The sequence below is a fragment of the Sminthopsis crassicaudata genome, chromosome 5 (genome assembly GCF_048593235.1).
Source record: "Sminthopsis crassicaudata isolate SCR6 chromosome 5, ASM4859323v1, whole genome shotgun sequence".
Taxonomy (NCBI): Eukaryota; Metazoa; Chordata; class Mammalia; order Dasyuromorphia; family Dasyuridae; genus Sminthopsis; species Sminthopsis crassicaudata.
Genome location: NC_133621.1, coordinates 201,096,342 through 201,240,520, shown reverse-complemented (window position 1 = coordinate 201,240,520; position 144,179 = coordinate 201,096,342). Strand labels below are relative to the sequence as shown.

The window sequence follows — 144,179 nt, the reverse complement described above, 5'->3', positions numbered from 1 at the left end:
CATGTAATTAGGGGGAAAAGGAAATATTAAAAAAATTCAACTAGAAGTTCAGATGAAATCAACAAGTATCTCTTTCTACACAAAAGCACACCAAAATTTCTTTTTTTTTTTATTTTTTTTATTTTATTTTTTTATTTTTTTTATTTTTGTATTCATTTTTCCAAATTCCCCCCCCTCCCTCTATTCCCTCCCCCCGATGACAGGCAATCCCATACATTTTACATGTGTTACAATATAGTCTAGGTACAATACATGTGTGTGAATATCATTTTCTTGTTGCACAATAAACATTAGAATCCGAAGGTACATGCAACCTGGGCAGACAGATATTAGTGCTAACAATTTACATTCACTTCCCAGTGTTTCTTCTCTGGGTGTAGCTACCTCTGTCCATCATTGATCAACTGGAAGTGAGTTGGATCTTCTTTATGTTGAAGATTTCCACTTCCATCAGAATACATCCTCATACAGTATTGTTGTTGAAGTGTACAGTGATCTTCTGGTTCTGCTCATTTCACTCAGCATCAGTTGATTTAAGTCTCTCCAGGCCTCTCTGTATTCCTCCTGCTGGTCATTTCTTACAGAGCAATAATATTCCATAACCTTCATATACCACAATTTACCCAACCATTCTCCAACTGATGGACATCCATTCATCTTCCAGTTTCTAGCTACAACAAAAAGAGCTGCCACAAACATTTTGGCACATATATGTCTCTTTCCGCTCTTTAGTATTTCTTTGGGATATAATCCCAGTAGTAGTGCTGCTGGGTCAAAGGGTATGCACAGTTTGATAACTTTTTGGGCATAATTCCAGATTGCTCTCCAGAATGGCTGGATTCTTTCGCAACTCCACCAGCAATGTATTAGTGTCCCAGTTTCCCCACATCCCCTCCAACATTTATCATTATTTGTTCCTGTCATCTTAGCCAATCTGACAGGTGTGTAGTGGTATCTCAGAGTGGTCTTAATTTGCATTTCTCTGATCAGTAGTGATTTGGAACACTCTTTCATGTGAGTGGATATAGTTTCAATTTCTCCCTCTGAGAATTGTCTGTTCATATCCTTTGACCATTTATCAATTGGAGAATGGTTCGGTTTCTTATAAATTATGGTCAGTTCTCTATATATTTTGGAAATGAGACCTTTGTCAGAACCTTTGTTTTTAAAAATATTTTCCCAATTTGTTACTTCCCTTCTAATCTTGTTTGCATTAGTATTATTTGTACAGAAACTTTTTAGTTTGATGTAATCAAAATCTTCTATTTTGTGATCAATAATGATCTCTAGTTCTCCTCTGGTCATAAATTCCTTCCTCCTCCACAGGTCTGAGAGGTAGATTATCCTCTGTTCCTCTAATCTATTTATTATCTCCCTCTTTATGCCTAAATCATGGATCCATTTTGATCTTATCTTGGTATATGGTGTTAAGTGTGGATCCATATCTAATTTCTGCCATACTAATTTCCAGTTTTCCCAACAGTTTTTTCCGAATAATGAATTTTTATCCCTAATGTTGGAATCTTTGGGTTTGTCAAAGATTAGATTGTTATAGATGTACCCTTTTTTGTCCTTTGTATCTAATCTGTTCCACTGATCTACCGGTCTATTTCGTAGCCAATACCAAATGGTTTTGGTGACTGCTGCTATATAATATAGCTTTAGATCAGGGACACTTAGACCACCTTCCTCTGAGTTTTTTTTCATTAGTTCCCTTGCAATTCTCGACCTTTTATTCTTCCATATGAATTTTGTTGTTATTTTTTCTAGGTCATTGAAATAGTTTCTTGGGAGTCTGATTGGTATAGCACTAAATAAATAGATTAGTTTGGGGAGTATTGTCATCTTTATTATATTCGCTCGGCCTATCCAAGAGCACTGAATGTCTTTCCAATTATTTAAATCTGATTTTATTTTTGTGGCAAGTGTTTTGTAATTTTTCTCATATAATTCCTGACTTTTCTTTGGTAGATGGATTCCCAAATATTTTATACTCTCAACATTTGTTTGGAATGGAATTTCTCTTTGTATCTCTTGCTGTTGCATTTTGTTAGTGATATATAAAAATGCCGAGGATTTATGTGGATTTATTTTGTATCCTGCCACTTTGCTGAAATTTTGAATTATTTCTAGTAGCTTTTTAGCAGAGTCTTTGGGGTTCTCTAAGTATACCATCATGTCATCTGCAAAAAGTGATAGTTTAATTTCCTCATTTCCTACTCTAATTCCTTGAATCTCTTTCTCGGCTCTTATTGCCGAGGCTAGCGTTTCTAGTACTATATTGAATAGTAATACACCAAAATTTCTTTAAGGGTTTCTAGTCTCATGTCAAAAAAAAAACATGGTGTGCTGGATGGAGTTGGGGGAGGTGAATCACAAAGATTCAGACACAAATGAATGACTGAACAAGAAATTATTGACAATCTCCTTATAAAAATCCAGGCAAATTTTCTCTGGGCCACTATTCCTAAGGACATCTCAAATGCAAGGGTAATTCAAATAAAATCTCAAACTTACCTAAAAATATAATAAATAGACTCAGTTAAAGAGGAGAGAAAACAAGATCAAGTAAATCCAGAAAATGTTTGGAGCTTCCAAAAAGGGATTATGTACTTGGGGCTTATTTAGGGTTTCTAAGCCAGCAGGCAAATGAACCTGAGCTCCATAAGGTTCTTATACTTAAGCTAAAAAAACAATTATGTGTAAGAGTTTAAAAGGTATATAACAAACCTTGACAGCTGGAAGCAGTCAGCTGAGAGAAAACTTCAACTAAGTGATTCCTAATTTATTGGAGAGAACTAGTTTCACTGACTGAGTTTCAGGCACATTGTCTTTCAGGGCTAAAATTGAAGTAAAAGGTAACTTTTTATGAAGACTGGTTGGGCTCAGATTCCAATTCTGGCTGGAAAATGAAAAGCAAAGGGTTTTGAAATTGTCACAATTTTCTGGTTTATGACTTAAAGAAAGAATCTGAGATCTGTTCACAGATTTCTGTGTTTATGGAGCTGCAACTTCTTTTCTTATTGGACAGTGTTATCTTCTAGGTAAGTGAATAACTCATTGGACTAGTCTTTATAGCCCAGATAGCCTGTTCAATAATTTTTTTTGCAGCTCTCCAAGATAAAGGCAACTGCCATTCATACCAATTACTAACAATTTTTAATATTCTTATAAGAATGATGGTTAATTTGCACTACACCTGACTTTTTCACCAAAATCCCAAAATTTTTATCTAAATTTCATCCAAAAGCTGTTTTTTCATGCATATATAAGCAATGTATAATAAAACAAAGTTCTTTTCCTATTTGTTTTGGATATCAAAATGTCCATCCATAACAATGATCATTCCACATCATTAAAAATTAATGAGAATTTATTCTTTTATACAAACATACTTTTTCTACCCTTTTCATCATTAGCTGATCTTTATTAAAAGGATCTTAAAGAAAACATTATACTCTCTCCTTCTAATCATCTTTGTCCTTTCACTTTGAACTGATGTGTTGCATTAATATTTTCTGTCCTTTGCTTCTGTTGCCTACACTGGAAAAAAAGATTCTGGGCTAATAGAGGTTGAATATTTTTTATCAGGAGTGAATTGTTTTATTTTCATATACATAAGCAGTAGTTTCTCTGTTTGCAAAGCAGAGATAATTTGGGGCATATCAAAGTTATATATACTATTTATTTATACTTGCTGTAGTCTAAGGAGTCAATTTTTTAAAGCTCCAATGCACCCCTTTGCTGCAATCTTGGTAAGTGAATACCTACTGTTATGGGAATTTTTATTTTTTTAATATCATTTGGGACTAAAGACCCTTCCTCCTGCAAATTAACCTGATTTGACCAAAATCTATCCTATAGGATATGAAAATTAATTACATAACATTATTAAACATTCCTTAGATAAGAAGCCAAAGGAAGAATTGCAATAAAACCTGATTCCTTGATGACATGTGCATCCTTCTCAATTAATCTATTTATAAATCCAGTAAATGTAGTTTAATGTATAATGTGACTTAGTTTACTTTTATAGTTTGTTTGAGGATGCTTGTTTTCTTGGGAGATTTATGAAATTATGATTGTTTAACTAAATTTGTTCAACTTTTATGACATTGAAGATAATACAGATCTATCTTTTCTTTAACTTTTATGGCCTAAGATTATGTACAAGATTGCAATATATAAAATAATTATTTCTCTGACATTCTGGTGTAATTTTGACTATAAGAAGCTTTGTTAGAATTCTAATGATTGTTCAGGTTTCTTCTGAGACCTGAAATTATGCTGGGACATAATAATAAAAACCAAGTTTTTGTCTTTATAATTTCTGCATTGTGCTAATATATATATACATTTTCCCACCATTTGAACAGAGGAAGCAGATATTTCTCCTATAACATTACTCTGAGTATGAGGTCACCAAGCTGTTCTTTATGTTTCACAGCAGGATAAGTAGAGTTAGTATATGCTTCTTGTAATGCCTTGTTTCCTTCATACTGTGTCCCTGACTTCCAAACAAGCCTTCCAGGTTACTTACTCCTTGTTATGCAGCAATAAGGCTGTGTAGCAAAGAACAATTGAGATGACACTGAATAAAGATATTAATTTAGATAATATTGTCATTTTATTGTATTGGCTCAGCCTATTCATGAATAGTGAATATTTTTCCAATTATTTAAATCTCACTTTATTTGTCTAAAATATTTAAATTTTGTTCATGTAGTTCCTGAGTTTGTCTTGACAGATATACTCCTAAGTATTTTATGCTGTCTATGGTGATTTTAAATGGGATATCTCTTACTATCTCTTTTTAGTGATATTTTATATTCTGCTACTTTGCTAAAATTATTGTTACAACCACTTTTTTAGATAAATCTCTAGGATTTTCCAAATATTTCATCATATTGTCTACAAAAAGTGATAATTTTATTCTGTATTACACATCCTGATTTTTTCAATTTCTTTTTCTTCTCTTATTGCTATTTCTAGTACAATATTGAATAATATTAGTGATAATGGGCTTCCTTGTTTTACTTCTGATTTTATTGGGAAGGTTTCTAGTTTATTTTCATTACAGATAATACTTGCTAATGTTTTAATTAGATGTTTCTAACATTTTGAGGAAATATTCTTTCAAGTATAAAATACTAATGTATCTTATATTATGTGAAAAATCTTTTTTTTTGCATCTGCTGATACAATTATGTGATTTTTGTTGCTTTTGTTGTTGATATGATCAATTATATTAATAGTTTTCCTTATACTGAAGCAGCCCTACTTCACTTACTTCATTATCTTTGATACCTTTTGATATAATGTAGTTTTCTTGTTTATCTTTTTAAATTAAATATATCTTAGCTTTAACTTTGTCTGAGAAAATGTTTTTAACATTAAATGAAGCATAATAAATTTTATTCCAACCCTTTATTTTTACTCTATGTGTGTCTCTCATTTTCAAATGTGTTCCTTGTAAGGAATATATTATTGAGTTCTGGATTTTGATCCATTCTCAATTTTATTTTTTTAGGACTATCCCTTCATAATCATAATCAACTCAACCCCAAACCTTCTATTTATATATGCTCTTTCAAACTATCTTAGCAGTTATAACATTCCTAAGAGTTACAACTAATATTTTCCCATATAAGAAGTTAATAGTTTGACCTTATGAATCCCTTATACTTAATCTTCTATGTTTACCTTCTTATGTTTCTTTTAGCTCTCATAAATCAAATTTTCTGTCCAGTTCTGGTCTTTTTTTCAAGAATATTTGGCAGTCTTTGAGTTCATTAAATATCCATTTTTCCCTTGTAGGATTACACTCAGCTTTTCTGAGATTATTTTTGATTGCAAATCCAGCTCCTTTACTCTTTGGAATATTATATTCTTTGCCTTTCAGTCTTTTAATGTAAAAGCTGTTAAATCTTGTATTAATCTGACTGTGTCTCCACAATATTTGAATTGTTCTTTCTAATTGCTTATAGTAGTTTCTCCTTGACTTGGGAACTTTGAAACTTAGTTGTAATGTTCTTGTGAATTTTCATTTTGGGATCTCTTGCAGGAAGTAATAAGTATATATATTTCAATTTCTGTTTTATTTTATTTTTTTTTGTCAAGTTCTAAAACTTCAGGGCAATTTTAAAGAATAATTTCTTAAAGTAAAGTATATAGACTCTTTCAGGTTGTCCACTTCTTTTATTACCTCTCCTCAATCTGTTCTCCAGGTCAATTGTTTTTTCTGAGATGTTACACATTCTTCTATTTTTTTAGTCCTTTGATTTAATTTTATTATTTCTTGATATGTTATAAAGTTAACTCTTTTCCTGATTCTAGTTTTTAAGCAGTCATTTTCTTTGGATCTCTTTTCCTAGATGGTTGACCTTCTTTTCATAATTTTCTTGTATTACTTATGTCTTTTCCCAGTTATTTCCTCCATCTCTTAAAAAAAAATTAATGTCCTTTTAAAACTCTTCTAATAACTGTTTTTTGGGCTTGTTTCCATTTTACATTTTTCTTTGAAATTTTCTTTATAAGCAGCTATTTTATCTTTTTTTTTTTTTTTTTTTTTTTTTTTTTACTTTAAATCCTGATGTTCTCCATCATCATAGTAGCTTTCTATGGTTGGATTCTTTCTCAGATTTTTTATGAGAGCTGTCAATTTTATTTTAGAGTTGGACTCTTCTCCCAAAGTGTGTATATGTAAGAGTAGAATCTCAGATTACAGGTTTTTCATGCTATTTGAGAGGTCTTTGACTCCTAATGTTCTATAATCCAAAGCTAGGTGGAGTTACTTCTTTTCTGGCTCATACCAGATATATTATAAGTAACTTCAGGTACTCCTCTCAATTCCTAAGCTATAGCCAGGGACTATCAGGTGAGTGCAAGGGTCTTCGTTCCCCTCTGTCTTGCTTTCCTAGGAGTGACCATAAGGCACATGCTTACTCTTCCTTGCTGGGCAGCCACAGCCTGAGACCCCATCTGGTTAGTGTCCCTGGGCTCCAAATTCAGCACCAGGAGAGGACCCCCATAATCTTTTTTTTTTTCTTTCTTTCTTTTTTTTTTTTTTTTTTTGAGGCTGGGGTTAAGTGACTTGCCCAGGGTCACACAGCTAGGAAGTGTTAAGTGTCTGAGACCAGATTTGAACTCCGATCCTCCAGAATTCAAGGCTGGTGCTCTATCCACTGTGCCACCTAGCTGTCCCCTTCCCATAATCTTTCTTTGATCAATTGCCCAACTCCTCACACAATTCATGGTGAGAAAGCTTCTGCAGGTGCTAACACAGCTGTAACACTCCCCTTTCCCCCATTGCTGTTTGTTGATTTAGCACTATCTGCCTGGACTGTATGTCAGTCAGGTCAGACTACTGCCTCAGGATAGTAGATCTTTCCCAACTTCCTCTCAAACTTAGTCTGGATGATTGAATTATCCAAATTTTTAATTATTCTTGCCACTCTAAAGTCTATTTTGAGGCATTACTTTAAATTATTTGTGGGAGAATTTGGGAGAGGTAATTTCCTGCCTTATTCTGTCATCTTCCCATAATTTCCTTCTCATTTTTCCATGATTTTTTTTTTAATATTATTGACAATGCCTCATCAATAACAACTTTCAGAACTTAAGAATATAGTTCTTGTAGGCCAGGTGTCTTGACTTCATCAAGAATAGCTACTATCACAGAGCTTAAGTATTCATTCCATCATTTCCAGTGTAAGGTCATTTTTTTTTTTTTTTGCAGAGAAAAATAAAATAAAATAAGAATTGAAGAACTCTTCCTTCTCTCTGTAATTGTTTGTTTATCATACTAAGATAACAAGCAAATGTCCTCTTCTTTGTTTGGTCTGGCAGATATCTGGACAATTGAAAGTCCCCATTAATATTACATGTGATAATATCCCTTAGTGGTAGGTATTTCTATCCAAACTCTTTACATACTTCTTCTTACTCACAACATGATATGTAGCATACTCTAAAGCTAAACCACTTATTTTTCTTCCTCCTTTCCTGAAATACTGTCAATCTTTCTTTTTTCTCTTAAATATTTGAATTTGCATCAATTGATTTTTGCAAGAGACTGAAAAGAATTTTGGCTGAGGGGAGGAATGTAACCTATACCCCCAAAGAGCCTCACTTCCTACATTAGAGCTTTATTCCAGAGTTAAACTCTGCATCCTTTCTCTCCCTTAGTTCTATGCCCCTGGTCCTATGCTCTCTGTGGTATGAGTGCCATCAATTGCATCCTTCCTCAATTTTTGATGATGTGCCTAGGACCAGAACTCTGGCCATGGTTCATTCTCTGTATTTTTTCCCCTAGGCAACCACCAAATAGAATTTGGCTTTGTTTTTTTGGTGAAGATGACGAGGGAAACTGAGGTTGAAGACCCTAAAAAGTCACTTTCCACATTAACCTTATGACCTAGAAGTCAGCTAACCCCACCTCTGTTAAGTACCACTAATTTACCTTTTTATAGAGTTCAGCTGACACTACCCAAGTTTTCTATAGAGCTGAACTAAAGCTAAGTACCCCTACTTAACTTTCAGTAGAACTGAATTAATGTTAAGTACCACCACTTAAGCTCTATATAATTTGAACTATCATTAATCAAAATTTCTATAGACTTACTGAAGCCTATTCAAACCCAATAGCTCTGTATTGTCACAAATCATATATACGAGGGTGGGAAGAATGGGCAGGTGGGCAGAATGGACAGAACTCTAATTCCCATCAGAGAGTTCTGCTCCACTGAGATCTCTCGATGATTTAAAAATAAACTTTTACTTTTACTTTTAATTTAGTAAATTATTTTACTTCACCCACACCTTGTCTCACGAATCAAAAGCCTGGAAATCCCCAACAAACCTGGTGGCCGCACGAGGAATCGACAGAGGGAATCGACAGAGCCAGCTGTAGGTAAGCCCCCTCTTTCTCTGAACCCCCATTGCTGTGAGCAGCCAAAGATCCGGATCAACTTTGTCTGCTGGAGCATTTTCTGCTCAAGCAAAATCCTTACTTGTGGGGATGCTTGAGATAAGGATTTCTGTGATTTCTTTTTTCTCTCTCTCAAGGGACGCCTTGGAGAACGAAGGAGCTATTGGGAAAAATTCGATGTGCTTTACGGCTCTTAAGGCTTTTGCATAATTTTTTGAGGCTTAAGGCAAGAATGGGTCAATTTATCTCATCCATTCCTAAAGACTCGCCTCTAGGGTGTCTCTTAAAAAACAAAGACAAATTTGGCATAAGAGATCTCAAAACAAAAAAGCTAATTCATTTTTCCAAAAATACCTGGCCAAAGTACCTTCTAGGCGGCCAGCAAAGATGGCCCATGTTTGGCTCAACAGATTATAGAATTATTAAGGAGTTGGACTTATATTGCAGGAGACAAGGGAAGTGGATTGAAGTCCCTTATGTTCAGGCCTTCATGGTTCTAGCGCAGGACGCTGAACCAAGGCCATATTGCAAAGCGTTACTTGCCATATTTAATGGAGAGGAAGAAATTGACCTTTTAGACGATCCTCTCTTCTCCACTCCTTCAAGGGCACAAGAAGCGTCTGCTCCGCCCTCTGGCTCTCAGCAGAACCTTGCACTCCAGGACCACCTCCTTATTAGAAACAGGACCCAGGGTCCAAAGATATAGGACTCCCCTCTCCACCGGAGTCGAGTTCTGGAAATGCCCAACCCCCACTTCTTAGTCCTTCTCATACACGAAGTGGGCTGCCTTTCTCTTCAACCCAATCCCTTCCGCCTCCCTCTGAGGCTGGCCAGTCTCAAGGCCTTGGCCCTCCTCCTCCACGGGAGCCTGATTCGGCTACAGCTGTGGATCAGGAGCCTCCTTCTAATCTCTCCCCTTGAGGGAAGTCGCCGACCCTCAGGGGGGAGTACTCAGAGTACAAGTGCCCTTTTCCATGTCGGATCTCTCCCAAATCAAGGAAAAATTGGGCAGATATTCTGAGGATCCTACTAAATATATTGAGGGATTCAAAGCCATCACCCTCCAATATGATCTTTCCTGGGGAGATATTAATATTATAATCTCCTCTTCCTGTACCATAGAGGAGAAGAGGCGAATCTGGGATCTAGCTCAGAAATTCGGGGACGAGATGGCTTCCTCCTCCCCTGCTAGGTACCAGGCAGGGGCTGTTGCTGTACCTCCTTCAGACCCTCATGGAACTATCAGGAGGGAAGCAGGGATAGAGAGGAGAGACCACCTAATGACCTGCCTCATTGAGGGCATGAGGAAAGGAATCAAAAAGCAAGTCAATTATGACAAGCTCAGGGGGATTACTCAAACAGCTGAGGAGAATCCCGCTCTCTTCCAAGGTCGACTGGAAGAGGCCCTGAGAAAATACTCTAATCTGGACCCCACTTCTCAGGAGGGTGTCATGGTTCTTAGCATGCATTTTATTAACCAGTCTGCCCCAGATATCAGGAGGAAGCTACAAAAATTGGCCCTAGGGCCTCAGACCCCCATGACTCAAGTATTAGAAGTTGCTTTTGGGGTATTCAATAATAGGGACCAAGCAGCAGCAATGGAGAAGGATCGCAGGGCCAGAGCCAGAAATAAAGAACAGGCTCAGCTTTTAGCTGCTGCCATTTCTAGAGATCAGAACCGTTCGTGCTTTATATGCAAGAGGCAGGGTCACTGGGCGAGAACATGCCCCCAGAAAAAGCCTCCAGATCCTTGTCCTACATGCCACAAGGAAGGACACTGGAAAAGGGACTGCCCAGAGAGGGGTAGAGCCACCGCCTCAAACCTCGCCCTCCAGTCCTCTCAGGACTCGGTATGATGGCCCGGGGTTCGGCGAGGCCCCACCTCTCTCCATCAGCGCAGCCGAACCCGGGGTGACTCTAGACGTGGCAGGTAAGCATATTAATTTTCTATTTGATACTGGGGCCTGTTTTTCGGTTCCATTATCCCACTCTGGTCCAACGCGCCCTTCCCCCCTCTCCCCCCCCCCTAAAGTAATGGGGATTGAAGGGAACCTCCAGAGCTGCTTGGAAACTTTTCCTCTACCTTGTAGATATGGAGATTTGCTGTTTCCACACTCCTTTTTAATTATTCCTTCCTGTCCTACTCCTCTATTGGGTCGGGATTTAATGGAGAAGCTGGGAACCCAATTCTCTCTGCTCCATTCTCCAAGTGATATATTTGTGCTCCTTCTGAGACCTTCCCATGTTCCTTATGAAATCTGGGAGGACATAGACTCTTCCTCTGGGATCAGGGCATTCCTGGAAGGGCAACGCATGCTACGCCAGCCCTCGTTAAGCTACGGGATCCTACTGTGTTCCCACATAGACGGCAGTGTCCAATTAAGCAGGAGGACAGGATCGGGTTACAGCCTTTGATTGAGAAGTTCCTTAAATTTAAACTTCTGATCTCCTGCCAATCTCCCTGTAATACTCCTATCCTTCCTGTTAAGAAAGCGAATGGGGATTATCCTATAGTACAAGATTTAAGGGCAATTAATGAATCAGTTATCCCAATCCATCCCATAGTACCTAATCCCTATACTATATTTACCCAGATCCCAGGGAATACTCAGTGGTTTACTACCCTGGACCTAAAGGATGCTTTCTTTTGTATTCCTCTGCACGAGGACTGCCAATTTCTCTTTGCCTTTGAATGGGCAAAGCCAGGTGGACTTCCTGGCCAATTAACCTGGGTGGTCCTCCCTCAAGGCTTTAGAGACAGTCCACATTTATTCGGGCAAGCCTTAGCTAAAGATTGGAGAGATCTTGAGCTGCCCAGCAGCAGCCTTATTCAATATGTGGATGATATCTTGCTCTGCAGTCCTACTAGGGAGGAGTCTCTGGCAGCGACTGTAAAAACCTTGAATTTCTTAGCCTCAAGAGGTTACAGGTTCTCTCTATCCAAGGCCCACATTGCCACCAATCTGTCCAATATTTGGGTCACAATCTCACCCCCACCTCTCGCTCTCTAACTGAGGAGAGGAAGCAGGCTATCTTAAGTATCCCACCTCCTGTTTCTAAGAAACAGCTGAGAACCTTCTTAGGTATGGTGGGCTTCTGCAGGATCTGGATCCCAAACTTCGGGATTATTGCTAAGCCCCTCTATGATTCTATTCAAGGTCCCGATAATCTCCCTCTCCAATGGGACCTGAGCAGGCCAATGTTTTCAAAACCTTGAAAGCCAAGTTATCCTCTGCTCCTGCTCTCGCCCTGCCTGACTTACAGAAACCTTTCACTCTGTATGTAGATGAAAGGTGAGGGCAGGCTTTGGGAGTCCTTACTCAGTTTCTGGGACCAGATCCCAGGCCAGTGGCCTATTTTTCAAAGAAGCCGGACTCAGTTTTCTAGGATGGCCTTCCTGCCTTAGAGCGGTAGCTGCAACTGCCCTCTTAATAAAGGAAGCCTCCAAACTGACCTTGGGGTCGCCATTACAGGTTTTAACCCCCCACAGGGTCCAAAGCATTCTAGAATCCAAAGGCCATCAGTGGCTCAAATGGGAAAATGACTAAATACCAGGCTCTCTTATTAGATACCCTGGACCTGACTCTCCGAACCTGCCACACCCTAAATCCTGCCACCCTCCTCCCTGACGTCTCTCAATCTGGAGAGATTGTCCATAATTGCGAGGACATTATAGACTCTGTATACTCTAGCAGAGCTGACTTGAAGGAAATTCCTCTTGAGAACCCACATGAGGAATGGTTCACGGACGGGTCTAGCTTCCTCAAGGATGGGGAGAGAAAGGCGGGTTATACAGTGGTATCTCATTATAGCACCCTGGAAGCTAAGCCGTTGCCTCCTGGCACCTCGGCACAGAAATCCATACTTATAGCATTAACCAGGGCTTTGGAACTGGGGAAGGGGATGAGAGTCAATATTTATACTGATTCCAAATATGCTTTTCATGTTTTGCATGCTCATGGAGCTATTTGGAAAGAAAGGGGCTTGTTAACAGCAAGAAATTCTCCCATTAAACACTCGGGAAAAATTCTACGTCTATTACAAGCTGTCCACGAACCCAAGGAGGTCTCGGTTATATTTTGCAGAGGGCACCAGAAGGGAGAGTCACTTCAGGCTAAGGGAAATAGGCTGGCAGATGCAGCTGCTAAAACGGCTGCCCTTACGCCTCTATTGACACCTTTAATTCCCCAGCTGTCTGAGTCTTTTACTCCTTCCTATAGCACACAGGAGAAAGCTCTGGCAGAACAAAGGGGGTACAGTCTTTCTCCCTCTGGTTGGTACCAGACTCCCTCAGACACCTCTTAGTTCCAGAGTCAAATCAGTGGAAACTGATCTCTGGTCTGCACCAGGCTACGCATCTGGGGAGGAATGCCCTCCACTCCTTGGTTGAACGTGTTTTCACTGGCCATAAGCTGGGGGAAACGATCAGGCAAGTCTGCCAGGCCTGTCCAATTTGTGCCCAGGTGAATCCTGAGGGAGCCGTTAAACCCCCACCTCTCCTGAGGCCAATTCAGAGGAGAGGCACTTACCCTGGCGAGGACTGGCAACTAGATTTCATGCATATGCCCCCTGCAGAGGTTTCAAGTTGCTTCTAGTGTTAGTGGACACATTTACTAACTGGGTAGAAGCATTTCCTTGCAGGACTGAGAAAGCCCACAAGGTATCCAAATGCCTGTTAAACGAAAAAGGTATGAATTCTGGTCACTCGATTTGCTTCACAACTTGGTGCAGTTCAGAAGGCCCTTTCTGAATATGCAAACGAGCATCTCCCCAAACCCACAGATGCTCCCTCTCAGGTCAATTCCCCTGTCAATCCCGGGATATGGTCTATTTAAAGAGCTGGAAAGCCCAGGGGTCTGACCCCCTAGGCGTGAAGTGGAAAGGCCCATACAAGGTCATCTTAACTGCTCCAAATGCAGTTAAACTGGAAGGGTCCCCCAGCTGGACTCATATTTCTAGGATTAAACATGTTGCTTCTGTTTCAGATAACCCAGTTTATTCCTGTGAACCCATAGAGGACCTGAAGTTTCTCTTTTGCAAGACGCCCGGGAAAGACGCTGGAGAAAGAAGCTTCTCAGGCTAATCTCCTTTCTTTCTCCTTATGAGGACTCTACTCTTGATACTTTCTCTCCAGCTTTCTTGGTCCTACTCTGTGGGTCCTGGGAAATGGGGTGACAACTTCCTAGTCAGACTCGGGAACTCTGTGGGGAATGGGGGTGTCCAGGACTGCTGGGTGTGCCATCACCACCCCCAGGGTGGGTCCCACATGCGGCCTAATGCATTCTTTGCAAAGGCTCCATTCCCAGAGACCACCAGCTCCTCAGTAGATGCCACTCCTTTGTACTAGCCAACCCCCAGGGGAACTACTCTGACCCTGCTTTCTGGCTGGGAAGGATCTCATATCTACCCATCACCACACCACAGAGACAGTGGTTGTAAAAGGCTGGCTGGATGAAAGACATTCAAGAGAAAATCCTTACTCCTCCCGATTCTTCCTCTGGGTGAGGCCCCTGGTTCTTAACCCCATCCTAACTCCACTTTTACTCATATTTGGTCCTTGTATTTTCAGACTACTGGTGGGAGTCATTTCTTCTAGGCTTCGAGCTTCAAACTTTCAGCTGCTTCTACAGCCTGCAGACTCTGGGACTCAAGGAGACACACACCCTCTAGACTCAGCTGCTGCCATCTTCAGATCCATGTGTTTCCCTTCCTGACATGGACCCCACAAATGAACTAGGGACATCTCTATGACCATTTCCAGCTTGAAGAAGCTACAGAAGATGAGACTTTTGTCCCTTTTCCCCAAAAGCATTTGGAGGGACTTGTCTCTGGGGGAATCTGACGAGGGAAACTGAGGTTGGAGACCCTAAAAAGTCCCTTTCCACATTAACCCTATGACCTAGAAGTCAGCTAACCCCACCTCTGTTAAGTACCACTAATTTACCTTTCTATAGAGTTTAGCTGACACTACCCAAGTTTCCAATAGAGCTGAACTAAAAGCTAAGTACCCCTACTTAACTTTCAGTAGAACTGAATTAAGCTCTATATAATTTGAACTATCATTAATCAAACTTTCTATAGCCTTACTGAAGCCTATTGAAACCCAAAAGCTCTGTATTGTCACAAATCACATATACAAGGGTGGGAAGAATGGGCAGGTGGGCAGAATGGACAGAACTCTAATTTCCATCAGAGAGTTCTGCTCCACTGAGATCTCTCGATGATTTAAAATAAACTTTTACTTTTACTTTTAATTTAGTAAATTCTTTTACTTCACTCGGGCCTTGTCTCATCAAAAGCCTGGTTATCCCCAATAAATATATAATGAGGTATCAGAGATAGCAATGGTTTTAGACTTTTGGAACACCCCACTCTTGGATGGACTGCTTGGAAGCTTTGCCTATTCTTTTTTCTGGGAATTTCTTTTTGGATTTTCTCACCTATTGCAGAATGTGCTTACTTCAGGAATTTTGGAAGTCCCTGAGATATACTCCCTAGAGTATATACTATCTAAAACAAAGTTATCTTTGTCTTCATAAGAAATCCCCTCATAACTAACTTTATTCTCTGCTCTCACTTTAATAGATCAAAATTGAGGTCTTTTTAGTTTCAGGTTTCACTTACCAGAGACTATACTTGCTTCTACCTGGTTCTTCCTCAACTCTTCTCATCCCCACCCACACATTTCCTCTCATAACAGTAGCAGGAATTTTGAGCATCTTCTTTTTGTATAGTGCAAGACAAGATCGGAAAAATTACTGGCACATATGTGCCAGGGATATTTCATGTCCCTAATTTTTTTTTTTTTTTTTTTAGTTTTCAATTGCATGTAAAGATAGTTTACAACATTCAAGTTTCCATATTTATCATGTTGTGAAAGCAAAATCAGAACAAAAGGAAAAAAACCACAAAAAAGAAACAGCAAACAAAAAGGTGACAATATTATGCTTTGATTTGCATTCAATTTTCATAGTTCTCCCTCTAAATGCTGATGCAATTTTCTATCCCAACTCTATTGGAATTATCTTGGAACACTATATTGCTGAGATAAGTCCATCATAGTTGATCATCACATTATCTTGCTATTACTTTGTACAATGTTCTCCTGATTATTCTTACTTCATTCAGCATCTTTTCTGAAATTATCCTGTTTATCATTTTTTTATAGAACAATAATATTCCATTATATTCATATACCATAACTTATCCAGTCATTCCCCAATGGATGGGTAGCCACTAAATTTCCAATTTTTTTGCCATTACAAAAAGTGCTGCTAATGAGGAAACCCCAAAACTCTTCTCCTTGGACTTTGCCTCAGGGACTCTGCCCCACCTCAAGCACAAACCATTTCCTCCATATCTAAAGACCCATTGAATTCTATTCAAATTCTAACCCTGGCTGAAGCTCAAGCAGGAAGGCAACTTGGGACTCCATACATGGACCCCTTCAGATGGCCCAAAGCCTCCTCATTATAAAAAGGGCTAAACTGGAGTCCACTCTTTGTAGAAGTCCCAAACATGGCATCCTTACACTGGTCATGTCAAGGATTTCTGCCCATTAGACCTGTAGTTCCAGTGCCCTTTTATCTCTACTCTCAATTTTACTAACTAAAATTTACTTCCAAACCCCACAATAAACCTCTTTTATCAATCTAGGTTTTCAGGTCTGTAAATTCCTTTACAGAGGACTCTTGCACCATTATTAGACCTCATTTAACTCCATATCCTTGCATCGAATCCAAAGGGTTGCAGGGGAGCTCTATTTGACTCCCTGTACCCCCGAACCTGCCACTAGACCTCAATTAAACCTAATTTCATTTAGATATTCCTTATCTAGTTCTCATCACAGCTACAAACATTTTTGTACATGTGGGTCCTTTTCCCTTTTTTATTATCTTTTTGGGATTCAGACCCAGTACTGACACTATTGGATCAAAGGGCATGAAGTTTGTTACAAATTGCTCTTCAGACTAGCTGGAACATTTCACAACTCCACCAATAATGCACTAGTGTCTCAGTTTTCCCACCTTCCCTCAAAATTATCATTATCTTTTCCTGTCATCTGAGCCAATTTGATAAATGTAAGATAGTATCTGAGAGTTGTTTTCATTTGCATTTCTCTAATCAATAATGAATTAGGGCATTTTTTTCCATATGACTAGAAATGGCTTTAATTTTTTCATTTGAAAGTTGTCTGTTCATATCTTTTGACCATTTATCAATTGGGGAATGATTTCATTTCTTATAAATTTGATTTCATTCTCTATATATTTTAGAAAAGAGGCTTTTATCAGAAACATCAGCTGTAAACATTTTTCCTCAGTTTTCTGCTTCTGTTTTAATCTTTACTGCATTATACATTATTGACCTTCATGTACTCAATATTCCAGTCAAGCCTCTATACAGGCTATTCTCCATGCCTGGCATATATTCTCCCTTCACATCTACCTCAAAAAATTCCTACTTTCCTTTAAAATTCAGCCTAGAAACCACCTCCTACATGACTTCTTTCCTGGTTTCCCCAATTGCTAATGCATCTTCCAGCCAATTACCTTTTATTCATTTTTCCACATAATTGTACATATGGTTGTTGTACATATGCTCTTCCTGTAGGAAAGAAAACTACTTGAGGAGAGGGATCATTTCATGCTTGCATTTATATCCCTGATGCTAAGCACACTGCCTGACACATTATTAAATTCTTAACATTTGATTTTCTTTGTAAGGTTAATAACTATAAATCCTCCCCTTTACAATTTGCATTATGATTCTTTTTCCAAAGTTGAAAGTCTAGGAAGTGCTAATTTTTCTGCTTGAAAAAATTACTAAACACTTACTTATTTACAGAAATTGTATTTATTAACATTCTTCAAAGTTGATTAGTTTCTTTTCATGTTATTTTTTTCTAATCTGATTTTAGTTGTAGTGATCAGTAGATGGCAGTACACCATTATTTGATTACAGTAGAGAAAAATATTTTTGAAATATGTGAATCTAAATATTTTAAAATGTTTCATGGTTGTCCCATTTATTTCACAAATACAGGAATTTAGTTACATCAACTTGTAATACTAAATTCTGTAATTTGAATTATCTTGAAAATTTCAATTCCCATTCAGGTGTTATATTTGTGGATTATCAGTTTTTATTGTAAATATCAATTTAATTGTAGTTAAGTCTTGACCAATTTAATCTGATCACCTTTTATAAATTAAAATCCAAATGATTAGGACATTATAGTCTAGATTATTTCAGTGTGTATAGCTGGAATTGGCATGGGAGAGAACTTGGGTTCAAGTTTTAGATTTTCACTTTATAGGCTTTATGATTTGGGGAAAATCTCTTATTCTTACTGAACCAGAGCATCCTAATCTGAAAAATAAAGCAATGAACTAGCTATACTTTTAGAAGAAAATGTTAGAAGAATATACTTCTGGGAACCAAGATGGCAAAATAAGCAGGAAATCACTTCAACTTTCTGACATTCCCCTCCCAAACTATAAAATAGTGCAAAAACTGAATTCAGGAATTGTAACACCAGCCAAAAATGAGTTGGAATAATTTTCTAGCCCAAGAAATAGGGAAGGTTGGTACTGTAGAAAAGAGCTGTTTCACTTGGATAAAAAAGGAGCACAGTCCAGGACAGAAAGCATTCTAGCAAGTCAAAGGAAGATCCTCAGCAAGCCAATGGGAGACCCTGAGCCCCAGTGTGGTAGCGGGCCAGACAAACACTGGGACTCCCCACATGGCTCATCAGTGCAACTCCTGGCATCTGGGAAGAGGTGCCAATGTTGAGACTATTCATGTACCTCAGCTCAGCTGTAGGTGAATGAGAAGATACAAGTGCTGGCACTCACTGCATGCCTCAGTGTAATTCCTGAGAAATGGGAAAGCACCAATGTCAAGACCATCCCACCATCACCATCACCACACACATATTTTGGTAAAGCACTTGGTGAATTACTGGAGCCCTGCAACCTTGCAGGACAAGTGTTTCCAATGAGCCTCAGGGCAGTACCAGACAAACTGTCAAGATATGTATATAACACCTCACACAAGAAGCTTTGGGCCATGCTCTTTTCACACCAGGAAATAAACAGTGGGTATCACTTGAACATTCCATTCATCAGAATTGGCTAAAATAAGGAATAATACACTATTAGTTGGGTATACATATCTATCTTACCTATAGGTAAGTAGGCAGAGAAGGAGGTTAAATAAAGGGGGGATGACAAATAGAAAGGAGGACATATTAGGGGAAGTGGTGGTCAGAAGTAAAACACTGGTGCAGAGGGAAATGATGAGAGAAGAGAGAGAAGGACAAACAGGAGAGAAACATAGAATGCAGGAAAATAACAGTTAGTACTCATAACTGAATATGAATGGAATATACTCTCTCACAAAATGGAAGCAGCTAGAAAAATGAATAAAAACCCAGAATTCTACAAGAAAAATGAACTGCTAACATAGAGGGACACACACAGAATAAAGGCTAAGGGACTGGAGGAGAATTTATTTTGCTTCAGCTGAAGTTAAAAAAAAAAACAAAAAAAAAAACAGGGAGCAATAAATATTTCAGACAAAGCAAAACCCAAAATACATCTAATTAAAACAGAGAGGAAAGAAAGTGTGTCTTACTAAAAAGTACCCCAAACAATAAAATGAGATCAATAAAAAGCATATTGCACCAAAATAGTATAAAATCCACATTTTAAAAGAAGTTAATCAAATTACAGAAGGAAATAGCAAAATTATACTACTTAGGGACTTCAATTTTCACCTCGCAAAACTAAGTAAATCTAACCAAACAATAAAGAATAAAGAAGTTAAGGATGTGAATAGAATTTTAGAAAAGTTAGAAATGATAGAATTCTGGAGAAAGGTGGATGAGGATAGAACGTAACATACCTTTTGCTCTGCAGAACATGGCACCTACACAAAAATTGGCCATGTATTAGAACATAAAACCCTCAAAATTAAATGTGAAAAAGTGAAAATATTAAATGCTTTTTCAGATCATAATGCAATAAAAATTACATTTAGAAAAAAAACATTGTAAAGATAGAATTAAAATTAATTGGAAATTAAGTAATCTAATCCTAAAGAATAAATGGATCAAAGAACAAATCATAGAAACAATCAATAGTTTAATTAAAGAGTATGGCAACAATGAAACAAATTTTATAGTATGTAGCCAAAGAAATACTTTGGGAAAGATTTTATTTCTCTAATTCTTGCATCAGTAAAATAGAGAAAGAGCAGATCAATGAATTGAGCATGCAACTAAAAATAACCAGAAAAAAGAACAAATTAAAAATGACTGTGCTTAGAAAACCTTAGAAAAAAACCCCTAAAAATAACTACTTGAAAAAATTAAAAACTTTAGCAAAATTACAAGATAGAAAATAAACCCACATAAATCATAGACAATTTTACAAATTAACAACAAATCTAGCAGCAAGAGATAAAAGAGAAATTCCCTTTAAAATAACTATAGACAATATAAAATATAGACAATATAAAATACTTGGGAGTCTACCTGCCAAGACAAACCCAAGAACTCTGTACATCCAATTACAAATACTTTTCACACAAATAAAGTCAGATCTTTTTCTTTTCTTTCTTTTTTCTTTCTTTTTTCTCTTTCTTTCTTTCTTTCTTTCTTTCTTTCTTTCTTTCTTTCTTTCTTTCTTTCTTTCTTTCTTTCTTTCTTTCTTTCTTTCTCTCTCTCTCTCTCTCTCTCTCTCTCTCTCTTTCTTTCTTTCTTTCTTTCTTTCTTTCTTTCTTTCTTTCTTTCTTTCTTTCTTTCTTTCTTTCTTTCTTTCTTTCTCTTTCTTTTTGTTCTTGTTGATCCTGGCCTTCAGGTAGATCAATAACTTTTAAATTGTCTTTCCTGGATCTATTTTCTAGCTCAGCTATTTTTCCAATGAGGTATTTTACATTTTCTTCCATTTTCACTCTTTTTAGTTTGTTTGATTCTTAGTGTTTCATTGAATCATTCGTTGAGCCAGGACCAAGGGTCTCAGTTGCTGATCTGTTGTGATTAAGATTCTCTCACTGACTTTCCTGGACAGTCTAAGTTGGGCTGAATATCCCTTTCATCCTAGTAAGATTGATTTTTTAAAAAATTCTTCCACTCTATCTTGAGCTGGAGAATGGGTTCATTCAATCAGACTCTGTTCAGAGGCTTGATTTCATGTGGTTTTCAAAGGAAACTGGGAAAGATGGAGCAGCTTCCTGGCTTCACTCTACCATCTTGGTTCCACCCTCTAGAACTCCCTGTGTCAGATCTAAACAACTGGAAAAATATCAGTTGTTCATGGTTAGGCTAAGCCAATATAACAAAAAATGACAATTCTGACTAAACTGATTTACTTATTTAGTACTAAACTAACCTACTAAAAAACCATTTTGTGGAGCTAAAAAACACAATAACAATACAACAAAATATATCTAGACAAAAAAAAAATCAAGCATATCAAAAAAATTAATGGAGAAAGAAGCAAAGAAAGAGAATTTAGAAGTATTAGATCTCAAACTATATTTATTATAAAGTGGCAACTATCAAAGCTACTTGGTATTGGCTACAAAAATAGAGGATTAGTGGAATAGATTTAGGTACACAAGACATAATAGTAAATGACCATAGTAATCTAGTGTTTGATAAAGACTCTAACTTCTGAGATAAGAACTCACTTTTAAATAAAAACTCCTGGGAAAGCAGGAAAACAATATGGTAAAAACAAGAAAATAATATGGTAAAAACTAGACCAACATCTTTTACCATCTATCAATATAAGGTCAAAATGGGTACATAATTTATATATAAAGGACATAAACAAAGAGCAAGGAATAATATATCTGTCAGATTTATGGAGAACGGAAGAGTTTATAACCAAATAAGAGATAGAGATCACTTTGAAATGTAAAATAGATAATTTTGTTTATATTAAATTAAAAAGTTTGCACAAATAAAATCAATGCAATCAAGATGAGAAGGAAAGAAGAAAATTAGAAAAAAATCTTCATAGCAACTATCTCTGATAAAAACTTTATTTCTCAACTATATAGAGAGTTGGATCAAATTTGTAAAAATACAAGCATTTCCCAATTGATAAATAGTTAAAGGAAATGAATAGTTTTTAAATGAAGAAACCAAAGCTACCTATTGTCATATGAAGAGATTATCTAGAAGGTGGATGATATTCCATATATATGGGATGAAAAATATTTGGTTGCCTTTTAGAAGCTGGGTTTCTGAAAGAAAAATTTCATTAAAGTACTCCACTGTGCTTATGAATTATAGGAATCATGATCTTTTTAGATCTCAAAATAGTAAATTTGCCATAGAAATTAATTCTATTTTAGAACTATGCTTAAAGAACAATCAACCTGTGTATACCTTCTGATCCAGCAATGCCAACACTAGGTCTATAATCAAAAAGATATAGGGAAAAGGACCTAAATGCAAAAAAGCAGCTTTTTATGTGGTGACAAAAAATTGGAAATTGAGGGGAAGCCCATCAATTGGGGAATGATCAAGCAACTTGTGGCATATGAATATAATATTATTATATTATAAGTAATGATGTGCTGGTAAATTTCAGAAAAACCTGGAAAAACTTACATGAACTGATGCAAAAAGAAATGAGCAGAGCCAGGAGAACACTGTTCTTGGTAACAGCAATATTTTATGATGATCAACTATGGAATGACTTTAGATGTTCTCAGCGATGTAGTTATCCAAGACAGTTCCAAAGGACTTACAATGAAAAATGCTAAGCATATCCAGAGAAAGAATTGATGGACTCTGGATGAATCATGAAACTATATTTTTTGTATTTTGTATTTTCCCCCTTTTATCCTGTGTCTTCTTTTACAACCCCACTAATATGGAAATAGTTTTACATGACTATACATATGTAACCTAAATCAAAATGCATATCGTTTTAGGAAGAGGGAAGAAGAGTGATGGACGAAGAAAAGTTTGTAAGTCAAAATGAATATTAAGTTATCTTTAGTATATTCTCTGTGAGTGCAGAAACAGAGAGGCAGGCACTCTGCTGACTTTGGGACTTACAGGCTAGAGGGGAGAATAAAGGAGAACCTGGTACCAGAGGTATCATCCCCCAAACCTCAGGACTATAGTTGATTATAACAACAATCTGCTACTTTAAAAAAGAGCAGGAAAAGGAGAAAGAACTCAATTGTAAAAATTATTATGGGAATAAGGAGGACTAAAGTTCATCTTCAGAGGAGGATACTTAAACAAAAAAATCTTCTCCTGTCCCAAAGAATAATGTTAAATTATCACTTATCCTATAGAAAAATTCAAAAAAGAATTTAAAAATCAAATGAGAGAGATGAAGGGAAAAAATAAGAACAATACAAGAAAAACAAGATGATTATGAAAAGAAAGTCAAACAACTGGAAAAGTAGATCCAGAATCTTAAGGAAGAAAATGTTCTTTGAAAACTAGAATTGGGCAAGGGGAAGCCCTCAAAGCTATGAGACCAAGAATTAATAAAACAATATAAAGAATGAAAAAATAGAAGAGAACATGAGAGATCTTATAAGAAAAACCCTTCTCTTACCAAGAATGGGTTAAAAAGTGAACAATACATATATATCTAGGAGAGTATGATTGCCTTTTAAATTTATAAAGAAATGAAAATAGAGAATAGGATAAAAGGGAGGGATATAGAAAGGTATGTAGATTAACAGGAATGTGATAAGTTGTGTAGATTGATGGGAAAATAATAAAGAGGGAGGGAAAATGTTGAGGAGAGATCAAGAAGAGAAAAAACAAGAATAATCGGGCTACCTAAAAGCTACAATGAGAAAACGAATCTTAATAAAATAATATAAGAAATAATTAAAGAAAATTGTCCTGAAGTATTAGAACAAGAGGGAAAGTAGAAATAGAAAAAAATCCACCAATTACCACCTGAAAGGGAAAATCTACAGGAACATCATAGCCAAAATTTGAAACCCCAGGTCAACGAGAAAATATTACAGACAACAAGAAAAAATAACAATTCAAATATGATGGAGTCACAATTAGAATCACATAAGATCTGACAGGGGTCTACAATAAAAGGCCGAGGTTCTTAGAACACTATCTAACAGAATGCAAAAGTACTGGGGGCTGCAGCCAAAAATATACCCAGCAAGATTAAACTTAATCCTAAACAACAGCAAAAATTGGACATTCAGCGTATTTCTAGACAGACATTAAATATTTTGTTGCAAAAAGATTTGTAACTTAATAGAAAATTTGACATTAAGATCCAAGAGAAATATAAAATAAACGTCGAAGACTAATTTCAAGGAACTCAATAAGGACAAACTGTTTATGTTTTATATGTGGAAATGTAAACCATATGTCTAAGACTGTCATTAGTAATTGATTAGTTCAAAAGAAAGTTTCAAAAGAAAGATTGTGTAGAGTTGAGTATGATGTGATTTTAAAAAGCAAAACTATATGGAAAATGGTAGAAAGAGTATATAAATGAGGTGCAAGAGCAAGAACTGACAGAGAGGAATTAGATGGGGGAGGAACTCTGATTTTTGATGTCTCATTAAGTCATTCACTTCTATTTGTCCAATTCTATTTTTTAATGAATTCTTTGGTTAGCTTTTTTACCTCCTTTTTCATTTGGCCAATTGTAATTTTAAAGAAGTTATTTTGTTCAGTGTATTTTTTCTACTTTTGTCAAATTTATTTTTAAGAATTTTCTTTTTCCATTTCACCAATTCTATTTTTAAGGAGTTGCTCTCTCTCTCTCTCTCTCTCTCTCTCTCTCTCTCTCTCTCTCTCTCTCTCTCTTTCTCTCTCTCTCTCTCTCTCTCTCTCTCTCTCTCTCTCTTCTCTCTCTCTCTCTCTCTCTCTCTCTCTCTCTCTTTCTCTCTCTCTCTCTCTCTCTCTCTCTCTCTCTCTCTCTCTCTTTCTCTCTCTCTCTCTCTCTCTCTCTCTCTCTCTCTCTCTGTCTCTCTGTGTATATATGTATATATAGTATGTATATGTATGTATGTTTTTTTTCTATTTTATCAAATTTATTTTTAAAGAGTTGCTTTTTAAAAAAAAAGATAATGATAAATGTTGGAGGAAATGTGGGAAAATTGAGATACTAATACATTGTTGGCAGAGTTGTGAACTGATCTAACCATTCTGGAAAGTAATTTGGAACTATGCCCAAAGAGCTATGAAACTATGCATACAGGTTCTTTTTTTGATCCAGCAGTGTTTCTATTAAGTTTATATCTCAAAGAGATTATAAAAAGGAAAATGGACCTACATATGCAAAAATATTTATAGCAGTCTTTTTTTTTTATAGTGGCAAGGAAATGAAAATTTCTTTTTAATGCAGAAAATTTTTTTTATTTTTTTATTAATTTTATAATTATAACCATTTTTTTGACAGTACATATGCATAGGTAATTTTTTTTTTTTTTTACAACATTATCCCTTGTACTCCCTTCTAATTTTTCCCTCCTTCCCTCCACCCCCTCCCCTAGATGGCAGGCATTCCCATACATGTTAAATATCTTATAGTATATCCTAGGTACAATATATATATGTGCAGAACCAAATTTTGTTGTTGTTGTTGCAAAGGAAGAATTGTATTCAGAAGGTAAAAATAATCTGGGAAGTAAAACAAGAAAAAAATGCTCACAGGTTACACTCAGGAAATGAAAATTTAATGGATACTGATCAGTTGGGGAATGGCTGAATAAATTATATGAATGTAATGGGATGTTATTGTTCTATAAGAAATAACAGACTTATTTCAGAAAATTTTAGAAAGACTTACATGATCTGTTGCTGAGTGAATTGAACAGAACTACTATTTTTTTCAACAATGATATGATTCAAGGTAATTTCAATATACTTGTAATAAAGAGAGAAATTAAATATGGATCAAAGTATAGTATTTTCACCTTTTGTTGTTGTTGATTGTTTGCTTGTTTTTTTTCCTTTTTGATCTGATTTTTTTCTGCAGCATGATGAATATGGAAATATATTTAAAAGAATTGCACATGTTTAACATAAATTGGATAGCTTGCTATTTAGGGGAGGGGGAGGAAGGGAAGGAGAAAAAAATTGGGAACATAAGATTTTACAAAGGTGAATATTGAATTATTTTACCATTTTACCAATTCTGTTTAACAGTTTTTTTCCTTCAGTCGATTTTTGTGCTTCCTTTTCTAAGCTGTTAGCTACTCCCCCCCACAACTTTTATAATTCTGCATAGCTCTCATTTCTTTTCCCTATTTTTCTTCTATCTCTTTTTTAGTCCCTTTTTTTTTGAGCTTCTCCAAGAGAGCTTTTTGATCTTGAAATTAGTTCATATCCCACTTTGAGGCTTCACCTGTAGGAATTTTGTCATTGCTGTCTTCTTCTGAGTTTCTATTCTGTTCTTCTCTGTCTCCATAGAAGCTTTCTATGGTAAGAGCTCTTTTTGCTTTTTTGGTCATTTTAAAAAGTTGTGCTCTGCTCCTGTAGTAAAGGAGAGTTTGCCCAAAGCTTCTTTTGCAGGGGATCAGGGGCCTTTCAATGACTTTTCACCATGCTGGAGCTTTTCCACTACACTGGGTTGGTCTCACCAAGTCTTGCTTGCTATGCTGGGTTCAAGGACTCACAATTTGCCTTGTGTAAATTGCATTGGAGGTCTCCCAAGTAGACCTGTTGATCCATTGGCCTTCTGAAGCAAAACAAGGTAGGTAATGCTGCTGTACTTTGGCTAAGAACCTCCCACTTAGTTCCCCACATTGGGTTTCTCCACACCTGGCCTCCCTGCCCTGCTTCTGCACTGGGCTGTATTCTCCCTATGCCCATTGAAACAGACCTTTTCTGAAGACCTTCTAAGATATCTTAAAGTGGAAAATTATTATCCCTCAAAGAGAGCCATCCCATTTACAAATAGTATTTCAGAAAAAAAGAGGAAAAAATCAACAGAGTCAAAATACAATGAGAATGTTTGAACACTATACATGTCCACCTGTGGACCTCCCATCTTCACAAAGAGATGGATTGAGGGGATGTCATAAATCTTCTGAGTCATATCTAATCTTTATGTTTTTGTTTCATTCATTTTTTATTTTTGTGTATATGGTTATTCTTTCCATTTATACTGTTGTGGTCAATGTATATATTATTATCTTAGTTCTTTTTACTTCACTCTGCATCAATTCATTTAGATCTTTCCATTTTTTCTCTTTCTCTCCTCTCCTTTCAGTTTGTCACATAAATAATTTCTTACAGTACATTAATATTCTATTACCTTGATATACTATAATTTGTTTAGCCATAGTTATCTATTTGTTTTCCAATTCTTTGCTATTACAAAAAATTCTGCCTTAAAAAATTTGATATGCACGTAGACTCTCTCTTCTTATCAAATGTTTCCTTGAGGTAAAAGCTTAATAAATTTGTTTCTGGTTCAAAGGATGTGAATACTTTAGTAAGTTTACTTCCATAATTTCAAGCTGCTTTCCAAAATGATTGTACTATTTCACAGACCCACCAACAATGTATTAGTGTGTTTATCACTCCTTAACTCTTTTAACATTGACTGCAGAGTATCCTTTCATATTAATGTGAATACTTTGCAATTTTTCTTTTCTGTTTGTTCATTTCTTTTGGGACATTAGGAAATGTTATTAACATTTTGGATACTACACTCGTATCAGTGAAATTGTATATAAGGATTTTCTAATTTTTTAAGTCTTTTTAAAGAACCAGATTTTAGTTTTATTATTTCTTTTTTGTTGTTTCTAATTAATTTATTTCTCCTTAAATTTTTATTTTATTTTTTATTTACAAAATATATTCATGGGTAATTTTTCAACACTGATCCTTGCAAAACCTTCTGTTCCAAATTTTCTCCTTCTTCCCCCCACTCCCTCCCCTAGATGGCAGGTATTCCAATACATGTTAAAATATATATTAAATCATATATATATGCATATAGATAGATAGATAGATATAGATAGATAGTGTGTGTGTATTTATGTATGTATGTGTGTGTGATTTTGCTGCACAAGAAAAATTGGTTCTAGAAAGAAAAAAACACCTGAGAAGAAAAACAAAAATGTAAGCAAACAACAACAGAAAGAGTGAAAATGCTATGTTGTGGTCTACACTCAGTTCCCACAGTTCTCTCTCCAAGTGTAGATAGCTCTCTTTATTACTGAACAACTGGAATTAGTCTGAATCAATTCACTGTTGAAGGGAGCCACCTCCATCAGAAACAATCATCATATAGTCTTGTTGTTGCCATGTACAATAATCTTCTGGTTCTGCTTGTTTCACTTAGCATCCATTCATGTAAGTCTCTCCAGGCCTCCCTGAAATCATCCTGTAGGTCATTTCTTACAGAACAATAATATTCCATAACATTCATATACCATAATTTATTCAGCCATTCTCCAATTGATGGGCATCCATTCAGTTTCCAGTTTCTAGTCATCTCCTCAAAATTTTAATATCTCTTCTTGTGTATCTAGTTTAGATTTTTTTTATTTGTTCCTATTTGTTTCTAATTTTTAAATGTGTATTCAGTTCATTAATCCTCTCTTTTTCTATTTTATAAATGCATTTTTTCCTCTTGAGCATTGCTTTAGTTGCATCCCCAAAACTGTTATGTTGAGTCATTATCATCATTATTTCCTTTTACAAAATTATTATTTCTGTGATTTGTTCTTTGATCCACTCATTCTTTAGCATTTTTATTGTTAAATCTTCATTTGCCTCTCTGTCAATTTTTATGGTTCCTGAATCTATTATTTTTTTGCATTATGGTCTATAAATGATGTATTCATTATTTTTTACCTTCTTACATTTGTTAACAGCATATTTGTTACCTAAATATAAAGTCAATTTTTATAAAAGTCTGGTTTTGTCTTGAGATATCCATAGATTTTGTTGCAGACCCATTTAGAAAATGCCAGAAGTCTGATTTCTTTTTATAAAAATTTTTTTTACAGCAGTTTATTTCCATATTTTATCTTTGGTTCATCTTTCTGATAGACCTATTATAAATGGAGAGAGGGACATTGGAGTCTACTGTCACTATTGTATAACTGAGTATTCTTTTTTAAAAAAGCTTTTTATTTTCAAAATATATGCACAGATAACTTTTCAACATTGACTCTTGTATAACCTTATGTTTCAGATTTTCCCCTCCTTCCCTCTATCCCCTAGATGGCAAGCAATTCAATATATGTTATACATGTTAAAAATATATGTTAAGTCCAATATGTGTAAACATATTTATACAATTCTCATGCTGTACAAGAAAAATCAGATAAAAAAAGAAAGTAAATTAGTAAGAAAACAAAATGCAAGTAAACAACAACAAAAAGAGTGAGAATATTATATTGTGATCCACATTTAGTTCCCACAATCTTGTCTCTGGATGTAGATGACTCTCTTAATCATAAGATCATTGGAACTAGCATCAGGCATCTCATTATTGGAAAGAGTCATATTCATCAGAATTGATCATTGTATAATACTGATGTTGCTGTGTACAATGATCTCCTGGTTCTGCTCATTTCACTTAGCATCAGTTCATGTAAGTCTTTCCAGGCCTCTCTAAAATCATCCTCCTGATTGTTTCTTGTAGAACAATAATAATCCATAACATTCATATAACGTAACTTATTCAGCCATTCTCCAAATGATGGGTATCCACTCAATTTCCTGTTTCTTGCCACTACGAAAAGGGCTGCCACAAATATTTTTGCACATGTTGATCCCTTTCCTTTCTTTAAGATCTCTATGGAATATAAGTCCAGTAGAAACACTGCTGGATCAAAGGATATGCAGATAACTTTTTGCTCTCCAGAATGGCTACATTCATTCACAATTCCACCAACAACATATTAGTGTCCTAGTTTTCCCATATCCTCTCCAATATTCATCATTATCTTTTCTTGTCATCTTACCCAATCTGAGAGTTATGTAGGAGGATCTCAGAGTTGTCTTAATTTGTATTTCTCTGATCAATAATGATTTAGAGCACCTTTTCATATGACTAGAAATGGTTTTAATTTCTTCATTTGAAAATATTCTGTTCATATCCTTTGACCATTTATCAATTAGAGAATGGCTTGAATTCTTATAAATTTGAGTTAATTCTCTCTATATTTTAGAAATGAGGCCTTTATCATAACCTTTAAATGTAAAAATGTTTTCCCAATTTATTGATTCTTGTTTGCATTAGTTTTGTTTGTACAAAAATTTTTTAACTTCACATAATCAAAATTATTTATTTGGTGCTCAATTTTGAGTTCCAGTTCTTCTCTGCTATTTGCTTTTGTTTCATGGGAGAGTTCATCCCATCCACATTCATAGCTAAAATATCTAGTTCTGTATTTCCTGCTGTCATATTTACCCCAAATTAAGCTTTTCTCTTTCCCTTCCTCTTACCTCCTCTCCTGTATTTTGCTTCTGATCACTACCTCCCTCAAACTGCCCTCCGCCTTTAGTGCTCCTTTCCTTTAGAGCACCTCCCCTTTATTACATCTTTCCTCTAATACTTATGTTTTCCCTTCTATTAGTCTTTCCCTTTCTTTTCCTCTTTCCCTTCCCACTTCCCTATAAAGTAAGACAAGTTTCTCTATGAAACCAAATATATCTGATATTCTCTCTTTGAGCCAAATCTGATGAGAGTAAGATTCATACAATACTCATCCCCCTCCCTTCTGTCCCTCAATTATAACAGGTCTAGGGGCAGTGGAATGAGTACCAGCCCTTTGATCCTTTAATATGGAAGCTGCTAGGTCCTGGGTAATCTTAATTGTGGCTCCTTGATATTTAAATTGTTTCCATCTAGATGTTTGCAGTATGTTTTCTTTGATGCGATAGTTCTGAAATTCAGCCATGATATTCGGGGTCTCTTTTAGGAGGTGATTGGTAAATTCTGTCAATGGTTATTTTATTTTCTGATTCTAAGGCATCAGGGGAGTTTTCCTTTATGATTTCCTGTAAGATAATGTCCAGATTATTTTTTTCAACATGGCTTTTAGGAAGTCCAATAATCCTTAGATTATCTCTTCTAGATCTATTTTCCAAGTCAGTTGCTTTTCCTAAGAGATATTTCATATTTTCTTTTATTTTTTCATTGTTTTGTTTTTGATTGACTGATTCTTGACATCTTGTTGAGTCATTCACTTCCATTTGTTCAATTCTAATTTTTGGTGTATTATTTTCTTCAGTTACCTTTTTTAGCTCCTTTTGTATTTGACTAATTGAATTGTTTTGTTCATTGCATTTTTTTTCATTTCACAAATTTTGTTTTTCAGTGAGTTGGTATATTTTTCATATCTATTTTGTAAGGCATTATATGCTTTTTCCATTTCATCAACTCTATTTTGTAGATAGTTATATGCTTTTGCTATCCCTTCTTATAACTATCTCATTTCCTTTCTCCATTTTTCTTCTAACTCTATGCAATCTTGCAAGAAAGCCTTGTGAAATGGGGATCAGTTCATATCTCTCTTTTGGGCTTCATCTGAAGTTGATTTGCCTTTAGGAACTTTAGGATTCGGGGGTCTGTTCTCTCTCTCCATAAAAGGTGTCTAAGGTGAGAGTTCTTTTTGTTTTTTTGCATATTTTTGAAGGTTTTTGGTCTGCTCTACAAATAGGAGTGACAGCTGCTTTAGTTTGCCCTGGCCCAGTTTAGCTGATTGATTTACAGTGCTGGGTAATCTTGGCTAGGTCGTGGGATATTCCAGGCTCAATGGTTTATAATTTGCCTTTTGTAGCAAATCTGCCAAACTACCTGCTTGCAATTGGGACAGGATAGCCCAAGAGGCTCACAGAAGATTCCCGGGTACATGGAATCTACAACACTCTGACTCCTTGCCCCAGCTCCTTTCCCTGGTCTTGTTATGTTGTGTTCTGGGTTTGGCAGACTGGCCTCCTGCCTGTTTGAAACAGACCTGTTCTAAAGTTCTTCCAAGGTATCTTCTTCTGGAAATATGTTTTCCTTCAAATATTTGTGAGTTCTTTGACTCCAAAACTAGTTTAGAGGCTTAATCTACTGTTGGTTTGACAGAAGGTCAGAGGAGGTCACAAAAAGTTATGTCTGCTTTCTAGCATCTTGGCTTTTGCCCTCTCTGTGTATTCTTGTAGCTTAGTTAATGTTTCTTTTGTGAATTTGGATGGTAAGATATTTGGAGCACAGAAGTTTATTGCTGTTTTTATTTTGCTGTCTATAGTTCCTTTCAATGTAATGTGGTCTCCTTGTTTGTCCCTCTTTTTTAATATTTAATATCCCTGTCAGATAGCATGATTAAAGTCTTTTCTAAAAAAATTTTATGTATAGTTTATTTTTACAGCCTTTCATTTTTAAGGGTTTTTAATTTTACATGTATTTCTTATAAGCAATGGATAGTGGAGTTTTGTTTTCTTACCCACTTATCACTATTTTCTTGTATTGTTTAATCCATGCATGTTAAAAGTTGTTAGAGTTATTTCCATTTTCTTCCATTTGTTGCTAATATATATATATATATATATATATATATATATATATATATAGTTATATATAGTTATATTTCCCCCTTCTGCTATACGCATAGTGCTATGTCTCTTCAGTTACTTTAGCTTAATGCTTTTAAAGGTGGCTCACTTCCCACTGGACCTCTTCCCCTCACCCTTACTCTATATATTTTTTTGGGTCTCATTTCCTTTTGAAATTTTATTCATTAGCTTCTTTTTCATTCTTGCTCGCATCTGATTACTTAATCCTTCCTCTCTCTTTTTCTTTACCAACTAGATTCATCTTTCTGCTACTCCATCTCAACCAATTCTGTTCATTTGCTTTGCTAATTTCTATTTGTGTGTATGTGGCCTTTTCCATAAAGGTTCTCTCTCTCTCCACTATTCATATTTCCTTTCTGTATAATTTAGAATGTCATTCTGTGGTTCATAGCATCTATATTTTTCTAATTCATCTCTTTTCATTCCAGATTCTTCCTCTAAGCAGTTTTCTGTCACTTCCTGGTAAAGTGTATTTCCTACTTCTCCTTTTTTCCATTGTATCTCATTTCTAGAAAAATTTTAAGACTATAAGAGATCATTATCTCATGATGAGATCTCCCTCTTCCCTCACATACATACATGTTCCTGATTATTCAGCCCCTATTGGTCTATGTCTTCACTTCTTGTCATTTTCCTTCCCTTTATTCCTTAAAAATCTTCCTGACTTCTGAAACTTTGGTGCTAGATATCCCTAGAAATTCTCCCTGTTAAAACAAGATGCATAATCTTTTCACACAAAATACCTAGAAGACAACCTCCAGTGCTTGATTCCTATCTTCCTTCACAGAAGAACATTCATTAGGGCCATTCTTTCCCACCACAAAATAAAGCTTATTTTAGCCTACCTCTTTCCATTCCTTTCCACTGTCTTCTTACCCACTCTCCTGCAGGTTCTTCTCTTCCTCAGACACCTCCCCACATTGCTAGCCTTCCAGTGGTAACCAGACCATATCACAAACTTGTTTCTATCTTCCTCCATTCCTCCCTTGTCTCTGGTTTCTCTGATTTCACGCAGTTACTGTTGCTGTCCTTGGCTTCTGCATTCATTTACCTTTATTGCATTTCTACTCTCTAGTGTTTAAGAATCAATTTCTTCAGTCTTATTTTCTTTCAAAGAATGCTTATTAACTTTATTATTGAAACTTTATCTTTGCTCATTTATAATTAAGTTCAGATTTGCAGGGTAGGTCACATTATGTAGCATCTTGAACTCTTGTTGCTCTTCAGAACATATTCTCTTGTGTATTTCCTATTAAGTACAAAATAGTCTTCTGTTTGAATTTTCTGTCCTTTACATTTGAAGGTCATTCTTCTGGTTCTCCTATTCACTTGGAGAATTTATTTTTTCCCAATAGAATTGTCAAATTTAACTTATGTTCTTTGGAGTTTGCAACATAGTATTTTTTCTTCTATAGGTTATTTAAGGATTCTTTAGATTGGAGTTTTTCTGCGTTCAGAAATTTTTTTTCATGGTGTTTTAATTATGTTATTCTGGGAGATCTATAATCCCTAGGTTGTTTCTATGTACCCCATTTTCTTTGTTATTAAAGCTTTTTTATTTTCAAAACATATGCATGGATAATTTTCAATATTAATCCTTGCAAAGCTTTGTGTTCCAATTTCCCACTCCTAGATGGCAAATAGTCCAATATATGTTAAACATGGTAGAAATATATGTTAAATCCAATGCATACGTATTTATACAATTATCTTGTGGCACAAGAAAAATCAAATAAAATAGGAAAAAATGAGAAAGAAAATAAAATGCAATCAAACAATAACAAAAAGAGTGAAAATGTTATGTTGTGATCCACACTCAATTCCCACAGTCCTTTCTCTAGGTGTAAATGACTCTCTTCATCACAAGATCTTTGGAATTGGCCTCAATCATCTCATTGTTGAAGAGAGCCATGTTCATCAGAATTGTATGGTATAATCTTGTTATTGCCATATACATTGTTCTCCTGGTTCTGCTCATTTCACTCAGCATCAGTTCATGTAAGTCTTTCCAGGCTTTTCTGAAATCATCCTGTGATCATTTCTTATAGAACAATAATATTCCATAATATTCATATACTATAATTTATTCAGCCATTCTCCAACTGATGGGTATCGGTTTCCAGTTTCTTGTCACTACAAAAAGGGCTGCTACAAACATTTTTGCACATGTGGGTCCCTTTCCCTCCTTTAAGATCTCTTTAAGTCCAGTAGAAACACTGCTGGATCAAAGGGTATGTACAGTTTGATAACTTTTTAAGCATAGTTCCAAATTGTTCTCCAGAATGGTTAGATCCATTCACAATTCCACCAACAATTTATTATGCACCCCATTTTCATATATATATATATATGCAGAGAAATATCAAGGGGTACCTGTCTTAGGGATTTCTTGTTCCACAGAATTGAAACCAGACTTAGTAGCAGATACAAAGTGGAAAGAATTGAGTCCAGTTTCATCTTTCTATAAAAGGAGATAGTGGATGGAGATACTAAATAGAGTTTGGTATTCTGCTCTCCAGTCCTCCAATCAGAGGGAGAGAAGACTGAGGGAAGTAAAATCAATCAAGTCTTAAATTAGAAACATGACGGTGTGTTTAAAAGGGATGAGCTTATTGTGGGAAGGCTACTTGTTCAGTGGACTTGAAACCAGATAGAGCAACAGATGCAAAGTGAAGATCAATACATTTTAGTTGAATAAAGGGCATTTTAAAATGTTAATGAGTTTTACTTCCATCTGTCAAACTGAAGTCCACAATCACCCAGACAAAAAGTTGATCCATAAAAACCCCAAGAATAATATTTTTATTTACACAATGAAAAACTATCAAACTGAAACTTAGCTGAGGAAATTACACTCATTTTATAGTATGCTCAAGTGCATGTCATCCCAGTTATACTTTCTTGTACTAGAGTTGTACTGAAGATACATTTAGTGAATCTATAGAGAATTAGCTTACCTTCCCAAACTAAAAAACTACAAAAAAGTCATCTAATTATTTATACAGTAATCCATAGCATCTTAAGTATATATAAGAATAATTATGGACAATTGTTCTAACAACATTTCCATTTAAGTCTCATTGAAAAAAATAAGAATGATAAATTGCAATCCATCATCCATCTCATGAGGGAAGGCACTCTGACAAAATAAGGTAATTATAGTTAGTATTATATTAAAAATGAAGAGGATAATAACAATTTTTAGCATGATCAATTTATTAGATCAGCAGTAATCAGTAAATTAGAATACCAGCCTCTTACTCATGAGCCATATCTTGAGGTAGGGCTCACTAATCTTAATATAATTTTGGGAAAGTGCAGATTTGGATAGGTGGGGAAGACAATATAATTAGTTACAGGGTAAATAGCAATGTGAGAAGAGGACCTCAAGATTGGTTATTTTAAAATTGCCTAGAGCATCCAAATGGGGCTAGTGAAAACCCCCTCTGACCATTAAGGAATGTTAATCTCTTCAAGATCTTGGCAGGCTTTGTTAGTAGACTTATATCAGCAGACTTCCTGGTACTTAGAAATGTTAGAGAGATGTGATATTTTTGATACCCCTACTCAAATTAAAGAGTATTTACTTAGTTCATTGTGATTTGTTAAGTATCAGTGACTGCATTACTGATTTAAGAATATATTTTAGTTTAAGTTAGTTGTATTAGTTAATGCTGTTAGGATAAGAGTTATAATTGATTATTCTATTATGTATTGATTATATCAATTGCATTCTATTTATCATCTAGATTCATACTGTTTGTTAAGATTGTAATAAGAATGTGATTGCTTGCAAATTAAGACAACTCTGAGATACCACTACACACCTGTCAGATTGGCTAAGATGACAGGAACAAATAATGATGAATGTTGGAGGGGATGTGGGAAAACTGGGACACTGATACATTGTTGGTGGAGTTGTGAAAGAATCCAACCATTCTGGAGAGCAATTTGGAACTATGCCCAAAAAGTTATCAAACTATGAATCCCCTTTGATCCAGCATTGCTGCTATTGGGCTTATATCCCAAAGAAATACTGAGGGGAAAGGGACCTGTATGTGCCAAAATGTTTGTGGCAGCTCTTTTCGTAGTGGCTAGAAACTGGAAGATGAATCGATGTCCATCAATTGGAGAATGGTTGGGTAAATTATGGTATATGAAGGTTATGGAATATTATTGCTCTGTAAGAAATAACCAGCAGGAGGAATACAGAGAGGCTTGGAGAGACTTACATCAACTGATGCTGAGTGAAATGAATAGAACCAGAAGATCACTGTACACTTCAATGTTATATGAAGATGTATTCTGATGGAAGTGGATATCTTCGACATAAAGAAGATCCAACTCACTTCCAGTTGATCAATGATGGACAGAAACAACTACACCCAGAGAAGGAACACTGGGAAGTGAATGTAAATTGTTAGCACTACTGTCTGTCTACCCAGGTTACTTACACCTTCGGAATCTAATACTTAATGTGCAACAAGAAAATGGTATTTACACACATATATTGTATCTAGGTTATATTGTAACACATGTAAAATGTATGGGATTGCCTGTCATCTAGGGGAGGGAGTAGATAATTTGGAAAAATGAATACAAGGGATAATGTTATAAAAAAATTACTCATGCATATATACTGTCAAAAAACCTTATTAAAAAGATATAAAAAGTTTGAGAGCAATCAAAAATAAATTAAGCAAGATAAAAGGTACAATTATAGTATTTTCAATGGCCTAAGTTTGTAAAAAAATATGCTGAATCTTGAGTATTTTTAAATAAAGTAAATTAAAATGAAAAAAAAAAGTGAGAAAAAAAAGAATGTGATTGCTACATCTCCCTTTGCACATTCCAAGTGTGGTGTTTATAATAAGATTCATTTGGTTCTCCATCCATGTACATCATGTCATCTACTTCCTAATGACCTTTGTTTCAAAATCACAACTTCTTTGGGTACTATTGATCAAACACTTGACTTGTTGAAGGCTCTGAGAAACTGTTGGCAAGGAAAGCCCCTGGTTTGTAGTTTGACAGACTAATTTAGTTGATGACTAATTTAGCTAACAATTTGTGGAAGGTCTGTTGATAAAAGTGATGATGACTGATGGACACTATCCTTAGCCAATTATGGAAATGACTCTGCTTCTGAAGATTAACCAATCATAGGAGTTTTTAATTTCTGAAGGAACTTCCCAAGGATTAAGGAACCCCTCAAGGATTTCCCAAGATCTCAGAACTTCTCAGCCTCTAAGAATTGGGATCACTGACTTTGTGGAAGACCTTGGACAAAACTGATTAAGGGTCACGAGGATCTTTTATAAATTGAATACCCTCAGAGTTCTATCTTAATGACTTTTTGTTAAAGATTAAAATTTTGTGGTCCACAAATAAAAATTGTATAAAAATAGGTGAGGAATGAAAATATACTTTTGGGGGATAATAATTTAACTTGTTACTTTAATTCCAAACAAAAGCTAATTCAAGGACAGAAAAATATGGAATGAACAATTATACAAAATGGGGCAATAATACAGAAAAGGATCATATACAGAATATAATTATTAAATGATAGAGAATAATTTTAGTTTTCTCATTAGAAAATATTTGGTCTATACTGTAATGCCCTATAGCACGGTGTTTTAACTTGCATTCCAAACTTTGTTTTATTTTTAATATTTTGATAACTATATCAAGATAATTTCTTTGTAATACTATGTATTTTATATCATACATTCAAAATATTATTCTGAGAGAGAGACAATAGGTTTCATCAGACTGCTAACAGAGTCCATGACACAAAAAGTTAAGAATCTTTGCCCAAATTCCAATAGACTTGTGATAGAAAAAGCCATACACATCCCCCCAAAATGTGGAGACTATGGATCAAAGCATAATATTTTCACCTTTTGTTTTTGTTTGCTTGTTTTTTTTCTTTCTCATGATTTTCCCTTTTGATCTGATTTTTCTTATGTAGAATGATGTTTAGAGGAATGGCACAAATTTAACTTATATTGGACTTTTGCTGAGGGAGGGAGAAAATTTGGTGCGCAAGATTTTGCAAAGATGAATGTTGAAAGCTATCTCTGCATATGTTTGGAAAATTAAAATGCTATTAATTTTGAGACATATTTTCGAAGGTTTCTCAAGAGCACTACAATATCAGCAATTTGATCTTTAGCAATAGCTCTGGATTCTATGGTAAGCAAAGGCAAATAGAGTTCCAAGCACTATTAGTTTATTAATCAAGTATGAATTTATTAATAGAGTTAATGGATACCTCAAGTATACTAGAGACAAAAATTAGCAGAGGCAACCCTTTTTATTAATAAAAAACAAGAAATAGGATTGGGAGAACATTATGACTGGTAATAGATCCGACATTATCATCATCGTGGCAGGAATATTGTGACATTTCCTGACAAATGTGGGCTAGTATCTGTTGGATTAGTGAGCATTTCACTCTGTCATTAAAAATATTGGTTAATTTATGGGATCCATCTGCATCCGTAATTTTTGGTAGTGGTTCAGAGTTAGATAACTCCTTGGCACCAAAAAAGTTTTGTTAAAAAAAAAAAAACAACTTTATTTAATGTTCAGGGATAATATATCTCTTAGAGCTATGTAACAGTAGAAGATTAATAACAGAGGTCTTGGTATTTATGCCAAAGCAATGATATAGAAGATAACTCTTTCCTTTTAATTACAATAACTTGTGATCAGGTTGATGTTTAAATTTGCTCTGAGGAGAAAGCTAAATTCCTGAACTTAACTAAAGGACAGAACCCGAATCAATTACAATATTAATTCAATATAAGAATCAATTACAAAGTAGAATTAATTTGAAGTTCTCAGCTAATTGGGTTATTATCTCAGCTAGAGTGATGAAACTACTTGTATGAATCTATGAAATAAATGGGGCAGCTTAAGGTTATTGGTAAAATGGACCTAAAAACTGGAATAAACAGTTCTTTTTTATATTTTGGACCTTCAAGTAGTAATGTACATTGAAATCAGAAATGACATAAATCCCCATCTATATTAAAAACTTTTAATGTAAAATGGTACCAGAGTAGGAAAATTGTGTGAATAAAACATTTGAACATTTTTATTATATACTAGTAGTGCATCAAAATAAAATTAATCTACTCCTGCAAAAGTTTGAATTGACTATTTAGAAAAACAGACTCTAGTAGCTCCCCAGGAAACTTCTGGGGACTTCAAGGGCATTAGCATTTGGCTCATCAGACATAATTAACTTTCCAACTGCTTTCAATAATGTGGTGGCTTAATAGTAAAAGATATTACATGCTTCCAAATGACAAAGTTATTCTCCACACTATGTGCTGAGCCAAAGCAGCAGATAATTCCATGGATTTTTTTTTTTAAAGGAGAAATAGTTTCTGGTTATCTTCACTATATTTTCCCATCTTGCTTCAGTCTCCTCCCACTCCCATTGCCATTAGTAAAAAAAAAAGTGTACTCTCTCAGCAGCCTGTGAGGTGATGAGAGAGGTATGATCTTTCATCTGATTGCACCTTCATACCCATTGACTCTACTAAATGATTTTATGCTTAAGATCCGGGATGTCTTTTATGTTATGGTTTTCCTAAAGATGGCAATGTCCAGGCTTGCAAGTAACTTTGAATATGAGAGGTCCAGAGATCCTGGACTTAATGGAGCATCCTGGTGATAAGTAAAGCTTATTTTCATTAGAGAGGAAGGCTGAGGATTGGTCTAAGTCTGGCTATTTTACCAATGGATATATGCTAGGATTTATTTGAACAAGAAATTACTAATGAGTAATTCCAGAAACTACCCTGTGGTCTGCTAAGGTTTAAGTATTAAGCTCCCAAGAGATATAACTATAATCGCAAATGTTACTTGTAACTACAAGAAATGAGAAATCTTGTTTCAAATTTTATTATCAGTAAGCACTTGTGAGATTTTGTATGTGTGTGTATTTCCTTGGTGTGCAGGAAATTAAAAGAAAAGCCTTATATCTGATTCTTATTGTACTTTGACTACCTTTTCCTATTTCTTTCAGGAAAACCACAGGGATAAATTTGTTATGATGAAATCATCCCAAGGCACTAAGATAAGAGATTTTATGAACTAGGGTCTATGAGAAAAGAGAGCACACTGTGTTAGTGATCAGGCTCCTTAAGACTGAACCTGGTCAAACTATATACCCAGATCCAGAGCAGAGGGGCCCTTTGCAAAAGGTACTAGGTTGAGTATTCTGACTCCTATGAATGCTGTGTTGTGACTAATTTTTTTTTCAATTGTTTTGGTCAGATCCAGCTGTTCATTACCTCTTTTGTATTTTCTTGGCAAAGATACTGGAGTGTTTGCCATTTCTTTCTCCAGCTTATTGTACAGATGAGGGAGGCACTGAAGTAAACTGAATTAAGTGATTTGCCCAGGATTAGAGTTAGAAAATGTCTGGGGTCAGATTTGAACTCAAGAAGATGAATCTTCCTAACTTCAGCCCCCTAAGTCTATCAGTGGTGAGCCATCTGCTACCCCTACTAATTAGACAAAAGTCAAATTATGTAACGTGCTGTTGTCTCCAGAAACTGTCAATTGCTCTCTGGTCTAGAGGAGAGACTTCTTCCTCCAGAGAGCTGCCTCAACTCTTGCCTAAAGCAGAGATTCTTCTTTCCTCCAGAGAGCCACCTCAAGTCTGGTCCAGACAAGACTCTGTCTATCTCTTGAGTGCTGCCCCTTTTTATCCTCCCAGAGAATGGGCGTGGGATAACGCAAGGGCTTCTGGGGAAAATTGCTTCAACCAATGAACTTGTTCCTCCTAAGCATGCAAGCTCCTCCCCAGGAGGTCACAGAAGTAAAACTCCTAGTAAAGGCCAGAAGTAGAGAATTGTCAAGTACCGACTTAGCACTTAGTAAGAACCTAATATCTCCCCCTTTCTTTTGATTTAGAACATAGGGTGGTCATGACCTTGAAACATAAATCCATCAATATGGGAGGCATTATACATAATTACATAGATTACATAAACACATAGTAACATAGTAACATAGTAACATAACACATGCTAGAAGTATGTAACAAATAACATGATCAAATAATCATCAATTGAGAATTTATAAATGTCCATAAGTCCATTGTCCATTAGTCTCATCTTGTGTTAGGAAATCCAATGATTCCTGCTGGTTTTAAAGTTCTTTAACAGTCTTCTTATTAGCCATGCTCTTTCAGTGTCAGATGTTTCTTAGATTTTCTCCTTTGTTTTGAGGTCTTTTTTTCTGTCTCTCTCAGATGGACAAAGCGAATATGACTCGTTGGCACCCATCTGATTCCTTCTCCTGCTGAAGAAATACAAGCAAACCCTCTCCCCCAGGCAGTTAACCTATCTGGTCCCTTCCATTCACCACTTTCTGGATCTCTCCACATCACCTGGAGATTATCTAAGGACAGTGGAGATGCTTGCACTGGACACTGCCCTTCTGGTGGGTTATAAAACCTGTCTGCTGGAGCCAGTGCATCTTTGTCAAAAATTAAAAAATGGTGTAGAGAACTAAATTTAGAAGTTCTCTAGGGCTACCTCTGGCTCCCCCTTTCTTTTGTTTTTGGAGGAGTGTCTTAATGTCTCTGTTTCTTCTCTCTACTATTGCCTGACCTTGCAGATTAAAAGGTATGCCCATGGTATGTAAAATCTTATACTGTGCACAAAAGTGTGTAAAATGTTTAGACATATATGCAGGTCCATTGTCTGTTTTTATTGCTTGTGGCACACCCATAATTGCAAATGCTTGTATAAGGAATTCAGTGACCACTCAGGCTGTCTCTTTTGCTGTTGGCATTGCAAAAGTGAATCCTGAAAAGGTATCTACTACCACGTGGATGAAAGACAGACGACCAAAAGATTTATAATGGGTCACATCCATTTGCAAGATTTCATTGGGAGGTCACAGAAGTAAAAATCCCAGTAAAGGCCGGAACTAGAGAATTGTCAAGTACTGACTTAGCACTTAGTAAGACCCTAATATCTCATTATCTCATTAGCACTTAGTAAGAATCTAACAAAATTAAATCTGAAATACCGTTTTACACTTACCAGAAGTGACAATTGCTAGAGGGAAGAGAGAAAATGGGTCTACTAATGAATTGTTGGTGAAGTAGGGAACTGATCCAACCATTTTGGAGAACAATTTTGGAACTATACCCAAAGAGCAATAAAACTGTGCATACCTTTTGACCTAGCAATATCAACAAAGATTTCTCTGTATTCCAAAAAGATCAAAGAAAAATGAAAAGGACCCATATGTACAAAATATTTGTTAGTTCTTTTTGTGTTGGCAGAGAGTTGGAAATCTAGGGGATGTCTGTCAATTGGAGAATGGCTGAATAAATTGTGGATTATAATAGAGTCCTACTGTGTTCTAGGAAATGTCAAGGGGAATGAGTTCAGAAAAATATAAGAAGATCTATAGGAATGCAAAGTGAAGTGAGCAGAACCTGGAGATCATTGTACATAGTAATAGCAATATTGTAAAGATGAACAACTGTGGAAAACTTAACTATATTGATCAAGACAGTGATCCAAGATAATTCCAAGGGACTCATAATGAAAAAAAAAAAGTTACCCACCTCCAGAGAGTGAACTGATGATCTCTGAGTTGGCAAATTGAATAATAATTTCCTCACTTTATTTTTCTCTTCTTTGTTGGTGTTATGGTTAATATGTAAATATATTTTGTATGATTCATATATGCAATAGGTATATTGGTTGCCTTCTCAGCAAGTTGGGGGAGGGGATGGAAAGGAATATTATTTGGAACTCAAAAATGTTTTTAAAGAATATTTCAAATAATTTTTAAAAGGAAAAGAAAATATATGCCAACACCTTGATTTTAATTTTTTATATATGATAAAATGAATTATAAACAGAATTGCCATTATATATAAAACAAGCTATTCAGGATAGCTGGGCCAAGGTTTTACTATGGAAAACAATCTTTTTGATACTTAGAACACAAAATTATTTATGTGGGTTTTGTATTTTCCTAAAGAATCTAGGTGAAAAAAAGATAGTGGGGAAGGAACATTGTATATCTTTAAAAAATATCCTTAGGAAACTTAAGAGGTAGAGGAAACTATTTTGTCCTTCGAAGGAAAGGAGGAGCAAGAAAGAGAAGCAGCCAATCTTGCTTTGTGTCTAAGAAGAAAAAGAAAAGGAATTCACTAGGGATCTAGCCTGTTTTAAGAAATGACTTGAACATTACCACTTTTGCCTTGTACATAATACTAGGTACCCACAGAAGTCCTTTCTCTATTTTTCAATTTCTATTAACTACAGTAGGTGTTGCCTGGTGAGGGGAATAGAGAAATGTAAAGTGTAATAATAGATAACTTCTTAAATCCAAGACAACCTGAGTTTATATCCTGTATGTGAGCCTATGCAAGACACTGAATTTTTTAGATCTCTAGGCAGCTCTCTAAAGAATGCTACATTGTAGAGAAGGTACAGTAACTACAAAAGTTCTAAATGCAAACTAAGACCTTTTTTTTTTTTTTTTTTTTGCAGGAGTTGAAAACATTGACTAAAAAAGAAAATCATGCTACCTTTTCCTAAGATAATAGCACTTTTGTTCCTAGATCCTATTTAATTTAGGAAAGGAATTGACATAGAACTTTACTGTGTTAAGTTCTAATTATCTGTTATATGTGCATTTTTGGTTAAATGTTCACTATTTTGAATAAAAGGAATAACAGTATATTTTGTAGTTAATGCTGAAGAAATGTTATTCATCAGTGAGATTGGATAAATTATATTGCTGTTGTTTATTCAATTTTAGTTGTGTTTTGACTCTTCATATTATGTTTGATTCTTCATGACCCAAACTGGGGTTTTCTTGGCAAAGATACTGGCCTAGTTTGCTAGTTCATTTTACAGAAAGGAACTAAGATGTTAAATGATTTGCTCCGGTCACCCAGGTTGTAAGTGTCTGAGGCCAGATTTTAACTCAGGAACAAAGTTTTTCTAACTTTGGGTCTGGATCTTTATGCATTATGTCATCTTGCTACCTAAATATACCAAATTACATTGTGGAATATTAAAATGTGCTGACTAATTAAAAAAACACAAACAGAAGATTAAACAATACTGGAGGATAGACACCAACAAACTCATGTTTCTTGCTAAATAAGTATATTTTAAGTCACTTTAAGGGCATATAAGTGGTGTGGTGGATAGAATGCTGGACCTGGAATCAAAAAGACTCATTTTCATGAAGACATTTTGTAATAATGTAATACATTACTGTATAATGCTAGTAAAGATATACTGTATAATGCAGAAGCTATGGGGTATGAATAAAGGTATGGGGTTTATATTTTAATCAGTGTTTGACTTTTTTTCCTTTCCTTTGGACCATATAGCTGTAACAAGTTAGGATCATTTTGCATGAACTTAGATTTTTCATAAACATAATTTTCTAGACAACTTAGGTAAAATGTTAAATGATTCTAATATGTGCATTACTGCAAAGGTACTATATTCTCTTCTGAAGTTGATCTGGAGCATGGTGGCTTTGGCAAAGGCAGATAAAAGGCATTAGAACTTTAATATACATATTTTAAAATTATAATCCCATTGGAATTGAGATTATTTGCCACAGAATATGCCTGTGTATAAGAGTGTAATAATGTATTTGTCATCAGACTACTGGGCCAGCCATCCTCACTGTTGTCCAGGAAAGGCTCAAGTATTGGGCACAGTTAAGCAACCAGCACTTTCCTTATAGAAAAATTATTTCATGACCTAGAAATATGATACATAAAATTCCTGGCTCAATGATTGAGACTTGTTTTCAAAGTCCTGAGGGACTATAAAATCTCAAAATCTAGAGATGGACAAATTAAATATAATTGGTTATGAAAAATATTAGGCAGGATTACAAAAATATGAAAAACTAATAACAGAATCCTTAAAATGATCCCAAACAGAGGTATATAACTGTATTTCAAATGGGTGTCTGGTTATACAATCTCAGCTGTTTACAATTTTCTTTTTACAATGTAAACTAGTAAAATGGAGGAGAGAATTTGATTGAAGGTAAGTTGAATAAACAGCAAACAAGAATATATTAATTTGCCAAATCTAGACTGCTCTCAGTTTGCTTCAGATGTAGATGAAGATATCCAATCATAGACGACCAGAGGAATGCTGATGAGAGAGAACAAGATTCCTAATCCCAAGAGAAGAGAAACCTGAGGGGAAAATAAGTACATAATTAGATAAATTAGTATTTTCCTAAAACAAAGATTTTTGATAAAGTTAGAATACATCCCCTTTTCCCTGTTCCTGCTTTTTCCTTATTAAGATGAAAAACTGGAAGAGGGTGAGAACAATACTCATCAGAGAAGAAAGAAAAATGAATTAAGTTAAGAAATACAAAGGAATAAATTTTTATTAGAAAATGAAGGGTGCATGGTAAACAGGATTTGTGGATAACACATTTCCACCATTTTAAAATTTAATCTCCACTCACTTTAATATTAAAAAATTATCAATCAATTGCATTTATTCATGAGCTGGATACTGTGCTAGGTACTGGTGATACAAATATGAAAAAATAAAACAATTCTTACTCTGAAGGAGTTTACATTCCATAGGGGAGACAACATCTATTATAGGTAAATATATACAGAGTAAACAAGATAAATACAAAGGAAATAAGGAGAGAGGTCCTTGGTAGTTGAAGATGATTAGGAATGGATTCTATGAACACTCTTGCTTTTTCCTAATTCTTACTAGTCATGTTTTAGTAAGTCCTTAGTAGCGAGGGACAGCCAGATAATACAGTGGATAGAGAAGTGGGTCTGCTATCCAAGAAAGTCTGAGTTCAAAACACCGCATTTACTAGCTCTGTGATTCTGGACAAGGTGTTTAACCTCTATCTGTAAAACAAGGACACACTAGAAAAGGAAATGGCAAACCATTTCAGTCTTTTTGCCAAGAAAATACTAAGGGCATAATCCATAAAGTCACAAAGATTTGGACATGGCTGAAGGACCAACAATAACAAGTATTTAGGGATCCAGCTATAAGTTTCATACAAGTGAAGATTTTTTTTTCAAATACATGTGAAAATGTCTGTTATTTAACTACTTTGAATAGCAATGTAGTTATTCCAAGAAGTCACTTATGTGCTTATTTTGGGAAAATTCTCATCTCAGGTAACACATACAATCACTATGTTTTGACTAGCTGAGAAAGCAACTGAGAAGCCTTCAGGATACCAAAAATGGTGTTCTGGAAGGTATTCAACAGAGCTGTCACTGCACACCTGCTTTCCTTACTGTTTAGTCTCCAAGTATAAGAGATTCAAGATGCCATTGAACTTAAATCAGATTTGGAAACAAGTTTCCCAAATATTGAAAAGAATCCAGTCTTGTCATATCAAAGCACTTTTGATCTACTTCTTTAAACATTTAAGAATCTTTGGTCTTATTGCTGTAGGTATTTCCTTTATCAACAAAGATCATAATATCTTTCCACCTTAGTACACAGTTTCTGTAAGTTATCATGTTTAGAAAAAAATCAAAACCTATTTAATGGACAAACTTCTGAGTTTAACCAGGCTGGTCCTTAGACAACAATCATTCAGTCTCTTGCTTCTCTGTATTTATATTCTTTCCAGATTGGTAGCACCTATATGTCAGAACTTGTGCTCTCCTAGTAGAGCTTTATAATATCCAGTATCACCTTCATGCCAAAGTGAGACATCAAAGTATGGAGCTGCTAATGGTTATTATACTTATTTTATATGGGAAGAATATTTTAACTAATTCACCCATTTTATTTATTTAATGTAACTTTATGTTCTTTTGACTGTATGAGATATTTTCATGGAGAAGGATTGTCCTAAAGTTTATTTAGAATTAGGCATTATCCTATAGATATATAAAGAGGTATAACTAACCTAGATAATTTTTCCTAGCCAATGTAAAAATAAAGGACTATTTCTCATCAAATATAAGTGAAATCTAATAAACATTTTCTGAGGGAACAGAGAAGAATGATGTTCTATTTTAACTTAATCAATGCTGTGCAGCCCACCAAGACAACAGTAACTTATAACATATTTGCAGTATGATTATGTACTACCAAACTAATTTTTGATAAGTTTTAGTGACATACAAAATGAAAAAATATATAACAGTAACCATAAAACATACCCCAAATCTTTCATTTTCTTTGTCAGGATCATCCTTTGTGATTTTTAAAAACAAAATTGTAGGAAGAATGAAGATCAACATATTGGAAGTGGTTGTTCCTATAAAATGAACAAAAACCAGTTTTCTGTTATTATGAAATTTAACTCCCTAAAAGCTGTTATTGAATTATTAGTATAAAATTGCCATATTGTACCCAGAACTCCAAAAAGGTCTTTCATGGTGGGTACGAAGATTACTAAACAGTCAACAAAAGCCAAGATTATAGCAGCAATCACAATACGTTCAAGTAAATTGAAGATTGGTTTCTTAAGTAGCTCAGCCAGAGAATCACGAGCCTGTGGTAAAACAAAGCAAATAATTTTGTTAGTAGATAGTTTATAGTATTCAAATATGTTCTTCTAGTGCAGAAACTTTTACATTAATGGAATCTCAGAATTATGGAATTCAGAGTTGAAAGGGACCTAAGACGCCATTAACTGAGCCTATGTCTAAACAGTTCTTTCCTTTGTAGCATCTTTTACAAGTTATCATTTGGCCTTTTCTTAGACTTTCAATGATAAAGGCAAAAAAAAAATCCTCATTTTGGCTTCTTCTTATTAGGAAGTCTTAACAGACAATGAACCAAAATTTATTTCTTTTTAGACCTTTACAATACAATAATCATTCAAATTCATGAAGGATAGCTACCATGTTTCCCCTAATTTTCTTCTTAAGGCAATATGTCTTTAGGTCCTCAGTCTCTAGTCTTACCTTCTTAACAGAACAGATTGATTTTTTCTGACATCCTCCTAAAATGTGGTATCCAAAATTGAACATCCTTATTTCAAATTGGTTTAATTAGCTTGGAATATAAGACTATCACTTCTTTTTCTACAAACATTGCTCTGTAACTTAAGATCATTTTCACTTTTTTGGCTGGTCTTAATAACTAACTTGCATTGAGTTTACAATATGCTAAAGCAACTATATTTCACTAAAAGAAAATAATCATTATTTTGATTTTTTAAAAAAAAGTCCCACATTTTCCTCTATGGAATTTCACCTCTATGGGATTCTGCCTCTCATTCTAGGCAAAAACTTGGATTCTGACTGCATATTTTCTTCATTCAATGTTGTTCACCAACATTATACCAGATGACAGGTGGAAATATTCCCTAAAAGAGTGTAATAGAGAATTTCTCTTCTCGATTGAAAAAAAGCAATTGTTTGTTTTGTTTATTTTAATCCTATTTTATTTCATATTAGTTGTGAATGTTATTAATTTCATGTAGTTAAAGTTTTATAAGATAACCTTATAGGCCATTTAAAAATAAATTTAATTTAAATTTAAAAATTTTAAAAATTCTCAAAGGTGACTGAAAAATAATATGTTAGAAGATCTTTCCATTATTTGAAAGGTCATAGCTCAGTTTTTCTATCTGTGTTACAGGATAAAACACCCCTATAATAACAATTTTAACAGATTTCATAAAATAGACTTTTTCTGTCCATTGTTTTACACTATCCAAACATGATCTACTCATTTCTGCATCATCTATATAGAATCTAATTACCCTCATAATAATAAGCATTTTATTGTTGAGTCCCTTGTGATTTTTCTGTTATATTTATCTTTTTATGTTTCTTGAGTCTTATATTTCAAAGTAAAATTTTTATTTAGCTCTGGACTTTTTATCAGGAATACTTGAACTCTTCTATTTCATTAAATATTTACTTTCCTCCTTGAAGGATTATACCAAGTTTTGCTGGGTTAGGTTATTTTTTGGTTATAATCTCAATTCTTTTGTTTTCTAGAATATCAGTTTCTAGGTCCTCTACTTTTTTTTTAATATGGTAGTCTTGTGTGAGCCTGACTATAATTTAACAATATTAGAAAGTTGTCTGGTGGGTTTTTTTCCTGTCTTATTGAAGTATTTTCTCTTAGACCTGGGATTTCTGAAATTTGGCTACAATATGCCTGGATTTCTCTTAGGGTATGATCAACAGATTCTTTGACTTTCTATTTTACCCTCTAGTTTGAGGAAATCAGGGTAGTTTTCCTTGACAATTTTTTGAAATATGGTATCTAGGATGTTTCTTTGATCACGGCTTTCAGGCGATCCAATAATTCTTAAATTTTCTCCCCTTTATTTACTTTCTAGCTCAGATGTTTTTCTGAGAGATAGTTGATATTTTCTTCTATTTTTTCATTCTTTTGGTTTTCTTTCTGGATGTCACACAGATTCATTAAATTTCCAACTGCCCAGTTTAATTTTTAAGGTATTTCTTCTGTGAGCTTTTGCATCTCTTTTTCACTTGACCAATTCTGTTTTAAGTAGATCTCATCTTTATTGAATTTTTGTCTTCTTTTTCTTGTTGCACAATTCTGTTTTTTAAGGTGTTATTTTCTTCAGTATTTTTATGTCCCTTTTATCAACCTGTTAAAATTGAATTTTTCCTTTGCTTTAAATTCTTTCCCTATGTCTTCTTCTACTTTTATTGATTTTGAAAATCAAAATATTTAAGCTCTTCCAGGAATTTTTTTCTGGGAGGGAAGAGGGTTTGTTTGTAGCTGTTTTCACTTTTCTTCTGAGTTTGTGTTTTGATCTTCCCTTTCAACTTGGTAGCCTTTTATGGTCATGTTCTTGTTGTTTGTGCATTGTTTCTATCTTATTTCTTGATTTTGAACTTTATACTAAAGTTTAACTGTTTTCTGCATATGGATAGAGACACGGTCCCAAACTCTGGACTTTTTTACACAGCAATTTTCAGAGTTTGTTTGGATATGTTGAGAGGTTTTGGTTCTTCCAAAATGGTGTGATCTAGGGAGAGATGTAGTCACTGCTCTTCTGGTCTGCACTTTGATTCTTACCCAGGAAGGGACCTTTTCCCTTTGGAATTGCAATTGAGCTTCCTCTTCATAGTAATTAATTTCCTCTTCTGCATGTAATGTAATCCTTTGCTTTAAATAATGTACACATTTGGAACTATCTTGGCATATGATGTGAGTTGTTACTTTCTGCTTTCTGCTAAACTGCCTTTCAATTTTCCCAGCAGCTTTTGCTAAATACTAAGTTTTTGGCCCAATAACTGGCATCTTTGGGCTTGTAAACATTGTGTTCATTTACTTCTCTATATAGTATACCTGATTCCATGGATCTGCCTCTTTATTTCTTTACTAGTTATTAGATATTTTTTGTGATTGCTATATTGAAGTGTAATTTAAGTTCTGTCACTTAGTTTTCCTACATTCCCACTTTTTTCATTATTTCTCTTGAGATTTTTGACTTTTTATTCCTCTGGATGATTTTTTTTTTCTCTTTCAAGTAATCCTTTGGTAAATAGATTGATATGGCATTGAATAAGCAAGCTAATTTTTTATAGTAATGGAATTTTTATTATATTGGCTCATTTTATGTATAAATAATATTTCTCTAGTTATTTAAATGTATTTATTTATATAAAAATTATTTTAGAGTTGTAGTCCTATAATTCCTATCTATATCATGATAGGTACATTACCAAGTATTTTATGTATTCTGAAATTATTTTTCAATGAAACATGTCTATTTCTACCTAGATGGACTTGTTAGTTATATACAAAGGTTTTTTTTTTTTTTTTTGCTGAGGCAATTGGGGTTAAGACTTGCCCAGGGTGTCACATAGCTAGGAAGTGTTAAATGTCTGAGGCCAAATTTGAACTCAGGTCCTCCTGATTTCAAGGCTAGTGCTCTATCCACTTCACAAGCTAGCTACCCTATATACAGAGAGTCTAATGATTTGGGTTTACTTTATAACTCATAAGTCTTGAAGTTGTTAATGGTTTTGATTATTTTAAAAAATTGACTCTTTTTGGTTCTCTGAGTAAATCATCTTATAATCTTTAAAAAGTGACAATTTGTTTTTTATTCCTTGTCTATACTTCTTTCCATTTATTTTTTCTTACTTTATTGCTAATAGCTATCATTTCTAGCACTACTGAATAGCAATAGACATCTTTTGCTATACCCTTGATCTTACTGGAAAGACCTTTCACTTTAATTTCAATACAGATAAGGCTGATTTGATTTTAGAAAGATAACTCTTATCATTTAAAGGAAAGTTCAATTTATATGTGTGCTTTCTTGTACTTTAAAAAAATGGGCATTGTATCTTTTCAAAAACTTATAGGATTTTTTTATTAACATGGCTAATTATGTTTATCGTTTTCCTCACACTGAATCAAGCCTGCCTTCTGGTATAAATCTGACCTAGTCATAGTGTGTAGTCTTTGTGATATGTTGCTGTAGTCACCTTGATATTTTATTTAAATTTAACGTGGTATTGTATGTTTTGGTTTTTAATGTAATTATGTTGATTGTTTTCCTTAATATTAAACAATCTCTTGTATAAATTCCACTTGATCAAAATGAATTATTTCTTGGATAAGTTGCTATAGTTTGACAGGATTGTGTTTAAAATTTTTGAGCTAATATTCATTTATTTTATTGGCTTATAGTTTTATTTCTGCACTTTATTCTTCCCTCTTTAAGGTAAAAAAACTATATTTGTTTCATAAAATGATCCTGGTGGGAAGCTCCTAAAGATTTCCCCTCCCAAAGAATGCTTTAGATTCATCCCAGAAACTTTGGCATGTTGTTTCTTCATTATCATTTTCCTTTACATAGTTATTATTGCTAACTTAATTAATTTAAAATAACCACATAATCATCTCTGTATAGATTTAACAACAAAGTATAATATTATTTTATGCTTAAAATATTGCAAAGTATAGGCATAGAGGGACTTTTTTTAAGACTACAAAAACCATCTCTCTTAAATCAAAAGTAAGCATCATATGAACTGCATATACACTAGAACCTGTTCCAGTAAATATGGGAATGAATCAAGGATGCCTACTTTCTTTAGTATTATTTAATATATTTTTTGAAAAGATAGCAATAGTAAAAAGACAAAAAAGTAATTAAAGGCAAAAGATAAGCAGAGAGGAGATAAAAGTATGTTTACTTTCTAATAATATGACAATGTACTTGGAAAACCCCCTTGAGAATCAGCAAAAGTGCTAATTGAGACAATAGCTTAAGCAAAGTTGCAGGCTATAAAATACATCTTCAAAAATCAATATAATTTTACATAATAATAGAAAAATGCAATAAGAAACAATAGAAATGGAAATATCATTCCAAATAACTATGAAATGCATAAACTATCTGGGAATCGGTTTCCAAAAATACACAAAAGATCTGTTTATATTCAATTACAAAATGCAAAAAATACAAAAAAAGAAATAACAACTTAGATATCAGGAGGAATATTCAATGTTCATTGACCAGACTATGGAAACGTTATGAAAAGATAATATGACCAAAATTAATTTAGGTTTTTATTGTTATACCAATCAAATTTCTAGTGGAATACTTTACAGAACTTAATGTTAAATTAATTTAGAAACTAATTTAGAAAAACAAAAGATCCATAATATCAAGGAAAATTATAGAAAAAGTAAGGACAAAGAGAAAACCTCAAACTATATTATAAAACAGTAGTCATGAAAATTATTCGATATTGGTTACCAAATATATAGATCAATTGAGTAGATTAGAAAAAGGACATTCAGAAATAATAGAACTCAATAACTCAGTGGTTGATAAATTGGAAAACATAAATTATCTGCAAAACTTCCCATTTTATAAAAAAAAAAACTACCAGGAAAACTGGAAAGTAGTCAACAGAAATGAGATTTAAGCATCAATACTTCATACAACACTACACAATATGTTCTACATGGAGATATCCCATAATATTAATAGTATATTATAATATATATAGTATAGGAAAATTGAAAGAGAAACCGACCATTTATCTCTCATGGGTATGAGTATAGGGAGGCAATTACAAAAGATGAAATAAGATACTTTGATTACTAGAAACTGAAAAACAGATAACATATACAGACATACTGAAAATTGAAAAAAATAAAATTTGTATCACTACTGACATTTTGTGTAACTGCGTAAGTCATGTTTTATTTGTCTCTGAGTTAAATATGGAACTTCAGTTTTCCTGTAAATCATCATTATCTCTAAATTAAGTTTAGACTTTCACTATTCCTTTTAATCACTATTCTATTCTTGTGTAAAGGAAATCTATTATTTTTGAAAGGTAGATACCAAGGAATCTGTTATTGTTATTAGCAATGTAGGTGGATTCCATTGATGAACTTTCATAACAACAAGATAGAAGGATTATTGCTGGCTCCACATTCCAAATTTCCAGTCAATCATATTATCTTCTATGTCTTTTATGCTTCTGACTTTGAAACTAATCATATTGGTTATAAATCCCATCTATAATTCTGCCCTCTAGTGGGCATGCTCCTCCTTTTGTCCATAAAATAATCTAGCAATTCTCATTCATGATCTTTTGGCTTGTTGAGGAGCTAAAGATAATTTTTATTGGTAACTGTTAGCATTAATCAATAAATTGAAAGTACTCAAAACTTGGTTGCCTCAGTTTGTCTTAATTTTAATTGCAATAATACATATATGCATACATATACATATTTGTTACTTAGTTGTTCAGTCATGTCCAATTCTTCATGACCTTCTTGAGTTGTTTATGGGATTTTCTTGGCAAGTGTTTTGCTATTTCATTTTACATTTTACAGGTGAGGAACTGAGGGAAATAGGAGTTAGGTGATTTGTCCTGAGTCACATAATTACTAAGTATCTAAGGCAATATTTGAACACAGGTCTTCCTGATTCCAAGTCCAATGCTCTATCTACTGCTCCACCTAGTTACCTATATGTATATGTAAATCTATCTATCTATTTATCTATTTATCTATATTTATGATGATCATCCATCAATAGATAAATAATCAAAGGATATGAACAAACAGGTCTCAAAAGAACTGCAAGGTATTCACAGCCACATGAAAAAAAAAAAAAAAAACAACTTCTACATAACCCAATTAAAAAAAATGAAATCAAAACAGCCCTGAAGTTTTATCTCATAATCTGAAAACTAGAAAAATAACAAAAATGGCAATAGCCAATATTTTAGAGGCTATGGAAAGACAGGTACACCAATACATTATTGAGAGTTGTAAAATGGTGCAATGCTTTTGGAAAGCAATTTGGAATTGTTTCAATAAAGTGGTTAAAATTCAAACATTTGAACCAGAGACTTCATTTCAAGGCTTATATTTCCATTGATAAGAGAGATCCCACATGCACCAAAGTATTTATACCTACGCTTTTGGTGAAACAATGTAGATGCTCATGATCTGGTCAATGGCTAAACCCATTATGGTACATGAGTGTAATGGAAATATTACTACGCTTTAAGAAAGTATGTGAATGAATGCAAAAATATATGAAGTAATTCAGAATGAAGTAAGCAAAGCCAAGAAAACAATATACACATTAACTCTAACAATGTAATTGGAAAGAACTATACAACCAAAAATTAAAAATAAATGTAACAAAATTATAACATACAAGACGATGCTTTCAATCCAACCTCTCGTGGAAGGAGAATGTCTACAGGTGTTACACATTGTACGTATTTTTGGATTTTTTTTCAATGTATGGATAAGTTATGATGGACTTTTTGTCTCTAGGGGAAGTATGGGAAGGAATATATTCAATACTATGTTGATGTAAGAAACAGAAAATATAAACAAAAACTTAATTTTTAAAATAAATAACAGAGTTCTAGTTGGATTCTAGTTTCAAATCCATTTTGCTATCCTCTTCCATTTTGTGGGTGAGTATATCCCATTTACATTGATAGTAATGATTGTTTACTAAGTGTTTTTCTATCTTCTTCTTTTATAGGATCCACCCTCTTTAATTAAGAGCTTAGATTGCTTACAATTAATCCTTTCCTTAATGTTCTGTCTCCTTTTATTTTACCCTTTTCTTCCCCCCTTCCCTTGTGTTTTCATTAAGTGAAATGTATTTCTTTACCCAACTTTGTATTTTTTTCTTTTGACCAGTTTAGATAAAAGTAAATTCAAGTACCTCCTCTGCCCACCATTCCTTCTTGTCTTTTTATATTTTATATAGAGTTCTTTTAGAATGTATGGAGTGTTTGAGAGGATCAGTACTTCTGGCATGATGGCTTCTTTTCTTTTTTTTATCCATCTTTGGTGTCCACCTGATTCACCCAGTCATATTTCAGTAAACTATTTCAAGCGGTAATAGGTATAACAGTCATATTTCAGTAAACTATTTCAACAGGCAGGCTAAACCAGGTTGACTGTCAGTGCGTTGAAGGATGTGCACCCCAAGCATGTGAAGACTTTACCCAGGAGAATGAGTTAATGAGAATAATTTGTTCCATCAGTCATGAAGCAGGTGCTATGGAGCATTTAGAGCTTGATCAGGCATCAGACTCCAAGTCTTTCATTCACTGAATCCCAGGCCATTGCTAATTGTTTTGACTTTTGTATTGCCATTGGAATTTGATGATTCTTGTAAGATAATGAAGCTCACAATTCTGCCTCACTTAAACCCAATTCCTGTATATGTTAAGGAATTGTTGGCATTTTTTAAAAATGAAGGACAAACAAAAACAATATAGACCTCAACTATATTCTTCATACTAATTATGTGGAATAATTTTCCAATTTTTCCTCTTTTTCCTCTTAGTCCACATATATCTCTTCCTCTCTTTGTATTCTTTGCCTTCAAGAATATATTATCCTGGGGCAGCTAGTTGTTAGAATACCAGCCCTGAAGTCAGGAGTACCTGAATTCAAATCTGGCCTCAACCACTAAACACTTCCTGCCTATGTGACCTTGGGCAAGTCACTTAATCCCAATTGCCTCAGGAAAAAAAAAGAATATATTATTCCAAGTTCTCCACTTCTTATATTGGTGCCTGCTAAATCAGATAAATCAAATATGGGTCTCAATTCTTTAAGTTTTCTTCTTTTTATCTGTTTTCAGTAATTCTTCTTTTAGACTTAGAAGACACATATTATGACTGATTTTCCTGAGAGTCTACATTTTGATATGTCTTTCAAGTGGTGATCATTGGATTGTTTCTATTTTTACTTTGCCTTTTGATTCTAATAGTTGTTGGCATTTTTTCATAATTTCTTGAAATATGATGTCCCAAGCTTCTGGTATAATAATGATATAATTATTTCTATTCTACTTCTATGGATATTTTTAACAGATCAGTTGTCTTTGATATAAAATATTTCATGTGTTTATTTTTCTCCCAGTCTTTTGATATTGCTTTAATATTTCTTATTGTCTTATGAAATCAACAGCTTCTGTTTAATTAATCTAACTTTTAGGGAATTTGTTCCTTGAATAACATTTTTGCCAAGCCATTAATTCTCTTTCCAATTCTTTTTTCCATAAAACTTTCACTTCCTTTTCAATTTTTTCTTCTAGAACTTTCACTTGATTTTAGAAAAAAACATTTTAATACCTTTTAAAAAAACTTATTTCATTTCTTCTGAGAATTTGGTTAAACGTACAGCAAAGTTTTTATTTGAGGTATTATTTGCTGCTATTTTGAAGCCATTCTCTTTTAAGTTTGTGTTTTAAATATCCCTATTGTCATAATTATTCTTTAAAGCAAAATTATCCCACCACCATCACCAAGCCTGGTAATTCTTCCAGTCATTCTGCATTTTGACTTCAGATTTTATGTTGGAACCAAGTCCTGTACACTTCTTTAGGTAATATCTGGGCTTAGTTTTTGTTTGCTTAAGTCTTTACATGCTTTCTTAAGAGTATTAAGTATTATATTATTCTAAGATCTCAGAGACTGCTCAAACTGGGGACGTACAAGCTTTCACTATTCCTAAAGTAATTCAATACAGAGCATATAATTCCGATGGTTGGAGCTCTCTTAAGTTTCAGATGCAGGTTTGAATCTGAGGAACACAATTATGGGTTTGTTTCTCATTAGATTTCCATTATATTATTGCTGGAAAAGTCACTATCAATTAGCTAGAAAGTTCAACTGGTACAGAGTGGCAGAACTGAAAGGTTTTGTTTGTGATTCCTTTCCTAAATATTCCCTTTCAGGCTTTAAACTTCACTGGAAGCTGGAAATGAGACCTCTCTCCATTCCTATATAGTTGCTGCTGGTTTTTGAACTTCCTTTTTTGTCAGTATTCAACCTAAAACTTACAACCAATCTTGTTCCCAGAATTCCATTCTTATAAGTATATCCCTTCTTTAATCTGTTCTGCATAAAAAACTAAAATGGACAGTGATCAACCATGTTGCCAATTGCTATTTCACAAAAAGCTGGGTCCCTTTATGTGGATTTGGAACCTCTTCTTGCTCTGGAACTCTGCATGATATGCTCCTGGATAGTCCTGGTTAGTCCTAGTTAACTCCTGGTTGTAGCCCTTTCTGTCTGCTTATACTAACTTAGCCTAAAAAAATTACAATGACTTTTTTCTTTGATTTTCTTGTCAGAACTTAGTCTTGAGTACTTTCTAAATCTTTTTGGAGTTGTACTGATGTTTTTCAAGATAATCCAGTATCTTGACTTTTTTCCTATTAATTTTGTGTGTGTGTGTATATGTGTGTGTGTATGTGTGTGTGTGTGTGTGTGTGTGTGTGTGTGTGTGTGTGTATTAGTAATTTGAGATTGGATTAAATATTAAGACCAAAGGCATCTTTGTTTATAAATGTGGGGTTTTGGGGGGTGAGATAGATATTTTTCCTGAATACTAAATTTAGAATTAATTTCTTAATTATTCTTTCCATGTTTTCTTATTATTTGTGACCTTGAATCCAATTACTTTAATCTGATAAACAGTTATTATTTAATTGAGATAGAATATTAGAACTATCATCTATCATAGAGTAAATTTATTACTTATCACATTTTCCCCAAAATAGACTTGGGAACCCACCTCTGTTATAGTTTCAGTAATCTAGAAATCTTATCCAATATGGCTTCTTCATTGGCAATTTCCCAAATATAGATGGAAAGATATTAGCTTTGCTTTTATCAGATTGCATATGACTTTAACTTACTGTGAGAAATAATACTGGAATTGTGAGAGTAACTGCCATCATCACTGACAATCGTACTATTAGGATAAGAAGACCTTTATCTTTGTATGTATGAAGTAAACTTGAATGTACCTCATCTAAAAAGGAGAAAATAAGACAAATGTTTTAAATTTATTTTTATTTTTTATTAAAGCTTTTTATTTTCAAAACATATGCAAAGATAATTTGCCAACATAGACCCTTGTATAGCCTTGTGTTTCACATCTTCCCCTCCTTTCTCCTATCCCCTCCCCTAGATGGCAAGCAATCCAATATATATCATTCATATTAAAATATATGTTTAAATATATGTGTAAAAGTATTTATAAAATTCTCTTGTTGCACAAGAAAAATTAGATCAAAAAGGAAAGAAAATGAGTAAGAAAACAAAATATAAGCAAACATCAACAAAAGAATAGGAACATTATATTGTGATCCACACTCAGTTCCCACAGTCCTCTCTCTGAGGGCAGATAGCTCTCTTCATCAGAAGATCATTGGAACTGGCATCAGTCATCTCATTGTTGGAAAGAGTCATGTTCATCAGAATTCGTCGTCATATAATATTGATGATATTGTGTACAATTATCTCCTGGGTCTGTTCATTTAATTTAGCTTCAGTCTCTCCAGGCCTCTTTAAAATCATCCTCCTGCCCATTTCTTATAGAACAGTAACATTCCATAGCATTCATATATCACAACTTATTCAGCCATTCTCCAATTGATGGGCATCCACTCAGTTTCCAGTTTCTTGACACTACAAAAAGGGTTGCCAAACATTTTTGCACATGTGGTCCCTTTCCTTTCTTTTTAAGATCTCTTTGGGATATAAACCCAGTAGTAGCACTGCTGGATCAAAGGGTATGCACAGTTTGATACTTTTTGGGCATAGTTCCAAATTGCTCTCCAAAATGGCTAGATCCATAAACAGTTTTCCCACAACCTCTCCAACATTCATCATCTTTTCCTGTCACCTTAGACAATCTGAGAGGTGTATAGTGGTATCTCAGAGTAGACAAATGTTTTTTAAAAGAGACAATCATTCACATCACTTTTCAACTTTTCCCAGAGCAACCAGTGATTTAGAAGCTCATGATAAGGCAAGGAATTGAACAATTGAAATTTAGAAGACAATTTTTAAACCTATAAAAATTAGTTCTCAATGAAAGAGATTCCACTATTTAACTAAATAAGATTTTAAAAGCTATTTGGAAATTTTCTTCCTTTAAAGTAAATGTAATTTACATTTAATTAATTTCATTAGAAGAAATTACAGAACTGGGAATGCATAAAGTAGGATTATAAACAAAAGTTCTACTGAAAAACAGTAAACTGGTCCACTTGTCCATGGAGTTTTCTTGGCAAAGATATTGGAGTGATTTGCTACTTTTTTTTTCTAAGGCAAGGAAGGTTAAGTGATTTGCTCAAAGCTACACAGCTAGTAAATGTCTGAGTCAGATTTGAGCTCAGGAATATGAGTCTTTCTGACTCCCTGCCTATTCATTGTGACATTTAACTTTCCAATGACTGTCTCAGTTTAGATCAAAACTCTAAGGTGGAGGTGCAACTCCTTTTTATAACCATAGAACAAAGAGCAGGATAGGTAAAAGAAAAATACAATTGGTTCAGGTTTGGCATTATCTTAGGGGTGAGGACGATTGATCACATTAAGGAAAGCAGGAAAAATTAGGAGCAGGATAGGTAAACGAAAAATACAATTGGTTACAGGTTTGGCATTATCTTAGGGGTGAGGACGATTGATCACATTAAAGAAAGCAGGAAAAATTACATGTGGAAACAAGAAGACCACCTCTCTCTGTATTAGAGGAATGTTTTATTGATTTTTGGAACCCAACTGATTTCTGAGTCTTTTGATAATACACTAGGAAAAATAGATTCAGTAGCTCATGGAAATGAGATAATACTATTTTTAATTGGGCAAAGATGGGCTAGGATAAAACTCGGTGAGCTTCTCAGTGAACCAAAATAATATGTCAATGTCATAAAAGTTTCTCAGAAGATGAGATTATGGGGGATACCATGTTTTCTTGCCATAATCCGTTTTGCAAATAGTATTGAGGGTACAGTTCTCCTAGAACGAAAGTGTTTTATGAGAGTATTGAACCTGTAAACATAGCTCAAAGTTTTTCTTTACTTAAAAGTGATAGTGGGAATACTTAAATTTTGGCATCTAACAAGAGAGGAAAACAACTTTTGAACTCATGAAATTTTTCATTCAGAAACAGAGTAAAGAATTAGATTGTTATGTAAAACACAGAATAAAGTTACAGAATAAGATCAATTACAGAATTATAAAGTACAAAATTAATTTTTTTTTCTCACTTTTGTTTTCCGGGCTCTAGCTATTCAACTGTCTCTAGAGAGTTTGAGACCACAGCTTAATATTTTTTTATCTTACTTGTAATCTACAACTATTATTAAGGTAATAGTCAATCATCAGAAAAATATCTGTTCTCTTTTCCTTATCTCTATCCTAATAAGCTTACATATTTGTTTATTAATTTTTTTGTATGGAAATATTCAACCAAACAATGCTTTTGCTAATTATAGTCACTAATGGAATTAGATAATTTATTTATTATGTTTACCAAGAATATTTTTTTTTGTTTTTTGATTATATCTTTTAGTTACATAAGCAAACTTTTATGTTTGCAACCTCAAGTCTTTATGCTTCAAAGTTCCTCATTAAAAAATTCCTTTTTTGGGGCAGAAGCAAGATGGTAGAGAAGAGGCAATGACTTGACTGAGCTCTCTTCCCCAAACTCCTGCAAATACCTTTAAATATTGCCATAAAATAATTCTTGAAGCAGCAAAACCCATAAAAAGATGGGGTGAAATAATTTTTCAGCCAAATACAAATTGGAAGGTCATCATGAAAGATCTGTTGTGCCTGGGTGAAAATGGATCACACTTCATCTCCAGCTGCAAAACACCAACCTATTCCCAGCAAGCCAGGAATAAGGCTTGGGGAGCCACTGAGCTTCCAGAGTTTTACTCCCATAGACTGTAAGGGGGTTATACAATTGGTCAAAAGGATATTACAAGGGTCTCTTTGCTAGCACTAAAGCAGAACAACATTACTTTGCCTATATTCTGATCAGAGTTGCATTGCTGATTGGCAGTCCCAGGTGAGAGAAAAAGGAGACGACCAGAGCTTGTGGCTGCAGTGTAGCAGGGACCCTCCTTACAATTCTAGGGCAGAAAAAAATTTGTGGTCACTCATAGACCAGAGTATGGGCCAGGAGAGTAATAAACACACTTCTCCTAAGATCATACCACTTTGGAAGAACTAAAAATTTACAGGTTCCTAGAAATATTTCTGAAAATAACAAAAACCCCTAAAGCTTGTTCATCCTTTGTCCTGGAAGTAGAGCCCTACTTTTTTTTTGGCTAACTTTTTACTGACAGAACATATATACATGAGTAATTTTTACAACATTATCCCTTGCACTCACTTCTGTTCCAACTTTTCCCTTCTCTCCTTCTACCCCCTTGCCTAGATGGCAGGAAGTCTTATACATATTAAACATGTTATAGTGTATCCTAGATACAATATATGTGTGCAGAACTGTACATTCTTTTGTTGCACAATAAGAATTAGATTCAGAAGGTAAAAATAACCTGGGAAGAAAAACAAAAATGCAAGTAGTCCACATTCATTTCCCAGTGTTCTATCTCTGGGTGTAGCTGATTCTGTCCATCATTGATCAACTGGAATTGAATCGAATCTTCTATTTGTCGAAGATATCCATTTTCATCAGAATACATCCTCATACAGTATTGTTGTTGAAGTTTATAATGATCAGAGCCCTACTTTTAACAAATGATTAAAAGTCAAGTACTAGGCTGGGGAAATGAGCAAATAGAAAAAGAGTCTGATCATAGAAAGTTACTATGGTGACAAGAAAGATCAAAACACACACTCAGAAGAAGATAACAAAGCAAAGCTTCTATCCCAAAGAATCCCAGAAAAATATAAATTGGTCTCAGGCCATGGAAGAAGTTTAAAAGGATTTTGAAAATCAAGGTAGAGAGGACAAGGAAAAATTGGGAAGAGAAATGAGAATGATGGAAGAAAATCACAAAAAAAGAGTCAATAGCTTGGTAACAACAAGAAAAATACTTAAGAAAATAATATATTAAAAAACAGAGTAAACTAAGTGCTAAACTAATTACAAAAAGCCAATGAGGAGAAGAATGTCTTTAAAAGCAGAATTGGCCAAATGAAAAGATAGGCACAAAAATTCACTGTAGGGGGGAAAAATCTCCTTAAAGAATAGAATTGCTCAAATAGAAGGTAAAGACTTTATGAAAAGTAAGAAACAATTTTTAAAAACTCAAAAAGAATGAAAAAAGATTAAATATCTCATAGGAAAAACAACTGGTCTAGAAAATAGATCTAGGAAAAATAATTTTAATCTGAAATAATTTTAAATCTGAAAGCCATGATCAAAAAAAGAATCAAAACATCATCTTTTAAGAAATAATCAAAGAAATTGTCTAGATGTTCCAGAACTTGGTGTTAAAATAGAAATTAAAAGAATCTATTTATCACTCCTGAAAAAGATCACAAAGTGAAAACTCTCAGAAGTTTTCTAGCCAAATTCCAGAGCTTTCAAATCAAGGGAAAAAAATTTCAAACATCCAGGAAGAAACAATTCAGTTATCATGGAACCACAGTCATGGTACTACAATATTTAGTAGCTTCTATATTAAAGGAGTAGAGGACTTGGAATTATGTTATTCCAGAGAGCAATGGAGCTATTAATACAAGCAAGAATCACCTACCCAGTAAAATTGAATGTAATTCTGCAGGAGAAAAATGGATAGTTAATGAGATTGAGGACTTTAAAGCATTCTTGAACAGATCAGAACTGAACAGAAACTTTACCTTTCAAATGCAAGATTGAAAAAGCATAAAAAGAGAAACCATAAGGGATTTAGTAAGGTTAAATGATTTATATTCCTACATGGGAAGATGACACTTGTAATACAAAATAAGTTTTTCATTATTAGAGCACTGAGAAAGAGGGCATAGAGATTACAGGTGTGAATTTAATATGAAGTGATGATGTGTAAACAATTAAGAGAGGAATGTACCAGGAGAAAGGGAAAGGGAGAGGCAGAATGGAGTAAATTATCTCACATAAAAGAGACAAAAAAGTTTTATAAAAGAAGGGGAAATGGGAGAGGTAAAAAGAAATGAGTACCTACTCTCATTGGAAATAGTTTAAAGACAGAATAACATTGAATTGAATATAGAAATCTCTTTAACCTTACAAGTAGGGTCCTACAGTTGTGAGACACTAGCTCATGTCTTGGAAATTAAGAAGAAATTAAGGTCTTCTGTTTTGCCTTTTATGCATGATAATTTACCCCATTCTACTACTTTTTTACTCTCTCCCCCAAAACATTTCTCTCCCAATGCATCTCCTCTTTTATGCATGATAATTTATCCCATTCTACTTCTTTACTCTCTCTCCCAATACATTCCTCTTGCCTTTTTTTTTGATAACACTTCATATTCAACTAACATTTGCCCTGTCTACATGTACTCCTCCAAACTTCCCTAATAATGATTAAGTTCTTATGAGTTACTAGTATCTTCCCATATAGCAATGTATGCAGCTCAACTTCATCAAATCCCTCATGATTTCCCTTTCCTATTTACCTTTTTGGTTTTTTTTTTTCAATCTTGTATTTGAAAGTCAGATATTCTATTCAGTTCTGATCTTTTAATCAAGAATGATAGAAAATCTTCAGTTTCATTGAAATGTCCAATTTTTTTCCTGTGAAGATTATGCTCAGTTTTTCTGGGCAACTTATTTTTGGTTGTAATCTTAGCTCCTTTGCCCTTCAGAATATTATATTCCAACCCTTCTGATCTTTCAATGTAGAAGCTACTAAATATTGTGTTATCCTGTAGCTCCACAATTCCTAAATTGTTTCTTTCTGTATGTTTTCAATATTTTCTGCTTGAAGTGAGAGCTTGGACTGTAATTTGGGTAGAATATTCCTGGGTGTTTTCATTTTGGAATCTCAGAAGTTTGATTGGTGGATTCTTTCAATTTCCATTTTACCTTTTGGTTCTAAAATATCAGGACAGTTTTCCTTGACAATTTTTTGAAAGATAATATCTAGGCTTTTTTATGATCATGACTTTCAGATAGCCCAATAATATTTCAATTATATTTCCTGGATCTATTTTCCAGATAAGTTTTTTTTTTTTTTTTTTTTTTTTTTTTTTTTTTTTTTTTTTTTTTTACAATGAGATATTTCCAATTCTCTTCTATTTTTCCATTCTTTTAGTTTTGCTTTATTATTGTATCTTGAGTTCTAATAAAGGCATTAGTTTCCATATTCTCAATAATGATTTTTTAAAAAATTATTTTCCACAGTGAGCTGTTGTTCCTCCTCTTGTACTTGTCCAATCCTACTTTTAAAGAGCCATTTATCTCAGTAGATTTTTTTTTCTCATATTTGGCTAATTCTTCTCTTTAAGGAGCTTTTTTCTTCAGTGAATTTTTGTGCTTTTCCATTTGGCCAATTGTGCTTTTTAAGGCATTCTTTTCCTCCTGGTTTTTTATAATTTGTTTACCATTTGACTTAGTTTGTTTTTTAAGGTTTTATTTTCTTCAGTATTTTTAACGTCTCCTTTACCAAGCTGTTGATTTATTTTTCATGATTTTTTCCATCACTCATTTCTCTTCCCAATTTTTCCTCTTTCTTTCTTATCTGATTTTAAAAATCCATTTTGATTTTTTTCTATGACCTGAGACCAAATGGTATTTTTCTGGGAGGCTTTGGATGTAGCAGCTTTGTTATCTTCTTCTGGATGTGCATTTTGATTTTCCTTGTTACTACAGTAGCTTTCAATAATCAATACTCTTTTATTTTGTTTGCTCTTTTCCCTAGCCTAAGTACTTGACTTTTAACTCTTTGTTAAAAGTAGGGCTCTGCTTCAAGGATGAAGGGTGCACTGTCCCAAACTTCAGAGTTTTGCAGCTGTTTCCAGAGATACTTCTACAAACCTGTAAATTTTCAGTTCTTCCAAGGTAGTATAATTTAAGGAGAGGTGTGTTTACTCCTTTCCTAGTGAATAATTTGGTCTGTGAGTGACCACAAGTTTTCTTTTTTGCCCTAAAATTATGAGAAGGTTCCCTGCTATACTATGGCTGCATTCTCCTCTTTGCCCTGGGACTAACACTCAGGAGGCTAATATGCGCAAAGAAACAAGAGTCTTGCCCTCAGTGCTAGCAAAGAGACCCTTGCAATCTTCTTCTAACCAGTTGCTTGACTCCCTTTATTGTCTGTGAGCTGAGAGCTTCAGAAGCAGCTACTTCTGCTGCTGATTCAGTCTCTCCCAAGGTTTGCTCCTTCTTTACTGGGTGCTGAACTATGCTCCAGTCTCAGCCACATGTTACAAACCTTTCTTGCTGATCTTTCAACTTGTCTTTGGTTGTCTATAGGATGAAAGATCTGGGAACCACTGCTGCTGACACCAATTTGACCACTTCAGACTTGTTCCTGGTTTGCTGAGACCAGAGTAATACTAGGGTGGCCTGAGCTAGATTACCCTCCACCCTCATCCTAGTGTCACAAACCTTTTCTGCTAAATTTCCAAGATGTTATGTACTGGAAAATTATTATGTGCTTGTCTTTTTGTGGATTCCACTGCTCTAGAATTTGTTTAGAGTAATATATAAAGTTATTTGGAGGGGTTTGTTGGAGAGCTCATGCAAGTTCCTGTCATCCTGGCTCCATCTCTGATGGAGTACTATTATGCCTTAAGAAATGATGACTAGGATGCTCTCAAAAAACCTGAAAAGATCTACATGAGCTGGTACAAAGTGAAGTGCATTAATTACAAAATAACAGCATTATTGTGAGGTGATCAGCTGTGAATGACTTAGCTATTAGGAATACAATGATCTAAGACAATTCTGAAAATCTTATGATGAAAGATACTTTCCATTTCCAGAGAAAAAACTGATAATTGAATAAAGATCAAAACATCCTTTTTAAACTCTATTTTTCTTGGTTTTTTTTGGCTTATGTTTTCTTTCGCAACATGGAAATGTTCTGCATGACTACACATGTATGATTTATGTTGAATTTAATATTGAAGGCGAGCCCTCTAATAAGGTGGTGTAGGAGTGAGGATGGGAGAGAATTTGGAAATGAAAGTTTTAAAAATAAATGTTAAAATTGTTTTTGTAATTGGTGAAAAATAAAATGCTAAGCAAACAAACAAACAAACAAACAAATAAATAAATAAATGAATAAATAAGCAAGCCAAATTTCAGTAGTGGAATCAAGATGGTAGAGAGTAGACAAGACACTGCCTGAGTTCTCCCCCACTTGTCCTCAGAATCAAGTGTCTGAATGGATTTTGGAGTAATAGAACTCAGAAATATTCAGAATGCAATAATTTTCCAGCTTAATATATCTTGGAAGGACTTCAAGAAAGAAATGTGGTTTAGTGCAGGTGAAGTGCAAGTAGGCCCAGTATTAGGAGGCTAGGCACAAGAAATCTAGCAGGAGGCTCGTAGCCAAATATAGCAATGTCAGTTACTCTATCCTGATTTATATGGCCAATGGATAAGTAATTGTGAGACCTTCAATGCAACTATAAAAGGCAAATTGTGAGCCTTCAAATCCCAGCATAACAGGCAGGACTTGGCCAGGCCTACTCAGTGCAATAAGGAAACCTGCAGCACCATCAGTTCCAAGGTAGTCAGTGAGAAGCCCCTGTTCATCATTAGAGGAAGTTCAGGACAATCTTCCTTGTGGCCTAAGAGCAGACCTCAATCTCTAAAAATGAGTAAAAAAAGTAAAAAAATGTCTCTAGTCATAGAGAGCAACTATGGAGACAGGAAAGATCAGAACACAAACCAGAAAAAGACAGCAAAGGCAAAATGCCTTCAGATGAAGTTTCAAAGAGGGATATAAATTGGTCTCTAGCTCAAACAGCTCTCTTAGAAGAGTTCAAAAAGAATCTTAAAAGAGAGATTGAAGAAAAATGGGGAAAAGGGATGAAAGCTATGAGAGAGATATGAAAGTTTTGGGGAAAAGTCAACAGCTTGGAAAAGGAAACACATAAATTGATTGGAAAAAAAAAAAACTTCTTAAAAAAATAAATTTAGTGAAATGGAAAAAAACCCCAACTCCTTAAAAATAGAATTGATGAAATAGGAAAAAAACGTATTTCACAAAACATATCTCATTTAAAAGAAGAATTGACCAAATGCAAAAGGAGGTAAAAAGCTAAATGAAGATAATTCACTAAAAATTAGAATTGAATAAATGGAGGTGAATGCCTCAATGAGACATCAAGAATCCCGTCAAACAAAAAAAATAGTAAAAAATGTAAAATGCCTCATTGGAAAACAACTGACCTGGAAAATAAATCTAGAAGAGACAATTGAGAATTATTGGTCCACCTGAAAGTCACGATGAAAAGAAAAAAAAAAGAGCCTGAACAACATGTTTCAAGAAATCAGACAAGCAAAAGAGGTCTGATATTCTACAATTAAAGGGTAAAGTAGTCATTGAAAGAATCCACTGTTCACCTCCTGAAAGAGAAGGGGTGAAATAAGGTTGACCATTATCACCACTACTATTCAATATTGTACTAGAAATGTTAGCTTTAAGAGAAGAAAAATAATTTGAAGGAATTAGAATGGATAATGAAGAAACAAAATTATCACTCTTTGCAGATGATATGATGGAGAATCAACTAAAAACATTATAAATAATTAACAACTTTAGCCAAATTACAGGATACAAAATAAACCAATATAAATCATCAGCCTTTCTATATGTTACCAGTAATTATAGGTAATATAAAATATGTGGGAATCTATCTGCCTAAACAAGGCAAGTATATGAATATATAAATATATAAAATGCTTTTCACACAAATAAATTAGATCTAAACATTCAGAAAAAATCAATGACTCATAGATATGCTGGGCTAATAAAAATGACAATTCTACTTAAATTAACTTATTTACTCAGTGCCATATCAAACTGCCAAAAATTATTTTATAGCGCTAAAAAAATTAAAAACAAAATTCATCTAAAAGAAGGGTCAAAAATTTCAAGGGAATTAATGACTATAGCAATGTAGTGTTTGATAAACCCCAAAACTCCAGCTTCTGGAATAAGATTCACTATTTGACAAAAATTGCTAGGAAAATTGGAAAATAATATAATAGAAACTAGGCATTGATCAACATTTCACACCCTATACCAAGATTAGATTGAAATGGGTTCATGATTTAGAAATAAGGAGTGATACTATAAGCAAATTAGGAGAACAGAGAATAGTCTATTTCTCAGATCTATGAAGAGAGGAATTTATGACCAATGAAGAACTAGAGAATATTATAAAATGCAAAAACAAAGCTGCTTAATTTTGATTACATTAAATTTAAAAGGCTTTGCACAAAGAAAATGAATGCAGACAAGATTAGGAGGAAAACAAAGCTGGGGAAAAATTTTTACATCCAGTATTTCTGATAAAAGCCTCATTTCTAACTGACTTGAACTTATAAGAATGTAATTCATTTCCTAATTGTTAAATGGCCAAAGGATATGAACAGACAATTTTCAGATGAAGAAATTAAAGCCATTTCTGGTCATATAAAAAAATGCTCTAAATTACTATCAATTAGACAAATGAAAATTAAGACAGTTTTGAATTACCACTTCCTACCTCTCAGATTAGCTAAGATGACGCTAAGATGACAAGAAAATATGATAAATTTGGAGGGAATGTGGGGAAAACTGGGACACTAATGCATTGTTGATGAAGTTGTGAAATGATCCAACCATTCTGGAGAACCATTCTGCAATGGATTGCAATCATTCTGCAACTGTGCCTAAAACTATGAATACCCTTTGATACAGTAGTATCTCTACTGGGCCTATATCCCCCAAAAATCATAAAAAGGGGAAAGGACCCATGGCAAGGAGCTAGAAATTTGAATGGATACCTATCAGTTGGGGAATGGCTGGATAAGTTATATGAATGTAATGAGATATTGTTTTATAAGAAACAATAAGCTGGATGATTTCAGAAAGACCTGGAGGGACTTATATGAAGAGATGCTAAGTGAAGTGAGTAAAATCAAGAGAACATTGTACACAATATGATTATGGGATGATCAACTATGATCTTTTCACAGTGAGTTGATTCAAGGAAATCCAATAGATTAGTAATAAAAAGAGAACTATAGAGACTATAGATGAAAGAATAGTGTTGTCACCTTTTTGTTTGTTGGTTTTTTCTTTCTTGTGCCCCCCCTTTTGATCAGAGTTTTCTTGCGTAGCATGATGAATATGGAAATATGTTTAGAAGAATTGTACATGTGTAACATATATCAGATTGCTTATTGTCAAGGGGAGGAGATAGAGAAAGAGAGGGAGAACAATTTGGAACACAAGATTTTGCAAAGGTCATTCTTTGCATGTATTTGGAAAAATAGAATACTGTTAAAGAAAAAAAAAGAATAAAAATTCCATTTGTGCAATATTTTGAGTTTTTAGTAAAGCCTTAATGATATTCACTTGCATTTAGAATTCATGATCACTTACAAATAAGCAAATGGTTTGAATTTATGATAGAAGAAAAGTGTATTAGGGAAACTAATCATGTAAAGAAGAAGAAATGTTTAAATAATTTTTTAAGCTCATACCAAACTTTGCAAGAAATTTTGAGGAATGTCATCATAAAACAAACCAAATGCATAAAGGACCAGTGGATTTTACTATGCCATATGCTTAAAAGTAATATGTACAAATGCTTAAAATGCTTATAAATATTTTTCTTAAAACATTTTAAAATTCAGACTATTGGGTAGTCTGTGAAGGCCTGCTTCCTGTCCATTTTGTTCTACAATATTGAGGTACATTCAACTATTTCTGAAAAATTATGACTTAGACTGAATAAAAAAATAAGCCTTCAACATTAAATAAGCCAGAGTAGAAGACCCTAATGATTGCTTAAACAGTTAAAGTAGTAAAGTGGCCACAAGTTCAGTAGAGCCAATAAAATTAAAAATTCCTTATTCTCTTTTTCAAGTAACATTTCTTTTAATTTCCAATTTTCTCCTTCAATCATTGTAATGTTTTTCTTTCCAGTGAACTATTAGGAACTTTATTTTTTAATTGAAGTATAATATCTCAAGTACTATCACTGTTATTTCTAGCTTTAATGTGTATCTAGCCATTTCTTTTCTATTAAAGTAGTTTGTGCTATTTTTCAAATATCATTTAAGGGAGTCTCAGTAAAGATGTCTACTAAAACCTCAATTCCTTCCTGTGAAAATTCCAAAGAAAATAGTAGACTATATAAATATTTATTTACTTTACTTATTAATTATTAAATTAAATAAATATTAATTATTTATTTACATTTAGCCTAATGGACAAATAAAAATTGTCACTTTTTTAAAAAGAAAAATCAATCATGTAACATTTAATTGTTTTCTTTGACTTAAATGGTACAGGTTTGTTTGCTGTATTTTTAACTAAATAAATACATAGAAATTTATATAATTTAAACAAAAATAAATGTTTATTTAAATATGGGTAATATACACATTTAAATGTTGATAAATTACTTGCTTACCATAGAACGTCAGATAGCCAAAAAATGCAGTGAAGAGATACATAACACATATGGAGAAAATGGAAACATTGGAAACAATCTCCATTTTTCTCAATGAACGGCTGTTAAAAAAATTTGAAACATTAAAAAATATGTGCATTGTATTTATTCAATGGTATTAACAGTGTAGAATACATATTTAATTCAAAAACAGTAATTAAGTGCTTACTATGTTCTTCCATAGACATAAAAATATAGTGATAGATTCACTTAGCTAATTCATGTAATTGTAAAAATTTATATCTGACTTGGCATAGTGTATCTACATTGATTATTTATTTTAAAATGTCCAATGTAGTTATTGTGAGAGAAAGAACCCATGATACCTGACTTCACCTATATGAACTTTCACTTTTTCAAAAGGCTTAATTTGAGTATCTGAAAGTACTTTATATTTGATAGTAATGTTTTCCATTATCATGTGTATAAAAATGCTTAATACATTTAAAATGCTCTTCTGTAATTCCCAAAAGAGATAAATGGATATTAAAATTCAGGTGTTTCCAACTCTAAGACGCTCTTTTGGTGGGGAGGTGGGGAATGGAGTGAAGGGGGATGCAATGAAGGTGGTGGTGGTAGTAGTAAACTTGTAAAAAGGTATTCCTAATCCTCTAAGTAGTCTCCACAACAATGACTGGAAATTTAAAAAATTTTCCTAATGATTCAGGGAAGTTTCTCATGCAAAGATAACTATTGTTGGGGTATGCCCTAAAATATATATTTTGAGAGAATATCAAATCTGGCAAGCTGGCAAGCCATAAATATTTGGAAGACAATTGCAAAGGATGTGTCAAAATCAAAGTCCCTACTTCAAAAAAGACAGAAGAAAATGAAAATTTTAATTTGAGTACTTTTTAAAAATTAAGGGCATATTTGGATTTTAATTATTGAAAAAAGTAGAGTTGTCCTAAATATTTAAAAATGGAGGGAAATTTCTATTGAGAAACTCCCAAGTAAATTTACTGACAAATTTATTTTAACTTTTTTTTTCCATTTTCTTGAGAACCTATAATGGAGAAAAAGAGATTTATATGTAATAATGCTATTACAATACTATAGTATGTAGGTACTCTAACATATTAAATTGGAAAAAGAACATATAAGAACTTTTAATTCTTAAATGGAAAGGCAATTGGTTGTAGTAGTATGACAGTAACATGACATGTGGTCCATAGTTAGTAATATTAATTTTTTACTGCTATACCTTATATCTATCATTTACTTGGTAAAGAACTGACAAATAGTTCCAATTATGTTAGCATATTTTGACATTATGTTTAACAAATACCTCTGCAGTCTTATGAAACAAGCATGAGTAACATAGAATCACAGTCACTTAGCCTTGGAAGGGACCATACATGTTATTTAATCTATCTCCTCACCAACTATACTGTTATATAGTTTAAAATAGCATTTTTGACAATGACCACTTAATGTCTAGCAAATCACTGAGCCTAAAGCATCAAAACCAACCAAAAACCCAAATCTATGATTTACATACTTCAAGTTTTTCCTATAGCCTCAACTCATAGATTACTATTCTTATTTTCATATTTCACAAAACACTAGTAAGGAGAGAAAGTTATGCAAAGAAATTATATTTTATAGACAAAGTATTTAGCCATAAAAATTAAATTTTATGTCTTACTTTTTAAGATTAGTGTAAACTGGCAGGACTGCTTGATGACAAACATATGCAAATGCAATGGTGGGTAAAGCATAAACTGTCTGGGAGAAAAGAAATAAATGTATTAGGAAAAGTCATTTTTTTCCCCACACAAATTACTTAGCTCTGACTTTATGGAACTTTTATTTTATCTCTTAATCTTTACAAAATTCTTAAATTATTATTAGGAAGCATTTGATCTACTTAACAATAGCATCTCTTTCAAGAAAATTAATCTATCAAGAAGTATTTTTCATATAGACTTTGATGTTAAATAGGATATGTTAATTCTTATGTATATGTATATATATATATGTGTGTGTGTATACATATATATGTATACATTTTACCTTGTACTATTTTAACACTAAAATTTATTAAAAAATATATGTATTAACTAAAGGAAATTTTCATAATAAGGCATTTCAAAATATGACATTCGTTTCTTCTATCTTCTAGCTCTTTTCCTATCTTTTTTCAATCTTTGTGTTATTTCACATAATAAAAACTCAAAATTTCACAGTCCACCTGTTAAAAAAGCCCAAAAAGGACATTCAGCATTTAACAAAAGATATTTCTAAAATTTTAGTTTGAAACCCACGTTCTGGTTACAGAAAAGAAAATTAGGACTCTGCCTGTATGCCACCAAAAGAGTTGGTGAGTTTAACTAGTTCATGGAAGCAACAACTTTCTTCAATGGAAAAAATAGTCAAATTGAGTTTCATACTGAATTGCTGATTGATTAATGAAATTCAAATACCTCAAATAGTTGTTACTTAAATGATAAATAGAACTCAAATCACTGATAATTTAAAACAAAGCTGTAGAGACACCAGCTCTGAGGACTTGCGGGGAAAAAAAAATGGGCACTATACATACCAAAAAAATGTGAATACAAAAAAAGTATGTAATGATTTACATGAACTAATGCCAGAGGGTTGTATATACAATGATTACAATATGATTAATGAAAATAATATAAAAGAAAGGAAGGAAGGAAAGAAGGAAAGGGAAAGGAAAGAAGAAAAAAAGTAAACCTTGAATAATTATAATAGCTGTAAAACATTGCATATAATGTTGAATTACATTTCCTGAACTATCTTTTTTTTCTTTCATTTTCATTTTTTATTGCAAGGGATGGCTATATTTGGATTAAGAAACACTGGATAGGGGAACAGGGAGAGAGATCTTTGAAAACAAATGATAACAAAAAATTTAAAAACGAAACAATGGCACAGAACAGAAGCTAGCCATCTGTCATTATTCTCATGAGATTTATCTTCAAAATTCTGCTACTCAGGGTCCTTACCACACAACATGAAAGTACTTCATCTATGTTAGCTCTGATGACTTCACAGAGCACCATCTGAGTGCCATGTTTACTCATTTGATATATTTGATATTAGTGATATAATTGAGATTGTAGTTTAAGTTGAAAATCCTTTAATCACTCATAGTTACATAGTTTTCATAACACTTTCCCGATGGCAGCTCTGAGAGGCTGGTAATTCAAATATTGTTAGCCCCATTTTATAGATGATAAAATCTATATGTAACTTGTTTATCCACCAATGTCACCATTTAGATTTTTTTTTTTTCCCTTGGAGGCTGGGGTTAAGTGACTTGCCCAGGGTCACACAGCTAGGAAGTGTTAAGTATCTGAGACCAAATTTGAACTCAGGTCCTCCTGAATTTAAGGCTGGTGCTCTATCCACTGCACCACCTAGCTGCCCCCATTTAGTTTTAAAATAAATCTTTTGGTACCATGACAATTATGCTCACCACCACCCACTGAATCTTTCCACTAACCTAGGCCCTTGAAGGAAAAAGAGGAAAAGTAAACTGCCTATACCTCCATGCAATTTTGCAAGGAATTGATTAATAGTGTCACAATAGCAAAATAAATTTTGTATTAAAAAGCATACCTTAAAGTTAAATAAAATGTATCTTGGTTTACACATTTTCTGAAGTTCTTCTTTAGAAACTGTTGATGCATTAAATCCTGGCAGGGGACACTGGATTTGAAATTTCTCATAGATAATCTTTAATTATATAAAAAATAAATGTGATAGATTACATTGTGTGAAGTCAAAATAGTTGTTAAATGGAACTGTCACAAAAACTTCAATCCAATTCTTTAAACCAAAACTTACCACAAAGAGAAAAAAAACCATACATGACAAGGAAAGTCCACTGGTATATCCAAGGAACCCTAAATGAAACAATAAATTATTGTGTCATTTCTCACCTTTTAGCATAGAATTTCAAAATGTAGCTTAAATTCACACATTATCTCTGTCTGCCAAATAATTATAGGAACTATCAAATATTTTATTCCAAAATGCTACCTTACTTAACAGAAATTAAGACACTAATATCAGACACTGAAACATGGGATTTATAATGAATTCAGTTCTTTCTATACATTGACGAGTTTGTATTTCCAAACCTATATGAAAAAGGAAATCCTTAAAACTGCACCAGAAATCTCAATTGCTTGTCCTATAGTTGGAGTTCTATGTTTAGATCAATCCATTCAAGAAACCTTTGTTAAGCATTTCTCTGCTAATCCCAGTTGCATGCAAAGAGAAAGAATAAATTGTTAGGAACCTACCTGACCCCAGTTAACTGCCTGGGTATTTCTAGATATGTTTTTTTTTTCTTTTTATAGCAGATTCAGCTATTAAGAAGCATTATCAGTTATCATTTGTAAGTTATTCCACTCTCAAACTTCTGGGGAAAAAAAATCCCCTTTGCTGATCCCTTGGCCTCAATACATAAATACATAACAAGAAATCTGAGCAGCATTAATTTTTATCTTTTTGAAGACCTTTTGGCATGACAGATGTAGGAAACATTTCCCAGTAAAAGAACTCATAAAAAATTTCAGCAATTTTGGACAGACAGTCCAGAACTCAGAAAATTTTATTGGCTATTCATAGAATGGTTTCCCAAATCTTCCTAAATCAATGTGATTAAATAAACTTGATTAAAAATGAGTTCCCAGTACATTGGACATACCTATATTTAAATAGAAATAAAACAGCATATTCCAAAATCAAATTAAAATGACTTGGGAATTTATTTATACTTCTGATTCCATTGATATAAATAATATTTATTGAATTTAATTTGGCAATTAAAATAGTAGTTTCCAAACATTTTAAACTGTGCAATCCTACAGTGAAAATATTTTGAGTATGCATACTTTATATTTGTTGCATACTTTATATTTGTTTTATATAAATCATACATATATACTACTATGTCAATATCATATATCTTATAAAACATACACAAAAATTTTATATGGATGAGATAAAAGTGAAATAAGCAATATATTTCAAATATTTTCATTTAATTTAGTAGTGTTGCAAAATTCTTTTTTTGCTTTCACTAAAAATTACTAAATTAAAAGAAAATACTTGCTTTTTCAAATGAGCAATGCAGAGAAATAAAACTATAGAATAGAAAAAGACAAGAATCTCTTCAAGGAAATTAAGAGATATCAAGGGAAATTTTGTATGAAGAAAGGCATGATAAAAGACAAAAATTGTAGAAGAGATTAAAAAGAAGTGGTAACAACACAAAGAACTCTACAAGAAAGATTTTAATGTCTCTAATAACCATTATGGTTACTTATCTAGAGCCAAACATCCTGAAGAAAATGATGCTAACTGGGCCTTAGAAAGTATTGTTAACAATAAGACTAATGGAGCTATCAGAATTGTAGCTTAACAGATAAATAACATCTTAAAAGATGATGCTATTAAGGTGCCAATAGACTTGGAAAACTGGATTCGAAAAGATCAATTTACATCTCAAATCTTAAAAAAAAAGAGCACTGCCAGAGAATTTTCAAATTACCAAAAAATTGCATTCATTTAATGTCGGTTTAAGATCATGTTTAAGATTATGCAAACCAGGCTTCTGCCTAATGTGAATTTAGAATTAATGGAATTGCAGGTTAGTTTTCAAAGAGGTAGAAGAACTAGAGACCAAATTGCCAACAATTGCTTGATTATGGAGAATTTAGGAAGTTCCAGAAAAAACATCTATTTCTGCTTCATTACCTACACTAAAGCCTCTGACACATGTGGATTGCAATAAAATATGGCAAGTCCTCAAAAAGATGGAAGTAACAAATCATATTACTTGTCTACTGAGGAATTTATGTGTAATCCAAGTAGCAAAGGTTAGAACTGAACATCGAATAACTGAATGATTTAAGATTGGAAAAGGGGTATGACAAGGTTGTACATTGTCACCTTATTTAAGTTAAATGAAGAGGACCTCATGTGAAATAGCAGATTGAATGAATCAAAAGCCAGCATTAAGGTTGTTGGAGAAATATCAACCATCTCAGATATTCATGTGATACTAGTCTGATGGCAGAAAGTGAAGAGGAATTGAAGCCTCTTAATAAGGGTGAAAGAGAAGATTATGTAAGCAAGTTTGTAAAACAGAAACAAACAAAAAAAAAACCCTGAATTCTTGACAACTGGTCCCAACACTTCTGGTAAATAGGAGGAGAAAAAAGCGGAAGCAGTGTTAGATTTTGTATTCTTGGACTCAAAAGATGCATACAGTGACTGCAGCCATGAAATTAAAAGACACTTGTTCCTTGAAAGAAAATCTATGGCATATATGGACTATATACTATACTATACTATACTATACTATACTATACTATACTATACTATACTATACTATACTATACTATACTATACTATGCTATACTATACTATACTATTCTATACTATTCTATACTATACTATACTATACTATACTATACTATACTATACTATACTATACTATACTATACTATTACTATGCTATACTATAAAGGAAAGACATCACCTTGAGGGCAAGAATCCATAAATCAAAGCTATGTTGTTGTTGTTTTTTTCCAGTAGCAATATATGACTGTGAGAGTAGGACAATAAAGAAAGCTTTTGAATTATGGTGTAAAGATTTAAGAACCCTTAGACAGCAAGGAGGTCAAATCAGTCAATACTAAAAGAAATTAATTCAGACTATTTATTCACTGGAAGGACAAATATTGAAATTAAAACTTAAAAATTTTGGTCACACAATGAGAATACAGAACTCATTGAAAAAGATGTTGGGAAAGATTGAAGGTCAAAGGACAAAGAATAAGGTGAATAGATAGTGTCATGGAAGTAATGAACATGAACTTGAATGGACTTCAGGTGATAGTAGAAGGTGGAAGAGCCTGATATGTTGTGGTTCACAATGTCACAAAGATTTGGAAGTCATGACTGAATCACTGAATAGAAACAAATGAAAACTAAAATGTGAAAAGACATTTTAAATGGCTCATAATAGTGAGCAAAACAGCTTGTTTTTTTGTCATGTCAATATACATATGCTAAGTTCTTTCTATGAGCCAAGCTTCTTTGAGACAAAAAAGAAGGTAAAAAAATAATTCCTGCCTTTAGTAAAGACATGAGCCAGTACTAGATTGATGAGGATATTAGGGGAGCAGGAATTCTTCCTGATTTATTTAAATTTAAGGTTTACAAAGATGAAGAGGATCATTCAAACAAAAGTTGGTTGCTTTTCTTGTCCATTGTGCCCCTTAGGAGAATCTTGTTAATGCTTTGAATCAAATTCTTGTGAAGCCCCTTCCACAGAGACTAAAATATAGAAAGAAAGATAAATGATTAATTATGCAAGGATCAAATAGGTAGCTCAGGTTATTTTAGATTTAAAGTCGTTCAAATCCTAGCTCCAAAGGCTTGTTAGTAAGATTAATTAGTTTTCAGGACTTTCATTTAAAGAACGTGACCAGATACCAGAATGACTTCATTCTTTTGATTATTAACTGATTGAGGTCTCTAAAAAAATTGCCGTGCATTGTAGCCTGCCTCTATGTATGTAAGGCAGCTTGAAATTCATTCAGCAGCATGAAGATGACTTTGATGTTATTACAGGCCCATAGGTCTTACTTAAAAATTTAAAAAAAAAAATTTTTTTTTGAGGCTGGGGTCAAGTGACTTGCCCAGGGTCACACAGCTAGGAAGTGTTAAGTGTCTGAGACCACATTTAAACTCGGATCCTCCTGAATTCAAGGCTGATACTCTATCCACTGCGCCACCTAGCCGCCCCTTTTTAAAGTATTTTAAAAGTATTATCACTAAAAGGTGATTGCATCCTCAACTGTCAGGATGAATGCCAAAGGCTGAACCTGAACCTCACCAAGAAGATGAAACAGTTCTGCAAGTCCCTGTTCCCTATTGTGGAATATGTCTATTATACATCTCCATGTACCCCAGGAATTGGACTAGGTTTATACTCTGCATCAAGTTTTGGGAGTGAATATAGAAATCCACACAAAAACAATTTGAGAATATGAATCTTACATATTGCAGCTCAGACATCTACCATTTGTGCTGCCTAAATTTACGTGCTAGACTATATGATATGTGAAATCAGAATAGAATGCCTCAGTCCCTCTCAGGGACAACCATTCATTATCTGGTGCTCCTTTCATTGTTTCTGAGAACAATGATTAACATTCACTCTTTCTTCTGAAAAAGGATCCATCCATCCATCTACCAGTTATTCCATGGAACAATGAAGTTATCAAACTTAGGATATGCTCAGGGCCCTTCAATTCATGTTCTAGTGGAGGGGTGAAGCAGGATAGAATGGAGTGAATGCAAAATGTCTACCTGTCTGTCATTGTTCTGTTGAGCTTGGTCAATGACAGTTGATCAATATTAATCACTTTTGTAATTCTAGAATGCTCCTTCTCTCCTTTCAAATCCCTCTCAACAAACAGAACATTTACAACTGGAAAAAATGGGGGAGGGGAGAAATAAAAAAATAAGTGCTTTAAAGGAAAGTCATAAAAGGAGAATTAATAACAAACTATAAGAAATACAAAACTTTACCCAAGCAAGAAATTGTTTAAATATTTGAATGGACATAAAAGAATTTAACCACTCCATGTGAAAACAAGTCAGTGAATCAGTCATCTGAAAATTACTAAAACAAAGTCAAAAGACTGAAAAAAGGTTGTGAAAGTGTCACACAACCTCTTTTCCAGAGCTAAGATCCAGCAAGTAAGCTGTGAGGTAAGTTTAGCATAACATCAATCATTTACACTCACCCTCTCAGTCACAGCAAATCCCAGAATTGTTTCTGGTCAAGAAGCCCTGTTATGAATCATGTGTCATATGGTTGCTGTCATTCCTCATTGTCAGGGCTACAGCCCATTGTGCAGCCAGTGATATAAGTATTGAGATCTCCCCATAGTGCTTCAGGTCCCTTCCCACCATCCACAGGGCTCCCCCAAGTCCCCCCCAATCCCTCTAAATAATGACTCCAAATAAATTTTAGATGGAGATGGAGTGAAACTATTTTTCAGTTGAGGACTAAGCCAGCAGGAAAGGTCTGTTACACCAGGATGGAGTCCAACATGCAATCCTATCACCAACCCTGACCCCAGCAAAGGAAACAGACCTTGGGGCCTCTGAAACAGCAGCAGCATTGGAGTTTTACAGACCTCTCAGTCCAGAGACCACCAAAGACCACTTGGAAAGTTGTGAGAGGATGAGAGGACCTTAGAAACCATCAGCAGTGATAACAGCAGGCTGCACAGAGATGATGGCAGTGACAATGGCAATAGTAGCAGCATTGGCAATTTCCAGAAATATCAGCTCAGACATGGTAGAGGGCCAAGTAGCTGGTCATAAGGATGTCCTTTTTTTTTTTTTTTAAACTAGCAATGAGGAAGGACTCTGTACTTTTAAGCACACTAGAAATTACAGTCATAATGGAGCAGGGACACACCTCACAATTCCAGGGCAGAAAAGAATGTTGAGGTTTCTCAAATACACTTCTTGCAAGAACTGAAAATTTACAGATCACTAGTAGAATCTCTGAAAACAGCTGCACAAAACTGCTGAAACTTGGGACAATGCACCTTCCACCCTGGAAAGAGAGTCTAATGTAACAAAGAGTTAAAGGCCAGGTAATAAACTGGGAAAATGAATAAGCAACAGAAAAAGATTTTGAACTATATAAAGACACTGTGGTGACAAGAAAGATCAAAACACACCGAGAAGATAACAAAATCAAAGCTCCTACATACAAAGTTTCCAAGAAAAATAACAATTGGTCTCCAAGCTATGGAAGAGTTCAACAGGGATTTTGAAAATCAAGTAGGAAAAATAGAGAAAAAATGGAAAGAGAAATTAAGAGTGGTGCAAAAAGAAATGCAAAAAGCTAATGAGAAGAATGGCTTAAAAGCAAAACTGGCTGAATAGGAAAAGAGATACAAAAAGCTCACTGAGGAAAACAATTCCTTGAAAATTATAATTAAGCAAATGAAAGCTAATGACTTTATGAGAAATCAAGAAACAATAAAACAAGACCAAAAGAATGACAAATAGAAAACAATGTGAAACTCTCTCAAACTATCTGACCTGGAAAATAGATCTAGGAAAGATAATTCAAAAATTATTGATCTATCTGAAAACTATGATTAAAAAAAATCCTGCACATCACTTTCAAGAAATTAGGAAGGAAAACTGTTCTAATATTTCAAAACCAGAGGGTAAAATCGAAATTGAAAGAATCTACTGGTCACCTCCTGAAAGAGATCCCAAAATGAAAACTTCATGGAATATTCTAGCCAAATTCTGGAACTCCCAGGTGAAGGAGAAAATATTGCAAGCATCCAGAAAGAAACAATTCAAATATAGAGGGGCCACAGACAGGATAATACAAGATTTTGTAACTTCTGTATTAAAAAACTTAAGGATTTGGAATATGATATTCCAGAGGAAAAAAAAGCTAGGATTACAACCAATGGAAATATATAACTTCACATGTGCCTTCTCAGTGGGGGAAGAAGGGACAGAATCTGAAAATCAAAGTTTAAAAAACAAATGTTAAAAATTGTTTTACATGTAACTGGGGAAAATAAAATACTAAATAAAAAATTTAAAAACAAATTAATATGTTATTTACATGAAATTTGAATGATTTAAAAAATACAAATTCTTAAAGAACAAAAATAAAGGGTTGAAATAAAATCCATTATGCTTTAGCTAAACTCAGAATGACTGGCTAGGTAATCATGATCTTGGACAAGGCAATAATAAAATGGAGTTAATTACAAAAATAAACAGAAACTAAATTTTGTTGAAATACAATAAATTAATATCAGTGCCAAACATATATGCATTAAATGTTAAAACATCTAAATATTTAATGGAAAAGTTTAATGAGAAATATATAATAAACTGTAATAGTAGAGGACCTCAGTGTATCCCTTTGAAACCTAGAGAAAAATAACAAAAAAGAAAGAAAGAAAGAATTTAAGAACTTGAAGAAAATCTGACAGACTTTTGGTGATTAATGGATGGAAACATAAAGTGCTCATATTTTCTTAGCTATCCATTGAACCTTTACAAAAATTGAACCTCACAAACCTAATGGTGAAAAGCAGAAACATTACACCATATTTTATTGACTATAATTAAATAAAATTATATTAAAATAATGCTCATCGAAGAAAGGGTTGTGGTTTAAATGAAATCTAAATGATTGGTGTGAATCAAGAAACAAATCATAGAAAAACTCAACAATTTCACTAAGGATAATGACAACAATGAAAAAAAAATTAAAATTTTTGGGATGAAGCCAAAGTAGTCCTTAGGGGGAAATGTATATTTCTAAACACTTTGATAAAAATGAGGGTGGGAGTGGGGAAGAGTGAATAAATGAACAAAACCAAAAAATACTAGAAAGCAAAAACAATACAATTTTAACAGATTTACAAAATTGAAAGCAAAACACAATTAAATAGTTATTTTAGGAGCTGTTTTAAAGTAATATAACAGAATTGATAAAACATTAACTAATTTGGTTTTTAAATGGAAAGATGAAAATCATGTTTCTTAATATCAAAAATAAATTATTTGATACAAATGAAGGAACAAAGGAAATTATTAGAATGAATTTTTCTCAATTGTATGCCTAAAACTAACAACTTGAATGAAACATAAAAGTATTTAGGAAGATATAAAATATCCAGAATAACAAGACAGGAAACAAAGGATTTTTTAAAAAATCTAATTTCAGGAAAAGAAATTGAAAAAATAAATAAATACTCCAAGAAAAACCTCTAAGACCAAATTTTATTAAACATTCAAAGAACAATTCCAATATTATAAAATCTTTAAAAAAAAAAAAGACTTCCTGCCTTTTAAAATATAAATAAGGGGTCAAGTTAAACTCCCTTTTGATTTAAATATGAGTCTTGTTAACTAAAACAGGGAGAATCAAAAGGAAGAAAATTATGGAAAACTAAAAGAAAACAAAAATTTCAAAATACTAGCAAGAAGACTTCAATAATATAACACAAAAAATGCATGTTGTGCTTAGGTTGGATTTATAAAAGAAATTCAGGGTGGATCCATTATTACTAGAACTATCAGCATAATAGACCACATTTATAATAAGAAAAAAGTTATATAGTTATATTAATAGATGAAGGCTTTTGACCAAATTCAGCACACATTCTTGTTAAAACACTCAAAAACATAAAGCTTTCCATAATATGATGAGAAAATGAAGGATAGGCATGTCTAATACTATCAGGGATAAAGCAGGGATTATCACCATAATTATTTGGTAGGATTAGAAATACTAACAAGAGTATTAAGACAAGAAAAAGAAATTGAGAGAATAATCATTGGCAAAGAGTAAACAAATATGATCAATTTTTGCAGATTATATGATGATTTACTTTCTAAACATTAGAAACTCACTCAAAATTAATTGTAACAATTAACTTCAGCAAAGTTACAACATTAAAAAAACACCCATACAAATCACCCACATTTCTACATATTATTGAAATACACCTCTAGGAAGAGAAAAAAAGAGAAATTCCACTTAAAATAATTTCAGATAATATAAAATACTTAGGCTTCTACCTAACAAGATATATGAACACTGAACACAACTATAAAACATCTTCTATACAAATAAAGACAGATCTAAATAATTAGAGAAATATTAATTGCTCTTGGGAAAACTGAGCCAATGTAATAAAAAATGAAAATACAACCTAAATTAGTTTATTTATTTAGTGCCATTCCAACACAACTGCATAAATGTTGCTCTAGAGAGTTGGGGGGAAATAATAAAATTCATCTAGAAAAACAAAAATGAGATCAAGTCTCAAGGGAATAATGGGGAAAGGGAGGAGTGGAAAAGAGGACTAGCAATATCAGATCTCAAACAATACAACAAAGCCACAATCATCAAAATGTTTTGGTACTGGTTAAGAAATTGAGATCAATAAATGGAACAGAATCTGTGTATAATATACAGAAGAAAATAAATATGATAACTTAGTATTTGATAATGCTAGGGACAAGTAGGTAACAATAGTGGCCAGGACACAGAGTCAGAAAGATCTGAGTTCAAACCTAGGCTTAGATACTTAACAGCTGTGTGAAGCTAGGCAATTCACTTAACTCCTATTTGCCTCAGTTTTTCATCTGTAAAGTGGGAGCACATGAAAATGGAAATGGCAAACTACTCCAATTTCTTTGCCTAATTGGACATAAGTGAATGACCAAACAACAACAAAAATACCTGATAATCCAAGACTCTTGGTATTGGGATAAAAAAAAACTGGAATATGGTTTGATAGACATTTAATGTCTTACACTATAAATGAAGATAAACTCCAAAAGGCTACATAATTTATACATAGAGAGTAACATCATAAACAAATCAAAGGAGCAAGAAAATAATTATAGAAAATTCAGATCTATGGTTAAGGAACTTTTGTTCATAACCAAACAAGGGCTGGAGAAAATCACAGAAAATAAAATGCACAAGGAAATGGAGCCAAGATGGTGGAGGAAAAAAAGGGACTCACCAGAGCTCTCTACAAAAAACACTCTAAACTCCTTTAATTAATGTCCAAAAATAAGTTGAGTGGCAGAAACCAAAAAAGGATGGCATGAAACAACTTTCCAATCCAAGACAACTCACCAGGTTGGTAGGAAAGGTCTTTTGCACCAGGGTGAGAGTACAGCACAATTCAGAGAGGGCCATACTGGTGCAAAGCAGACCCTATCAAACCAGGAGTAGACCTTGGAGGCAACTGAATCAGTGGCAACAGTGACAGTTTCCAGAACTTTCAGTAGCAAGATAATAAGAGGATTGAATAACTAGTCAGAAGGAAATAACAGATGTCCCTCTGTTGGCACAGGGAGTAGGATTCTGCTATACTGCCCTTGGTCTTAGCCCCAGGGTGAGAAGGATCACAAACACCCAGAGCTTGCAGTCTCAGGGGAGTAAAGGCTCTGATTACAGTTCCAGAGTGGGAAAGAGCACTTTTGGTGGCTCATGGACAGTACACAATACAAGAGAGTAATAAACATCTCTCCCTATCATACTTCAATAATATATCACAAAAAATACATGTTGTGACTGGGTTGGATTTAGACAAGAAATTCAGGGTGGATCCATTATTACTAAAACTGGAAGAACTGAAAGTTTACAGGTTCTTAGAATTACCTCTGAAAACAGCTGCATAAAAAACCCTAAAGCTTTGGATGGTACTCCCTTCATTCCAAAAGCAGAGCCCTATTTTGCCATAGAGTTAAAGGTTAAAGAATAGACTGGAAAATGAGCAATTACAGAAAAAGATCGTGGGTGTTTAGAAAGTTACCATAGTGACAAAGATCAAAACACAAACTCAGAAGACAACAAAGTCAAAACTCCTACATTCAAAATCTCAAAGAAAAATATAAATTGACCCCTAAAACAAGGAAAAGCTCAAAAAAATTTTAAAAATCAGTGGGAGAAACACAGAAAAAATGAGAAGAGAAATGAGAGTAATGAAAGAAAATCATGAAAAATACTGAAAATAGTTAAAAACATAATAGACCAAAGAGTAAAAGAGGCACAAAAATTCAATGAATGCCTTAAAAAGAAAATTGTCCAAATGGAAAAAAGTAATACTAAAATTTACTGAAGGGAAAAATTACTTAAAAAGCAGAATTGCTAAATGGAAAAAGAAGTATAAAGATTCAATGAAGAAAACTCCTTAAAAAGTAGAACTGGCAAAATGGAAAAGGAGGTATAAAAGCCCACCAAAGAAAATAATTCCTTAAAAATTAAAATTGGGCAAGTGTAAGCTAATGACTTTGTGAAATGTCAAGAAACAAGAAAATAAAATCACAGGAATGGAAAAAGTGGAAGAAATTGTAAATTATCTCATTGGAAAAAAAACAACTGACTTGGAAAATAGATCCATGAGAGATACTTTAAGAATTATTGAACTACCTGAAAGCCATGATAAAAAAAGATCTTAGACATCATCTTTCAAGAAATTATCAAGAAAAGCTGCTTCTATATTTTATAACTATTGGGTAAGATGGAAATTGAAGGAATTTACTGATCACCTTCTTAGAGAGATCGCAAAATGAAAATTCCCAAAAATATTCTAGGCAAATTCCACAGAGATCCCATGTCAAGGAGCAAATATTACAAGCATCCAGAAAGAAAAAAATGCAAGTTTCATGGAGCCTTAGTCAGAATAACACAAAGTTTAGCAGTTTGTACATTAAAGGATCAGAGGGCTTGGTGGATAATGTTCTAGAGGCAAAAGAGTTAGGATTGCAACCAAGAATCATCTACTCAGAAAATCTGAGTATAATCCTTCAGGGAGGAAATGGATATTAAATGATCTTGAGGATTTGTAAGCATTCTTGATGAAAATACCAGAGCTGAATAAGATGGAAAAGAAGCATAAAGAAGGAAATAAATCATAAGGGATTCAGTAAGATAAAGCTGTTCATATTCCTACATGGGAAAATACTTGTAACTTTTAAAATTTCCTCAAAATTAGGACAGTTAGAAGGAGTCTACATTAATAGAAGACACAGGTATGAGTTAAATATAGGATAGTTTTATCTAAAAAATGAAATTAATCAGTAAGAAAGAAGAATGCCCTGGGAGAAAGGAAAAGGTAGAAGTAGAATTATCTGACATAAAAGAGGCATTAAAATGTTTTAACAGTGAAAGCAAAGATGGGGGAAATGGTAAGGGTGGGGGAGAGCATACACCTTACTCACATCAGAATTGGCTCAAAGTAGGAATAACATACAAACTCAGTTGGACATAGACATCTATCTTACCATACAGGAAATTGGGAAGGAAAAGGAAGAAGAATGGGGGTAGGATTGATAGAATGGAGGGCAGATAGGGAAAGATAGAAGTCAGATGCAAAACACTTATTGAGAATGGACAAGGTGAAAGATGGAATAGAATAAATAAAGGAGGGAAGAAGGATAGAAGGAAATACATAGTAATCATTACTGTGAAAAATATTTTTATACCAAATTTTTCTGATAAAGACCTTTTTTATCAAATATATAGAAATTTATAGAAATAAGACCCATTTCTCAATTGATAAATGGTAAAAGGATTTGAGCTGGCAGTTTTCAGAAGAAATCAGAACTATCCACAGTTATATGGAAAAAAATCCCTCTAAATCACAATTATTTAGGAAAAAGCAATTCAAGACAACTTTGAAGTACTACCATGTACTTATCAGAATGGCTAATATGACAGAAAAGGAAAATGATAAATGTCAGAGGGGATATGAGAAAATTAAAATAAAAATACAATGTTGGTGAAGATGTATATAGATACAAACATTCTGGAGAGCAATTTGGAACTATGCCCCAAAGGGCTATAAAACCATGCATACCCTTTGACCTAGCAATACCATTATTAGATCTATATCTCAAAGAGATAAAAAAAAAAGCAAAAAAAATTTGTAGTAGCTTTTTAGTGGTGTCAAAGAATTGGAAATTTAGGAGAGGACCATCAATTGAGGGATTGCTGAACACATATATGTTGTATATGATATGATGAAATTCTCTTGAGTTATAAGAAATGATAAGCATGATGCTTTCAGAGAAACCTGGAAAGACTTACATGAACTGATGCAAAGTGAAAAGAGCAGAACAAGGAAAACATTGTACCTAGTAACAGCCATATTGTATGATGATATATTGTAAATAACAGCAATCCTCAGCAATTATCCTCAGTAATCTAAGGCAATTCTGAAGTAGAACCTGAATGTAGAATGAAGATATCTTTTCTTTACATTCTTTATTTAGGGTTTTTAAGAAATTTATCTGTGTTTTCTTTCACAGCATGACTTATATAGAAATGTGTTTTGCATAATTACATATGTATTACAGATATATAATATGGGGAAAAGGGAGGAAGAGAAAGAATTTCAAACTCAAAAAAAAGAAAAAATAAAATTTAAATCTTTTTTAAAACAAATTTTAGAATAAAATCTTTTTACATGTAATTGGGGAAAATAAAATTAATAAATTTTTAAAAAGATAAAATGAACAATTTAATTATATAAAATTAAAATTTTGGACAAACAAAATCAATGAGGTTCAAATTAAGAGGGAAGCAAGTAAACTGGGGAAACTTTGCAGTAAGTGTCCTTATAAGGAATTCATTTCCAAGCTCGCAAGAATAAGAATTATTCTCAAGTTAATAAATGATCAAGCATATGACTAAGCAGTTTTCTAAAGGAAATATCCAATCTAACAAGAGGCATATACAAAAAATATACCAAACCACTAATAATTAGAGAAATATGGATCAAATCAACTTTGGGTTTCCCCTAATGGGGATTGGCAACATTGACCAAAAAAGGGCACATTTCAAATGCTGGAGAGCCTGTGGACAAACAGGCATATTAATATACTATTGGTAGACTTTGTGAATTGGCTCAGTATTTTAGGAAATAATTTGGATCTATAATCAAAAAGTTATTAAACTGCAGCTAGTATTATGTCAACATATCAGAGATCAAAGAAGGAAACATGTATAACAATTCAGCAACTATTGGGGGGGTAGCAAAAAATTAGATCTAAGGTGATATCCATCAAGCGAAAAGTATATAAAAATTATGGGATATGAATATCTATGGAATACTGATGTGCTGTTAAGAAATTATGAAAAGGACATTTTCAGAAATATCTGACATTTGTATGAAATGACACAGTGATATGAGTAGAACTAGAACAATAATGACAACATTGTAAAGATAAACAACTTTGAAAGATTTAAGAACTTTGATCCACAAAATGACCTATCACAATTCCAGATGAAACATGCAATTTTATGTCCTATTTGAGCATGATCAATGTGAGAATTTGTTTTACTCAACTATGTTGAATGTTTTGGTTTTTTCCTAATGATTGGAAGGAGATAGAAGGCAGAAAAAATAAATTTTAGTTATTTGAAAAAAAAAATTATATTTTATAAGAAACTAAGAGACATAGTAGAGGGAGTAAAGCATTATAAACATGGGTGACAACTAAAGGACATAGAGACAGAAGATGAGGGACCTGTTAGCTGAATTACATATGGACCCAGGTGGCTAGATCATAAGATTATAAGAATTCATGGGGAAGATAATACAGATAGGCTGAAAGGTAGGGACAGTCCAGATTAGGAAGAACTTTAGATGACAAATAAAGGATTTTACATTTGATCCTGAAGATAATGAAATACACTCAAGAAAGTTCCTTGAAGGAAAGGCACGGCAATAAAATGGTCCAGACCTAAATTTAAAGAAAAAAATTTACTTTAGCAGCTGACTGGAAGATTGACCGAAGTGGGGAGAGATTTGAGGCAGAGAAACCTTTAGAAAGCTTTTGTACTTGTACCAGAGAGAAAAGGTAAGAATATGAATTAGGGGTTTGGTTGTTTTTGTAGAAAAGGAGAGATGCATCTGAGAAGAGCTATGAAGGTAAAAATAACAAGATCTTTTTTCCTATGAATTAGATATGGGGGTGAGAGTGAGGAGTCAAGATGACCTGAGTTTGTGAGCCTGAGTGACTGAGGGGATGATGGTGCCCTCCAAAGTAAAATGAAAGTTCAGAAGAGGAAAGAGTACTGGTTGTAGAAAGATGAGTTTTATTTTAGACATGTTGAATATGAGCTATCCAAGAAGCAGCTGTGTGTGACTACATGAGTAACTATAGCTTAACAGAGAGACTAGAGCTGGATATATAAATCATATGCACAGAAATTGTAAAGGAACAAGTCAATTCTCCGAGAGCCTCCACAGTTGTGCCTCATAGCATCTGAAGAAATTGCAGGGGAGCCTTTGCTGACACAGGTGTTGTGGACTGGGAATGAAATAAATTGGAGGCAGAGGGAAGAAGAGAGAGATCAGACAACACAATGGTCTCTCAGAGAGGTCAGAGAACAGCAACTGCCTCTCAGTTTCCTTGTATCATCCTCTCGCAAGAGGAGATCCATTCTGTGTTGGATCTCCATCAGTCACTCTCATGTATTCCAACAGCTGCAGTGAATTCCAGTAGAAATGATCATTGAACCTATGGGAGCCAATAAGAACTCCAACTTAGATTGTTTATATCACAAGATGAAGGGATGCCAGAACAGAAGCTTTGGAGAAATTTAGTGAGTATGGCGTGGATGAAAAAAAAATCAATGTCATGAAAATCTAAAGAGGAGAGACTATCCAGGAGGAGGAGTTCAGCAGTACCATGAGTCATCAGGCTAAAGAAAAGGCTATTAGATATGGACATTAAGACATGACTGGTAACTCGAAAGAAGATATTTTCAGTTGTGAAGATTAGAAGCCAGATTGCAGAGGGTCTAAAATAGAGAGGGGAAAGGAATGGAGCTCTGAACCAACTATAAGCAGCTTTCTCAAGGACTTTGAACATGAAAGGAAGGACAAATATAGGATAGTTATTGTAATCACATTAGGTGAGGGTTTTAGGGATGAAAAAATAAGGCATATTTGTAGGCAGAAGTGTAGAATTCAATAGATATAAAAGTACTGAAGGTAAAGAAGAGGAGAAATGATAGTGAGAATGATTTGCTAGAGAAATCAGGAAGAGATGAGATCACAGGCAGAAGCAGAAGCATTTCTTTGTTAAGCAGAGGAACGCTTCTTAATCTGAGAGGAAATAGCAGGGAGAGATATTTTAGTAATGAACAATGAGGAAGAGTAGGCATAATATAGTAGAGAACAAAGATTTTCAAGGTTGAATCTGACATGCATGTTTAGTCTTTAAACTAGCAAAAACAGACATGAAAATATTTGCATTTTTCTATGTCTTTAATTCACTTAGGCACAATTTAAAAGAATAATACAGAATCTTTCCTTACCTAAATGCTTCATGAGGCAGAGAGGAAAAACAATAATAGTAGTAACTAATATAACAAGGACCCGATCATCCACATACCATGCTCTGTAAAATATTTTAAATATCAAAAAATATATACTCATTTTGTTAGTTTATTTCACTCAAATAACAATTTCATAACATATTTCCTTTTCCATGACTTCAGACTTTTATATAATTTTACTTTGCTAATAGTCTTTTTTCTTTCCCACTGTTTGAAATATAGCATTCATTTTGAGTTATTGAAATGACTTCAAAATTGAATGCACACATCAAATTCAGTCAGATTATAAGACATACTATCAATAATAGAAAGAAAATGCTTTTGGCAAATTTGGTTTGATTTTGTAAAGCTAATATCATAAAATTTTATGAGAGGTAGTTATTTATTTCCTGCTTTCCTATATTTAACATGTTACTATAAGAACAAGAGGCTTGGGACTAAAGGCTTCTGTGATTTTTGCTTGAAGGAAAATAGGGAAAAAAACATCTGAAAAAGAGAATTGCTAAACAAAATGGAACCAAAGTGACATGTAGGTCAGATGAGTCTAAGATTACTTGATTTTTTTTTAGGAAGGTCCAGATCATATAAAATAGTCATTCCTAGCATGCAGTGACTTTTCTTCAACAATGTTTTGAATTCTATTTTTGCAAGTCTGTTGAAAATATTACAGTAAATTTCAAGTAAACCAGTTGTAGGTTTCAGTAAAATTCCAATAGCATTCCTGTATTGATGTTAAGTGAGTTTTCATCTACCAAACTTTTTAAGTTTTCTACCTGAGCATCTCTCTTTTTCCCCTTTTTCTCATACCAAAAAAAGTTCAGTAAACTAGGATTTTATTAAAAATTCTGATTAGTTAACATATAAATTTTAAATTAGAATAGAAAAAAATATTCTTTTAACTTACGAAAATTCTTCTTCCTCTCCCATAAGAACTTTCATTACACAGGGTAGTTCATTTTTTATTATAAAAAGGTAAGTCAGAATGCCTAAGGAGGAAAATAAGAACATTTTTTAAAGAAAGGAGACATTGTAGTTCATCTTGAAAGCCATACAAAAGCCAAGACAAAAGTTGATGTATTAAGATACAAAAACAATTTTAGATATCCTGGCAATTTTGTTATCTATAAGGAAAAGATGAAACTAGTCTATACTATATATCACAAATAATTTTAGCTAAAAGGAAAGGTCATATTCTAATTTTCTCACATTAAATTGATGAGGACACCCAAACACAACTATTCAAAAGAAAAATATTTGTAATCATTCCACTTAAAAGTGTGTACAGAAACATGCTTGTCAAGGCAAGGAGACAAGGGGTGAAGATTGTATTGCATTTACCTCCCAAGGTCTGGAGAAAGGTGGTTCCAAATACTGTATACTTTCCTTTGAAGCCAAAGGCTCTCTCACCCATTTTTTCATAATTCAAACATCCTGTATGAATTTAAGGAAAAATTAAAAAGTGACAAAAGTTATAAAATCATAATACCCAAGATCCAGATTACTTTAGTCTTGTTAGTCCTGTCCTGTCAAAATCAGTGTTCTGGGTTGTTCTAAGGATGAAGGAAGCATTGTTTCAAAATATCCTTATTAAAAATCAATCATCATTTCTTTTTTGATTTGATTGTAAAAATATATAAAATGATCCAATAGATCACATAGCTTATTTTTAATTTTTTCAAATAAGCAGAGTTCTATTTTGGACATTCTTAGACCCAGTCTAAGTAATAATGAAATAAGAACGGATGCAATTATACTGATAACTCTCTCTTTTCTGGTCACTTCCTCTTCATTCCAAAAGTATCTTGCTTTAAATAGCTCAGATAATCAAGCTCAGAATTTTTTTTTTTGCCTTGACTGAAGTAATTGAAGTTGTATAGAATTGGATTTTATGTGTCTTTCTCTTTATTTCATTATGTCAAGCACCATGCTTAATAAATAAAATAATTTGCTTGGAGTGCTCATAGAAGTCATGGCAATAGGAATCAGATAATTTTGATAATGATCTCAGTTTTAAAATAGCTATCAAAAAACTGAGGAAGACAAAATTAAAGTAGAATAATCTCCAATTGAGAAAAATAAGCCTAATGGAAAGTTCCCTTTAAATAATACTTCTCACTTTCTTTATGAACTGAAATAAATGCAATTGATATTGCATTTTGCCTTAGCCCCAAGTGAACACCAAAGGAGTTTCTTGACTGCTATCCCAATTTCTACATAATCAGGTTGCTGAAAGGGCAAAAGGAAATTTGGCTAACAATATCATCATGAAAATCTTTCCCTTCTGATCTTCAATTTAACTAAATTTCATTTTGTCTCAATTTACCTGTTGCCTCTGAACATATCAACATAAGATGGATTGAATAACTAGTCAGAAGTGATACTATAATAAAAAGGAACCTAAAACAAGGAGAAAAAAAGTTATAATTAGTTAAAAAGAAAAATCTTTGGAATTGGACTTTTAGACAAACAAAAGTTTAGTTAAATGGAGAGAATCATTTTGCTAAGGAATGCAAAGTTTATAGTCAATTATTCATCTCCTCTTTGAAAAATCTACATTAAGAATGTTTTTTTTTAAATATGTATTTTAAATGTTTTAAAATGATTCTGCTAATCAGAACCCACAGAACTATAAAAACTTTGGTCAGTTCAAAGTCTTAATTCTTTCCTTGGATTTATACAGATAATTATTAAACAACATTATAAAAAAAGATTTTATGTTTTAAATATGGATTTGTGTTTCATATTTTAAACAGGATATGGGAGCAAGGGGGAATGAGGACTCTTAAAACCAATGATATATCATGTTAACTAGGGGGAAAAAAACCCCAACCCTACTCCTCTGAGTCTTAGTTTCCCCATTTTGCAAGTTGAAAAGCTTAAACTTGATCACTTAATGCTAGTTTCTTCTAATTATAAGATTGTATAATTATTTTTTGAGTATGTATACTGGGAGCATAGAGAAGTTTGTTGTTTTTAAACCTCTAGTTTCTTTGTACTAATGACTAATTAGCCATATCACTAGTGTTAGAATCCTAATATTCATGTAAAATAAAAAGGATTATCTGAACAGTTACATTAGTGGTTTTGTAGTATTTTTTATTAATGTTTTTCATTACCCTCTTTTGTGTGATTTTATTCAATTAGCTTTTGTATCTCCTTTTTTGAGTTGATTAATTCTACTTTGCAAGGTATTGTTTTCTTCAGTGGATTTTTTTTTCATTTGACCTATTTTTTTTTTTTTTTAAGGAATTGATTTCTTTAGTGGATTTTTTTTTTTAATTTGGCCAGTTGTATTTTTTAGGAAACTGTTTTCTTCAGTCAATTTTTTTTCCTTCCTTTTTCAAGCTGATTTACTCTTTCTCATGTTACTACTCATTTCTTTTATCATTTTTTTCTTCTACCTTTCTTAATTTGCATTTCATGAGCACTTCCAAGAAATCTCTTTGGGCTTGGGATCTATGCATATTACTCTTTGAGATTTCCTTTGTGGGCATTTTGTCCTCATCTGAGTTGGTGTTTTGATCTTCCCTGTCACAAAAATAACTTTCTATGGTTAAGGTTCTTTTCTACTTCTAACTCTTTAGTTTCCTTTCCTTTTTAAATTTCCTCTTTGTACCTTTTATGATCTAACTTTGTTCCAGAGCTACAGTGAGTGCTGTCCCAAGCTTTTTGTGCACCTCTGAGCCTTGGCTTTGATCACAGGGGCCCCTTGGGTTTGGTGTCTCAGTCACAGCAGAGGGTAATGTTCTTTCCAGGAAACAGCTTAGAAATTGCCTTCTGAGTTAGGGCTAGAAGCTTCCCCACTGGTATGTTCTGCTACTGAGCCAGAACTAAGAATTTCAGTTGCTGATCTTCTGTGATTAAGATCCTTTCATTGACTTTCCAAGAGTCCGTATAACCTGGGCTAAACATTCTTTTCATCCCAGTAAAACTAACCTTTCTTGAAGTTTTTCCAGTTTATTTTGAGCTGGAAAGTGTTTCCATTCCATCAGACTCTATTCAGATGTTTGGTTTCATGTGGTTTTAGAAGGAAACTGGGAGAGCTCAATCAGTTTCCTGGCTTCACTCTTCCATCTTGGTTAATAACAAAGTTCTCATTACCCTCTTTTGAAGAAAAGATTATTTACTTGAAATGCTTAGCAATAAAGTTAAAGCTGAGATAAAAAATGTTCAAAAAGATATATAGTTGCCTTCTATTTTTGATTTTTTTAAATAGAAAGCTTAGGAAAATCTACTTATTAATAAGAGAGTAAAAAAAAAAAACTTTGACACATTATTGCTGTAGATTCCATCCACTTAATGAAAACAAATGTTCAAAGCACAACATATCACTGTCTCCAATTTTATTTTAAGAGTTCCAAGGATGAAGTTAGCAGAGCAGTGAAGCCAGGAAGATGCTGGAGCTCTCCCAGTTTTCCTCAAGAACCACGTGAAATTAAGCCTCTGAACAGAGTCTGATGGAATGGAATCACTCTCTAGCTCAAGACAGATTGGAAGGACTTTAAGAAAGGTCAGTCTTACTGGAATGAAAGAGGTGTTCAGCCCAGCTTAGTCAGTGTCCCAAAAAGTCAGTGAGAGGTTCTTAATCACAGCAGATAAACAACTGAGACACTTAGTCCTGGATCAGCAGCAGAGCATACCAGTAGGGCAGTCTCCAGTCCCATATCAGAAGGCAAATTCTGGGAAACCCGGTGGTTTCCTAGAAAGAGCAGGTAGGACTACCCTCTGTGGTGAGCCAGATACAAAACACAAGGGGCCCCTGTGCTTAAAGCCAAGGCTCAGAGGGAGCACAGGAAGCTTGTGATGACACCTTCTGTACCTCAGGAGAGAGATTAACTTCAGAAGTCACAAAATAGGAAGAAAGAAAGAAAATGAGCAAGAAACAGAAAAAAAAACTTTAACTATAGAAAGCTAAGAAGATGACAAGGAAGATCAAAACACCAATTCAGACAAAGGATAAAATCTCAAAGATGAAACCTCAAAGAGTGATATGAATTGATTTCAAGAGCAAAGAGACCTTGGAAATGCTCATAAAAGACTTCAAAAGGCCAATAAAAGAAGTAGATAAAAAATGAGAAAAAGAAATGAGGGTTATGTAAGAGAGTCAACAGCTTGGAAAGAGCCTGAAGAAATCAATTCCTTAAACACAATTGGCCAAATGCAAAAAAAAAAAATCCACTAAAGAAAATCATTAAACACAACAGACTAAATTTTAAAAAATCCACCAAAGAAATAAACTCCAATTTCATTTTAAGTAACTAAAAATGTCTTTATTATTTTAATAAAATATTTAAAATTTGACATCTTTGCTGGAAATGCTCACCTTCTTCCTTACCCTTGAGTTCTAGAACAATAAGGGACAGGGCTTTCCAGCTCCAATGGCACTATTCAGGTCGCTGAAATATAAGTTTGTTATATTATAACAAATTTAACCCAGAATTTGCCTTCTGAGCTGAGATTGTAAGCTGTCTCATTGACCTGTTCTGCTACTAAACCAGGACTGAGGTTCTCAGTTGCTCATTTGCTATGTTTAAGATCCTCTCAGTGACTTTCCCAGACACCATCTGAGCAAAAGGCACCTTTGCTGTCTGTTTCTCCCCAGTTTCATTGCTTTTCCAGTTATTTCCTACAGAAATCTCATTTGAGTTTTAGATTTATGAAAGTATTTGTAGGCAGTAAGGAAGCAATCAAGAGAAAGAGAAGCAGAGTTTGGCCTTTATTCCTACTTCCTGCACATTATCAGGCCCATCCCTGCTAGATACAGGACACCTTCTTTTCTTGGTGAGCAACTAAAAGCCTCAATTCAGGCCCTGTGCTGTAAGATTCTATGATTTTATTCCTATTGTCCTCAAACAAAATCTATATCTTTATGTTTGTCTTGTATGAAAAAAAAATGATTAACTCTGATTTTTCCTTAGATTTCCTTATTCTGAGGTTCTTTGTTGAGTAGCTCTGGGAGAGACCTGGGCTATAGTGTTACCTCCACTGTTTAAAAAAAAAAGTATCTTGCCTTCATGCCTATATGAGTTGGGATTTGCTAACATTTGCCATTCTCTCCTATAGTCACAGTTGTATGTCACTTTTCTTCATGGTAAACTAGCACCATCACATTTTAAGAATAAAGCTTTCTTTTAAGAGAAAAGATCCAAGCACATTCATTTTCATCAACTAACATTTCAAACTAATTTTCATTAGTTTATTCAATCTCAAGATCTCTTTGTCCCTTTGAGACTGTGTGACAGTTTTTTTTGAAACTAGATATTACCCAAATTATTGCCATTACTAAATGAAAGACTGGATTCCCCAAATCAGTCATTAGTGGCTCAAAATCAGCTTAGAAATAGATCTCCAGTTGAGTGCCCTTGGGATCTATTTGGATCCACTATATTTGTTATTTTATTAATTCCTAAAAACCCAAATTGTATTCATATCAGATTTTTTGTCTGGACGTGTGATTTTGTTGAGGAGAGGAATTCAATGTAGAAATTTTCTACATTAATGAAGATGTGATTCTTAAGCTATAATTTATAGGCTTAGAGATTTGACTGGAGTTCTCAGAGGTTTGAGTTACTTGTTTGAACCTCACATTTCTAGTGTTGTAGACAAGATTTTAATCTAGTTTTTTTCTAAAACTAACTTAGGTTCTTTATAATGTCACACTGCCTCTAAATTAATATATAATAGGAATAAATATAAAGGTTTCTTACCCCTTGGTTCAGAAAAATCAACTTCAAAAGTACAAGAAGTAGGCAGCACAATTTGACATTATTATTGTTATTTTTGCTGATACAATTGGGGTTAAGTGACTTCCCAGGGTCACTCAGATAGGAAATAAGTTTCTGAGACTAGATTTGAACTCAGGTCCTCCTTACTTCAGGGCTGGTGCTCTATCTACTGTACTACCTACTTGTCCTAATTAGACATTATTCTTTAAAAAGATGTAGGGACTTTAATGGTTTAATAAATAATCAATATGAGTTTGATATAGAAGACCAAAATATTAATGTGACCTTGGTTTTAAAAATGAACTAGCTTACAATAAAAAGGAAGCTGTAATCCCAATGCAGTTTTGTGTTCAGTTCTAGGTACCATGTTTTAGGGGAGAAAATCCTGACTAGTAGTATGAAGTAGGTAATCAGAAGGAATCAGAAAGTCCTGAATTTAAATTGCTTCAGACACTTAATATTTCCTAGCTGTGTGACTCTAAGCAAGTCATTTAACCCCAATTACCTTGCAAAACAAATTAAGAAAGGTAGTCTGGATGGTAAATGGCTTAGGATCTTGTGAACTGATAGAAGGAAAACTTCCTAACAATTAAAATATGGAATTGGAGAGAGAGAGAGAGAGAAAGAGAGAGAGAGAGAGAGAGAGAGAGAGAGAGAGAGAGAGAGAGAGAGAGAGAGAGAGAGAGAGAGAGAGAGAGAGAGAGAGAGAGGGAGAGAGATGTTTTGGAAGTTTGGGTTGAATTAGATGTTCCTTCCAACTACAAAATTCTGTGATTTTGTGATCTCTTTTTATTACAAAACACTCATTTAATAAATCCACCTTTCAAATTCTAAAAATATTTGCTACTATAATGAAGTCTAGATATTAGTGATTTAGCTATTATAGGGAATGAAGTCTAGATATTATTAAAATTGTTTAAAATTGTTTAGAGGAAATTTTTTGAAAGAAGCAATTTAATACAATGGATACATTTAGAGGACAGAGTGAGAGGACTATAGAAATATAACACATTGATTAAAATTAACATCTGTTTCCATTTTGGACATAAATATATAAATTTGTTGTACAACTAAACAGATGATACTTTTATTGAATATGCTCAGTTGGCCTGCTCAAAAGCCAGAAAAACAATTAGGTAGTAGACAAGTTGTTGTTCTTTATGGCAAGCAATAGAGGGAGTGTGTATACTTAAAATTGCCCATGCCAGTGACACCCAATGGATCCCAAAACACACACACACACACACACACACACACACACACACACATACACACACACACATACATACACACTTTCCTCTGGCAAAAATTTTGGGAATAAAATAGAGAAATAAAAAATGTAATTGCATAAGCTGTTAAAAGCAACAAACTCCACACATAATATTCATGTGTTTGTATATGCTTTTTTCAAATAACTCATTATCCCAAAAAAAGAAAAGAAAAGAAATTGGATAAGCCATAAATGAGCTCTCAAGACCAGAAGAATTTGCAAATGAATTCAAACATTTGGAAGAATATTTAGTTCCAATATAACATAAGCTTTTTGAAATAATCAGAAGAGATCTTATCTAATGCTTTTTCTGATACAAATATGATCTTAATACCTATACTTGCAAGAGTCAGAATAGAAGAAAAACTATAGACCAATATTTCTAATGAATATTGGTGCTTATTTTTTATTTGAATATTATGTTTTTAATGCATAAACACTTAAAATATTTTATTTCCAAATTATTTCTATGTCCCTATTCCTTTCCTACCCATTGAGAAGGCAAGAAAAACAAAACTCATTACACACACACACACACACACACACACACACAGACTTGAAAAATACATTTCCACATGAGCTATATAAAATTTTTCTGTCTATATATACTTTATTCTACACTCTGAGTCCATTAGTTCTTTTTTTGCTATGAGACAGAATGTTTCATCATGAAATCATAGTTGGTCATTGTGTGATTCAGAGAGAATGAATCTTTGAAAATTGATTACTTTTATAATATTAGTTATTGTTTAAATTATTTTCAAGGTTATGCTCCCTTCATTTTGAATTAGTTCATAGAGAATTCCCAGAATTTTCTAAACCATACTCTTCATTTTTCAGCACATTATTCTATCATATTCAGATACCATAACTTATTTAATCATTTCCCAAGTGATAGGTGTCATTCCAGTTTCTGATTCTTGACCACCACAAAAAGATATGCTATATATTTTCCTCTTTGGAAAATCTCTTCGGGATATAGATCTATTAAAAGCATTGCTGAGTAAAAAAGTAGGCATGGTTTAATAGCTTCTTGGGCATAGTTCCAAATTGCTTTCCCAATGATTAGACCAGTTTACAGTTCCACTAATAGTATATTGGTATAGTGAATTTCCTAAAACCCCTCCTGTATTTATCAGTTTCTTTTCTGTCATCTTAGCCAATCTTATAGGTAGTGCTCAGAGTTGTTTTAGTTTGCATAATTATCAGTGATTTAAAGGATTTTTAGAAATATGGCTATTGAGAGCTTTTATTTCTTCCTTTGAAAACTACCTATTCATATCCTTTGACCATTTATCAATAAGGAATGGCTCTTTTATTATTTGACTTAGTTCTGTATATATTTAAGAAGTGAGACCTTTATAAAATTGCTATTAGGGTTTTATCCAGTTTCTTGTTTTTCTCCTAATTTTGATTCCATTGGCTGTTTGTGAAAAGCAGGCCTTTATAAGACACCTATTATATTCTCTCCATCCTCCTTTCTCCATTTATCCTTTTTATTCTGAACTTTTTCAAAAGTTTTACTTCTGACCACTGTTTCCCCCATTCAGCTGTGCCTCATTTCATATGATTTATTTCATATGAAAAAAATCTCATTTAGTCATAAATTCTTCTATTCATAGATATGAAATACAATTTCTTTAATGCTGTAAAAATTATCTTTTAGAGTTTATGTTGATTTACATTGTAAGATATTAGTCTGTGCCTATTATCAGCTAGATAACTCTTTAATTTCCCCAGTGTTTTACATTGTGAATTTATACCCCAATAGCTGATATCTTTTGGTTTGATAAATATTACGTAAATATACTCATTTGTTTCTAATTGGTTCCACTGATCAAATCCTCAATATCTTAACTCAGTTCCAAATTGTTTTGACAATTTTAGTTTTATAGTAAATGTTTATATCTGGTATCCCCTTTTTTCTCTTTTCTTTTCATCAATTTCCTTGATATTGACTTTTCTTTCCTCCAGATAACTGTTTTAATTATATTTCCTAGTCCTATAAAGTAATTCTTTGACATTTTATTGGTAAATTAGCTAATAAGTAAATTAATTTAGGTAGTATCAGTTTAATTATATTGAGTGAATATTTCTTAAGATATTTAAATCTTTGAGAAATATTTTGTAATTTTGTTCATTGGTTACTGTGAATCTCTTGTCAAGTAGACTCCTAAGGTCCAGTTATTTGATCTATTGCTCTATTGTATTTTTTTGTTTTTTAATTCTCCCCTTCCTTTATTACCTCTCCCTTTGCTTGAGAAGGCAAGCAATTTTAAAAAAGTTTAAAACCTCCACTATAGTTTCTTTTCTATAGAGATGTATGTCATTTTTGGCATTATCTTATATCATTGTATTGCTGAGCATAACTAAATTAATAAAAGTTGATTATCATATGATATTGCTATTACTTTATACAAGCTTCTCTGGTTTTTCTCACTTCACTTTGCATCGATTCATATATGTCTTCCAAGATTTCTCTGAAAGCCTTCTACTCATCATTTCTTATAGCACAGTAGTATTCTAGCACAATCATATACTGCAACTTGTTTGGGTATTTCCCAAATGATAGGCATCTATTCAAGTTCAAATTCTTTACCATCACAAAAAGTACTACTATAAATATTGTGTGTGTGTGTGTGTGTGTGTGTGTGTGTGTATGTATGTAGGTGTGTATTTTCTTTTTCTTTTATCCCTATGGAATACAGAACTAGTGGTAGTATTACTGAGTCAAAGGCAGTTTGATAGTTCTTTGGGCATAATTCTAAATTGCTCTTCAGAATGGCTAGATCTGTTCACAATGCCATCAACAATGCATTAATGATCCAATTTTGCCACCTGTGAAGTGGTACCTCAAAATTGTTTTAATTTGCATTTCTCTACTCAATAATGATTTAGAGCATTTTTATTTAACTATAGATTACTTTGATTTCATTTATTTAAAAATTGGCTGTTCATATCCTTTTATGGTTATCAATTGTGGAATAGCTGGTAATCTTATAAAATTCACTTAGTTTTTCATATAGTTAAAAATGAGGCCTTTATCAAGAGAAACTAGGTATAATGGTTTAACAATTATGATCACTGTGTATTTCTCTCCATCTTCCTTTCTCCATTTTTCCTTTTTATTCTGAACTTTTTCAAAAGTTTTACTTCTGACCACTGTTTCCCCTAGTCAGCTGTGCCTTATATCAGCTCCTCCCTTTTCCTATCCCTTTCCTCTTCTACTCCCCTATAGTGTAAAATAAATTTCTATATCCAACTGAGTATGTAATTCGCTCTTTGAGCCAATAACTATGACAGTAAAGTTCAAGCATTCCCCAAAAACCATCTTTACCCATCTTCCCTTCCACTGTAACACCTCTTTGATTTATTCTGAAAACTGCCTGTTTATATACTTTTGATTATTTATCAATTGGGGAATGACTTATATTCTTATAAATTTGATTCAGTTATCTACATATTTTTTAAAAAGAGGCCTTTACAAGACACCTATTATATTCTCTCCACCCAGTTTCTTGCTTTTCTTCTAATCTTGGCAGCATTAGTTTTGTTCATGTAAAAACATTAATAAAATTATCCAGTTTACATTTTGTAATGCTCTCTATTTGTTACTTGGTCATAAATTCTTCCCTTTTCTAGATCTGATTGGTAAAATTTTCCATGCTTTCCTAATTTGCTTATGATATTACCTTTTATTTCTAAATAAATTATATAATATGGTATGAGATTCTAGTCTATGACTAGTTTCTGCCAAACTTCTTTCCAGCAATTTTTGTCAAATACTGATTTGTTGCAAAAGCTTGGATTATGTTATCAAAAACTAGATTACTATGGCCATTTACTATTGTATGTTTTAAAAAACATTTTATATAGTATTAGAATTGTTTTTTTAAATGTTTGGATAGAATTCTCTTAATGCAACCATTTGGCCTTGGGAAAAGGGGTTTCAGTAGGGAACTTATTAATGGCTTATTCAATTTTAAAAGATAAGGTTACTTAAGCATTCTACTTCCTATTCTGTTGATCTGGGCAATTTATATTTTTGTAAATATTCATTTATTTCACTTAGATTGTTGGATTTGTTAACATAAAGTTGGATAAAATAGCCCTCAAATTTTGCTTTATTTTTCTCTTCATTGGTGGTAAATTCACCCTTTTTATTTTTGATATGGTAATTTGTTTTTCCTTTTTTTAAAAATCAAATTAAACAATAGTTTGTTTATTTTATCTTTTTTTCATAAAACAAGCTCTTACTTTTATTAATTCAATAATTTTATTTTCAATTTTATTAATCTCTCCTTTAATGTTCAAGATTTTTATGTTGATGTTTAATTGGGGATTTTTATAGTTCTTTTAGTTGTATGCCCCATTCATTGATCAGCTCTTTCCCAATTTTACTGATGTAAGAGTTTAGAGATATAAAAATTTCCCTAAGTATTTCTGTAGCTACATCCCTATGAATGTTGGGATGCTGTCTCATTTATGTCATTCTTTTTAATGAGATTAGATTTTAGTTTTAGATTATTTACTTTCCAATTAAATTTGTATCTATCTTTCCATGATCTTTTATTAAAAAGTTTTTATTGCATTATTGTTTGCATATAATATTTCTGCCTTTTTGCATTTGCTTATGACGTTTTTGTGCCCTAATAGATGCTAAATTTTTTGTGTAAGTTCCATGCACTACTAAAAAAAGGTATATTCTTTCCTCTCTCTATTCAGTTTCCCCCAGAAATTCATCATATTTAACTTTTCTAAAACTTTAATCATCTCCTTAACTTCTTGCTTATTTTTTTTTTAGTTAGATTCATCTAGTTCTTATAGGGGAAAGTTGAGGTCCCCTCCTAGTATAATTTTGTTTATTTCCTCTTATAGTTTTATTTCTTCTTTTAAAATATGTCTGCTATGAAATTCAGTGCATATATGATTTGGATTGATAGATTACTTCATTGTCTATAGTACCTTTGAGCAAGATGTTGTTTCCTTTATCTCTTTTAGCTTTATTTTTGCTTTGTCTAAGATTATGATTATTACCCCTGTTTTATTTTTCTTCATCTGAAGCATAGCAGACTGTTTCAGCCCCTTTTTCTTTACCCTTTATCTCTCTGCTTTCAAATGTTTTTCTTGTAAATATTATTGAATGCATCCTGCTATTCATTTTTATTTTGTAAGTTCAATCCATTCACATTCATATTATGATTCAGTATATTTCCTTCCATTTTATTTTTCCTGTTTACTCTTCTGCGTGTTTCTTTCTCTGTGTTTCTCTGTCTCTCTGTCTGTCTCCATCAGTCTGTCTCTCTTTCAATCCTGTCCCTCCTAAAAGCATTTTTCTTTTGACTATGATCTCCCCTAATCTGCCCTCCTTTCTATCAGTTCCTGTCTCCTTTCTGTGTACATCCCCTTTATTACTTTCCTATAGGTAAGATAGATTTCTATACATAAATGATTATGTGTGTTATTCCTTTTTGAATCAATTCCAATGAGAAAAATGTTCAAGAAATGCCCACCTACTTCCATTTTTTCTCCACCATGATAGTGGTTTTTTTTTTGCTATCTCTTCTTCCAGTGAAATCTTTTTTCTCATGCTTAATTTTTATTTTATGGATATCATTATACCCACATCCTCTATATTTCTTTTTCTGACTGCCCTAATAATGACACAATTCTTAAAAGTTACAAGTATCATCTTCCTATGTAAAGATACACACAATTTAATCTTGTTGTATCCCTTTTATTTTCTCTTTTCTCTTTACCTTATGTTTTTCTCGAGTATTGTATTTGAAAATGAAGTTTTATGCTCACTTCAATCTTCTTCTCATCAATGATTAAAAGTTCTCTAAGTCATTGAATATCTATTTCTCCCTGAATTTTTTTTGTTTTTGTTTATTTGCAGCATTTTCTCTTTGATCTGGGAGTTCTGGGAGTTCCAATATTTCTAGGAGCCGTCTTATTGGGAACTCTTTTAGGAGATGATCAGTGGATTCCTTCAGTTTCTTACTTACCAACTGGTTTTATGCTATCAGGGAAGCTTTCCTTTATAATTTCTTGAATGATGATATTTAAGTCTCTTTTTGATCATGGTTTTCAGGTAATTCAGTAATTCTTAAATGATACCTCCTAGATATATTTTTCAGGTCAGTTGTTTTTCCAATAAGATATTTCACATTTTCTATTTTTAAAATTCTTTTGATTTGATTTCTTGATATCCCTTGAAATCATCAGCTTCCACTTGCCCAGTTTTTAATTTTTAAGAAATTATTTTCTTCACTGAGCTTTTATACCCTTTCTCTATAGGAAAATTCTATTCTGCTTTTTAAAATTTTATTTTTTGTTGTTCACTCGTGTCTGATTTTTTGTGACTCCATGGACTTTTCTATGGTATTTTCTTGACAAATATACTGAAATGGCTTGCTGTTTCCTTTTTCAATGTGTCCTTGTTTAATAAATGAAAAATTGGGGACAAATAAGGACTTAGTGTCTTGCTCAGGGTCACATAGTTAAGTGTCTGTGACAGGATTTGAATTCAGATCTTCCTGATTCTAAACCCAGTGGTCTACTCACTGCACCATTTAACCTCTTTTCAAAGAATTATTTTCTTCAGTGAATTTTTGTACTTCTTTTACTATACTATTAATTTTCTTTTCACAATTTTCTTGTATCACTTCTTTCCCTAATTTATTTTCTTTACTCTTCTAGGAGTTTAATTTGCATTTTTCTTTGTGGCTTCATGAGTAGTCATTTTCACATTGTAATCTTCTTCTAAATTTGTGTTCTATTTTTCCTGGCACCATAGTATCTTTTTATGATCAAATTATTTTATTGTTATTACTTACACATTTTTCCCCACCTATTTCCTGACTTTGAACTCTATGTTAGAGTTGGGCTCTGTTGCCCTGGGTGGTAAAAGAGAGGCACAGTCTCAAGATTTAGGTTTTTTCATGCTGTTGTTTTCAGAGTTAGTTCTGGGGATTTGAAGAGAGAAAAATAAGAGGCATCTATGTAAATGGACTTCTCAAGGAGTTTAGCAATAAATGGCAGAATGTTGGAAGTTAATAGGGATGAAAGGACCAAGTGAGAGTTTGAGGCTGGGGAAAACATGGATATATTTGTGGGCTGTAGGGAAGGAGCTAACAAATGGAAAGAGTGTATATCAGTGAGAAAAGGGGAATAACAGAGAAAGAAATCTGTTGGAGAGTGGATGAAATAAAATTTTGACATGAAGAGATATGAACCTTAGTAAGGAGTAAGGCCCAATCATCATGTGAGATGAAGGAAGAATGAGTGACAGAAGGGACCTAAGTGATGATAGATGAAGGAGGAAGGAAAAAAGAGGCATCAGAAAGCCTCATTTTTTTCCTGTAAAATATTAAATGAGGTTTTCAGTTGAGAAGATGAGAGGAGGGAGAGCATTTGAGAAGGGTTGAGGTTTGGGAGAGCTGGTTGTGAAGACTGGAAGAGTGAATTGATGCTGAACAGCAATGAGAAATCAGTATAACAAATTTTTAGGGGAATCACAACAATTGCATGACTTTTTCAACCTTTTTTCAGCAGCATAAGTGTTCAGCAGCATAAGGTATCGGACAGTGGGAATGATCCAAGGCTCAGACTTGGCAGGGAACAATGGGTAATATGATAAGTGGCCCAGGGACTAAGGAGAAGATGATGCTACAGATATGAATTGAGTCAAGATGGAGAAAATAGGAGAAAGTCACTAGTACAGGAGTGATGGTCTGGGAGGCACTTGATGAATGAAGGGACTGGAGGTCACAATATTGATGGAGACTAATGATTGATAAGAGAAGGCAGAAGGAGGCATGGAAAGCCAATAGATTATGATTAAATAAAAAGATTCAAGACCTCTTGAAAATGAAGGTGATGAATATTTGGGAGATGGCAAGATCAGGAGTATGACCATTTTTATGAGTGGCTAAAGTGAGGTAGGAGAAGGGAAAAGTAGTTCACAGGAAATAAACTGGTTGAGAAACAAGTAGTTATGGTGTTTGAGGGAAAGTCATTATGGATGCTGAAGTCCTTCACCGTGAAGGCAGGAGTTGGATGGGAGAGAAAAATTGTGAGCCAGGCCTGAAACAACTGAAGAATGACATAGAGTTCTACAGAGACTAGAATTTTGATTTGTTGGTAAATATGGATTACACAAATCTTAAAAAGAGAGGTTACAATGTTTCCCATTTTTTTCCTCTCAAAAGAGAGGAGACAGTGTAACAAGAGATAGAACTCCTGTTTCCCACTAATTTTCCTCCCTTTATTCTTTCGGGGGCCAAGTGCGCCTAGAGATAGACCTGCATAGCAGGAGTCAGAAGTCTCACTCCCCACTATTTTTCTTTTTCCTCTTCCATCAGTTTCCATTCCAGGGGCTATATGTAACAGGAGATAGAGGGAGAGTGATCATTCCTCTTCTTACCTGAGGCTGGAGATCAGGTAGGAGCAAAAGGAAGTAGAAGTCTCACATACAGAGGGAGATGAAAGTGACTCCAAAATTCCACAAGAAATCAGTTATCAGAACTGAGAATCTAGAATTTTATTGTCTCTTTCTAACACACTGAAAATCATATCATTCCTACACAACAATTGAGAGAAGGTCCCATGGATGTGACAATAATAATGGATAACAAAGAAAAAGCAAAACTATTCAAGTTTATTTTAATTTTGTTTTCTCTTTAATTATAACAAAATAGTTAATAGAAAGTTGAAAGTTATCTGTTAGAGGTTAATAGTAAGGAGATAATAAGAGAACACATAACAGTTCTAGCTGAATTCAAATGACCACCAGGTCCATATGAACTAGTTTTGAAATCACAAAGACAACATATATTACATTTCCATTTTCAAATGTTATTATGATACATGGCACAGTACTCTTTTAAAACATGGTTTTCCTTTTCCTTTTTCCTTATTAGGCGAACTCTAAGGAATCAAATAATAGTCATGTTGAGACTGTCACACCTAATTGCCAGACATTAACTTTAGAATTTTTTTGAGGAAAAACTAGTGAATCAGTCAAGTTAATGAGAGACAGCCATAGTAAGATAGACAAAGCAGCAATTTAAAGTTAGAAAACATGAATTTTTCCTCTTACTGACAAGTCAACTTTTCTATAGCTGAGTTTCTACACCTACAAAATGAGGATAATTATACTTTTATATCTCACAGGGTCATTGTGAGGATCAAATGAAATATTATAGATTATAAATATAATCTATATATTATAGATATCTACAATATATACATGCATATATATAATATAGAGTACTACCTAATATATGCTGATAATAGCAAGAAAATCAAAAAATTCTGAATGATCTAAAATGTTTTCCAATCTTATTCCAATCTAAAAATGTAATAATACTCACTTCATTATTGATACTTACAAAAAGAATAGGATTCCTGTGTTTGCTAGAGCATAGGAAAGTCCTAAAATTCCACTGCCCAAAATGGAGTTGGCTAGATTAAAAATAGACATGCCAATTGAGGAAGTTCCTTCCAGCTGCATAAAGGGAAAAAAAAAAACAGTAAGAAGCCAAATAAATAACACATTTTACAATACAACATGAACACAAAAGATCATTTGAGGCAGGAGTTTATTTTGCACTATATTTAAAAAAACAATACTTGTGATATAAAGCATAGGCTAATACAATGGACAATGGAATAAATATGGATTTGAAAGATAATAGTGTAAAATAGTGGATATGAAGTCAGGAATCGTGTCTCCATTTCTGAGCAAGTTAGTTTCTCTGAGCTGCTTTTTCATATGTAAAATAAAGATAATAATAACAACTACTCTTTGGTAAGATACAATAAGATAATAAAGCACTCTACAAACCACAAACTAATATGTAAATATTAACTATTTTTATTACTCAGAGGATTGTTATAAGCAGGAGTTCTCAAACTATGGCCCTGCTGGCCAGATGCAGCCTGCTGAGGACGTTTTATGTGGCCCTTTGGGTTATGGCAAATGGGCTGAGGGGCAGAGAGAGAGAGTGAGCTTTTGTTTTTACTATAGTCCGGCCCTCCAACAGTCTGAGGGACAGTGAACTGGCCCCCTATTTAAAAAGTTTGAGGACCACTGGTAAGGGTTAAATGAAATAACGTGTATAAATTGCTTTAAATACCTTAACATACTATAAAAATATGAGTTGTTATCTAAGAAAAAGAAGGAAGAGGAAGGAAGGAAGGAAGGAAGGAAGGAAGGAAGGAAGGAAGGAAGGAAGGAAGGAAGGAAGGAAGGAAGGAAGGAAGGAAGGAAAACAGGAAGGAAAACAGGAAAGGAAGAAAAGTAAAGAAGGCAGAAAGAAGGAAGAGAGGGAGGGAAGAAGGAAAGAATGGAATGAAGGAAGGAAAAAAGGAAGGAGGGAAGGAAGGGAGGAAAGGAATAAAGAAAAAAAGAAGGAAGGAAGGAAGGAAGGTAGGCCTTTTAGGGGAATCACAACAATTGCATGACTTTTTCAACTTTTTCAGCAGCATATGTGTTAAGAGCATTCCTGATGTCAGGAATGTTATGTAGTCCCCTGTGCTGTTGGGATAAAGTAATTCATGGTCAGTGGATGACTGATGTTTTTCCCTTATCTAGTTGCAAAGATTTGGCGAGGTTAAGTGTATAGCCAATAGCTGTGTTGGGTGACTCATTCTTCCCCAAATGTTGATGGGTTGTAACATACCCTGTACTAGTTAAGGTTCTATACAGAAGCAGCAACTTTGACCATTGCCATGTGGAGACTGTTCTTTGATAGAGAGCCTATATAATGGCTTAAACTAATAATAGTCCAGCCTTTTCAGAACACTATTTGCAAAACAGGTCAGTAAATTTAGAGAGATTTACACAGTTGGAGTTTCACATGCTCTTATTATCCCTAGAGGGTGCTTGTGAAATTTGTGAATTTGTGAATTTAGATAAGGGAATTGTAAGAATTGTGTGGATCAAGCTGACATAACTCTTGTAAAACTGATTCTACATTGAGACCTGAGTTTTATTCTGTAAATTCCACTTGTTTGTCAGTCCTGGGAATTGAGTGACATCCTGTTCCATATCCAGAAAAGTCCTCCTACTCACTCTCACCCCTTCCAACTCTTGAAACTCATTCATTTTCCTCTCAGCCCAGAAAATCCCTAATCATTCTTCCAAGAAATCAGATCACCCAATTTTGTCTCCTCATTGATATCCTGTTAATAATTTTCTTTTAATGCATAAGAGGGGTACTTAGGTGGTATTATGTATAGAGCACGGGGCCTGAAGTCAGGAAAGTCTGAGTTCAAAGCCAGATTCAGATACCTGTTAGCTGTGTGAACTAATATGTCTTTTAACCACTCTTTGCCTCAGCTCCTCATTGTTAAAATGGGGACCCATTGGAGAAGGAAATGGAAAACCATTCCACTATCAAGAAAAGTGTCAAAATCTAACAATATAACTAATAGGCATGAATCCTAAGAGTGACTTAAAAAAAGAGAGAGAAAAAGGATCAATATATATGTACTAAAATTTAGCAGCTCTCTTCTGAGGGCAAAAAAATGAGAAGTTACCCATCATTTGGCTAAATAAATTGTAGTATGTGATTGTGATGGAATATTATTGTTATGTGGAAAATGATGAGCAGAATACTCTCAGAAAAACCTGTAAAGTCCTCCATTAACTCAAGCGAGGTGAAATACACTGTGTACAAAATAATAGCAATATTCTGGGATGACCAGCTGTGAATGACTTTGCTATTCTCAGCAGTAAGTACAAAAATCCACAACTACTCTGAGAAACTTATGATGAAAAATTTTATCCATATACAAAGAAGGAACTGATTATATCTGAATATATATTGAAGTGCTCTCTCTTTCTCTCTCTCTTTACACACCTCCCCACACACACATACTGTTTTGCTTGATGGTTTTTTTTTGGGGGGGTGGGAGAGCTATGTTTTCTTTCACAACATGACTTTTATGGAAATGTTTTGCATAATGTCACATGTGGTATCTTAATGGGATATGGGGTGAGAATAATTAGAGACTATGGAACTCAAAAGTTTTAAGAACAAATGTAAAAAACTGTTTTAAATATAACTGGGGGAAAATATTAAATAAATAAATTTTTCAACAAAGGAAGGAAAGTACCACAAAAGTCAAATATGACTGAACAATTGAACAATAATGCATGTCTCCTCCTGTATTTGGGGTCTAATATCAAGCTGAGGAGGCTTGGTTCCAATTTGTTATGTAATTGGTATGCATTATTTAATAGACAATGATGGGAATGGGGGAAGTGATTAGGAACTAGGAATGTCTTTTGGAAAGGTAAAATAGAACTTTCAAAACTTAATATAACAGAATTTATTATTTAAATAAACCAGAATCAATGTAACCAAAGAAAATAAGGAAAAAAGCATACATTTGCAAGCTCTTAGAAACCCCCCAAAGTAACAATATTACAATTAATTGAAGTTATATAAAATTATATACTAACTTGCAAAGGATAAATTCTATGGAATAAAGATTAGTTTGGGATATGATGAGTAAATTCAGGGCTCTACAAGGAATACACCCATGGAAGTTTTAAAATCTTGAATTCCAAAGCAAGGAATTGGGGAATTTGATGCTGCCACTTGGAATCTCTCCTTTTCTTTCACTCTAGGTTCTCCATTGGAGAAGGAAATGACAAACCACTTCAATATCTTTGCCAAGAAAACCCTCCCAGACAGTTCTGATCATGACTGAATGGATAACCACAATTAATTGTGGCATCAAGTGCAAAAAAAAAAAAAGCTAGAAAATTTCATGGATCAGAGAAAACTAAGTTACATTCCAGTCTCAAGAACTTATTAGCTGTGTGACCCTAAGCAAATGATTTTATCTCTATTTACCTCAGTTTTCTGATCAGTAGAGAGGAAAATGATACCCATTTTCTAGGATTGTTGTGAGGATCAAAGTTGAATAGTGATTGTGAAGTGATTGGGAGATGATAAATTAAGTATATTAATTGATTGATACTGTAACTGCTGAATTTATATAAGGATGTAAGAGTGAAAATATTGTCATTTTAATCATTAATCATTTAATCAAATTAATTTAATAAATATAATCATTTTAATCATAATAATTAATCATTTGTGATAAATGACATAGGGACAATATCTTCCTATTATTGTTGTCCTTTGTACATGAAGAGGACTAAAATGACTTGATGTTGGAGTCAATGTATGACGTGTCTGACTGTGCCTGATCAGACCCAATATGAACTTAGAAAGCTCTACTACAAATCAGGCACAAATAGTCCCTATTAACATTTGGAGAAGCGAGGTCTCTAAATTTTCCCATTTCATTTTTTTTGAGCTGCTGCCTTTCTGCTTTGCTTATAGAGCACAGCATCTTTTGTGATGAGGGCATGCCTATTGGATGGTGCTATTTCAGTGCCTCCCATGTCTCATAGTCAATGCAAAAATTCTTCAGAGAGCCTGTGAGTGTCTGACCATGAGTTCTCTGTAAAATAGTCTTTTGGGCAAATGTTTGTTTTGCCTTAGAATAATGTGGCCAGTTCAGTGGAGTTTGAATGCTGTGGATAAGTATACTTTCCAGGGATATACACCCAGATGATAAGGCTCTAAAAAGTGTAAGAAAGAAGAGGTATTATGATTATCTATCAAACTACAGAGTCATTGTGCTGAACTTGTGGTATGTCTGTGAAATAAAGACAATCTACCAATGCCATGTCAGAAAAAATAAACTGCTTCCATTTGAATGTCTTAGGAAGAATCTGAAGATCAGCTGACAAGAAAAGGTAATGGAGATTTGAGGTCCTTTCTTGAGCTAAAATACTAAGAATTCAAATTGTCCTGCAGAGAGCATAACTCCAATGGATTAGCTACATTGTTTGAAATCCAAACATATGTTTGTCTAAAAGATTATATCCTTCTAAGGGAAGCAGAAGAATTAGTTTTCTTAAGAATAAAGTAAATATGTGATGTAAAAGTTTTCTAATTAAATGGAATAGTAAACTTTGGAAAAGTAACAGGATTAGACTGTTTTCTCTGAGAACTACATATATTTGGATGGACTTCCAAATGAATTTAGTAAGGAAATTCAGACTTTGAGTATGATTTAGTAATAAGCTTTCACAATTGGATTAAGGATTTTATATATAAAATTGTAATTGTAAAAAAAAGTGAAATTATTTTCCAATTTTAAAGTATCTGATATTTTTAGAAAACAGCAGTGTTCATCAGATTATTTAATCTTCTATTCTGGTTTAGATTCTGTCAATTGTTTTCTTTTAATACATAAACATCTCTTTTTCTTTGTATTTAAGGTCCAGTACCAAGTTGAAGAGGCCTGGTTATGATTTGTTACACAATTAGTATGCATTGCTTAATAAACTGATATGCTCAAAACCTTGACCCTTTTTTTCAGTTATTTCAAATTTCATTTGTCACATAGACACCTTGAGGTGGCCAGACTATGGGAGATATATCATACATGAGTCTGGATGGTCCCCACTTGTACCTGGACAGAATGCTGTGCTCACTAGTTAAGAAAGGTCAGTTCAGATATCACTGAGTAACTCCATGTACCCAAGAATGAGATAGAGAAAGGGACACAATTGTGAGGGCTGATTTATCAGTGTTTGGGATCTTGGAAAGACAGCACCTAGGCCAGACTGATGGGGCTTAGGTCCTGACTCTGGGTTCTAGATGGTTCTTTGGCCCACATCTGGGGACTTCTGCATTGGTTAAAGCTTCTAGAGTTTCTGGGGTGGGGGTCTTCCTGAGGAATTTCCCAATTGGCCACTGTACCACTGTACCCTAAATTGCTATACCTGATCTTGATCCCTCAACAACCGTGTCTTTTTCTGCATCTCCTGCTGCACCTCCTTCTGCTGCTCCTGCTCTGCCTGCTGCCCTCCAGCCCCCTCCTGCACCTCTGGCATCTCCTCCGACACCCTCGACACCTCCTGCACCTAATGTAAAAGAAAGAAGAAAGTCAGGGGATTTCTTTCCAGCTGGTACTGAGAACAAACAAGAAATTAAAAAGATGGTGGCTAGAAGAAGAGCCTAGTATAAAGGCAGGGAGGGTGTCTCAGGGGCCTTTGAATAGGGCAGAAGGAATATATTGGATGGCTTCTCTTTCCCAGCCAGTGGTGGTGTATTTTACCAGGAGTCATTGCCCCCTGGATCATAAGTTCATTGGTTGTTAGTGGACTACAAGTAATATATACAGATTTATGAGTCTATCAGTGCTTTGTACCATCAGTGAAAACGTTTCTTTGGCGTTCTCTGTGTTGCTTGCTGCCTTATTTAAGGTTGAGGTACATACTTGAATTTCCTTCTGGTAAAGGCTCAGTGCCCCTGGTTGGAGCTGATGCTACCATCTTGGGTGAAGGGATTTCTTAGTGTGATGAATTCCTTCATCTCCCCCTCCTTCCCAGACCACAGTTTGGTAATTTCCAGGAGAGGTGAGGGCAGAGTCTGGGGGTGATGGTGAATCATGCCATGAGTGCTCAGGCACAGAATGTGGTGTCCTGAGATGGTCTGGCTACTGGTACTGAGAATGTTTCCTTTTCTCTGTGGTTAGAGGATTCCATGACACAAAGACTTTTTTGTCTGCCCCTCACATTGATTCACCCTCCTGTTCTCTAGTCCCTGACCACTACAAGGGGGAAGCAGTAGAGATTCCCCTTAAAGGGGGGGTGGTTGGAAGGTCTAGGATTCCCTTGGGGGTATCGGACTTGCTCTGAAGAATGAGACAAGGACAAGGAGGGGCTAAGTAGTAGGGTTGTACTGGGGACTAAAAGATCCACGGGTGGGGAAGGCCTGCCATTGTGTAGAATGCTTCAGGCATCTGTACCCATATGAGTTCCAATTTCCCTCTTTGGTGGGAGCAGATAAATTGTCTTCAAAACCCAGAAATGCTTTCTGGATGTTGAACTCCCTTAACGTTAGTGGGAGCTTTGTGAGAGAGTAGCTAATCTCAAATCAGAACAGAGATGTCCCTGTTCTTATAAATCCATATTTACCCTAAAATTTCACACACTGTGAGGGAGTTTATGTTTTATGGGAGCTATTGGACAACCATGACTGACTAGGAATTTGACTTTAGCTGTGAGATAGGCTTGGACAGAGACAGGAGTAGAGTCTCTGACCATGTAGTGTCATTTATGGATCCCTCAGGTCCCAAGATGTCATCTGAATCCCACAGACCATGGGCAATAGTGGGACTATTCAGATATCCCATGGGTAGCCTGGTGAAAATATATTATGTTTCCTCAAATAGGAGTCTGAAGATATGGTCACAGAATAAAACATATTGGCTAAGTCAAGTACTGCAAAACAAAAGTGGTTGAGGGATTGAATGTCTTCTCTCACCTCTATAATATTAGATAGTAAGGCTTTAATCAGCAAAACGACTTTATTCAAATTCCTATAGTTCATACTCAGTCTCCATTCATCTTTGCCTGACTAGTGAGTTGAAGGAGAGCAATCACATCTTCAATGACTAAATCCTTTATAATGAAATGTAGGTATTCTATCCCTTGCCTAAGCTTAAACTGTGGGATTTACTAATTCTCATAGAGAAGGGTAATAATGTTATCTCCCACTTAGCCTTTCTTATCATCAGTGCTATTAGTTTGGTCCAAGTGTCCCACTGATGTCCTAGGACATCCTTGCCAATTTTGCACAAAGGGGTGGAATGTTCAGGGACTATAATTATTGGGACCTGTCTACTCTGATTTCAATCTCAATTGATTTCAACCTGATTTCAGTCTCAATATGGATAGGTTCACATTAGCAAGAAGAGATGGGACATTTTTTTCTTACCTCGTCTCTGATGCTGGATAAGCTAATAGATAGGGGCTTATGGGTAACTTACTACTACTGAATGGGGACAATGGGATCACTGAGTCAGTGTAACTTTCCTTTTGGTCCTTTTTGACAGGCTGGTGAATTCTGTAGACTCCTTCTCAGAATAATGTTTTTAAATGCAAAAATTAAAATGCACATGATTTCAAAGGGAAAAAAAATAACATTGTGAATCTCATAAGGAGGTGATTGTCATGAAGGGGCCCAGTGTCCAGCTGTCAGGGTTCTATAGGGTCTTCAGAAGACTTTGCCATTCACACTTTGCCAGAGTCCAATAGCCTCTGGAAGTATTAGAAAGCATTAGGACTAAATCTTTAAGGGCCTGGATTTCTTTAGAGGCTGCCCAGTTAGACGAGCCCAATTCCTTTGCTCTCCATCACGAGGTACAATACATTGCAAGATGCTGATCCTTTAATTCTTAGCTTCGAGCATCCTTTACATACCTTTTGCCAGGCTCAGTTTGGGACTTGGGCCACAGGTCAGTGATCAGTGTTATCTGTTATTATTATTACACTTACTTTTGCCTTGTCTGTGACCCTCATTCCTTTCAATGGCAAATACCTGAGTCTCAGTCTGACTTTGGCATCTCCCAACAAGGTCCAGCATATCTAACAGAGTCTCAGTTCCTGCCATCACAGGAAGGAGGATGACAGCTCCTTTCAGGAACACAGCTTTGCTTTCCTCATCTAGTTGGATATCTTTTAGTCTCTTCCAAGACTTCTTCAAATAAGGTACAAAGTATTATGATAAACCACTACAGAGTGCCCATCCATGACCTGATTTAAAGCTTGGCCTTCCTTTAAAATAATCCACTGGTTCTGTATTTTAGTTGTGTTAGACAATAAAGAAGGATGTGCAATATTCCACAATCCAGAAAACCCACAAGAGAAATTATAAAGAGAGATTATTCCCTCTGGACATCAGTATAATTATTTTCATAAGTTCCCCAGGGTTTTTAGGTAGCCACTCAGTCATTCTGCATCTCTACATATAGAAGCTAATTGTTTTATTTCTCTGGTTTTCAGAATAAAGCCCATACTGGTTTGTATCTCAAGCTAATTTCACCATGAAATTCCAATCCAACATCTTCCTTTCCTAGCTGTCTTTTTAATGGTGAGAGGAAAAGTTTGGTCCAGGTGCTGGGAGGTTGGATACCTTACTTCTTCAGTTTTCTTCATCGGCTTCCTTGTCTTCCTAAAAGGGGGAAAAGGGAGCAGGGAGGACAGAGTAAAGGTAGATATTCAGCTTACCTCTCCAGAAGACATTTTCCTTTATAATTCTTTATAATTGTGACAAGAAGTTGTTAGGAAATGCAATCACAATCATTCAGCAATCTCAATAAGTGTCCAGAACTGACAAATACTTCAGGGTCCCAGCGAGTGTGAGGATAAGGGATTCCTCGGACAAAACTTGTCCAATTTATGAACGAAACTCAGACTAGGACAGTCTAGGAATTCAGCAGACACCAGAATCCACCAGACTAGGAAAATAACTCCAGTAAGAACAATAGTAAATACAGGACCATGATGCTCCAAGCCATCTTCCTTGCCTCTGAATCATATAGTAGCTATATTGGTTGCCAGGGTACACAGTAACCAGGAAGGAGATACACACAGTTCTTAGAATAGTTCAAGACTATGGAGTGAGAGGGGGTGGTCTTCTGTTGGTGGCTCTCTATTTCCCTAATGTCTCCTGAAGACGTGTGGCTTGTACTTATATATTCCCTAAAACTACCTCACAAAGGCTTATTCTTGCCCATGATAGGTTATTCCCAGTATTGCTAGCACTGGGGAGATGCTAACTAATCCACCTGTGACTATGCTTCGAGGAAGAAATATCTTGCCTTTCTCAACCAGTCAAAAAATAGCTTACCACTCAAGACACATGTTGTTGTTGTTCAATTGTGATTCCAATTGGAGTGGTTTTTTTTGGCAAAGATGATAGGGGTTGAGGTCCCTTTACGATTCCTTTCTAATTGCCCAACCCCCATGGCTGACCTTGATTCATAAATCCTGGTCAAAAGCACCCTTTTGAATATCTGGGCCCAACCCCCACTATCTGCTCAGCTTCCCCCAGCCCCCTCATCGGATCTGAGTTAACTGAAAAGCCCGCCAAGAACTTGGGGTACCACCCATTTCCTTTTAGGTATAAAAAAGCTAAGCTGGAGCTCTCTCTTTGCAGGAGCCCTTCCTCCCAACACATGGTATCCTTCCGGCCACGTAAGGGTTCCTGCCCACCCAGCGGCCACCTCTGGCCCTGGCGTCTTTCTAACTGAGCTTTACTTCCAAATTTCTACAATAAACCTTATATATCAATCTAGGTTTTTCGGCCTGTAAATTCATTTACAGGGGACACTGCGCCTCATGGGATCTTTGTGCCGAGAAATGGGGTTCCCCCTTTCCTTTCCCTCATTAAACATACTGAAGGAGTTTGCCATATCCTTCTCCAGCTCATTTTTCAGATAAGGAAACTGAGGCAAATAAGAAAAGTACATTGCCCAGGATCATACAGATAGTAAGTAAATGAGGCCGGATTTGAATTTAGGAAAATGATTCAATCATGGCCTTTTTAGGGAACTCTACATGAACACAAAAATGATCCCTTTTTCCTACATTAAAAGGTTTAATTAACATTTCTGTGTATTAATAGGGTTGTTTCAGTTTGCTGTGGACATGAGGAAAGGAAAGGGCTGTTGAGGTTCAAAAGGGATCCCAAAAGGTTGGGGTTACAAACTGGTGTTGCAAAGTGTCTCAAAATAATTTGAACTCATCTCCAAGTCAAGGTCCAAAGTTTATTGTAATTATAACAGCAATTGAAATGAGATAAGTTCCAAAAGGATTTTAGCTAAGAACCAGGAGCAAGAAGACACATTTATAAGAAAAGACAGTGAGATCTGGTTCTTTGTGTCACTGATATGCTAATTTTATGGCCCAGAGGTAGAACTGAGGGATGGTCTGCTATGCACCTCAACAAAACTCTTTTATTACTGACCCACAGATTGTTATCTGGCAGTCAGGAAAGTTTCTAGGACTGTACTATAATATTCCTAAAGCCCAAAGACTTTAGGATCATTGATAGATTATTAGAACAATAGCACTTTTAAGGTCTGGGGGCCTCAGAATTACTGCTGTGTTTCTCTTAGAAGCTGTATCTCCATCAGGACCACCGTTGGAGAGAATGGAAGTGGGGAAGAGATAGAAGGAGAAGAATTGGGGTGATTTGGGGGAGGGATTACAGCTTGTGAAGACAGGTAGCAATATATTTTGGGCAAAAAGGGAACAGTTGAAGGGGAAAAGGAAGGGGAAGAGAGGAATACAATAAAGATACCACGTTCAGAAGACAGAAAAAAATTATCCTTTTAAAATTCCTTGTAAAGCTTTAACCCTTTATATACACACTTCAATTGAAAAGGAGTATACAGTTCCTGTCTGGGAACTCATTTTGGGGGATGTAAATGAGCTCTGCTATCTCTGGAAGCAGGCAATACAATTGGGCAAGATACCCTTGAAAAGTAAAAAATGTGTTTACTAGCCCTCTACACCTCTTAGCTAAAATGTCTAATAGTTGGATTCACTTTGCTAATTAGCTGGCTGATGCTGTTTCCCTTAGAGCACCTTGGTTGTTGTGGCCAATTGAATAGAATTGCAATTAATTTAAGATTATTAAATGAGGCAGGAAGTCCAGTTCTTTGAGTACTCTTAGGAAAGAACCTGTTGGCAACAGGAAGCTAGATGTTAATCACACTTTAATAAAACTGAGAGGGTTTAGAGAAAAATAGCACAAAAAGTACAGAGATGATTTTTCTTTTTAAAATTTTTTATTAAAGCCTTTTATTTACAAAACATATACATGAATAATTTTTCAATACTGATCCTTGCAAAGCCTTCTGTTCCAAATTATCCCTTTTTTTCCTCCACCCACTCCCTTAGATGGCAGGTAATCTAATACATGTTAAATATGTTAAAATATATGTTAAATTAAATATATGTATTTATATATATGTATATATATATATATTTATACAGTTATCTTGCTGCACAAGAAAAATCAGATCTAGAAGAAAAAAAACTGGGAAAGGAAACAAAATGAAAGCAAACAACAACAGAAAGAGTGAGAATGCTGTGTTGTGGTCCACACTCAGCTCCTTCAATCCTCTCTTTGGGTATAGATGGCTCTCTTCATTACAAGATCATTGGAAATGGTCTGAATCATGAGATAATTTTTCTTGGGCAGCATATGTTATGAAGAATTGTTTTGAAAGAAATATGTTTTGAAGAATTGTACATGTTTAACTTATATTGGATCATGTGCTTTCTATGGAGGGAGAGGAAAACACAAGGTTTTGCAAGGTGAATGCTGAAAATTATCTTTGCATGTATTTGGAAAAATAATAAGCTATTCAAAAAGGGAAAAAACAAAACAAATATAGAAACAAGCATCAAAAAGGGTTAATAGAGACATGATATGGGGACTCAGTTACAGTGATAAAGGAAGGCCAGCAATCTTAGGGGCAGCTTTGAACAAATCACTTTATCTTAAAGTTGTTGATAAAACATTACATTTAAGTGAAACTTTAAATTTAAAATATTCATGTCATCTCAAAGTTATCAGCACTGTTTGGTATTCAGCTGGTCTATGTGGAGAGCTTATCTGAGATTTTCACATTACAAGACCAAAAATCCTTGATAGCAAAGCCTAGATGGCTTTCCTTGCTTAGCCCATAGTCTCAAAATATAATTTCTGGTTAATATGAGATGCACTTTGCAAATTATGCTCCTTTGATCTTTGGAAAGTTTGTGTATAACTTCTATATTCCCTTTTGCAATCTAACTTCCTACTATTGCCACTTTATATTGGATATTTACTATACTGACTGGAAGGGGAAAAGGAGTCAAAGCAATAAGAACAAGATAAAATTTTAACACAAGTGGAAATTCTACTGAAACTCCTATATACATTGTATGCAACACTAAAATTATGCAGAACATCTTGAGAAATGCAATTTTATGGATTCTGTGTATTATATTATGCATCTTATGTTCTGGCAATTAAAACTATCCCAGATTGTACATAAACTTGTTTTTAAAAATAAGTTAGAAATGGTGTATATGATAAAACTTACATATTCAATCCCATTCCTTTGTTTTCAAATGACTATTTTTAAAACTTCTTTTGCTTTCACAATTTGAAATAAATTTACTATAAAAACAATGTATTTTAGCTACTTAAGAACATGTCAATATTATGTTAATCAAAACATTGTTCATGAAAATATTTGTGATGGATGAAATATGACATATGAGATCATCAGCAATGATATTTAATAGCCTGTTGTGAAAAAAATACCACACACAGTGTTGGATGAGCCTTTTTTTTCTAATTGGAAGAGTACTTTTTGGATGTTTTTCAGAACTGTGAAAAGCAGTATTTTTCTTGCATACAGTTCTGATCTAATAAGGCCTTAAAGCACAGTTTCATCTGAGTTCCCACTTTTTAAAATTTAATTCACATTATATTTAATATTTTTTATTTTCCCCAGTTACATGTAAAACAATATTTTACATTTGTTTTGAAAACTTTGAGTTCCAGACTCTTTCCCTTCCTCCTCACCTCAGCCACCTTTAAGAAGATACATTTGAAACTATCCAAAACATTTCCATAAGAGTTATGTAAAAGAAAACATAAATTCCTCCCTCCCCCCCAAAAAAAATCGAGAAAAAAAGTTTTTAAAAAGGGGGTCATGCCTATATTCAGAAGCAATCAGTTCTTTCTCTGGATATGGATAGCATTTTTTCAGAGTACTTGTGGATCATTGTATTGCTGAGAATGGCAAAGTAATTCATAGCTGATCATCCCACAACATCACTATTACTTTGTAAACAATGCATTTCGTTTTACTTGAGTTTATAGAGGACTTTCTAGATTTTTTTCCCCCGATGCTGGGGTTAAGTGACTTGCCCAGGGTCACACAGTTAGGAGTGTTAAGTGTCTGAGACCAGATTTGAACTCCTCCTGAATTCAGGGCTGGTGCTCTATCCACTGCACCACCTAGCTGCCCACTCCAGATTTTTCTGAGAGCATCCTGATCATTATTTTTCATAGAGTACTAATGTTCTATCATAATTACATACCACAGTTTATTCAGCCATTTTCCAGTTGATCTCCTCAGATTCCAATGAGAAGAGAGCTTCTATAAATATTTTTGTACACATAGGTCTTTTTCCTTTGTTATTTTATCTCTTTTGTGATTTATGCCTAGTAGTAGTATTGTTATGTCAAAGGATATGTATGATTTTAAAGCTCTTTGGGCATTGTCCATATCTTTTGATCATTTATCAATTGAAGAATGACTCTTTTTTTTTAAATAAATTTTACTCATGTCCCTATATATTTGAAAACTGTTTTCATCAGAGAAACTTGGTTCAAAATTCTTTTCCCAATTTCTAATGTTAATTCTATTTTGTCACTGTTCATTCTATTCCTTCTCCTTTCACCTCCTTTCACTTACTCAGAAGTATTTTGCTATTGACCATCCTCTTCCCCAATATATGTTCTATTATCCCCGTCTTCCCATAGAACTTTCTCCTCCTACTTTCCTGCAGGTAAGATAGATCTCATTTTTTATTATTCAAGCTTTATATTTTCAAAACATATGCATGGATAATTTTCAACTTTCACCTTTGCAAAACCTTGTGTTCCAAATTTTTTCCCTCTCTTTCCCCCACCTCCTCCCCTATACAGCAAGTAATCCAATGTATGTTAAACATGTGCAATTTTTCTATGCATATTTTCACAAATATCACGTTGCACAAGAAAAATCAGATCAAAAAGGAAAGAAAATGAGAAACAAAACAAAATGTAAGCAAACAACAACAAAAAGAGTGAAAATACAATGTTGTGATACTCAGTTCCCATAGTCCTCTTTCTGGATGTAGATAGCTCGCTTCATCACAAGACCACTGGAACTGGCATGAATCATCTCATTGCTGAAGAGAGGCACGTCCATCAGAATTGATAATCATATAATCTTGTTGCTGTGCACATTGATCTACTGGTTCTGCTTATTTCACTCAACATCAGCTCATGTAAGTCTCTCCAGGCCTTTCTGAAATCATCCTGCTGATAGTTTCTTATAGAACAATAATAATCCATAACATTCATATACCATAATTTATTCAGCTATTCTCCAATTGATTGGCATCCACTCAGTTTCTAGTTTCTGGCCACTACAAAAAGGCCTGCCACAAACATTTTACACACCAGGTCCCTTTCCTTCCTTTAAGATCTCTTTGGGATACGTGCCCAGTAGAAACACTGCTGGATCAAAGGGTATGCACAGTTTCATAGCCTTTTGGGCATAGTTCCAAATTGCTCTCCAGAATTGTTGAATCAGTGCACAACTCCACCAACAATTTATTAGTGTCCCAGTTTTCCCACATCTCCTTCAATATTCTTCATTATCTTTACCTGTCATTTTAGTCAATCTGAGGGTGTGTAGTGGTATCTCAAAGTTGTCTTGATTTGGCAATCAAACTTTGAGTGATTTAGAGTACCTTTTCATATGACTAAAATGGTTTTAATTTCATCTGAAAATTGTCTGTTCATATCCTTTGACCATTTATCAATTGGAGAATGGCTTGATTCTTATAAATATGACAATCTTTGGCCTTTATCAGAACCCTTGAATGTAAAAAAAAATTTCCCAGTTTTCTGCTTCCCTTCTAATCTTGTATTCATTGGTTTTGTTTGTACAAAGCCTTTTTAATTTAATATGATCAAAATTATCCATTTTGTGTTCAGTAATGTACTCCTGTTCTTCTTTTGCCATAAGTTCCTTCTTTCTCTACATCCCTAAGAGGTCAACTATCTTTTGTTCTTCTAATTTGCTTATAATATTCTTTATGTCTACATTGTGAATCCATTTCTACCTTATTTTGGTATAGGATGTTAGATATGGGTCAGTGCCTAGTTTCTGTCATACTAATTTCTCATTTTTCCAGCAATTTTTGTCAGATAGTGACTTCTTATCTGAAAATCTGGTGTCTTTGGATTTATCAAACACTAGCTCACTATAGTCATTGACTATTCCATTGATCAATTACTGTATTTCTTAGCCAGTACTAAATAGTTTTGATGACCATGCTTCTTTATAATATAGATTTAGGTCTTGTATAGCCAGGCAACCTTCATTTGCATTTTTTCATTAATTTCCTTGAAATTCTTGACCTTTCGTTCTTCCAGATTAAACTTTGTTAATATTTTTTCTAGCTCTGTAAAATAATTTCTTGGAAGTTTGGTTGATGTGGCACTAACTGAAAATGGTTTTAATTTCTTCATCTGAAAATTGTCTATTCATATCCTTTGACCATTAGTAAGACAGATTTCTAAATCCATATTGAGTGTGTATATTATTTTTTCTTTGAAGCCAATTCTGATGAGAATAAGGTTGACTCACTCCCTTTCCCCTCCATTGTAAAAGCTTTTTCTTGCCTCTTTAATGGCAGATAATTTATACCATTCCACATCTCCATTTCCCATTTTCCCAGTACATTCCTCTCCTCAATTTTATTAGTTTTAGATATTATCCCTTCATATTCAACTTACACCTATATCCTCTCTCTATATATACTCTTTCTAACTGCCCTAATAATGAGAAAGTTAGAATGTTATAAGGATCATCCTTACATATAGGAATGTAAACATATAAAGATTATTAAGTACCTTATGATATCCCTTTCCTGATTTCTTCCATGTGCTTCTCCAGAGTCCTTTATTTGAAAATCAAATTTTTTATTCAGCTCTAATCTTTTCATCACAAACAGTTGAAAATCCTTTATTTCCCTGAATATCCACCTTTTCTCCTGAAGGAATAATCTAAAACAATAATCTAAGATAATTCCAAAAGATCCATGATGAAAAATACTATCCATATCAGGAGAGAGAACCATGGAATTTGAATGCAACTTGAAGCATACTAGTTTCATTTTTTTGTTGTTCCTGTTGTTTTTTTCCTTCTAATATTTTCATAAAATAAATAATAAATGAATGACATAGAAATGGTATAGGCCATATGGGGGCAGCTAGGTGGTCCAGTGGCTGGAGTAGCAGACCTGGAATCACATGAAATCGTCTTTCTGACTTCAAATCTGGTCTCAGATGCTTATTGTGTGTGACCCTTAACTCAATGTCATTTAACTTTGTTTGCCTCGTTTTCTCATCTGTAAAATGAACTAGAGAAGGAAATGGCAAATCACCCTAGCATCTTTGCCAAGAAAACCCCAAAAGGAATCACAAAGAGTAACACCCAACTGAATGACAACATAGTGAAATAAGTTATTATTTTCTTTTATGATAATAACCAATTATTAAATTAAGATTGAGGTTTTCCCTTCCTATTTCCTCAGTTAAAAACCAGCCCCTGTAGGTTATTTAGTCATTCCCTAAAGGACATTGCTGACAGATGAGATTGCCCGAATCCTCAGGCTTTTTAGATCTTAGGTGGCATCTTACCCAATGAGAAAACCTTATAAACAGAATGTAGATGAGATCTTGTGCTTAGGAAATAATCCTTGAATTTGGAACCTTCCATTAGAATATAGAGTGATATAGCTTTTGGAGGGGAAAACTACCTAGAATGATTTGGGTCGAGATGGATTCTTCTGTCCAGATTACTAAAGGTGTCTGAGTCTCATGATTAGGTCATACATTCAGTAGAAGGAGCTGACGACTTTTTGCCCATCTCATTAAAATGTCCATTTTCTCATTGATTATTAACCCGAGTTTATTTCCAACCTTTGGTTTATAGAGAAAAAGCCACTGGCCTCAATCTATTAATTATTTGCTAGTCCTAATTAATTAATCATGAATTACCCATAAATTATGTCTCTCAAACTTTTCATTCATCACAGTAGGTCACATGGAAAAAGTAAACATTGAGGTGGACCTTGAAGATCACTCAGGAGGGTTCAGAAAGTAGAAAAGGACAAAGCTAGTTAGGAAGAAGGAACAATATGTGCAAATTTGTAGCAATGACAATGCACTTCAGTCTTAAAATAATAAATAAAGTTAGTTCAGTATTACCAGAGACTTAGGTTTTAATTTTTTTAGACACACTGGAACTAAATTATCTAACATATTTATTGCTTGGCCAATTTGAAACAGAAAATGTGAAATTATCACATGCCAATCACATAATTACTTTTGTCATAAAATTATTATATGTCTGGGAGGCATAAATTTTCCACTGAGGAAATATGTAAAACAGTAAGAAATCTAGTGGTTATACTCTTTCTAGTTGTTATTTTTTGCCACCATAATAAGAACTGCTGAAGAAGAGTATAAAAGATGGCTTGAAGCTTAACATTGAAAAAAAATTAACCAGAAACTAAGATCTTGGCAACTGGTCCAATTATTTCCCAGCACATTGATTGAGAAAAAAAAAGAAAGTAATGTCAGATTTTATATTCTTGGGCTCAAAGATAACTGCAGATGGTTACTGAAGCCATGAAATTAAGATATTTTCCTCTTGGAAGGAAAACTATGACAAATCTGGACAACATAAAAAACAGAGGAGTTACATTGGTGACAAAATTATGAATTTTCCAGTGGCAATATATGTCTTGGAGAGTTAGACTAAAAGGAAAGCTAAGCATTGCAGAAATGACACTTTTAAATTGTGATGCTGGAGAAGAAGGAGGTCAAATCAGTCAATACTTAGAAGAAATTAATTCAGGCTATTCATTGGAAAGTCAAAACTGAAGCTGAAGTTTTAGTACTTTGACTACGTAATGAGGAGACAGAAGTCATTGGAAAAGACTTTGATGTTAGGAAAGATTGAAGACAAAAGGAAAAGGAGATGGCAGAAGATGAGATGGATAAATAGTGTCATGGAAGCAATGAGACTTTGAGAAATAGTGGAGAATAACAGATATTGGCATACCATGATATATGGAGTCACAATGAGTTGGACACAATTAAGCAAATAATCAAGAAAAATAATACAGATTATTAGAGTGTATATTATTATCTCTTTGAGATAATTCCAATGAGAGTAAGATTTAAGCACTCCCCTTCAACTCTCTCATCTTTCCCTTGACTGTAAAAGCTCTTCAGTGCCTCTTATATGTGAGATATTTTTTCACATTCTACTTCTCCTTTTCCTTCTCAGTGCATTCCTCTTTCTCGTCTTTTAATTTTATATTTATATATATCATCCCATTGTATTAAATTTACACCTGTGTGCTCTATGTATACTCTTTTTAACTCCCCTAGTAATAAGAAAGTTCTTAGAACTTATCTGTATCATACTCCCATGTAGGATTATAAACTGTTTAATCTTACTGAATCTCTTACAATTTCTCTTTCTTGATTCCCTTTTTATGCTTCTCTTCAGTCTTGTATTTGAAAGTCAGATTTTTTTTATTCATCTCTATTCTTTTCATCAGGAATGCTTGAAAGTTTTCTATTTCATTGAATAACAATTTGATCACAAAGAATTTCAAATTAAGTGTTGTTGGTTAGTTAATTCTTGGCAGTAATCCTAACTCCTTTGCCCTCCAGATTATGATATTCTAATCCTGACTCTATCCTGACTATGACTATATCATATTTCAGTGGTTACTTTCTGGCTGCTTTAAATATTTTCTTCTTGGTCAGGGAATGTTATAGGCCAGAACTCAGAAACAAGGATTCTTACAAGGTGTTAAGCCAGTGGTTATCTAGTTTAGCATGATGTTTTCTAAATTCAATATGACTGATTTAATCTTACAACAAATAATGGTTTCCTAGTGATATCATGATTGGTTTATACTCAGTGTGGAGTATATAAGCAGGGACTGAGAGCCACAGAAGAGAAGCAGAGAAGACAGGTGGAAGCTCAAGCTCTTGGAACCAAGGACCCACATTCATCCGATTTTCAGTCAGGCCACTAGTGGCAGGCTCTCCTCCTGCATTTCTCCACTGAGACTAAGGCCAGTCTGAAAGGCTCTCTAAAAAGTTGCTCAGCCCCAGGAAGGAAATAATAAAGAACATGGACTATAAGAAAGCTAACCAGGCCCCAGGAAAGGAGACAAGACTTTGAGACACATAATAAAGGATTTGGACTTTAATCCCTGGCTACTCTTGTGGTGATTACTGCACTGAAATGAAAGCTGTCCCAAGACTCTCCAAGATGACCAGAAAACCAACCAAAGAACAATGGAAGGGAACTTTGGAATTTGGCTAGAATATTCTGGGAGTTTTCTTTTTAGGTTCTATTTTAGGAGGTGATTAATGGGTTCTTTCAATTTCTCTTTTTCCCTCTAGCAGGGCAGTTTTCCTGATAATTTCTTCAAAAATGATATCTGGGTTGGGTTTTTTTTTTTTTAGCATGGCTTTTACATAATCTAATAATTCTTAAGTTATCTATCCTGGATCTATTTTATAAGCCAGTTATTTCTCTTATGAAGTAGTTTACATTTTCTTTTATTTTTTCATTCTTTTGATTTTGTTTTATTGTTTTTTGATTTCTCATGGAATCATTAGCATCTTTTTAATTAATTCAAAATTTTAAATAATCATTTTCTTCAGTTAGCTTTTGTCTTTTTCCATTTGGCCAATTTTGCTTTTTTAAGGAATCCCTCTCTTCATTGTATTTTTGTGTATCTTGTACCATTTGGCCTATTATGTTAATTTTTTCAGTATCAAGTACAGTGCTGTGTTTTATAATAATTATCTCATTGGATCCTCACAACAACCCTTGTATGTTGTACTATTATCCTAATTTTTTTTTCAATTATTTCAGCTATGTTTGACTCTTTGTGACCTCATTTGGAAGCTAATTTTGCAACAGTACTGGAGTACTGTTTAAAAATGTAAAATGGAGTTTGCCATTTCTTTCTCCAGTTCATTTTAAATAAGAAACTGAGGCAAATAATGACTCATCTGGGGTCACATTTAGTAAATGTCTAGGGTCAGATTTCAACTCAGGAGGAAGATTCTTCCTGATTCCAAGCTTGCTGCTCTATCCACTACACCTTAGAATATTTGTAAACTGTATATACCTCAGAAGCTAAACAACATTTTTTTGGCCAATTTTTTTTTGCCAAAATTCTTACATACCTCAAAAGCAAAATGTAAGATGTCATGAAGTAATTCAAGAGAGAGGCTATTAAAGGGTTTGTTTAGTGCAGAGGGCCAGAACTCTGGAGAAGCATACTTGAAACAAGGATACTTACGATGAAGTGAGTAATGAGATGACAGTTCTCTACTTCACATATATACTTAGTACTTACTATGGTGATGTAATGGTTCTCTAGTTCACACATATTCAGTAGGCTGTAATGATGTAATTGTACTAAGATATATAAGGGCTGAGAAGGACTGGAAATGATTTACTCCATCTTTGACCAGCTTCCATGGTGACTGTCCTGCCTTCTTCACTCTTCCACTAAGACCAAGGACTTGAGCTGATCCTGAGGTCCTCCAGAAAACTAGCCTGAACATTATACTTTGGCACCTAATGTAAAACTTGAACCCAAGATTCTGAGATTAAGAGTCTCATGCTCTACCGACTGAGCCCTATGATATTTTCCATCCCAGGTTCCCATTCTGAGTTTTGCATTCTGTCTTGTTCTGGCTCATACAGTAGATACAGAAGAGGGAGTTCTTAAGGGACTGAACATACTCTTTCCTATACATTCAGAATTAGCTCTCTCCAATTTTAATAATTAGCTGGAGGTGGTAGTTAGATTGTTGTCTTTATATGAACTTATACTCTAATAAAACAAAAGTTAAAATGAAAAATTTGTAGGGGTTAAGATATGGATCACTTTTAGGGTAACAGTCTGCTAGAAAATAGGCTTTTCTGCCTATTTGTTGTCTCAGCTTAAAATAAAAGTTTCTTTTATTTCCCATTTGGAGTTTTAAGTAAGTCTTTCTGAGAATTGTTTCTGTTCTTGTCAGAAACTCTGGCCTCTTCCCAATCTGGTTCTTTTACAAAGATAAATAGGTCATTTTTTTTGCTTCAGTATTTACCTAATCTTTAATTACTGAATGGGCATTATCTCAGACAAACTGAGACCTTGGAAAGACTCTTGCTTAGAGAGAGGATTGTGGGAAGATGGTGGAATAAGTCAGAAAATTCTAAGCATTCTAGATTTCCTCCACAAATAAAACAAAATTGCATTTCTGGGCAAATGTAGACCAGTGAAAAACAAATAAGATTTGGGGCAAAACAGGGGTCCTCCTAAGGCAACGGAGAAGACCCAAAGATAGACCCTAAGATTGAAGCTTAACTGGTGTGAAATGTAAAAACTTCCAGGCTGGATCCATTGAAACAGCACGTGGGGATCCCTGGGATTAATTGGGTAATAAAATAGCCTTTCCAGTAGGTATGTATATATACACATATACAAATATATGTGTCTTGGGTGTCTATATGTGCATGTGTGTATATATATATATATATATACATATATATGGATATATATATGGATATATGTATACATAAATTAATCTGTGCTTAACTGAAGATTGCTTGGGGCAGGTGGAGGTGAGGAGAGAAAAGGGGAAAAGTAATGTAAAAAAGTACATAGCAGAGAACAAAAGAAAACTTAAAAGTAAGCAAAAGAAAAAATGGACAGTTATGAATGCAAGGTCTTCTATTATTATACAGGCTTTCTTGAAACAGAAATTTATTTTTGCATATTTTGAATTCTCCCTGATGTTCTGGATATATGGATATATGACAATGGTTTTTGTTGTTGTTGTTATTGTTCCTGTCTTTCTTTTTCTATTTTGTTTTTTTTTCTTAGTTTGCATTTAAGTTTTAAATAAATACATTTTTATTTATGTATTTTTTGAAGACCTTAGCTTAAAAAAAAAAAAGTTCTTCAGCTGCATCTTTCTTTGGGGGAGGGGAGTGTTAATAAATGACTTGCTTATGGTTATACAGCACTATTGTACCTCTCTGAGACTGGGTTTGAATACAGGCAACCCTGACTCCAGGGCCAGTGCTCTCTCCATTGAGACACCTAGCAACCCTTTTTCCAGGGTATCTGAGGCCATTGACAGTTGTCTTGATCTATCTCTTACCACTGGATTCTGAAGACTCTAAAGCAGAAAGCTGATAACTTTGCACAGCTCTATCTCACGTAAATCCAAGTCTCTTGCAAGCCAAGACATTACCCTCCTAATGCCATTGGTTTTCTTTGAGAACAAAGGATGAACAAGAAGCTGTAAGTAGTAGTAGTAGCTGTCCCCTAGGGACTCAACTGACAAATTCCAGTTCTGAATTTTCCTCCTCCTATTTTTACTAGGTCAACCATTACATGTGGGTGCTTTGTCCAAAGGAATATAAATTTGAATTGCTTATATTTCTCAAAGTATCTTGAGGGGTGAGATCTAAAATTTTCCCTCCTTATTCATTTATTCTAACATTTTTATTTTTAACAGGGTCAATTAACTCTTTTGTCTTATAAAGTTTTCATTTATAATTTCTTAAAATATACCTCAAGAAAATCAGGCTTTGTGGCTATCAAATTCTGCATACTCTTTGATCCAGCAGTGTCTCTACTGGGCTGTATCCTTAAAGAGATGGTAAAGGAGGAAAGGAACCCACAAGTTCAAAAATGTTTGTGGCAGCCCTTTTTATGGTGTCAAGAAACTAGAAACTGAGTGGATGTCCATCAGTTGGATTAGATCTGACTTTATTTGTATGAAAAGTGTTTTGTAATTAAGTTCATATGGTTATTGACTTTATTTACCTTGGCAGGTAGACTCCCAAATAGGTTATATTAATGACAGTTATTATAAATGGAATTTCTCTTTGTATTTCTTGCTGCTAGACTTTGTTGATAATATATTAAAAGGCTGATGATTTATATAGATTTATTTTGTATCCTGCAACTTTCCTAAAGTGGTAAATAGGTAGTTTTTTAGTTGATTCTCTAGGATTCGCTAAGTACACTATCATATCACCTGCAAAGAGTGATAATTTGCTTTCCTCATTACCTACTTTAATTCCTTTAATCTTTTTTTCTTCTCTTATTACCAAAGCTAACATTTCTAATACAATATTGAATAGTAAGAATGATAGTGGGCAACCTTGTTTCATCCCTGATCTTATTGTGAATGATTTTAGTTTATCTTCATTACATCTGATGCTTGCTGATGGCTTTAAATAGATACTATTGATCATTTTAAGCAAAACTCCATTTATGCCTTTAGTCTCTAATGGTTTTAATAGGAATGGGTGTTGAATTTTATCACATGCTTTTTCTGCATCTATTGAGATAATCATATGTTTGTTAGTTTGATTATTGATATAGTCAATTATGCTAATGGTTTTCTTAATATTGAACCAGCCTTATATTCCTAGTATAACTCCTACTTAGTCATGGTGTATTATGCTGGAGATAACTTAACTTGCTGTAATCTCTTTGCTAATATTTTATTTAAGATTTTTGTATCAATATTCATTAGGGAAATTGGCCTAGAATTTTCTGTCTCTGTTTTAACCCTACCTGGTTTAGGTATCAGCACTGTCTGTGTCATAAAAATAATTTAGTAGGATTCCTTTTTTTCCCTATTTTTCCAAAGAGTTTGCATAATATTGGAATAATTGTTCTTTAAATGTTTGGTATAATTCACATATAAATCTATCTGGTTCTGGAGATTTTTTCTTAGGGAGCTGATTAATAGCTTATTCAATTTCTTTTTCTAAAATGGAACTATTTAAGCAATTTGTTTCCTCTTATGTTAATCTGGGCAGACTATGTTTTTGTAAATACTCATCCATTTCACTTAAATTATCATATTTATTGGCAATACAGTTTGGCAAAATAGTTCCTGACTGGGGCAGCTAGGTAGCACAGTGGATAGAGCACCAGCCCTGAAGTCAGGAGGACTTAAGTTCAAATCTAGTCTCAGACACTTAATACTTCCTAGCTGTGTGACCCTGGGCAAGTCACTTAACCCCAATTACCTCAGCGCAAAAAAAAAAAAGTTTCTAATTCTTGCTCCAATTTTCTCTACTGGAGGAAAGTCAATCTTTTTCATTTTTGATAATAACAATTTGATTTTCTTCTTTCCTTTTTCTGATCAAATTAATTAAAGTATCTATTTTGTTGGGGGTTTTTTTCATAAAACCAGCTCTTAGTTTTGTTTCAATTTTATTAATCTCCCCGTTTCGGGGGCGGAGCCAAGATGGCGGAGAAGAAACACACGACTCAGTGAACGTCCTCACTCCCTCACAACCAATTAGATAAATTAAGTCTCAGAATTAGCTCAGAACTGATAGATACCACAAGGACTGGAAGCACGACTTACCAGCTGAAGAGAATCTGGAGTTTCAACAGGAAAGGTCAGTTCTCAGGGGAGGAATAAGAAAGACCAGCACAGACGGTGGGGTAGGGGCACACTGCGCCCATTGCGCTGGGAAGGGCTCTGGGATCAGAGAAGCCACTGAGGTAAAGGAATCTGGCACAGGCTGTTAGCTCTTCTCTGCTAATTATTTAGCAGTTCAGAAGAGAAAGCCAAAATATTTTAAAACTCAGATTAGATTCCCCCGCCCCCCCACCCTGGGGGTGACTCAGCAGAGAATCGGCACCAGGGGGTGTGGCCTCAGCTCCCTCCTGAGAATAGTTAAGAGACTGACAAGTGGGTGGATACGGCCCAAGGCAACACACACTGCCTAGCTTAGCTGGAGGGAGTGGAACTCAGCTCCAGGAAGTCCCAGAGAAGCGGAACCTTTGAACTAGGGACCGCGGTTTCTGGCAGACACTTCCAGTCTGAGCGCAGGGGCTTCTCACGTCACCTGCTGCAGACATCCACTCCCCACCCGGACACATAGACTGGGCTTCCTGCTGTCTTCACTATTCTACGCCCTGGAAGCACAGTAGTGCTAATCACCTCTGAGGCACTTCCAGGGAGGGGGTGGGGAACTCTCTCCCAGAGCTCTATCTTAGCTCGGGCGCAGGGGCCGCTGCATCCATCCGGTCTGGGAGGAAGCTGGTAAAGAAGTAAATAATTTCCTACCCCAGGGACAGACCCCAAAAGATTTTTTTTAAGTATGAGCAAAAAAGCTAGAAAAACTATAGATTCCTTCTATACAGAGAAAGAGCGGGTATCCAACCCCGAGGAAGTTAACAGCAAAGATTCAGAAGATAACAACCTAAAGGGGAACGATTCCTGCCCCCCATCACATAACTCTCTCCTAGAAGAAGCTCTTAAAAAATTGAGGGAGATCGAAGAAAAATGGGGAAAGGAAAGAGAAGTTATGATAGAGAATAACAACGTCCTGAAATTGGAGTTGGAAAAAATAAAGAATTCACAGGAGATGCAGGGAAACAAAATTAGTGAATTAGAAAAGGTTAAAAAAACACAGGAAAGTAGGATTTCTGAATTGGAAAAGATAAAAAAGTCTCAAGAAAATAGAATTTCTGAATTGGAAAAAGAAAATAATTCTCAAAAAAAAAAAATTAGGGAAATGGAAAAAAATTCAATAGAGCAAAATAACTCATTTAAAAACGAAATTGGGCATTTACAAAAAGAACTAAAAACTGTGAAAGAAGAAAATAACTCCTTAAAAGTCAGGATGGAACAAATAGAAATGAATGATTCACAGAGAACCCAAGAATCAGTCAAACAAAACAAAAAAAATGAGAAGCTGGAGAACAACGTCAAATACTTACTGGGAAAATCTATAGACCTGGAAAATAGATCTAGGAGAGATAATCTGCGGATTATTGGACTTCCCGAAAACTATGACCAAAAAAAGAGCCTAGATTCTATTTTACAGGAAATTATCAAAGAGAACTGTCCAGAGATAATAGAAACAGAAGGGAAAGTAGATGTGGAAAGAATTCATCGAACTCCTTCTGAAATAGACCCTAAAAAAAGAACACCACGGAATATTGTGGCTAAGCTGCAGAATTACCACACAAAGGAGAAAATCCTGCAAGCAGCTAGAAAAAAACAATTTAAATACCAAGGTGCCACAATAAGGGTCACCCAAGATCTGGCTGCCTCCACATTAAAAGATAGAAGGGCCTGGAACCTGATATTCCGAAAGGCAAAAGATCAAGGACTGCAACCAAGAATGAACTACCCAGCTAAGTTTAGCATCTTTTTCCATGGAAGAAGATGGTCATTCAATGAAACAGAGGAATTCTATATGTTTCTAAGAAAAAAACCAGACTTAAACAAAAAATTTGATCTACATCCACAAGACTGAAGAGAAACAGAAAAAGGTACACAGAACCCTTGAGAACTGTAACTCTGTTGTGGGTATATAAAAAATACTCAAGGATAATTTGATTTTACTGATATAAAAGAAAAAAAGGGGGGTGTAGTAAAGGGAAGGAGGTCGGTTCAGAAAAAGGGGAAGGAGTGATAAAAAGAGGGAAACTACATCCCAGGAAGAGTCATAGAAAATACACCATATCTGAGGGAACTTAGTGAGGGGGAGAATCATTGTGTGAATCTTACTCTCATCAGAAGAGGCTCAAAGAGTAAATAATTAACATATTTGTTTTTCAGAGAATTTTCTCTCACCTCATTAAAAGGGGGGAGAGGAAAAGGGAAAAGGAAAAGGAGAATAAGTGAAGGGACTTGGAGGGAGGGGGGAGGGATCCAAAAAAAAAGAGGGAGGGTTGTGCGGCACAAGGGGGGTCTGTAAATTAAATATCGGGGAGGGGGATCAGGGGGGTCAAGGGAAAAAAGCATAAGCTGGGGATAATACGATGGCAGGAAATACAGAATTAGTAATTTTAACTGTAAATGTAAATGGGATGAACGATCCCATCAAACGGAGACGGATAGTAGATTGGATCAAAAAGCAGAACCCTACAATATGTTGCCTACAGGAAACACACTTAAAGCAGGGAGATACATACAGAGTAAAGGTAAAAGGTTGGAACAGAGCCTATTATGCTTCAGGTAAAGCCAAAAAAGCAGGGGTAGCTATCCTTATCTCAGATCAAGCAAAAGCAGAAGTAGATCTTGTTAAAAAAGATAAGGAAGGAAACTATATCCTGCTGAAAGGTAGCATAAATAATGAAGCCATATCAATACTAAACATATATGCACCAAGTGGTATAGCATCTAACTTTCTAAAGGAAAAGTTAGGAGAACTGCAAGAAGAAATAGACAGTAAAACTATAATAGTGGGAGATCTCAACCTTGCACTCTCAGATTTAGACAAATCAAACCACAAAACAAACAAGAAAGAAATTAAAAAAGTAAATAGAACATTAGAAAAACTAGGTATGATAGACCTTTGGAGAAAACTGAATGGCAATAGGAAGGAATATACTTTCTTCTCAGCAGTTCATGGATCCTATACAAAAATTGACCATATACTAGGACATAAAGATCTCAAAATTAAATGTAGGAAGGCAGAAATAATAAATGCCTTCTTCTCAGATCACAATGCAATAAAAGCTACATTCAGTAAAAAGTTAGGGGTAAATAGACCAAAAAGTAATTGGAAACTGAATAATCTCATCTTAAAGAATGACTGGGTGAAAGAGCAAATTATAGAAACAATTAATAATTTCACCCAAGATAATGATAATGATGAGACATCATATCAAAATCTTTGGGATGCAGCTAAAGCAGTAATAAGGGGAAATTTTAGATCTTTAGAGGCTTATTTGAAGAAAATTGAGAAAGAGAAGATTAACGAATTGGGCTTACAACTTAAAAGGCTAGAAAAAGACCAAATTATTAATCTCCCCGTTTCAGAATTTCAAATTTGGTATTTATTTGGGGAGTTTTCATTAGTTCTTTTTCTAGCTTTTTAAATTGTATTAATTCATTAATGCATTGATTCTTTATTAATTGATTAATCTTCTCTTTCTCTATTTTATGCAAGTAAGCATAAAGTTTCCCTAAGAACTGCTTTGACTGAATCCCAAAAATTTTGGTATGTTGTCTAATTATTGTCATTTTTTGGATGAAATTATCAATTGTATCTATGATTTGTTGTTTCACCCACACATTCTTTAGGACTAGATTATTTAGTTTCCAATTAATTTTGCTCTATTTTTCCATGTATCTTTATTACATGTGATTCTTAGTGCAATATGATAAAAAAAAAAAGATGCATTTACTATTTCTGCCTTTCTACATTTGATTTTGAGGTTTTTATGACCCAATACATGGTCAATTTTTTTATAGAATCCATGTACCACCAAGGAAAAAAGTATACTCCTTTCTGTCTCCATTCAATTTTCTCCAAAAATCTATCCTACCTAACTTTTCTAAAATTCTATTTATCTCCTTAACTTCTTTCTTATTAATTTTGTATTTAGATCTATCTAGTTATGAGAGAGCAAAGTTGAGATACCCCACTTGTATACTTGTGCTATCTCTTTCTTCTTGCAGCTCACTTAACTTCTCTTCTAGGAATTTGGATGTTCTACCACTTGGTTTAGCAAGATATAGTTTCCTTCCTTATCTCTTTTAATTAGATTTATTTTTTCTTTTGCTTGATCTGAGATAAGGATTGCTACCCCTGTTGTTTTTTTTTCACCTGAAGCATAATAGATTCTGCACCAGCCTTTTACTTTTACTCTGTATGTATCACTGTTTTAAATGTATTTTTGGTAAACAACATACTGTAGGTTTCTGACTTTTAATCCAGTTTGCTAACTGCTTCTGTTTTGTGAAAGAAACACATTCACATTGATAGTTAAAATTCTGTATTTCTTGCCATCTTGTTAACCCTTGCTTATGCTTTTCTCCTTTCCTTCCCCCTTATCCTCCTCCCCAGTATTAAACTTGTAAGCACCACTTGCCTTTCACAGCCCTTCCTTTTTAGGATCTCCCATCTTAGAATTCCTCCCCTTTTCTTACCCCTTTTCCTCACAATTTCTGTATTTCTTTCTTACTTCTTCCCCTTTTCACTTTTCCCCTCCCACTTTTCAATGAGATGGGAGAAGTTTCTTTGTAAATCAAACATTTCTAGTATTTTTCTCTTTAAGCCAATTCTGATAAGAGTAAGATACACATTATGTTCATCTCCCTCCCTTCTTTCAGTCAGATATAATAGGTTTCCTTTGCTTCTTCGTGAGATATAGTACCCCCACTTTACCCTTTTCTGATACAATTTCCTTTCTACCTCTAGTTTCTTTTTTATATTATAACTGTAAAACCAAATTATACATGTATTCTTTATATATACTCATAACAACATAGTTCTCAAGATTTCTTTTTACCTTATGTTTCTCTTGAGTCCTATATTTGGAGATCAAACTCTTTGTTTAGTTCCAGTTTTTTCATTGGAAATAGATGAAATTCACCTATTTCACTGAATGTCCATTTTCTTCTCTGGAAAAAAATGCTCATTTTGGCTGGATAAGTTATTCTTGCCTACATACCAAGTTCCTTAGCCTTTTGGAATATCAGATTTCAGGCCCTTTGATCCAGGTGCTGCTAGATCCTAAGTAATCCTTATTGTGGCTCCTCTGTATTTAAATTGTTTTTTCCTAGCTGCTTGTAGTATTTTTTCCTTGGTCTGATAGTTCTGGAATTTAGCCACAATATTTTTTGGAGTTTTAATTTTGGGATCTCTTTCAGTAGGTGATCGATGAATTCTTTCAATGTCTATTTTACCTTCTGTTACTATAACATCTGGGCAGTTCTCTGATGATTTCCTGATAAATAGTATTTAGGCTCATTTTTTCAAGATAATTTTCAGGAAGTCCAATAATTCTCATATTATCTCTCCTAGATCTATTTTCCAGGTCTGCTGTTTTCCCAAGAAGGTATTTAACATTTTTTTTCAATTGTTTAATTTTTTTGGTTTTGTTTGACTGACTCCTCGAGTCATTTATTTCCATTTGTTCAATTCTGATTTTTAATGGATTATTTTCTTCATTTACTTTTTTATTTCTTTTTGTAATTTTCCAATTGAGTTTTTAAATGAGTTGTTTTGTTCTGTGGATTTTTTTCCCATTTCATCAATTTTATTTTTTAGAGAGCTATTTTCTTTTTCCAATTCACTAATTCTGTTTTCCTTGGAATTGTTTACCTTTTCCAATTCACTAATTCTGTTTTTCAGGGAGTTGATTTCTTTTTCCACTCTATCTTTTAATGAGTGGGATAACTTATCCAGACCCTCTTCCCAAGCTTCCCTTTTCTTTCCCCATTTTTCTTCTAGTTCTTCTTGTAAGAGTCTTTTTAAATTTCTTCTATGAGAGTCTTGTGTGGTGGGGACCAGATCATATCCCTTTTGGGGATTCATCTGGAGACAATCTGTTTTTAGTCTCCTTAGGGTTTAAATATAGAAACTATCTATAGTTAGAGATCGCTTTAACTTTTTACTCATTTTTGACAAAAAAGAAACAAAGAAAACAAACAAACAAACAAAAAAGCAAATATGGTGTGCTTTTCGGGTAGTGTGGTGTTACCAAGTTTCTTCTACAGACTACAGGAAGTAACAGTGAAGCAGCAGCAGAACAGCAATGGCAGTGTTGCCTGCACAGCAGCTACTGTCTGAGATTCTAATTGCATGCTGAGTCACTCTGGGTGTTGGGTGGGTATGGTCAGGTCCCAAGAGACCCCAGTGTTTTGGGGTTGAAGTCTTTACTCCTTGTGTTTATAGCTTCTCTGCTGATATACTGGCTTGCTGCCAGGGCAAAGTAGCTCACACTGAGTAAAGTTCTCCCTGAAAATTTTCCAATGGTTAAGACCACCTGCTGCCCCCCTTCAGTCTGCTCAGTGTGAGCTGCCTTCCGTGCTCTTGCTGCCTGCCTGAGGTCTGTGCCTGATCTAATCCTCCCTGCCCATGAACAAAAACAGACCTTTTCTGGTGAATTTCGAGGATATCTTCTGTTCGTAATGTATTTGTGGGTTTTTTCAATGAAGCACTAATTCCAAGGCCGTATCATGAAAAAAGTAGTTTGAGGGCAAGGAAGAGCTTAAGATAGATGCATGTGTCCTCTCTACCATCTTGGCTGGAAGTCCCCAAGGATAAAGTTCTTATGAGTCACAAGTATCATCTTCACATATGGGAATGTAAATACTTTAACATTATTAAATCCCTAATGGTTTCTCTTTATTGTCTACCTTTTTATGATTCCCTTCAGTCTTGTGTTTGAAAGTCAAATTTTCTATTCAGCTGTAGTTTATTCATCAAGAATATTTGAAAGTCCTCACTTTCACTGAATATCTATTTTTCCCTTGGAGGATTGCACTCAGTTTTGCTGGGTAAGTGATTCTTGGTTTTAATCTTAGCTCGATTGTTCTCCAGAATATCATATTCCAAATTGTCTGATCCATTAATGTAGAAGCTGCTAAATCTTTCATTATTCTGACTGAGGCTCTGTAATGTTCTTTTCTCTAAATTGTAATGTTCTCTGAGAGCAAGTTTCTTGGGGAGCTTCTGGAGGCAGCCTTAGTTTCAGTTCTGTTCAATAATCACCTCAAATGCAGCCAGGAGTTAAATTCCAGATCCTTTTCCCAGATCATCTTTCCAATTCTTATCTCCTTCACTTGGGGCTCGGCTAGTTTTCTGGAAGCCTTCCAGATCTTGATGTCAGTGCTCTCTTGCCACCACTTCTATGTCTTCCTTCTTTCTGCCAAACTTGTGAGTCTCCAACTGAATCCTGGCTCTGAATCTCCTGAAGTCCCCAGCCAGCACAAAAGTGAAAGTTGGAATGAATCTGACTCTGTCTCCCAGAGTGGGATTGTAGGCTTCTGATTTGTGAATTTCCTGAAGTCAATCCTAGTTGTGAATCTCCAGAAGTCCATCCTAGTTGAGGCTCCTAGCTTATATATGCTCTCTAAAGGTGTGAACTCTAATGTGTGAACTCCTTTAAAGTTGTGAACTAAGTACATAAGCATTAGCACCTTGTTTCAAGTTCTGGCCCATAACAAGGCTCCATGATACCTGAATTATTCATTCCTGGCTGCTTGCAATATTTTCTCCTTGACTTGGGAGCTCTGGAATTTGGCTACAATATTCCTGGGAGTTTTCATTTTGATATCTTTTTTTTAGATTATCAGTAGATTTCAATTTCATTTTACCAGATTCTAGAACACGAATCAGGCAGTTTTCCTTGGTATTTTCTTGAAAAATAATGCCTAGACTCCTTTTTTTAAAATTATTGCCTTCAGGTAGTCCAATTATTTTAAAATTATTTCTCCTAGATCTATTTTTCAGGTCAATTGTTTTTCCAGTAAGATATAACACATTTTCTTCTATTTTTCTATTCTTTCTGAGAAGTGCCATGTATGCCATGTCAGCTGGTAGGATGGCCACAGGAGGTAGAAGGGGGCTTGGCCTCTGAGGCAGGTGGTTGTGTCTTACAGGTGTTTTCTTTCCTTTTTTTTTTTTTCTTGGAATTGTCTTTTATTGTTGCATTGCTGAGGAGAACTACTCTATCATAGTTGGTTATCGCACAATATTTTTTTTTTTTAGAATTTTTTTCCCACAGTATATATGCATGAGTAATTTTTTTTATAATATTATCCCTTGTATTCATTTTTCCAAATTATCCCCCCATCTCTCCACTCCCTCCCCCCGATGACAGGCAATCCCATACATTTTACATGTGTTACAATATAACCTAGATACAATATATGTGTATAAATACCATTTTCTTTTTGCACATTAAGTATTAGATTCCAAAGGTATAAGTAACCTGGGTAGATAGACAGTAGTGCTAACAATTTACATTCACTTCCCAGTGTTCTTTCTCTGGGTGTAGTTATTTCTGTCCATCATTGATCAACTGGAAGTGAGTTGGATCTTTATGTTGAAGATATCCACTTCCATCAGAATACATCCTCATACAGTATTGTTGTTGAAGTGTATAGTGATCTTCTGGTTCTGCTCATTTCACTCAGCAACAGTTGATTTAAGTCTCTCCAAGCCTCTCTGTATTCCTCCTGCTGGTCATTTCTTACAGAGCAATAATATTCCATAACCTTCATATACCACAATTTACCCAACCATTCTCCAATTGATGGACATCCATTCAACTTCCAGTTTCTAGCTACAACAAAAAGAGCTGCCACAAACATTTTGGCACATACAGGTCCCTTTCCACTCTTTAGTATTTCTTTGGGATATAATCTCAATAACAGCAATGCTGGGTCAAAGGGTATGCACAGTTTGACAACTTTTTGGGCATAGTTCCAAATTGCTCTCCAGAATGGCTGGATTCTTTCACAACTCCACCAACAATGTATCAGTGTCCCAGTTTTCCCACATCCCCTCCAACATTCATCATTATTTGTTCCTGTCATCTTAGCCAATCTGACAGGTGTGTAGTGGTATCTCAGAGTTGTCTTAATTTGCATTTCTCTGATCAGTAGTGATTTGGAACACTCTTTCATATGAGTGGATATAATTTCAATTTCATCATCTGAGAATTGTCTGTTCATATCCTTTGACCATTTATCAATTGGAGAATGGTTTGATTTCTTATAAATTAGGGTCAGTTCTATATATATTTTGGAAATGAGACCTTTATAAGAACCTTTAACTTTAAAAATATTTTCCCAATTTGTTACTTCCCTTCTAATCTTGTTTGCATTAGTTTTGTTTGTACAAAAGCTTTTTAATTTGATGTAATCAACATTTAGGGTTTAGTTTGATGTAATCAAAATCTATTTTGTGATCAGTAATGATCTCTAATTCTCCTCTGGTCATAAATTCCTTCCTCCTCCACAGGTCTGAGAGGTAGACTATTCTCTGTTCCTCTAATCTATTTATGATCTCATTCTTTATCCCTAAATCATGGACCCATTTTGATCTTATCTTGGTATATGGTGTTAAGTGTGGATCCATATCTAATTTCTGCCATACTAATTTTTACAGATTTTTTTTTTTTTTGAGAAGAGAGAGAGAGAGAGAGAGAGAGAGACACGCAGAGACATACCTACACTTGCTCTTGCTTCCTGCTAAACCCTGCTGAGAACACTAATAAAGAAAGGCTAATTGGCACTTTAACATCAATCTCATCTTCATGTCTATTTGCGGAAGATTGGTATATATGGCCCTGGCATTCAGTAATCTTGGTAGGAGATTACACTTTTGGTTTTGTTTTATTGTTTCTTGATTTTTCATAAAGTCATAAAGTTCCCATTTGCTGAATTCTAATTGTTAAGTTATTATTTATTCAGTGAGCTTTTAATTTGTTTTCCTTTTGGCCAATTCTACTTCTTAAGGAATTATTTTTTCCAGTGAATTTTTGTGCCTCTTTTTTCCATTTGGCCAATTCTGCTTTTAAAGGCATGTTTCTCTCATTGATTTTTTTGTAATTCATTTAACATTTGTCCTCTTTTGTTTTTTTAAGGTGCTATTTTCTTTAGTATTTTTGAGTGCTTTCTCAAGAGTTGTTGACTCTTTTTCATGATTTTCTCTCGCCATTTTCATTTCTCTTCCCAGTTTTCTTCCTCTCCTACTTGATTTAAAAAAAAATGAGCTCTTCCATGCCCTGAGACTAATTTATATTTTTCTTATAGGTTTTGGGAGCTTTGCCTTTGTTATCTTCTTCTGAGTGTGCTTTTTGATATTCTTTATCACCATAGTAAGTTTTTGTAGTCAAAATTTTTCTCTGTTGTTTGCTCATTTTCCCTGGCTGTTTCTTGTCTTTTAATTTTTTGTTAAATTAGTATTCTGCTAACTAGGAGAACAAGATGATTAATTGTGATGGATGTGGCTCTTTTCAAAAATGAGATGATTCAGGTTACTTCTAATGGTCTTGTGATGAAGAGAGCCATCTACACCCAGAAAGAGGACTGTGAGAACTGAGTGTGGATCACAGCATAGATGATTCACTCTTTTTGTTGTTGTTTGCTTGCATTTTGTTTTCTTTCTCATGTTTTCCTTTTTAATCTTTTTTTCTTATGTAGCATGATAATTATAGAAATATGTATAGAAGAATTGCATGTGTTTAACATATATTGGATTACTTGCCATCTAGGTGAGGGAGTGGGGGGGGGGGAAGGAGGGAAAATTTGGTACACAAGGTTTTGCAAGGATCAATGCTGAAAAA

General features: G+C 34.1%; 1 protein-coding gene across 1 annotated transcript; it reads right to left on the bottom strand.

Moving 5' to 3' along the window:
- Positions 1 to 45,431: 45,431 nt before the first annotated feature.
- LOC141543747 (sodium-coupled neutral amino acid symporter 1-like) lies at positions 45,432 to 117,883 on the bottom strand. The gene is made up of 15 exons (XM_074269451.1): positions 117,441 to 117,883; positions 114,150 to 114,290; positions 108,724 to 108,839; positions 93,657 to 93,730; positions 92,672 to 92,764; positions 92,238 to 92,319; positions 91,313 to 91,395; positions 75,220 to 75,278; positions 74,992 to 75,108; positions 73,049 to 73,128; positions 71,362 to 71,462; positions 58,686 to 58,801; positions 47,879 to 48,020; positions 47,686 to 47,783; positions 45,432 to 45,714 (listed from the first exon to the last, which is right to left on the bottom strand). The coding sequence occupies exons 1-15, from the start codon at positions 117,453 to 117,455 to the stop codon at positions 45,616 to 45,618; spliced, it is 1,416 nt and encodes a 471-aa protein (XP_074125552.1). The 5' UTR covers positions 117,456 to 117,883; the 3' UTR covers positions 45,432 to 45,615.
- Between the last annotated feature and the right edge of the window lie 26,296 nt (positions 117,884 to 144,179).

Excerpts from the sequence above, each read along its gene's own strand:
- LOC141543747 (XM_074269451.1), bottom strand. Across the intron at positions 92,765-93,656 it reads GATATGTTCAGAGGCAACAG|GATGTTTGAATTATGAAAAA; the intron begins GTAAATTGAGAC and ends AAATTCATACAG. Across the intron at positions 47,784-47,878 it reads AGACCTTTTTGGAGTTCTGG|GAACAACCACTTCCAATATG; the intron begins GTACAATATGGC and ends TTCATTTTATAG.